General features: G+C 35.5%; 1 protein-coding gene across 1 annotated transcript; it reads right to left on the bottom strand.

Annotated features, from left to right (window-relative positions):
• Window positions 1-696: 696 nt before the first annotated feature.
• On the bottom strand, window positions 697-78145 carry TNPO1 (transportin 1). The gene is made up of 24 exons (XM_016431342.2): window positions 78038-78145; window positions 74914-74989; window positions 71356-71505; window positions 60417-60523; window positions 58548-58681; window positions 55107-55188; window positions 48657-48779; window positions 46853-46971; window positions 41392-41452; window positions 37651-37819; window positions 36048-36200; window positions 32942-33167; window positions 30569-30740; window positions 26778-26864; window positions 23789-23896; window positions 23492-23650; window positions 23128-23215; window positions 22161-22259; window positions 21932-22027; window positions 18839-18914; window positions 17862-17961; window positions 10452-10526; window positions 9442-9584; window positions 697-6545 (listed from the first exon to the last, which is right to left on the bottom strand). Exons 1-23 carry the CDS (start codon window positions 78140-78142, stop codon window positions 9477-9479), a joined length of 2673 nt encoding a protein of 890 aa, XP_016286828.2. The 5' UTR covers window positions 78143-78145; the 3' UTR covers window positions 697-6545; window positions 9442-9476.
• Between the last annotated feature and the right edge of the window lie 43751 nt (window positions 78146-121896).

Here is a 121896-nt window from a genome sequence, read left to right as displayed (position 1 = left end):
ATGTTCAAGTTAAAGCTGTGTTTGAGGAACATAAGAAGACTTTAATAATCGCTTCCCTATATATGTAATACACTGTTAATCAACTTCCAAGTTATACACAAATCAACGAGGGAATATACCTGGATAAAACCACCTGATTACAGAAACAACCCTTCCGAAATTTTAAGTATATCTAATTTTGATTTAAAATGATGTGCAACCATAATCCTGTAACTTAATGCCCATTTTTCATTTTGCAGAAGACTTGGTGCTTCACTTCACATTCACTGGATACTTCATGTAAGACACTGATAGTAGCCTTCAAAACTAGTACTTTACAAAACTTTATTTTATCACAATTCTAAAAGGCTAAAAAATGAATGAAAAACACACACATGCAGCCACTTCTTTATCCTTAGGGTAAGCTTTGTTTACGTAAATGAAAAAGAAACACTTTGCTAGATTCCCTCATCCCAAAATTAAAGAGGGGGCAAAAAGGCCCAGATACAATGCACAATCAGCTCACATCTTGGTAACATGAAATTAAGAACATTAGGAAAGGTTTCATTTGGTCCAATATACAGATGTAGAAAATAACCTTCGAAATGGATGTTAAACAACAAAAGGGCCCCATCACAGAAGTTAAATAATGCCTAGACACATAAGGAGGGAGGGAATGATTCTCAAATCTTCCGTTAAAAATCAGAGTGCAACATCTATATTTAAACAACTTTATTAACAGTCAAGCAGTGATTAACATTCACATCTATTATGTCACATCATACAAATGTAAATACAAAATTACTACAGTACAATATATATTCTCTGCATGATCCAAAATATTTGGTGGCCCCAAAAAACTTTCTTTAAAATTCAGCAGCTTATCAAAAATTAAAACCATATTCTATTTAAAATGAAGTTCTGTTAGCACAGAGTCAGACTTCAAGGTATATCAATTTAGTACAGCTTGAGAAGTTGCAGGAGGATGTTTGAAGGAAACATTCTAACATTGTGTGGCAGATACAAGAAACATTAGATTTAAAGCTTTTAAGCATAACTCATACAACCTAAGTTGTCAGCAGAAAGATCCAGTTGTTTTTACTAATACTAAATGACTAAATTATTGCACCCAATGTTAACAAAGTATTAAATTGAAAACTTTTAATATTAATTCATTTACAATATTTAAACTTATCTTTGCAAGCGACAATCTATTTAAATTTAAGTAGTGCCAAGTTAACCTAATTACACAGTATTTTTTTGTCGCTTACATAAAAATTATCCACTCCCTTAGTTTGGCTATATGCTCCGAGGAAAAACAACAGAAATATGGTGAAAGTACAGTGGTACCCCTTTATAATGCTGGTATTGGGGGGCCAATACTGACACCTAACTTTCAAAGCTGTCTAATCACTTTTATTGTATCATGTTCTCTCCCGGGATATGACTGGAAATCAGTATCTGAGACTATGAAATACCTAGACATGACATTCTGGGATTTTAGTATAAGTCAACTAAACTAGCTTAATTAAAAAAAGGTAAACAACTGTTTTGCCTGACCAATGATACAGTGCTTGGCAAACAGATTTGGCTAGGTTAAGAAAAAAATTAAAAAAAAAAAAAGCATGTTGAAAATGTTTTCTAACTTCCTTCAAATCATGCATACATTTTGCTAATTAAGCATCGTATAAAAAAAATCACAACTGTGGGATGCAAACCACAACAAATATGACAATTTGATTGTAAAATCAATTACTCTTAACAATTACACCTAGAGATTAAGAATTAGCACATATAAATATTAATTGGGGAAAAGCCTATATATAATACAAAGCAAAAAAAAAAAGTCACACCACATTAGAAAGCATACAGGTGAATAAAATTACCCTTCCATAATGTTTATATTTTTTTAAGTGGCATCAGAGATGTCTCAATATTTAACATAATATGTAATGAGTATCTGTATGCAAACTAAATTGGTGTCCAACTAAACAAGACTAGGTGGCATTCTTAGTAATTAACTGTAACTTTCTGGTGACAAACTACTCCAAGTCCCTTAATACTCTGTAAACCTTGTTAAAGATTTCACTGCCTATATTTCAATAATAGTACTAATAAGCAGTTGATATTGTTCCTTTAGGTTGTTCCTAGTATTTTTATTAGCAATAAACTCAATATGCAGTGCTGTATTTTTCTAAATTATTATTTAAAGGACTTAAGTTGAAATTATGCATGATACATTCTTCCCTTAGGAAAAATGATTTTGCACCGTTATGTTAATACATTCAATATGAATAAGATAGATTACCTATATGAAACCAATTTTTCCCCATCATAAAAGGTTATTATCTTAAATACTTAAAGTGTAAATTTAATCAGCCCAATTATCCCATTTCTGCTATGCAGGGTGCAATATGTGTTTGAGTCACTTGAGGGGAGAAAATCTTCCATTTGCCTATTCTTGTATAGCTAGTGAGAGGGTACCTGAGATGGGGGACCAAATCCTCCCACCTCCAAGTAAACCTGCAGGTAATTCCCCAACAAAGGTTTTATACAACTCCAGATGCTAATAACTGGGTAGGAAAAATTGGGCTAAATAGGAAGTTCCTCTATGAAATACATAAAAAACAAGTATGAGTTTAACAAGCATGTGCCCCCCAAATAAAAAAAGGGTACAAGAATTTATTCACCTGAGATAAAACTGGTATCTGAATATTTCATAACTGAGTATGCAAAGAGTTTCAATTAAGGAAAGCCAGTTTAAAATATACATTTGATTCTATTTTACAATATATGCAAGTTACTTCATAACAATGCAAAAAGTAAGAGTCTTAACAAAAAAAATATCACAGTGTCTATCAATGTTAATTACAAAATGAATGCTACTTGATTTTTTCTTGTAAAGATGCAATGGCTTAACAAAGCTTTTTAAGTTTCCACTTTTAAATGATGTGTCTATCTTGTCCATCGAAATCAAGTAGCAATAATCTAAAGCATCAGAACTGGCTCTTAAAAGAATTATTATTTACACATTGATTATTTTGAAAATAACCAACTAGAAAATGTACAAAATGATTTTTACACAGTATGAAGTCATTAGAGATTAGACAATATGAAAAGCAGACTAATTTCCTGAATACATAAATGAAAACCTGTGGCATTAAGTTCATGTACTATTTTAATTTTTACTTGGAACTGCCAAAAGATGCATTTAAATTATATCAAATACACTTTCTGTTACCAACTTAGGTTGATCAGCAGCTTTTGTTCACTGTTAGAATCCTTCAAAGAGGGAAGCTCAAACAGGAAAAAGAAGGCATATATAAAAACAGTAAACACTGACCTCCTGAGGTTCCTACAACATAAAAATATTCAAGTAGAAAATCTACATCACTTAGCAGCGGCTATTTCTGTAGTTGAGCACACTAACAGCACTTTGTTCAGTGTGTAAGGAGCAGATGAAGTAAGCCGTGCTTTTAGCATGCCAAGAGGCAGAAACACTGGAATGTAACAAAGACAAACTCACAATTCCATGAACATTCAATCAACATTCAAAAACTGTCAAGACTACACCACAAGAAGATGCTTTATATATATATATATATATCCCATGATGCAATAATTTGAATCACAACTATTAATGCTGAATCAGAATGGATTTTACTTCAAACTAAAACTTAAATGGCTTCTGCAAATCTCTGTGCTATACTATGTATTAGAAATATGGTTTAATTTAATTATGTAGTAATAAAAGGACCCCTTCAAGAGAATTGTTTCAATCTCAAATGATGGTAGTCCTATTTAAACATTTTTTTTCTATTTTAAAAGTATTCTCTTACTTCTGAGACCAGATTGGCAGCCCTTAATGGGCACAATTCTAAACATCCCTATAAATATGGTAAACGCTTGCACAAGTGGATTTATGGTCTAATCTAACAAGTGACATAGTGTTGCTTTTTATCAACACAGTTGTCACAATGAAACACAGGTCCAAATAACACTGAATCATCATATATATCTATATACCTATCCATATATATATATTTGTGTGTGTGTGTGTGTGTGTGTGTGTGTGTGTGTGTGTGTGTATAAAAGATCAGTTTTAGCTTCTGTTTGGAGTGAATTTGTCATTTCTATCTGAAATGCTTAACCAATATCTATCTTATAAAAATATTAAAGTCTGTATCTAAGGTGTTTCCCTCACCAAACTTTTAATAATTTGTAGCACTTAGGTTATCATTTAATAAAATAGTGACCCAATTTTGAAGGTTGAGAGATTAACTAGGAAGCAAAATTTAAGAGCTTTGAATGAAGCAACGGAATTCAAAAGCAAAAATGTCTCGTGCCTTTATGATCTAACTTACAATTAAAATAAAGAAAGGTGCTCTATCTAGCATTACTGAATTTTCTTCATTCAGTTTATGCACCAGATTCCAAGAGCACATTATTTACTGAAATTTGCAAAGCCAAGGTGGAAGTGGACAGAGGGAGGGAAAAGGAATGTGTAAAAATCTTGCTGCATGCTACCATGCATTTGAAACTATTTTGAAACAGCATTTATAAATTCACACTCACACAGCTCAAAACTTCAGTGCAATGGCTATATCATTCAATACCCTTAAAGAATAGAACCATGCAAAGAAGAAATTTCTTATAAAAACTGTTATCCAGTATTCATTCTGCAATGCAAAAGTGAGAAACTAAAAATTCAAAAAGGCTGTTATGGCTTAACATTTTTGTTGCAGATTAATTATGCAGCATTTGAAAAATGGAAAGGTGTGGCTTTGTCTCTGACCAGCAGAGTTAAAAGAAATCTCTCCATTTTCCTTCATCATCATGGGATACACTGTTCAGGCAATCTAAATTAATAAAGACTTGCACTTTCATGTGGACACAAGATCAAGTGTACCAGTTAGATTTTCACATTCACAGTATATAAGAAAATACACATGGAAGGAAAAGTAAAGGGTTAACTTAACAAGGATTTATTCACAGGAATACATGTAAGTAGAGAAAACAACAGAAAAGCTAAACAAATGAAATGAAGAGGATCCAAACCAACTTTCACTCTGTAGCTTTTAACTTGCACCCTTTGTGCATGTATCTAGGGCACAAAGGGCCACCAACATGCGCCAATACAGTGTAGGTACCCTGCATTACATCCATTAACTTAAACATCTCTTTTAAGATCATGCTTTGAACAACAAAAAAAAAAGCTTAGAAGGTATATGTTGAGTGGGAATGAACACTGAAATATAGCAATCATGTCATCAACTTCTATAATTGTCTTGACGTGCCAACTAACATTAATGCAGCCTTTACAGATCTTTTACTGTGTAACTTAGTTTGAGAAGTCTTGATAAAATCACTAGTCGTATATAACCATGCAGAAAGCACACCACACTGACAGCACAGAGGCAAAGGCTTTGCACAGGTATCTATATCAGCTGTCCACATTGTGCAGGTTACACACAATTACAATATCAATCTTATTCCTAACAGATCCTAAAGATATTTCAAGGCCTAACTGTAAACTACAGTACTTTATATCTAGTCTTAATAAAAATAAAATCCACAGAATCTTAAAAGGAAATTTAAATGCAGGGCTACATGGAATTGGTAAACTGCAACACAACCTGGCGCAACATAGGTAAATGAATACCAATCTCACTCTAAGTGATGCAAGCATGCTACTTTCCCACTAATTTAAATGACTTTCAATCACTAGGAGCCAGAATGCATGCCTGAACCTTAAACTGCACATTAATAATGCCTTGGTCTAAAAATTAAATCTAACAAAGTACAACCATCAAATTATATTCACTACAATAATGTTTTAAATGTAAGATGAAGATGTCAATCTTTAGTTTGATATGCCCCTCCCCATTTCTCCCACCCCCCACCCCAGAAAAGGAGTGACTCATTTGGCATTTTACAGGGTGCTTCATTTTGTTTGAATTTGTCTTGTTTTATTTCCAACTTCTTTTGGGGCACCTAAATTGTAACTCCCAGGAGCCTGCCTCTACCATGGGCAGCAAGCTCCATTTTAACTGTACTAACTTCATTTGTGTAGTTCTTCATTAACATGCAAATAACTAGGAATCCCATCAACTGGGAAAATTATGTAGAAAACCCTTATATTAAATTAAAAAAATAAAAAAAGCCTCTTTACTGTTTGTAACCCCCATTCTTAGGTTTCCTTTATTGTGCGCTAAAGAATTTTTCCTCTCTTTCTTATCCCTATGGTTCATTTATATGGTTCTTGTTTTGATACAATTCCCCATAATATTTCAGAATGTGCTGTTTTGTGAATAGATTCTCTTTTTTTGCTTCTTCACATCCAGTGCGGAGTTGTAATAGGAGACAGATTTCCACCCACAAAGGCTCCAGATGTTAAAACGTTTCCCAACATCGACTTAATACAGTGACGGCAACACCTCCCTCCCGCCCCTCCCAGTAGGGTTGGGATTGTACTGTATTCCCTACTGGTTTACCCTTCCCCCCTGTAAAGGGTAACATTTTCCCTGGGTGCAGAGGCTCCCTCATAGTCTCCCAGACAGAAGGACCTGTAAGAAAACAGAAATTTTATCTTACTAAATAGGTATTAGAATCACAATGTGTTTTTTTACCAGCTTAAAAATATATTTATGGCATATCCTAACGTTAATGTATAGTTCTACACAGGCTAACTCTCAAATAGAAGTTACCCATTGCTAGCAGCAATAACATTCCTTTATTTGCTTCTTTCAAAATTATGCTAAACTATCACTTCTTCTAGGCTGTTTTTTTTTAAACTGTCCCCTCCCCCATGTTATAACAGTTTGATGATACCTATGGACCTTTTTCAGAACAATGTTTATTACAAAGAAAACACTGATATAAAACTATCCAACCCTGTTTTATAAGTAAACACTGCCCTGAGGCGGATCAAAAATTATTTGCCCCTCCCCCCAATTTGGATAGCAATCAACTGTTACTTAGGATGCTAAACATAGCAAATAACAAGTATTTGCATCAACCCCCCCCAATATTCTCATAATTCTCCTACACATGAAACCCTTTCAAAGTAATTTTAACATTATATGAACCTCTAGGATTCAAAAACAAGAAAAACATCTTTATATGGTCCAAGAAATAAAAAGGGCAGGACCTCACTATTAGAATCTGTACCATAAAAATCTTTTTTAGTCTGAGAGAACAGTCTTGACTCTTTCTTATTCTGGCTACCTTATCAAAGGTTGTAAAATTCAAGTGAGATAATACATAAGAAAACAAATCAACAACTGCAAACTAGTCAAATGTAAGGTGGCATTAATATCAATATCATTTAAATGCATATAACATAGTGGTCCCTGGAGAATAAGAACAACCAATTATACTTATGAAACTTGACACATAAGACACCAACAGCTATTTCATAAAATACATATACATATATTTATTTTCCACCACTGGAGAAGTGGGGAAATAAAAATAAAACCTCTTGTCTTTCAAGAAAGGCAAGAAGGCTGCAAAAAAGACAAGGTAAAGACAACTTTGCCACCTTCACTTAAAAGGTAAAACAGTGGCATATCTAGATTCAATACACCATTTATTTTGTATTTATTCTCCATGTATTTTTCTCCAATAGAATTTAACCTGCTTAAGAATTGGGATTGTTTTAATCCTTTCATTTATACCCCCATTACCTAAACAGGACTTGGTGCACATATAACTCCCAATTATTAAATTAATAAAAAGCTCTTATTAAATGCTTGCTGATTGATGTTTGAACAATGTATCACTATGCTTAATTTAGAATTGCTAGCAAAATGAGACAGATGACATAATGAGGCTTTCTATGCTATATTAATAGATGCTCAATATGAAAATAGCTGAGATGTCCATATTCTAATACTTGAATGCTGTGAAGTCGATAATCTACCCCATCTCCTGAAGTCCCATGCTACGAGTCACACAGAACCTAGCACCCTCTTGTAGCTGAGCTTCTGGTCTACATAGCTCATCATTTTTCAAAGTAGTTATATCTAAAGGATTCTGAGGACATCAAGAAACTCCTACAATTGGGCCTGAAGGCAGGGATTAGGCTTTTCTCATCTTCACATTTATGAAAATTACAACACATCTATTTTTACTAAACATCTAGATGACATAGCTGAGACTCTCAAAGGTTAAATTAACAACCCAACACAAAACGGAGATCAAGTCAATCATATAGGTGAACTCTACCCATGAGATTTCTTCTGGAGCTTTCTCAAGGTGACTGGTGGCTCCATAATGCAGAGGGTACCAAGCGTGGAGTTAGGGAAGGTTTGAATTCAAACCCTACCTCAGTCACTAAGTGGGGCCTGGGCCAAATTCCTTAACCTGCTTACCTCAATTAACTGTAAAATGGGGATCATTTAACACTGATTTTACCAGGTTATGATGATCAAATAAAAATATCTATATAGTGCTTAGCATAGGGCTTGGAACATAGTAGAGTTCAATAAATGTTTATTCCCCACTCTAAATACTTCCCCCAAATCCATGAAATTCAGCTTATTCTCGTTCCCATTGACATTAAATTCTATGTTATGTATCCTTAATTGGCCCTATGAAAAAGGCAAATTTATGTTTGACTACTATAAATTCGAGACTGGTAATTTTGAAGGATTAATTCTTTATCTAGAGCCAGAAAAGTTTACTAGTTCCATGAATCTTCTGTGTTCTAGTTTCTAAGCAAAGAAACAGTTACTGCAAATTTAATTTTTAATTTTTCAGATATGTGAACTCAAGCAAAAAAACTTATGAGAAGCTAGACCCTCACAACAATCATGGGTGATAGGTACTATTGTTATCTCCTTTTTAAAGATGAAGAAACTAAAGCAGACAGTGGTTAAGCAACTTGACCAAATGTCTGAAGCCAATCTGATCCTAGGCCTAGTGTTCTATTCTTCTAGCTGCCTTGTAACATATTATCCAGTTGAAACCCCTTATTTTATAGATGAAGAAACTGAGAGCCTAGAAAGATTTCCCAACGTCACACAGGTAATCAAATGGTAGAGCAAGAGTCCAACTTCAGGTCCTCTGACTTCAGTCACTGGTCTTTCACTAGACCAAACTGCTCTCCTACCTGTGTACTCCTATTCCCATGTCTTCACCCCCGGCTTAGTCCCTATTGGAAAGTTTGAATAGGGTTCTGGGATTAGAAGAGTAGAAATGTCTAACCAAGGATAAGGGAAACCTTTCTTTTAGGATTATGAGGAGTATAGTGTGCTTCAGATGAGTGCTCAGGCCAGGTAGATGACTGCTTGGAGACTTCCTCAATTTATGGCCCTTTAATGAAATATTCTTCTAAAAAACTAACTTAAGTATGATCCACATGCTTTATAACTTAAAAAACTTGAGAAACACTGCATTCAACCATGTGTGTCTATATTCCTACCTCATGAAACACTTTGTCATCTTTTGGGAACTTACCCCTAATCATGGGACTGCAGCCTAAGTGCATGAGATTAAACTCCATAGTAAGCTGCAAGACGCTCTTTTAAAGGAAGAGGAAACTGGTCAGAGAAACGCCTCCAATTTTCATCCCCAACTTGATTTTTAAATCCATGAAGGATCTGTAGATAAGAGAAAGCAAACTCTAGTTTGTTAGTTTCTAAAAGTTCCATACTACTAAAAAAAATTTTTTTACTGATTGAAAAGTAATTACTTTTCTAACCTTTTTGAAGTTGTTGTGATACGGCTTGACTTTATTGCAATTTCTTTTTTAAAGTAAAATTTAAAATTCCTTTTTATTGGAAAATTTGAACTACCCCTTCTTTTGTGTGTGTGTGTATTTGGCGGGGGGGTTGGGGAGGGGGTGTTAACAAGATTAGGATTGGAAATTATATCATAAAAATGGCCCCTTTAATGGCATACTAGATAGCATTTCAACAACAGTGCTACAACATAAAATCTGTATAGCTAAATTTACTTGGACAAAGCTTTCAATAACCAACACTAATAAGAAATAATATATTCTTTTCATATTAAAACACAATTTGGTCTGGTGGTTACTAGATTTTAATAATTTTACTATTATTTAGTAGCAACATTGGCCAATAGCATTTTTTACTTTTCAATTATTCACAGCCAAAGAAATCTGTTGGTTAGAAAAGAAAACTAAAAGCCACCATAAGGCTAGATAATCTTGCTATTTAAATATTAAAGACAACTTCTGCAATCATAAACTAGCTATTTTGAAAACTAAATGCTATACTGAATAGAATGGATGACAAAGTATATGAGCTACTACCCCAAAAAAACCCCAAATAGTATAATTATAACTTCTGATAGTTGATAGGGACTTTAAATTAAACTTCAACTAAAACCATAACTTTTAATTTATTTTTGTACAAAATGTGTACTCTACAAGAAAACTAAATTTAGAAGCAAAACCGCAAACTAAGTTGGGATTTGGAGAAATAGTAAGATGAAGATATTACCTTACAGAACATGTCTCTGAGATCATCTTTTGGACTAATCCAAGATGCAACAGCATCACAAAAAAATATAAAATCCTGTAATGTGAAATGATGAAATATGATTAGGACCCCAAATTATATTTTCACTTAAGGTATCAATTTAACATTACCAAAAAATCCAATTTTAATAAACTTCACAATAAAAAAGTAAAGAAATAGGCTAATGGTGTTAAAAGCTAACTCTAAAAAAATCCCAAACCTCTTCTAATCTTTTGTTTATTACACTGCTCCCATTTTTCATTGTTGTAATTGACTGTGCTCTCCCTCCTTTTCCACCCCCTTTGTATTATTTCACCTAGATTTTCCCACAGTCATTGTGAACTTTAAAAAATTTCTTTATGCTACACTCTTCTGCACTGATGTTAGTTAATGTAGGTATTTCCTAGGTTTCTAGATTTTTGTCTACATAGCATCTTTACAGATGTCTAGTAAATGCCCAATATGTATGATGAACTGAGAATATTAAGGAAAAAAAGAGAAAACTTGCTATCTTCTATTAAGGGCTACTAACAAAAAATAATTTTCTCATGGTGAAAATATCATCAATTGATATTACTAGAGAAAAGTACGAGAGTATACCTGGTTTGCTTGATATTCTACCAACATCTATTTTTATCATTCTAGTTTATTCTGAAATTTGTTTTTGTTTTAACACCATTTCAACATTTTCATTTTAATATTTCATTTGGTTCTTTGAAATGTTTGTTTTTATATAAACCCATAAATAGTTGTCACCGTTTCTGATTTGAAAATTTATTCCCTGTGAACATTATGGAAAATATGCTACATTTTATCCTGAGGTTTTTTCCCCTAAGTACTCTCTATATTTGTAGAAAGAGATCTAACACCTATCATAGAATAGTGGCACAAGCCATGTACCAATTTAGTTTTTCCTTCTCATTTTTATCTTGGCTCAGTCAAAATTAATTTATTCATTTCATTTTAGATAAAAGTCATACCACACTAGTTTAGCAATATAATGATTTGTTTTCCTCTCAACCAATTCTAAATTTAACAAAATCTAAAATCCTTAATTAATTAAATCCCATAGGGTCTTAGCTTGTGCTAAAAATCAAGCAGATTCACTAGGAATTAGGACTAAAACCATCAGTAGCTATTAAAATGACAAGAGAGGCCCCTATTGAATCAGCTTGGCTTTGAAACCATGGAGTGAGACACAGTGATTAACTCAAAAGTAAAAAAATTCCAATTCTGAATCCTTCCTTTGATGCTAGCTCTGCAATTTTAGACAACTCTTTTAAACTCAGGCCTGTTTCCTCACTTAAAAAGTTAATAATGTCTGTAGCATCTACCTCATAAGATTGTTATGATCAAATGAGATTAATAGGTAATGCAGGAGCAACTAGGTAGCTCAGTGGATAGAGAATCAAGCCTGGAGATGGGGAGGTCCTAGGTTCAAATTAGGCCTCAGACACCTCCTAAGTGTGTGACCCTGGGTAAGTCGCTTAACCCCAATTGTCTAACCTTTACTACTCTTCTGCTTTGGAAAGTAAGGGTTTAAAAAAAAAGGGTAATATATTCTGCAAATCTAAAATTACTTTAGTTCATTTATAATTTTCATTGCCAAATGGTGGCTCATAAAAATGTATGGCAATCTATTTGCCATTTTCATTTAAAGGACCTATAAAGTAGCAATATATTCCCTGGGAGTTAAGGGCTGTTTCATTATTATTTTGAAACCCCGGCATCCAGCACACTATAAGGCACACAGTAGGTATTTTAGTAAGTAATTTTGTTGATTAATATACATGCAAAAATAAATCCTAAAGTTACTGTAAATATTGTAAAAGACACTGAAATTTATTATGAAATAAAAATAACATTCTCCTTTTAAAAATCTTTAAACTAGTATAAAAAAAATCTCTGTATCCAATTTAATATGCCAATGGACTTGAGATGAAGTTCAGAAATGAGCAATTGGAATGAACAAGATGAATTCTTTGTTGCTTCAGCACTGAGGCTTATGATGTAGGGGAAAAAACACTTCAGGGATAGTCATTTTTTCAGAGACAAGTTAGTATCACACTAAAAATTATATAAGTTCATTTGACTATAAGGGAAGAGATGAGGAAAAATTTATGACATTTTCACAGAAAAGGAAAAAACTACCATCCCCAATATTAATACAAACACAATATTGATCAGATCAACATAGAAAATAAAAAAACAAAGCAAACTGTTAAATTTGTATATATACTGCTATTCATTTTTTAAAGCTCATTTCCTATTAATGAGCATTTTCTTCATTCTTTAGTAGCATTTGGTATCATAATGCTTATTTGAAATTTGAGTTATAATTCCTCATTTATCCCACCTGTAATTCAGGCATGCCACAAAAATGATGATTTCAGATATAAAAACCCACAAAAAATGGCATTATAAATTTAAGTAATTTAGGCAAATTTCAGAAATTTTTAAATTTTATTAATATCTTTATTATATACATATCAGTAAACAATTTATGGAGTGATTTTAAAATTACAAATGAAAACAAAATTTTAATATCTAACTTCAACTATATCAGCAGGACATACCAATCATTTTCACAACTTTTGCATCTGATTTCTTAAAGTTAATTCAAGATAATTTTATTAACTTGGGTATACCACACATCATGACAGATTTAAAACTTAGATGTTAAGTTGCTATGGTTGAAAAAAATCCATCAAGCCTACAACCGACCTGGTAATAAGTCTTTCTGAAATTAGCCTGAATAGACAAATAGTTCATCAGAACAAAAGCCTCCAAAATCCAAACAAAGGTCTGATGTTGAATTGAACTCCACTGCTATGGCTTTCTAGAATTCTAGGTTATTAGGCCCATGGCACAGTGAAGCATCAGAGTAGAAATTTAGTTTGACTCATTTTAAAAAAAGAAGGGAGCCCCCACAGAATTGTAACATTATAATCCATGGTTAAAGATATCTAATATTTATTTGGCATTTCCCATCACCTCTACATTATTTTGTTTCTAAGACCATCCTAAAAGTAAGTCCTATAAATTCCTTGCAAACAAAGATTGCTAAATTATTTGTGCTTATATCCCCAGTTGCTTGGCACACTGAATTTATCTTACAGCTTTCAAACGATGGCCTTATTAGAACTGTGAATCAGGAATTTAATTTGAAAAATTTATAGGATTACGGAGTCAAATTTATAGGAATACAATTAATTTCTCAAATGGCAAATTGTCAAAGGATCTGAACAAGGAGTTTTAAAGATGAAGAAATCAAAGCTATCAATAATTAAGTTTTAAATGACTCAATTAGAGAAATGCAAATTAAAACAACTCTGGGGTGCCACACCTCATCCCTATCAGATTGGCCATACTATTTTTTTTCTTATTGGTTTATGTTTTAATTTGGGGGTTTTGATATTATATGAATATTCTCTTAAATAATGACCAATATGCAAGTATGTTTTACATGCTACTACACGTCTAACTCAGATTAAATTGCTTACCATCTCTGAGAAGGAGATGATTTGGATCTTATAATTTTGGAAACCCATATACGGAAAATTGTTATTACGTGTATAACTGGGAAAATAAAATATCTTTGAATTAAAAAAAAAAAGAAAAAATTTTTTATTTATAATGAATCTGAAAATGTCTTATTTTTAACTTGTTTGCAAAGAAAACTCATTCCTAAACTGTTTTGTATAATTTTAGTTGTTTTGATATTAGAAACAATTTTTTAAAAATCACCACTGAAAAAAGTTGTATATTATTATTTAGCAACTGGTAGGTGGAACATTACAAATAAGAAAATTTTGAGTAAATAGGCTTACTGATGTTAAAATACCAGAATATTCTGAAAAGCTCTATACAGGGTTCAAAAAACATTTTAAAGGCATAATTTAAAATACCTATAGATATTATTTAACTTTCATAATGTGTTTATTTCTGCCAAAGTCTCTTTTACCATAAAGCCTTAATTCCTTATTCATTTTTTTTTAAAGATTTCTTTTTGGCAGGGAAAGGGACAATCTATTGGGAAATGAAGACAAGGGAAAAAACATGTCAAAAGATAATTCTGAAGAGGTTTACAAAATTCAAATAGTTTAAATTTGTCTAAATGGATGTTGAAACTGTATGTATCAAATCAATCAATGACCAATCTAGTTTCAAAACTAGCTACAAAATGATGCTTTCCACATCCTGGATACAGGTACACAAAGCCAAGTAAATTACAAATACATAGCTCTCTCTTATACACACAGCATCCATGCACCTTTGTCTTTTCTTACACTTAAAAAAATAACATAAGGTGGCTCAGTGGATTGAAAGCCAGGTCTAGAAATGTGAGGCTCTAGGTCCAAATCTAGCCTCAGACACTTCCCACTTGTGTGACTGGGCAAGTCACTTAACCCCCATTGCCTAGCCCTTACCACTCTTCTGCCTTGGAACCAATACACAGTAGTGATTCTGAGATGGAAGGTATGAGTTTAAAATAAATTAAATTTAAATTTAAAAAATGTATTGTTGGGAGATAGTTTAATATATACTGAAGTGACCAGGTATCCTTTAAAAAAACCAAAACAAACCAAACCATGAACTAGTACACTGTTAATAGAGATGCCACTTTTTCAGTCAAAAAGTTTGAACAGACAAGAGTTATGCCAGTGGGATATAAAAACACCTGGTTAGAAATTTCTTAAGGCACAGGTGAGAATTTTCCCAAAATGGGCTTATACACACATTAGATAAAAGACAAATTTAATGACTATTTTGATATATACTTGCTATGTACCACTGGTTCCTGTGGTCATTTATCATCATATAAAAGAAAAGTAGATTCCTTGGTGATCTCTTAATTAAGAGATTTACTTTCAAAAGTTAAACACACAATTAAAGTCTTAACATATTTAAGTCTTAACAACTAAGCCATGGTAACCTTGGTATAGTTCACAAATGTTTCTGATTTCCATTCCTTCCACTTCTCAGTTCTTTTCTGGGCCATTACTTTAGTATCCATTCCCTGTTTTTTCCTTACCATCGTCTTGGGAAGCAAACTCGACTCTACTAGTATGCTCCCTCTACCTGTGAATTTCTAGACCCTCTGTCCTGTGATGATCATACTTTGCCCAAACCCTAATCCTAGCTCACTAATGCTTTCCATGTTCTCTTTCTTAACTATCTTTTATGCTTCTATTCTATGAACTATTTTTTTTTTGGTTCTACTCTATGAAGTTATGCCCTGGACTCTTCTTTCCTTTTCCACTATTCTGCCTCATGGTGATCACATCAGTTACCATGGTTCAAATGACTACAGATGACTTGCAAATTTACATATATAACTCTAATCTCTTTCTCAGTTAGTCATATACCTTTTGGAATGTCATGTCTTTTGGAAATCTCTAAATGAATGTCCGGATAGCATCTCGACTCAACATGTTCAAAAACAATTTTCCTCCCTCAAAGTCTTCACTCTTTTCAACTTCCCTATTACTGTCAAGGATACAACCATTTTTGTAGTCTCCCAGGCCTTCATTCTTAGAATTACTCTTAATTCCAACCCACATAACTAAACTGTTGACAAATCTTGTTTCTATCTTTAGAATATCTCTAGTATGTATAGAATAATACAATAGCCTTCTGATCTGTTTCTGCTTTAGTCTCTTCCCACTGTAATCTGCCTTACACTCAATTGCCAACATGATTTTTCTAAAGAGTAAATCTGACCATGTCAGCCTACAAGCTCTAACACTTCTGGATTACCTTCTCTATTTAGCATTTAGCACTCTTAATAATAACCTGGCCTCATCTTGTCCTCCTAATCTTATACTTTTGATCCCCTCCTTGTACTTTGCTGGGGAAATGTTTAACTCAATAAAACAGTTAATGCCAATTTGTGGTTTTCAGAAGTCAAAATATTGCCTGTAGTTACCCATTTCAATTTGTGTTTTGACAACACTGACTTAAATGCCATTTCCTCCTGAGGTAAATAGGAGTACCAGAACTGAACCCAGATTATTGATTCTAAATACAGCACTCTGTACATTCTACTATAAAATTCAGAGCACAACTGCTTAAATCAATCCCTATACATGAAAATACATAATATTTCAGAGTTAATTTCTAGGCACAACCATCAGACTAGTATATTGTTATGCCGAATAAACTGTTGTACCTAAAATATTTTTTCTTTATATTTTTGAGATAGCCAGTATAAAAGAGATTCTAAGATTTAGAAGTAAGGTTATCATTAATGCAACTATATCTCAGAAAGCATGTATCTTTGATTTCACTCTATCATTAAAATAAATGACATACCACTGAAAATATGGAATATTCCTATATTTAAGACTTTATTATAAAGCAGTGTTATGTTGTGCAAGTCTCAGAAAATGCCAAGAGGAAAAAATACCCGTAAACTCTAGTTTAAAAATGCAAAATTAAAAATATTTTCCAATATATTGTTATGTAATTACTGAGGAAATGTAATCTTGCCCATCATTTAAGTAGTTGGCTTTGCTAAATGACAGATTTTTTTCATTTTTAAAAAGTTTTCTCCTTTAGAACACAAGCTTCTTGAAGACAAAAGACTTTTTCTTTGTATCTCATATGCTTAGAACAGTGTTTAACACATATGTAAGAGCAGTGATGATGAAACTTTTAGAGGGATGCTGTGAGAAATGTCCTCAGGCGCCTGTGGAAAGGGGGAGGGAGCAGCAGCCAGGCCCAAATCCCTCTGGCTTTCTAGTAACAAACTTTCTATGCTGGGGTGACGGTGTGCAGGCCCACAGAAAGGGCTCAGAGGGCCCCTTCTGGCACCATTGCCATAGGTTTGCCATCACAGAGTATTAAGTGCTTATTAAATAAATGTTTAACATTACTCTGTGAATGAAGGAATGGAAACCTTTGTATGATGTCTCCTTTTGGTATGAGTAAAACAGTGGCATAGCCCTACAGCTAAAAATAAAAACTATAATGAACCAATCCTTTCTGCTGCTCAAAAATCTCTTTTACTTCTTGATATAAAATAAAGAGAAGCCAAATGACAGGAAGAATTCTATTAAAAAAAAATCTCTTTAATGTTTAAAATAATACATTGTTTCTTAAATTTATGGATTTGAGAAGATATGTGCAATTTTGCTTTAGGAAGACAATATTTCATTGTACTCATATTCTGTCAAAATCTTCCACAGTGCTGTTTCACTCACCATGCATTCAGAAAATATTATAAACAAAAAACCTCACTTGTTGGCAGGTTTTACATTAAAATTCCTGTACACTTATACAATTCATTTTTAGTGTCTATTTTGCATTCGTAATAAATTCTAGCCTAATTTGCCATAAATTTCCCTCTAATTCATTTTAAAGAACAAAAAGTTTAGAAATTCATCTTACTTGGATTACTCCACTGGGGTTGACACTGATCATAGTACAAATCCCACGAAATGCTGAATCCTTTTCCTCATTGTCCCTTATATTCCTCAGAGAGGTACACCTATTAAATTGTAGAAGTGAGCTTTAATAATAAAGTAAAAAGGTGTTTCTGTCTGATTACTAACAGTATTTAATGGAATTCTATTAAAAAGAGTTCTTGGAAAGCTGAAAGATTCTCAATAATTATTTTGCTATATTGATTTAACCTCAGGTAGTTAAAATTAAATTCTTATTTCCTTAGTAACAAATGACTTGTGAAAATAGATGACTAAATTTAGTTTTTATACTAGATGTGCATCAACTGCTGAATTTCAGCCATGTGAAGGTTATTAAACTAGTCTTGAGAGTTAATACAAAAGTATTCCATTAAACACCACTAAAAGTTTTTTTTTTTAGTTTAAGAAAGCTATAGATTTTAAGAAGCAGAACATAGAATATACTGCCACAATGTAAACTACATATCAATACAAATCATGGTAAAAAAAAATTTTTAATTTTACAGCAGCAAGCAAACAATATTTTTATACATAACAAATCTAAACATCTAATTCTTAATGCAATCCAAGTTTTGAAATTTTAAAGTAATGTAATGCACAGTCTAATTTTTTTTATATCTGCATGCATCAATATTGTTCAAGAGGAATTTTAAATGCTCTGTAGGTCATAAATCAAGCTTTTAACACAGCAAGCATGTGACAATCTTATCCCATGCATCAATTAGTCGTTAGCCACAACATAAAATAAATATACATGACGATGCTACTGAAAAACTCACAAACCTGATAGGACAAGATTAGTCACATGGTTGGCAATGATTAAGGATTGTGATTTTGTAACCAACTGAAAATATATCTAAAAGTGAGATAGAGAGAGAGAAAGAGAAAGAAAGGAAGAGTGAAGAAAAATGAATTTAAAAAAAAAGATTGAATAATACACACCAGGGTCTTATAAACTGCTGTAGCATGGGGGCCACCTCTTGAGGACAAACGTAACCAAGACGACCAATTGTTATTGCTAAGGTAACGCAATCACGGTTATACACCACCAAACGCCAACCAAGACATGAGCAAATGAGGGGGAAGGAGAAAAAATAAAGAAAAAACAACAAATAACTCAGAAACAGAAACCAACAGAATCTGTGTATGATAATAAACATAAGATTTCACCAGTGCTGTTTATTACCACCCCCTGAAATAAGGGGCAGCAACATATATGGCATACTTTTGGGGAAAAAAGAAAGCAAAAGGAATTAAAAAAATTTTAAAGATTGAGAGAACACCAAAAACACAAGTGATTGCTCCCCCCACCCAATTTATAATACCCACACATGACTACACACTAATAAAAAGATTGACTAGGGAGGTTGCTTGTTACAAGTCAGTAGTATATTTTAAGGATTTGATAACAATAATAAAAAATAAATTAAGTTCTTTAAAGTTACGTAATTTAGAAAAACAATTTATATTAATCTTATGCTATGTCAAGTATGGTTTTAAAAATTTAAATTTGGTCTTTTCATTTCACCAAATTTCTTTATAGAAATGATTTTCTTTCAAATTTCAATTCTAGATCGCCCAAATCAGTGGTTAAATCTCTATGTATTAAAGTGCTCACTGACTGAAAGGAGGAGGAAATAATTACCATGATGGGTCAAATCCCATTTCAGCAAGTCTCCACATACAAAAAATTTCAGCTCATATACGACAAAAGAAATTTGAATAGAGTCCTCTATAATCCAGTTTGATCTATCTTTTTAAAAAATTTAAATGAATTAATACGTGAGCCACCCATCTTTTTAAAAGTATTTTAGGAATATGATTTAGTCACTTTTCTCTGTTTACTAAAGAAGGCATAGTATAGTGGAAATGTAAAGAAGACAAAGGACTAAATGCTAATTTCTAATAAAAAACTCAAATGGAAACATAATCATCAATATGTAATTATAAAAAACTAAGCATTTTCTTAATACAAGATGAAACAACTGCAACCCAGAAGTGCATTCTACAATACATATATAAATACATTTATACATTAAAAAAAAAAAACACACAAAACAAACCATGAGGTGCTTTAATGGTGTTCTCTCAAAAACTCACGAAAGGTTAATATTTCAGAAAAAAAGGGCGGGGGAAAAAAGATAATGTTTAAGGATTACTTGAAGCAAACTACACAGATAATACTAAAATCCAGCAGATTCATATGAAGCAGAAAAAGAAAACCTATGTTCAAGAGACACAAACTATGTAACATTCTTATTAAACAGGCATAATGAAACATGCAATAAAGCAGATGATGTTTTATTAAAAAGTTCAGTGTAGGATATACTAACTTTTAAAAAGTAAGTTTTTAAATAGGTATTGTATAATCTTGGACCACTGAACTTGAGCAGCAGAAGACTTGGTTTCAAAATTCAATTCTTGCACTTAATAGTTCTGTTTCCTTTTAATATCCAAAAGATTCAACTTCCTCATCTGAGGAGTTATGGTGAAATAAGATAAATCCTAACTATCAATATTACTCTTACTTGAATGGAAAACCAGTATTCTCTAATTGCAATAAAAGTCTAGATTTCTAAAAAGTTGAGATGGCATGAGATTATTTAAAAGCTCCATTTTACCTCTAATGTAAAATTTATTCTAATAAGAAATTTTGGTGTTAAGAGTTATGTTATGGAGTAATTAATAAGAGACTAATTATCAATTGTATTTTCAATGAATTTGGTTTGTTAACATTAAGGATGGAAACTTGGGGGTTCGTCATTTTAATCCAACTTATAAGTATATAGGTCATTTATTGTTCCAGGATGCACTGCTGCAGATCCAATAGCTGATATCCCACAAAAAACTTTATGTACATCACATTCAACATTTATTTGCACTTATGCATTCACATTTAAAAACAAAGGTTTCTTTTAAAAAATTACTACATATGAAAGCTTCCATCATTTTATAACAGTGATAATGCTTCAATTCTGGATGAAATGTCACATACAGGTACTGCATTCTAGAAGGGAAAAAACTGATAAAATTGTATATAATGTCCCCCCACCCCCATTTTCCAACATTATTTCCCACATGAAAACACAGTACCTATATAGACAAACAACCAGATCTTTCAAAAAAATTTTTAAAAGATCTCCTTCCGTACTAACTCCAATACTTAAAAATATTTTAAAAATGGATTTAAAAACAAACTTTTTCCCCATTACCATAGATTTTATTCTAATCTTTCTATGGACTCTTTAGAAAGACCACTGCAGATCCTAACAAAAACTAGTAACCAGAGTACATAGAAAGAAGAATGAAATAAGTTAATCTAAAAATTTGTTACCAAGTATTTATATCAAGATTACTAAAGGATAAAAAAATACAAATATATTCTATAGTATGGAAGGTGCTCTTTAAATCATATATATGTGCTCTTTAAAAATGCAAACGAGAAACAAGCTCCCATAACTCAAAACCCACAAAGCATGGCTGAAGTGCACTTAGAAATTAGTTATTGCAGAGAATACAAAATATGCATGCTCTTAACAACAAATTAATTTTTGACAGTGCCATATCCAATGTCTCAATCTATCTCAATGTTATAAAACTTGATATAGAGAAATAAAGTAGGTTAGATTAAAACTTTCAGGTGCCCCCCCATGTATATACCCAACTCATAAGTTCAAAACTTTAATGTGTGATGTAATACATTAGTTACATCAGATTCCTGAACCAGTATAAAACCCATGTAGTTCTAATATCATTCAACCATTAGTCATACTTTAAAAACCATAAAGTTTTTAATTTGTATTAGAGGAAGTAAAGAAAATGGATTTCTAATTGTCTTGTTTTTGAGTTTTACAACACTGGTTCAGGAGTATAGCTTTCATAAATAGTATATTTTTGAACAGATGACCCACAAATATTTATTTTAAAAACTGGGCAAATGTTAGTGTTGGCTTAGTTTTTCTGAGCATTTTTACTTAAAAAAATTTTGAAAGCAATTAGTTTTCCCTTCACCACAACAGTTCAGTCATATGATACCTGTATTCTCTAACAACGTCTTTGGTGTGTTGGGTCTGTTAATGATTTCTACAAGCTGGTGCAACACCATTGGAATATAAGGCTGCATCTCTATACCTAGATAATAAAATAAAAGAGGAAATTGTATGAAAAAAAAAACCAGCTGTATTTACTGCAATATAATTTTATGTTTATGCTTCTAGAAAATATAAAAGAATAGATGCTCATTTAAAATCTCTTAAAAACTTACCCATTTGAATTGAGATTTCTCCAATTGCCCATGTAGCATTGTTGCAGACTGAAATAAATTCTGGATTTAAGTTGGTTCCCAATATTGGCATGAAATCAGCTAGAAAGAATAATATTTTTTAAGATATTTTGTACAATGGCATCTTACTCTAAGTGTACTTTAATAATGCAAAATAAAAAAACCTATGTGCAAAACAGACTGGATGCTAAACTAACATGCCACCACCTACTGAGATTGTTAAAAGAATTGACATAAACATACAAAATATATTCTTTTAGAGCAAAAAGAGAATGTAGATTTTAGAAATATTGGGAATATTTTTCTGAATTCACAAGGCTATCTCTATATTTTATAGGCTTTCGTGGAATTTTAATATGCTTTCTTTTAAGAATCTTCAATCCTGGAGTGCATGGGCAGTGGAGGAAGGGAGCCCCATCAATTGGGCTAAAATTTCAGTTCTAAACTTAAGGATTTTTATAATAATTGTTTTGAAAAGGTTTGTAAATGACAATCTACTCACTTAAGTAGGAAGAAGTGATGTTAGAAGAACAGGTGCAAAAAGTGTAACTAGGGGACAGCTGGTTGGTTTAGGGGATTAAGAGACAGGCCTAGAGATGGGAGGTTCTGGGTTCAAATCTGAGCTCAGACATTTCCCAGCTGTGTGACCCTGGACAAATCACTTAGCCCCCACTGCCTAACCCTTACCCTTCTGCCTCAGAACCAACACAGTATTGATTCCAAGATGGAAGGTAAGGGTTTAAAAATAAAAAGTTTAACTAACTGGTGTAGATATTTTCTTATCATATAAACACATCCTTAAAACTTGTGATGAAAGCAAGCAATCAAGTGATATATATATAACAACAAGTAAGGCTTTGTCATCTCACATTATATATTAAAAAGCTAAGTTAATCATGCTGATGATGTTACCCTTACAGAAGAGGTGGGGAGGTGGGTAAGGTCATACCTATGCAAGGTTTAACATGCTGAAAGCACGCCTTTGTTAGATCACCTAACAAGGCAAAGGAACTCTGTCGAACTTCTGGCATTTTATCCTGCAATAACGAAGAAAAAAACATCATTCTATTTCAGATGTCAAACAAAGATATAAAAAAAGGATTGGTTAATAATTTATATATTATATAATTATATAATAATAAGAATAATAAATTCCATCTACACTAGGTAGAACATCATTACAGGGGGCAGCCCATATTTGGAGGACTGAACAACACTGGAGCAGGGACTGGTTTTAATTTGTTAAATACTTCATTGTAAAATGCCATTCAAGGCAAATACAGTACTGTCCTGCATGAGATCAAAAATCTTACCTGCATGCACTGGTACATCAGTGTTAGAATGTTACTTCGAGCTACTAGTTGTTCAATGTTGCCTCCAAGTCCCTCAGCTAGGCCACTGAGTAAATCAAGAGCCACAATCATGAAATCTTTATCAGGAGCCTCATATTGATCAGGTTGAGCATTGTGCAACTATAATTGTAAAAAATGGTTTAAAAATGAAAAATGTTCAAGGAAAAGGTTAAATTTTAAAATGGACTATGCCTACTATCAACATCTAACTGTATTCAGCAGGTTAACAAGAAATCATAATATAAACAATAAAAATACCATGGCTTGTGCAAGAGTCTTCTGGACAAGGTTCACACAACGCTGATAGACAGGTTCACAGTATGGAAGGAAGCCAGACTGCAGGGCCGTGGCAACCGAAGACAGGCACTAGAATGAGAGTCAAGTACATGATTGTTTTTTGGTTAGAGAGAGCTAGACTCTTCTGAAAGCACAATTCAAAAGGTAGAATGAAATCCTATATAAGTATTCATGGTTAGATTCTCAATCTGGGATCAGCACATTAAGCCAAGTTTCTTCGCATGACACTCTACTCATTAATGCTCCATTCTTGGGTCCCCAGGTTCATATATGGCAAGTTTTAAAAATTTGATTCAACCGAGATCTGCTACCTTGTTTTCCAGTCACCTTTGTCAAACCTCTCCATATATATCTTTGCTGCTCACTTTCTACCCGAGTTCTGGAAACATAATCAAATTAAGTTATAATTCTTGGAAAGAGGTAATCACGAACTTCCTAGCCCTTACTACTCTTTTGTGTTGGAACTGAAACACAGTATTGATTCTAAGATGGAAGGTAAGGGTTAAAAAAAAGTAGTCATCAATTGACCAGTGGCTCCACTCATTTATCAATTTCTAATTAAATTATCAGATCTCAATCATTAGACTATAAGCTTCTTGGGGCAAGAACTGAACTGCCTTTTCTATCTGTATTCCCATCACTTAACATAAAGGAAGCCTTTAATAATGTTTTTGGGCATTAATTCAAATGACATTTAACATATTTCCATTGTTTATTAGGAGTCAATATTTTTGCCATTATCCCTTCTATACTGCTCTGATTCCAAAAGCAATTTTGACAACTTGGTACCCTATATTTGAAAAGTCACCAATTCTAATTTGTCTCAGCAAGACTCATTTCCTGCATACTTCGGTGGTTAAGAAAAGTAACTGGAAAAAAAAAAAAGAACAGTAGCTGATTCTATTCCTAATAGAAGAATCAGTGAGATTCATTATACATATCATCTGAATGGACTGAGTAGCAAGTTTAACAATTTGTTCCCACTATCCACACTCAATTAAAACTCAGTTCGTTACATTACATTAGTATGTGTTGAACTGGGAAAGTGGCAAGAACATATAATATTCTGAAAGTTATGCTTACAAATGTAATTCTGGTGCTCTTTAGCACACTTTTCATCCTCCTTAGTCCTTGCCATAGATCCTTGAATTCTTTCTTTCTTATTTTCTAATTCTATCTCTAACAACAACCTTAGCAAATCTAAAAAATTTATATACCAAATTAAATGTTTTTAGGACTGTTTGATCAATCATTCCTAATCTTTAAAAAGAACACCACCTTGTTCTCTACAGTCATAGCATCATAGATTTAGAGTTGGAAGGAATCTTAAAGATACTCTTTATTAAGGCTAGTTTTTCCTTTAAAGATATCGAAACCATTCTGGAGACTTGATTAGTTCAGGGGACTATTAGTTAAGGGTACCGAAATCACTTTTTCATTTTCTATACAAAATGTTCAGAAAGCACTCCATGAGCACCACAGACCATGATAGGGGAGAACAGCTCATCCATCAACTCAGCATACAGTACCTTTTGGGGGAGCCTTCTGCTATACCAGGGGCCTGGCTTGAATCAAGTTCAATTCAGAATAGTTGTGCTGCCAGCCAAGTGCCACTCGTTAAATAAGAAAAGTTTATCAAGCAAAAATTTGGTCTTATTTTCTGATCCTCTTTTCCAATCCCATAAGTAGTTACTAAGCAAGATCTCTCTTTGCATTCTACAATCTAAACTATTTTTCAGTTCTCTACACATGTATCTAATAAAGAATTGTCAATTCATAAACATAAGAAGTCATCTCACCTCAAAATGTATTGTGTGCATACTATGTGCCAGGCCTTCTGGCAGAGTATATTCTGTTTTAAGAGGCAAGTACAAACTATTATACTTCATATAACATTACAAATGGTCTTAGAGACCATCTTTATGTAAGCATTTCAAATGTTACAAGTTTTTTTTAAATATTCCCCCAACCAAGTACACGTAAAAATGGTTTTTAATATTCTTTTAAACATATTGAGGTCCAAATTCTTTCCCTCTCTTCCTCAGAAGGCAAGCAATTTGATGTAGTTCACATATATAATTGTGAACATTTCCAGCTCAATCATGTAGAAGATGCATTTTGCATCTTAAGTCAGTCTTTTAGAATTGTCTTGGATCACTATAATGCTGATAGCTTTCATCATCATATTGCCATTCTGCCTTGGAACTGATATTTAGTATCAATACAAAGACAGAAGGTAAGAGTTATTTAAACCAAACACCCCCCCCTCCCACCCCACTCCCTACCCTACTAAGCATTAGAGTAGTAAGGGCTGGGCAATTGGGATTAAGTGACTTGCCCAGGGTCACATAGCTAGCAAGTGCCTGATCAAATTTGAACACAGGACACCCCCCACCCCCCCACCCCGGGCCAGCTCTCTACCCACTGAGCAACCTAGCTGCCTCTTAGTTCATTTAAGTCTTTAACTAATATTATTTAAATTTTTTTCATTTGAAATAACAAGTTCTATTCCAATGCCCCCACCTCTGTAGTGAGGAAGCAACTCTGGCTTCACAAGGGCTATGCCAGAAAGGCACAACCTCTAAGAGCATGACAAACTTAGGTAGGAGGGGGGGATGACAGACTATAATTTGTTATTCAAAGATCATACCAGCTAAATACTCAGGGTTATATCACTAGGAGGTTTGCAACTCATCAAAAATAATTCTTTTGGCCATTTCAACTCTAAGACATTAGGAGTAATCCATCTAGAGAAGGAATAACAAAACCAATAAAAATGGTAGATATCAAAGTATACTAGTTTAGTTATCACCAGATTTAAATGCAACTGGGAAATATTTTATAAAACAAATAAAGACACAATATAATTTTTAAGTTAAGATGTCCATAGGGAACCTTACATTGTCTCCCTTTCTACTAAGTTTGATGCCACTGCTCCACATGACCTTACCTCAAGTAAAGGGAAGAGATCTTTATCTTCATCCTTTAGCATGTTCCATTTCTGGATTAATGGAGGCATTAGCATCTGTATATATTCCTATTCATATGAAAGAAAAACAAACATCAATTTTTAAAAAGGAAAAGTTCCATAATGAAACAAATCCATATTGAAAAGCAAAGAAAAGAAACTGCCCTTTAAAAAGACATTTGACCCTATTCTTTACAAGTTTGATACTCATGTCTATAGAACATCATACAACTAACATGGTTTGAATCAAGAGAAGCCTAGGCTTTGACAAATTACTAATACGTTGTGACAACATAAACCTTGCATAGATTCTTTAAGGGAAATAAAAGTATGTTTCATTTCTACTGTTGCAGAGGCAGCATAGTATTAATAGACAAGCATTACAGAACTGATTTGAAATGCTCTCCTTGGTGGTTGTGAAATGATTTATGTGTGATTTTAAAAGATTGCAGAAAATAGGTTCTCAAAATTTATCTAATGCATTAGGATCACAGTATTCAAAGTTGGAATAAACCTTGGAGCACTGAATCTATTACAGATTGAGAAAACTAAAATGCAAGGTGACTTTCTCAATATGAATGATCAACCCAAGTTGTATGATTCCAAATCCAAGTTAAACTGACATTATATCTTATCTTCCTTCTCAAGTATGTACCACTTAATTACATTTTTTCTTAACTGACAAATTTGAGGGGGAGAGGTAGGGAAGGACAGGATTCAACTGGTTACTTATATAGTCCTTTTAAATTAATATGTAATCTGACACTACCTAATATTCTAAAGCACAGTTAAGATAATCTAAAATGAAGTTAAAATAAAAGCTTAAAACATTATATAAATGTGAGTTATTAAAGATATCTCAATTGTAGATAGTAAAAAAGTCAAGAAAAACAGCATAAGTTCAGATGCCCAAATTCTCAAAGATCTCCTCTAAAATACATTAATCAAGAAAACAATAAAAAGTGAGTGTTCCCTTTTTGGGAGGCTTCAGATACTTTTAGCAATAATAGATCTCACCATAATTTGCATTTGATATATTATTGATCAGACTAAGATTCTTCTTTCAAAGAAGGTAGAAACATGTAGAGAGGAATAGCTGAAATATCCATGAAGAAATTAACAATCTTTGATCTTATCTAGATTTCTCATAAACGATAGAAGCATTTGCAAGTGGAAGATGTCAGTTCCCTTTGTCCTTTTGAGTATAAAAGTGTTAATGCCAAAATTTAAAAGTCACTCATTCAAGTCAGTCTACAATAGAGCTAATCTGGGCTTCAGGTGTGTTCTTGTATTACCTGGATCAGTACAAAAGGACCCTGGGAGGCCATAATATGGTGTGTATGTATATATATATATATACACACACATACATACACACACATATATATATATATATGTATGTAAATATTTTATCTAGATACGTTTCCTTTCACAAGCAAACTCCAAGAAAAGTTGTCTATAGTCACTTGCTTGCATGTTCATTCACCTTTCATTCACTCAGTCCTTATAATATCTTCTGACCTTACTCAACTAAAAAACTTTTCTAAAGCCACCAGTCAGTAATCTCAAATTGACAAAGTTGATAGCCTTTTCTCGGTCGTCATCCTTTTCAGTTCTTCTGCAGAATCTGACCCACTGCTAACTTCTATCTCCTGGATATACCTTCTCTGGATTTTTGGAACATTATCTTGGTTCTGATGTTTGCTTCTTTACTTATGACTTTGATGGCTCATCATCTATATCCCAATGGTGAATGAACACCAAAGATCTGCCCTGGGTCTTCTTCTCTTGGTACCCATTGATTTTTTTTTCTTTATTTATGGAGATGGTTCCTAGATCTACATATCCAGCCCTAGTCTCTATCCTGAACAACCGTTCCATATTAGAGAACTGAAAGTGAAATGTTTCAGAGAACATTTCAGACAGTTAAAAAACAAAACCTTTACCTACCCCCCATTCTTCTTCTAGACCTGTGTGGGCAAATCTATGGCACAGGCGCAGGAGGAATCTGCTCTCTTCCCCCTATTCATGCATGTAAGAGGACATTTCTCCCATTACTGTCCCTCTGCTTAGCAGCCCAATGGGAGCACTTCCTCCCTTCCTTGTCTAGAGTAAGGTAGGGGGCGTACATGAGGAATGAGGGTTGTAGTTTGGGAACTTGGTCTTTAGAAGGTTTGCCATCATGGTCTAGACCCATGATAGTAGACCTATGGCACAGATGCCAAAGATGGCACACAAAGACTCTGTGGGCATGCACATCAGTTAGTTACTAGAAAGACAGGAACTTGAGCAAAGCTGCTCCCTTCCCCCTCTCCATCATGCCTCCTTGCCCCTTTGCCCACCTCCCCTGAGAAGAGTGCTCAGGCCACTCTCCTTCCTTTCTCCTTCTCCTGTCAGGGAGGGGGACAGGGCACAGCATACAGTCGGGGATGGGGGCAAAGCATGGCACAGTCTCTAGAAGGTTCACCATCACTGGTTTAGACCATCATTTTTCAATTGAGAACACAACCATCTTTCCTGTATACCAATGTGCCATATCTTGACATTTTATAATACTTTTACAGCATTACTCCTATCCAATCTCTTCTCTCAGCTCACATGCTTTCTACCCTAGTACTGTGATGTCTTGCCTGGAATACTAACAATCCTCCTGGTTACCCTGTTCTCAAAAGTCTCTTGTTCCCTCCAATTTGTCCTTCATACAACTGTCAAAAACTGATTTTTCCTGAAGAATATACCATCTTCTTACTCAACAAACTCCCTTTTAGGTATAGGATCAAAAAGAAAATTCTCTTTGGGCTATTTAAAAGCTTTTGTAAACCTGGCCCTTTCTGGTCTTATTTACACCTTTATACGTATACTACAGTTTAGCCAATTGTCCTTCTGGCCATTTCCCCCATACAACATAAGATCTTTTGTCTTTGTGCCTTTAAATTGGTTTTCTCCTATTCTTGAATGGCCTGCTCCCTCAATTCTACCTCTTGGAATGCCTGGTTTCCTTCAAGTCTCTTGTCAAGCACCACTATCTGCATGAAAACCTTCTCTGATTCCTTGCAGATGATTAAGTGTCTCCACTCCCAAAAGTTGTTTCTTGTTTATTATACACACACACACATTCATATATTCCCATACATTTATTTATGTACATGCATCTCTCCTGTTACAATGCAAGCTCACTAAAGACAAAGACTTGCTCTACTTTTTTCTGTAACCCCAATGCCTGGCACATAGTAAGTTCCTGACAAATGCACTAGAGTTTTTCCAACTCTAGTGGTGAATAAAGTGCAGGGCCCTGGGATCAGGAAGACACTTTCTAGCTAAGTGACTCTGGGCAAATCACCTAACCTCTTTTTGCCTCAGTTTCCTCAACTGTAAAAGAAATAAGAGCATATACCTTATAAGGTTCTTATGAGGATGAAATGATTATATTTGTAAAAGTATCTGGGACAGAGAAGGTACCACACACACACACACACACACACACACACACACACACACACACACACACACGGCAGGTGCAGTAATGTATTATTATATAATCCAACTAAATCGTATCTTCTCTTAAAATTGTGAAAGTGGGGGCAGTTAGGTGGCACAATGGTTAAAGAGTCAGGCCTGGATTTGGGAGATAACGTGGTTCAAATCTGGCCTCAGACACTTGCTGGCTGCAAGATCCTGGCCAAGTCATTTAACCTAACCCTTGATCTTCTGTCCTAGAGTTGTTAACTAGGAAAGAAAACAATGATTTAAAAAAAATTGTCAGATATACTTACCGGTTTATTTAAATGATGTCCTACAGAATCTGCTAATGTTCCTATGGCATCATAAAGAATGAGCAGATTCTTATGCTGGTATTTACTAAATGCGAAGACCAGAGTGTCAAGTATATAAGCAAGGTAGGGAACAAGTTCTGTACAAGCCTCCTCTTCCAGGGTAGCAAAGGCACTAAGAATTTAAAAAAAAAAAGAAAGAATTGATTATATTAAAAAAATTTAAATAGAGAGGTACAACTATGACATCTTATGCTTCATTATTTTCTACTAATACTCTATTGCCCACTATACCCAAAGAACTTTTTAAAAAAATTATCTCAGCCTCCCAATTCATCTACTCATCCAATTGTAGGCCTGCCTAATTGGAACAACTTAGTCTGCTGTATAACACAACATCCAAAGATACAGGCCTTAAGATTAAGAAATAAAGTTGTCACAATCTAGTCCTTTGCAACCAATTCTAACATAAAGGAACTAGAAATAAAAGAAGTGGCCAATGCCCAGGAGTAGCTGAACAAACTATGGCTTTCTAGCATAATGGAATATCATCATGTCTGAAGAAATGACAAATATGAAGAATTTAGGGAATCATGGTAAAGTTATATGTACTAATGCAGAGAGAAATAAACAGAATCAAGAGAACAATTTACACAAGGCCTAAAACAATGTAAAGAAAAACAACACTGAAAGACATTTGATGAAATGAGCACTTAAAGCATTTTGAGCAAAACAAACCTGGGCAAAGAGGAGGCAGATTCAAAGTGTGCCATGAGGCATATGTTTCTCAGAGATAGACAATCTATTGATTTCTTAAAAGTTGTACTTCCAACGGGAAAGTTTTGGGGAAGTGACTGGGTATCAATTAAATATAATTTAGAAGTGAGAGTGTTAGGCCAAGAAGTATTCCTACTAGCACTTGTTAAGTACAAACATGGTTTACTATCACATCTTTCAAATCTTCCTCTCAGTCCTCTCACTAAATAATATCTCATACTTAATTGTATGACTTCTTTTTTAGGAGATCTAGGGAAAAACAGGAAATCCACACATACATTGAGAGATAGAAGTGACCTTAAAGATTATGCAGGTCAATTCCCTTGTTTTACAAATGAGACCCAGTGAGGTGACTTGCCCAAGGTCATGCAACAAAGAGCTCAGTAACAGTTTTCTAATGCATTTAAATGTATCTTAGCTAGTATTTATGTTAAGATAACCTGGGTTCCTGAAAAAGATTTAATCTTCTAATTGGTGTTACTGAGAATGCTCTACAGAAAAATTCTAATTGAGTTATATTAAAAAATTACATAAATACTTTTCCTTATAGGCTTAATGTTTTGCGTATTTCTATCATGTTCATTTCCAATCCATAACCATTTTAGACAAGGATTTAAGTAAGTTAAGAATGAAATTTTTTCTTACTAAGAATACATTATAGAAATTACAACCACAAAGAAGGACTCTGAAATAATTAGGTGCCTTCCAGGAAACTTTAGGCCACATGTCAAAGGATCCTGTTTTGACAGGAACATTTCAAAATGTCAGTCTGTAAAGTAATCCTGTAAGTGGAAAATTAAAAAACCTATTTACATAAGACTAGCAGTTGAGCTGAAGGTACTAGGTAATTAATAAATAGACAGGTTTGGGATCACCTTTGGTGAAAGTATAATCAATCTGGGGGACTAGAAAAATGGCATACAAATATTCCTATAAATATCATAAGCTAGATGTTACAATGTCACCCAGAAACTAGACTAAATAGAATCAAGCTTAGTGGTATTTTATAAAAAGGTCCTGATTTTTAAAAACTTCATCACTATTTTATCTTTGGAAAGTTACACTTGGGGCCCTAGGTTCCTTCTTTAGTTTTCCTACTTTTATCACTAGATAGTTGTGTGTGCATGTGCTATACAGTGGAGAAAAAAAAGAAATAATCATAAAGGTGAGTCTTAAAACCTTTATATTGAATTCCTTCCTCTATTTCTTGGAAAGTACCAAACTAATGCATCAGCAAGATTTCAAAGCAAAATGAAATTTTAAGCAAATAAAATTTTTCTAAAAATCAAAACAGTTCAAATAAATTATATAAATTTCTTCTAAACAGACTTGTTTATCAGAAAATATGGTAAAGCTACTCCACCACATTTACAAAAATGTAAAAAGGACCATAAAAAAATAAAACTTAAACTTAATACTCAAAAAGTGATTTTACAAATTGAAATTTTCTAATCTGACATTTAAAAAGATTGTCAAGTCATCTCAAGAGTATTGGGTTTATGGGCTAGAAGGGACCTTAGAGATGCTCAAAAGTTTACCCAATGACTAGAAGTATAAAAGAAAAAGGTGAGTTATTTGTGACTTAAGTTGATAGCCTACCTGCAGGCAGCTTCTTGTACTCTCTTGTTGCTATCTAGAATACGTTTAAGTAATTCTGTCATTAATGGCTTCAAGTACGTATCTGGGGGCTGGCTAACTACCCAGTGTGCATAGCGGCTAAGAGTCCAGCATGTAATGGACCGTACAAGAGCCTTTTTATCAGAGAGGCACTGAATAAGGTGAGGGATGAGTTCAGGCAGATATGGAATCATACCCTGCATACAACCTGAAAAAAAACAAAACAAAACAAAACAACAAAACAAGAAAGAGGAAATTATAAACCTTTCAAGACGAAAAAAATCTGACACAAGCTACTTCCCATTTTCAACATAGTAGAGAGGCAAATAACATTAGAACAAAATTATCTTTACAACAAAAGATGCTCACGCTAGCCCCATGTCTCTTTCAAATAGCATTCAACACAACAAAAACTTCAAATATTAAAAAAGTTGATATCATCCCGTGGACTTCTGACAAAGGAAATCTTAACTTTTACTTACACCAAAGAGCAACAAGAAATTAATTCCTTAAACATAAATTCTAAAAACAAAAAAGTACCAAATCAAATATTGCATATGCTATCTGCCTACAGATAAGTTTACTGTGACTTACTTCCAGACACTGAAAGCAAAATACATCCAGATCAACCCTAGGCATTCAATTACCTAACAAATTTTGTTATTTGTTTTTACTTAAAAAAAAAAAAGTTAAGTTTTGACACTTTAAGTGAAGTCCACAATATTTAAATGACTAATGTGTGCCAGGCACTAGGCTAAACACTGGGGAAACAAAGAAAGGCAAAAAACAAAAGAAAGAAAGAAAAAAAACAACAGTCCCTGGCTAACAAGGAAATCATAGTCCAATGGGGAAACATGTAAATTACTATGTATTAAACAAGCTATAAAAAAGATAATTTGGAGATTACTAATAGAGGAAAGCCAGCTGACTAGAAGGAAGCCAGAGAAATCATGAGGCATAGATGAGGAGAGAGAATTCAAGGCATAAAGAACAGTCCATAAAAAAGTCAAGCTGGAAGATGGATGTTGTTTGAGGAATAGGCCATTTTCATTGGATTTTTCTAATCCATACATGGTGGAATAGGAAGAGTGGACAGGTAAGAAAGGGCAAGGTTATAATGATCTTTAAAAGCAAACAGAATGCTTTATTTTTGATCCTGGTTAATGAAGGGAGAGCCACTGCAATTTACCTGAATGGAGTAGGGAAAGATTGTTATGATCAGACCTTCCATTTAGGAAGATCAATGTAACAACTGAGTAGAGAAGAGACAGGAGTGAGGAAGAGATTTGAGGCAGAGACATCAACATTCAGGCTATTAATCTACAAGTCTAGGCATGAGAAAAATTTTAGCTTGAATGGTGGATGTGACAGGAGTAGAAAAGGGGAACATATATAAGAGATGTTATAAGAAAAACATTTTTTAAGATTTGGTCACAAATTGGATAAGGGAAACGGGGGAGAGGAGTAAAAAATGAGAAGAGCATGATACCTACATTAGGAGCCTGAATGACCAAAAGGATGGTAGTACCTTCAAAATTAATAGGAAAAGTAGAATGAAGAGGATTTGGGGAAAAGTTAATTGAGTTCACTTTTGGCCTCATATCTTTATGTTTTTTGTTTTTAATTTTTATTATTATGCAAAACACACTTCCATATTGGTTGACATGTTGACTTTAAAAGATCTACTGGAGATGAGAGGTAGAGCTAAGGAATATAGAAGTAGACCTGAAAAGTATTAGCATAAAGATGGTTTATTCAGGGGAGATAATGAGAATATCAAGCAAAACAGTAAAGGGCCTTGGAAGATACCCAATGTTATTTTCTCCCCAAACTATCTCATCTCTTACTTTAGTTTCCTAAAGAATATTTAAAGGAAACTGAATAATAGAATGTTTGCAACTGATAGTACTAATCCAATCCACTAGCAACTTATAAAAGTAACAACAAAAATTTTATATGATGTTTTTATAAATAAGAATATCAAGAGTAATCTTTGTCATCAATTTGAAAATGCCATTACTAATCAATCACTAAACGGGCATGTACTCAACTGATTTTTCTTGCTAATCTATTGGACATGTACTACACATTATTGATACCTCAAACATGTAGAAAGAATCAGCCTGACTGGGGCAGAGTTGTGGCTTGATACTATGCAATGGAACAAAGTTGAATGCTTCAGAAGAGAACCTCACTGTAACACAGTAACTGAGATAAACTACATATTAGTCCCCACTTAACATCAATATTTTTCTTGGTAAAGTATGGCTTTAGGTTATATAATGTTCCGATATCCTGAACATATAAATAAAAAACCACACATAAGGTGATGTAAAGACAAATTGTAGCCAATGAGGAATCACATAGAAAAATCAACATAGAAGATATCAAAAAATTTTTGAGCAAAAAAATTATGGATCCTTATATGGAGAGCATGAGGGACAATCAATGGATAGTCAATGTACTCCAATGGCATTCACTTAATATGAAAAAAACACAAGATCATAGATTTAGAATTGAAGGGAACTTAAGAGTACAACTCCTTCATTTTATAGATGAGGTCAACAGAGAGGTTAAGTGATTTGTCCAGGTAGCACAGACAACAAATATCTCAGTTTGGATTTGAGCCTTTCCAGTTCCAAATTCAGAACTGTCCACGACCTCACAAATGAGAGCTACATAGATATTTGGGCATGGAAAGATTCTGATATGCAACTGAAGGGAATGGTCACAACTGCAATATAATGAAATAATTCCATTTTCTTATTAAAAAGAAAAGTTAAAAGGAAGATATGTGACTAGGTATAGAATTTTATATAGAATATCAGCTGCAACTAGTGTTCACTAGTTTTGCTTGAGGTTTTCTAGTTTTTTTTGTTACAAGGAAAAGTTCAATTGAGAGGGGGAAATAATACATTAGGAAATAACCATAGTGTAAAAAAGTATCAGAAATGGAAAGAAACAAAAATATCCTGTTGTTCTTTGGTATAATGGTATACCTTGGTATACTAATTCCTGAAAGGAAACTTACAATTTTATGATTTAAGTTTGTTAAGGATTTAAAAGAAAAATCTACACTTTTATTTACCTTCAGCAATTGCTCCTAAGACCAGGATGCCTGATTCTTTAACTACCCATTCAGGATGAAAAAGTAGCTCTTTCAGGAGGGGCAAAATATGTGGCAAAAGTTCATCACGGAACACATTGGCCAAGACATCGAGAGCGGCAGCAGAACACTTTCCTAAAGAGATAATTTACATTCAGTTAATATACCACCCAAATTTTCCTTACTAAAATGAGCAGAGAAAACAAAAAGCATTATTATATACATGATATTGTTCTAGACAGTCTTTTAAAATAAGAAAGCTTCTAGCATCAGGGAGCAGTAGACTAATTATGGAGAGTTCTAAAGTCTAAACGATGTGCTTCCTGGTGGATCAATTGAACACAGAATACAACATACAAAGGTCAAAACACACAAAAAGGTCTAGCTCCATTAGATGAGCAATTTGCCAAAATCTAACTAGACATATATCCTCCCCTCATGTGATTTCCATCCAAAAATATTGCTTATGAATGGCAAATTGAGGGGCAGCAAAGTAGCACAGTAGATAGAGCACCAGTCCTGGAATTAGGAGGATCAGAGTTCAAATGTGACCCCAGAAAGTTCCTAATTGTGTGACGCTGGGCAAACCACTTAGCCCATATAACCTAGCACTTATCTCTTAGAATTAAAACCAAAGCAGTCAATGACAAATTAAAACTAATTATGTACTGCCTGGATCAAAATGTTCAGAATATGAAAAAGCAGAAACATTACTACTTATTTCAAACGTTCCTGAGACTTACCAACATTAAGAAACTAGACAGAGAATTGAAATTAGTAAAGAAAAACAAATCATTAGCAGAGGGACAAAACAGGTTAAACATACTGTAGTTTTAAACAAAAAGGAATGACAAAACAAGCTGCCACAAATTGGATTAACATTCATTTAAATGCCAAGTTGTTGATACTTACTTTAATGTATTCCAATCAAATAACAAAGAACAATGAATAGGCAGTAACAGTTTATTTTTAAGAAGCCAAAATATGACATGCCTCAAGCTAAAATGTTACAGAAATATGATATTCTTTATTAACCCCAAGATTTTTGAGGCATGGAATCTAATTTCAGTGTGGCCACTAACTGTGATTGTAAATCAAACTCTAAGCTTTAGTTTTCTGTCTTGCCAAACACGAATACCTGTCTGCTTTACAGAACCTTAAAAAAATATGGTAACAAATCTATTTACTCCTCCAGAGTTCTTATTCAGATTCAATAGAAAAAGAAATAAGTATTTTTGGATTGTACATTATCTCAAAAAAGGCCAACATCATTTATCTCTAAAGATAATACAAGTTGGATCTAGGGATACACAAAGTCTACACTCATACTGATATTTCAATAATTTTATTTGATATTCTGCAATGCTGAGAATTCTAAAAACCTTAATTTCAAGCATTACCATTTTCTAGCTACTGGAAACTAAATAGATTCTTTGACCATTCTGAGTGTTTTCTTCTTTGTAAAACAGGGAGAATATCTGAAATAACTCACAAAATTATTGAGAGCAACATGCTCTGTAATCTACAAAGTGCTTTAATCAAGAGGCAACTACCCAAAAGGGTCATGACTTATTTTCTGCCTTACTTAGATTCCAGTCAGATATTGTATCATCATCATCAAGTTCATCATCATCATCTTCCTCTTCTTCAATTCCATCTTCATCATGCTGCTGAGCCACTGTCCGTGATCGATGAAAGCGAGGCCTTATGTCTTGTTCACTATCAGGAATAGCTTCATCTTCTTCAACATCACCCTATTCCAAACAAAACAGTGGTATGTCTTCAAGAACATTCTTCATTAGCTTAAATACCCACTAAGACAAGAGAAATCTGTACTATTTAATTTGTTCCTTCATTTATTTACATATTTTCCATCTATTTTCAGAAAGGATGAGGTTGTATTTTGCGTCTATGTTGCAGAGGTAGTGCACTTTTGTTTTTTTTCTGGTGCCATTTGGTACTTCACTAACATATTCCTTTAATGCTACCTCAAAAACACTTTTATGACCCCTTTTCTACCCAATTATTTGGTGGATTCACATTATTCAAATACATGGAGGCATTTAGTAAATATTTTAACTGATACAGAACCAAAATAAAAAATACATAAAATGCAACCTCAAAAAAAAAAAAATCACATGATTGGGAGAGGAAAGAATAGTCACAAAATGAAGTTGCTGTTTCGTGTACAATGTTCTTTATTGTCCTATAATATAAAGGAAATGTTTGTTTTATTTGGTGTTCAGAGTAAAAGAAAAAAAAATACACAGTATCCTGGAGGGTAAGAAACTTGCTCCCTCCCAAAATCCAGAAAGTGAACTGTTTGGAGAAGGCAGCCATGAAGATGCCAGCAGGAACCACATGCTATACCAAAAGATCCAGAGTGAACTTTGGGATGTGCTAAATTGAACGGGGGGGGGGGGGGGGGGGGGGTTGAATGCATTTATTTTGAATATACACTCTTATGCCAAAGGGGATTGTCCCCAGTTGGCTTTTTGTCAGTGCACCTAATGTTGGTTTTTTTTTCTCTTTTATCCCCAAATCATTGTATATACCTCTAGTTAAAGTTATAAGCTGGGTTATGTTTACATGATCCAATGGGGCAATTAGTCTCCCAAAGGATCTCAGAGGTGAATGTGTAGTTGGAAATTTGTACCCGAGGACTACATTACCCAGAATTCCTTTCCTCTGTGCCCTCCCGGACATGTTTATATTTGGTTGTTAAAGGTTTCTGTAACTACGCTCTTGTGGTCTTTTTTTCTGCTAACACGGCTGGAAAAACACTCTCTCACTTTACTTCCCTTTGCTTCGAGTTATTATTAGTAATAAATCTTATAAAAAGAATACTTGGGAGTATTTGGGTATTTAATTTTAATCTTACATAAGAGAGGATTAAAAAAACAAAGGTCAAGTTCTATATTTTCTATATAATATAACACAGGGATAAAACTTTTCCAATTTGAGAACCTATATGAGCTTGTGTTTGGTAGGTTTGAAGGCGAGTGCTTTTATGTGAAAAGTAAACAGTTCAACCTACAGTTAATCAAGACTATGTTCATATAAAACTGCATTTTCACCATTACTTGGATCAGGGAATTTTAAGCTAGGTCTGTAACCTTAAGGGGTACTAACTGATATTTTTATTTTTGGAAAAGCTACAACAATAAAAAGGTTACATTACACCAGAATTTTCTTCATAAAGGGACTACACAAGGGGAAATTTTTTATACTCTGGATATGGCAGAAAACCTACCAAGCTCAAAAAAAGTGAACTGTTGGGACACTGAATCTTAAATTGTATTTGCTTTGTTGTGATCTGACAACTATAGTCACTAACAGATTTTAATATAAAATAACTACAGTAGCAAGATTTCCAATGAAGTGATGCCAGTAATAAGTTTAATATACAAATCTGAATAAAGAGAAATAAGTGAAGCAGGTGCATTAAGAATGTTGGAGGGAGGGGGCAGCTGGGTGGCTCAGTGGATTGAGAGTCAGGCCTAGAGACAGGAGGTCCTAGGTTCAAATCTGGCCTCAGACACTTCCCAGCTGTGTGACCCTGGGCAAGTCACTTGACCCCCATTGCCTAGCCCTTACCTTCTGCCTTGAAGTCAAAACATAGTATTGACTCCAAGACAGAAAGTAAGAATGTTGGAGGAAAAAATATGTTCTTTAAATTACTGTCACTTTTTTTTTCCATTCCAGAAATAAAAAGATGCTAAGGGAGAGGCCAGAAGGGAAAACAGACAAGAGAATGTGTTTTAAAAAAAAATTAAAAAAAAAACACAGCAATTTGAACATAGCTAGAACAGAAAAAGAAGTAAAGGACACTTGGTAAATAAAACATTATAAAAAAAAGAGTTAGACCTTTTCTAGGTCCTCTGGTCCTTAGGAGTTTTGTGCCTTTCAATGATTCTTTTTTTATTTTACAGCATTTACTTCAGCCTCAATTTTGTTAATGGTTCTCATATGCCATTGTTTCTTCTGCCTAGAAAATAATTTCTAGGAATAGACTATAGGGTCAATGTTGGTGAACCTATGGCACACATGCTGGAGGAGGCTACTCCCCTCCCCCTCTACACAGCACCTGAGGGCATTTCTCCCATCACCCACCCTTCTGCCCAGCTCTTCCTCCCTCCTTTGTCTGTGGTAAGGGGGCAGCTCACATGTGGTATGTGGGTTGTAGTTTGGGCCCTTGGTCTCTAAAAGGTTTGGCATCACTGCTATGTGGGAAAATTGGGTTTACTAATATAATACAAAAGTAAAAGTAACTATTCTCTAATTATTCTGTTTGGATGTTTACATCTTACATAATGGCGTTTCTGAGTGTGTATTACACATTAAAGTTTATGGCTTTTTTTTATCTTTGATCCAAGATCTTTAACCTAGGACTCAACAAATGCCTGGGACCAAGTGACATATTTTATCACGGTGCTTGGTAGTTTTGGCATAATCTTCCCCAAAGCTATAAAAAGTACACTTTATTCTTCATGCTCATGGACAATAGCTTAAAAAGTAAAATTTCCCAGGACCAGAAAGCCCAACTCAGTAGATGTGGGGACTCACTTAAGGCCTTTCTTGGGTTTCTCTACTGCCATAGCAAGATCAGGTTTGGGCTCCTAGTGCAATAAAGGGGAAGACCCTGCAGCAAGATGCTGCTTGTACCTCACTTCACATTCCTAGATTTTCTTTGAGATTAAAAATTCACCAGGCCCACCAAGTCTAGGTCTTCAGCCTAAATTAAAAGCAAAATTGTGGAGCTTAATTTTAGACACTCTAATCATTTGCTCTTCAACAAAATAACCTTGCAAATTCAAATTTTCTACTTAATTTTTCCCCTTAGAATTTTCTAGGTTTCTCACTACGAAATTTCTACAGGTAATACTGAAAACAAGGAACTACCCTTTAAATAGTATAAATACATTTTTGAACCCCCAAGAAAGCACGATAATTCGAAGAAGATTAAGAAGAATATGTAGAAGTACTCAGATAAGAATGTCTGATATCCCACTTCTAAACTGGCATAATGTTAAGTATGGATCCATGAAATCTAAATTACAAATTGGCTTTATCTATAAACATTATTTTGACAGTTTGAAATTGTAGAGAACACAGATAAAAGGCAGGGTTTCAAAGAGAAAGTGTTAAGTATTACACTTTTACTGTATATAAGCTTATGTAACAAAAAAATTAACCATCATTTTACTTAAAATTCTCTATTTTTATACTGTTCAACCTAAATAAACCTTTTCAAACCCACTGCCTTAACTGTAATTTTATCAAGGTGATTTCCCCCACACATAAAGAAAAAGTTTGATTTTCTTACCTTAAGCAGAATGATATCTATTTCTGAATACTTCATACCATTTACCAATACAGGAATCAACCTATTAAAAAATTGAAATAAACATGGAACAAGTACAAAAGTACAGTGTTAAAAATATTCTAATAATTTTGTACCAATTACCTAATTATAGCAAAACCAATTATTAACACCAAAAGTAACCTTATTTCAAAAATTTTACTTGATATTTAATCAGAAACAGAATCCACCTTTGAATACTTGACCATTTTTGTTTTAGTGCCAATTATCCCTTACAATCAAATTCATTTCTTGGGGTCTCTACTCAATGAAGATCCCAAGTAGAATTCACTCAGGGAGACGGCATGAAGGAGGCTATGGTGGTGGTGGATATACTTCCTGAGACAGGTACATAAGCACCCCAGGAACATCTCAGAAATTGCCCTTTTGTGATGTCTTTCTCCCTTCAAAATATTTTCCTTTAGGAGGGGTGGGGACAATGGAAGAATGAGAACCAAATTCAAGAGTCTTATTCTTCCAAGAAATCTTCATCAATAAAAAGGCCATTAAAACATTTAAATAATACACTGGGAACAATCTTGTATACCTCAGCTCGTAAAGAGATAGGAGACAAAAGAAAAAAGCATCCATTTACCTTTTCTTGAATGACTCCTTAAAAAAAGATTGGGGGAGAAAGGTGTTCCAAATCAAACCTTTCCCCAAATTTTAGGAAGGAAAATTAATGCATTCACCACAATAAAGAGCTGACCAAGATTAATTCTGAATAGATATCTATATAGCAGCATAAGTTTACTATTCGTAACCTAATAGAGCAATAATACAATACAATAATTAAGATTTAGAATTATTTTTACCCATATTGCTCCGGTTCTATTATAGCATAATATTCTGTTATAAGTTTTATATTTCATTAATATTAACTTTATCTAGTTAAAGAGACTCTGAAATCATATTTTTGAAAACTCTTTGCCAAGCTGTCTTCTTAGATATTTATCACAATAAAAAGTCACCAGTCAAGTGGCTGAATAGAATAGATTCAGGGCTATTTAATGATCAAAAAGACTAAATGTCAGCCAGATTAAGTAGCCTCAGGCACTTCCTAACTGTTTGACCCTGGACAAGTCACTTAACTCCAATTGCCAACCAATAGTTAATATTGATTCTAGACAAAATGTAAAACGACTAAATGCTCAAGAACAGAGCACTGCAAAAGCACTAGAAGTGCACGTGGGAGGACATCATAAGAGAAGTAATTCAACATGTTCAAGGTTGCCCAATTTACAAAATGTTTTAAATACAGACTATGAAGGTAGGTCATCCAGCTTCTTCTTGAATAATTTTTAGAACTGAGAGCCATTTATGAGTATTTCTCCTTATAACTGAATCCAAAGCTTACTTGACAGAACACATTCTACCACTTCTAATTTCATTTTCTAGAGCTGCATAGCTCTCTTTAAATATTTGAAGCATAATTACCACTACCTCCTTCTTAAGTCTTTCCTAAACTAAATGCCCATTATTCCCTAGAGGGTGGGGGAAAGCACACTTTGTTCTAAAGAAACTTCAAAGTAGAAATGCATTGAGGCACTCCCTGACAAAGAATATCTTCTCTTCCTCCTTGGCCCCCACAGACTCAGAACTAAGGAAGGTAGAATGACATTTCTCAAACTACAGATAGGCCAATTTTACTTAACTCCCAACATTAAGCCTCATTTCTAAAGGAGTTATGGAATATCACTTTATTAATAGGTAAACCTAGATTTACATACCACCTAGCACATAGTAGACAAGTATAGTAAAAGTTAAGGGATTAAATGGAAGTACAATTAGCTGGTGATAATGTGATGCCTTTAATAAGTAAGTCTGCCTAGATTTACCAAGACTATTTTAGATACTTTTTAGATAATTTTTGGCACAAGGTATGTTCCAATGCTAAGAAAAGTGATCTTTCACAAAAAAGCACATATAATCAAACCTTATTCATTTGGACTCAAACCAGTTTAGAACTTGTGCTAACTTTGCCAAGAATGAGCTTAAATTTATTTAGCAACCTTAAAAAATTTTTTTTGCAACATAACAGTTTTTAAAGAGTCTTTTAAATAGCTGAGAATTAAAAAAAAAAACATTTCATATTAGGTAGCTAGGTGGCTTGGTGCATAAAGTCAAGCCTGGACACAGGAAGTCCTGGGTTCAAATTTAACCCAAGACAGTCCCCTAGTTCTAGGACCCCAAGCAAGTCATGTAACCCCCATTGCCCTGCCCTTACCACTTTTCTGCCTTAGGACCAATACTTAGTACTTATTCTAAGACAGAAGGCAAGGATTTAAAAGACAAAAAACCCCACTATATTACAAAGCAGCATCTATGTGTCATTCATTAAAGCAAAGTACTAAGATTTCAATTACCCATTTTTTAGCTTAAAATTTTAACATCTTTTGTTCCTGTTCTTTAGAGTTGCTTGTTTATTAACAGGTATCATTTAAAATATAAATGCTTTAAGTTTTTCAAAGAGCTTTTACAAACATTATCTCAGTTGATCCTTATAACCTTGGAGATAAGTGCTATTATTTATGTCTATTTTTTAAAAACAGAAGCAGAAACTCAAGGCAAAATCATACTAACTAATAAGCATCAGGACTTCAGATCTTCCTATATCCATTTCTATATACGTTGTACCATTTTACTACCTATTATCTATTATGTTTCAGTCTAGACTTAGAATATACTGTTACTCTCTGCTGTTTTAAAAATAAGAAATGTTTGTTTGGATTTGTTGTGAAAGTGAAGGTTTTCCTCTAAAAAACTTTCAGATAACCAAAGACAGGGAGAAGTTCTTAACTTAGGGTTCAAAGAAACCATGTCTTTTTTTCCACTAACCTCTAACTGAAATTCACTTTCATCAAAATCCATCATTCTGAGAAGGGATCCATAATCTTTACCAGACTGCCAAAAGAATAAACTATCCAAAAACCATTTGTGTCTTTGGAGGGGCAACACGGCAAAGAAAGGTTCTCACCTACCAGGAGGACCTAGATTCAAGTACCACCTTGGACATTACCTCTCTGCAACCCTACAAAATAACTTAAAAGTTACAACATCATGAGCCTCATTTCTCTCACCTGTAAAATGGGAATACATAGGATCCCCTGCACAGGATTGTTGTGAGGATCAAATAACGTATTTTCAAGAGGCTTGGAAACCTCAAGAGCTACATAAATGTGATCTTTACTTGGATATGGTTTCATAATGAAGACTTGCCTTTATAGTTGTAGATGGGACTTATGTTTTAGGTTAAAATTAAAATGAGCCTACCTTCTTTGATAGCAGAGCCCAAAAAAGACATGTGTGAGTGGCAAAGTGAAGTCAATGAAGAATAAAGACTCACCATAAACCATCAAGAATAAATTTTCTACAGTACACACACACACACACACACACACAGATTTCATTGAAAGGTTATTACCCAACATGAAAACTTCTTGGAAGAATTTGTCTTTTCAAAGTGCTAAAAAAGAATTCCTTCTTAATAATCACTCTACTATCTTTCTAGGAACCATTATTAAATTTATTGGCTTCCTATATGTAGAATCCAAAATCCACTCTATCCTCTCAAATCAGTTTTTTGCATTATTATCAATAACCTTCTTGAAACCTGAATTTCTTCACATCTGTCCCCTGTTCAAGGACCTAATACAGCTTTTCATCTTCAATTTGATGAAATTTAAATTCTTCATCTTGATCTTCAAAATCCTGCATAATCTACTACCACATTAACCCACTTCTTGTCTACAAACAACCTGTCAGACTGGCATCCTCAGTGCCCCCTAACTAGCCATATTGATTTTTAACTTTTACATCTTTTTTTAAGCTATTGCTCTGGTAGGAATGCCTCCCCTTCCAATATATACTATTATGGTTGAGTCAATTATCTCACTATTCCTTGCACATGCTAATTTTTTATTTGTTGACTAGAAAAATTTCCTCTTCTTACTTTCCCCCCTTCAATTCAAATACCATTCATCGTTCAAGATCCATTTTAAATTCTACCCCTCCAACATGTACAAGAATATTCATAATTGTGTTCTTTGTGGTGGCAAAAAACTGGAAAATGAGGGGATACCCTTCAACTGGGGAATGGCTGAACAAATTGTGGTATATGTTGGTGATGGAATACTGTTGTGCTAAAAGGAATAATAAAGTGGAGGAATTCCATGGGAACTGGAACAACCTCCAGGAAGTGATGCAGAGTGAGAGGAGCAGAACCAGGAGAACATTGTACACAGAGACTGAAACACTGTGGCACAATCGAATGTAATGAACTCCTCCATTAGTGGCAATGCAGTGACCCTGAACAACTGGGAGGGATGTATGAGAAAAACAATCCACATTCAGAGGAAACACTGTGGGAGTAAAAACACAGAAGAAAAACAACTGCTTCAATGCATGGGTCAAGGGGAAATGATTGGGGATGCAGACTCTAAATGAACATCCTGATGCAAACAACAACATGGAAATGGGTTCTGATCAAGGACACATGTGATACCCAGTGGAATTGTGAATCAGCTACGGGAAGTGTAGGGGGAGGGGAGGGAAAGAATATGATTCTTGTAACCAAGGGATAATGTTCTAAATTGACTAAATAAAAATAAAAAACAAAAATAAATAAATTCTACCCCTCCAGTGAAGCCTTCCCTAATTAACTTCATATAGGTCTTGCCTTTATTCCAATGCCTATGAATTTATTGTGCCACTCATTTTGATAGTTTGTCAGACATTATTCCTTGTTTCACATTATTGAATGATGTTCATAGCAGTTAAGTGCTAAGGACACAAAGACAGAAACAAAACAGTTCTGTCTAAAAGTTAGCATTCTAATAAAGATGCATGTTATATCCAAAGATAAGCATAAAACATGGTAGTTGAGTGATAGAGGCAAAATAAGATATCTAGAAAAAAGGGCTCCAGGATTGAGGAAGAGAAGCATTTATCAACCCAGCCCCCAACACTTTGAGGGTAGGGAGGATGGGACAGATGCAGAGAGAAAGCATGCAAACTAGGCATATTTGGGGCAAGAATTCAAATTCAAGGGGGCAGCAGGGTGGTTCAGTGGATTGAGAGCCAAGCCTAGAGACAGGAGGTCCTCGGTTCAAATCTGGCCTCAGACACTTCTTCACAGCTGTGTGACCTTGGGCAAATCACTTGTCCCTCCTTGCTTAGCCCTTACCACTCTTCTGCCTTAGAACTAATGCACAGTATTGATTCTAAGACAGAAGGTAAGGGTTTAATTAAAAAAAAAAATTCAAATTCAGTTTGTTATTAACACTTTTGCACTTACAGGTTTATATTACAGGTTTATATTGGGTCTTTATAAAAAAAAACCTCAAACTTACTCAACAACACCAAAATGAACAAGGCAATAATTACACTGACTCAAATATTAATGATGTGCAGAAATTATACATACTTAGAAAGATGTCTACAGAGCACATCTTTACAGATTGGCTGTTCAGCCAAAGTGAGCCAAAATTCACAAGCTTCCAAAGCTACATTTTCATCTTGATCTTGGGTCCTCTGAAGCATATACTATAAAAGAAATGAAGTTTATGAATATTAGTTTATGTACAGTTAAAAGCCAACTAGTAATGATACTCCAAAGCAATACTACCTGTGTGATTCGGGACAAGTCACATTACACCTCTATAGTTTTCAGTTTCCTCTTGCATAAAATGATTCAGGCTGGGCTAGATGATCTTTTAGGTTTTTCTCCAGCTCTAAATCTATGATTTCACATGGCACAGAAGAAGCATATTAACTCTTATAGAGATGTTGTAATACAAATGCACCTAGAAGTAGCATGAAGAGCTCTCTGGATTTGGAACCAGAAGAAAATGGTACCCCCAGTTCTAATTACTTCTATGACCACGGGTCACTTAACTTTTGACTCAGTGACTAAGTAATATCTAAAGCTCCTTCCAACACCTCTGACCCATTTCACATTATGTAATGTCCCTGAATTAGGGATACTTAAATTAAAAAAAAAAATCAAATAATATTTCAACTTGATACTTAAATAGTTCCATTATCGTTATTTTTCATGATAAAAATACTCTATAATATTAATAACATAACTTCATTCATGTGTATATGAATTGTCAAATTGCATTTAAGGTGAAGTTTACTTTTATCTAAATAAAAGACTCACCTCCACATAAATACCTATTACAAAACTTCAAAGCTATACCCTTAATATGACATTTAAAAATTAAAAACCGTATCTCCCCATCTCTACAGGCTAAAAATGTTGTGTCCCTGGCCCTATCCTGATTGGCATGGAAGCTTTCACCTGTTCTGTTTCACTTTTCCCCCTCCTTGGTAGTACGTGTATTCCAGCCATTCTTCTCCTCTCCTCACCCCTGAATGCATCTTATTACTGCTGTATAAAAATTCATGTCATTGATGCCAAATATAAAATAGTTAACAAATCAGATCTATGTTAGAGGAACATTCCTGGGTTACCAATTCCACTGCTCCCTCCCTTCCCTTATCTATACCCCCCCAAAACTACTCAAGTTATTTCTCCAAACTCAGGCATCATACTTCCTCTTAAAAACAGAAACAAATTAAGAACCCTTTCACATCTGCTTCTAGGGTTTCCCTCCCAAAGAGATCATTTAATGGATTTCTCTCAGAACCTCTACTCAATCTTGAATTTTCATAAATGACAGGGCAATCCTAGATAACTATGGACAACTTCCTTAACAGGTTCCATTGTATTTTTAAAGGAAATCTTTTAAGTAGACCTGGGTAACTATCATTTATTCTCTTCCACTATATTACTTGATCTTGGAAATGGCTTGGCAATCTCACTCTATTCAACTTCCTGAATTACTCTACAAGTAATTCTAAATTCTACTAAATTTTCCCAAACTTCTTTCTCATAAGTTCTCAAATCTCCCCAATTACATCCCTTAAAAGTAAAATCAAATCTAGGTGTATATTAATTACCTACTTAGATATAGTGCTTTAATGTTAGCAAGCTTTACAAATGACCTAATTTGATCCCCTTAACAACCTTATAATATAGGTAGAATCAGAGATCATTTCTATGCTAATGATTTTCAGAACCCAACCTCCAGACTAGCACCGCCCCCTTTATTTATTATGAAAATCGTTAAGTAAAGCTAACAACAACATATTCAAAAGAAAGTATTTCCAGACCTTTTTTTAATGGGAAAGAGATGTCATATAATTAAGTCATTAGTAATTACCTCAACTATATTATGCATATGAGGGAGTAATCGATCCATTCGGACTTCAAGTAGCATCACAAGAGCCCGACATACATTTTTACGTACTTCTGGCTCCTCATCACCAGCCAATGCAAACAGATTCTATTACATGAGAAATAAAATTTTTAAAAAATTTAAATCTCTGAACAGAAAGATAGATGGTATACACTCAAATCAAAATTAAATTTCAATACATTCAAATACACCAACTGAAACCGTTATTTTCTTCATCTTCATACCTCTGTTGAGTTTAACAAATTTTACTACCTTTTCCAATAATCTGTCAAGATAGACTAACAATTTTCTTTTCTCAAAACATTATATTTTTAAAAGAGTAGGTAATGCAACATCTACAAATTTTTAAAAAATTCTATTTTGCCTAATGACATTGTCAAAATGAAAGATTTCCCCTCCAGACTTGAACTTCAAGACTATCTCAAAATTGTAGTCTTAAAAGTTTCCTGAGGATCAAACAGATTAAGTGACTTACTTGTCTATGTTCACACAGCTAGTGCCAGAAGTGGGTTTTGAACCCAAGTCCCTGTATTTTATTCACTAAGTCACCTATTCACATATTTAAAAAACAAGACTGCTGGTTATCTGGAGCTAATATAGAAGAGAGGAAAGAATGTTAAATTTGTTTATTACAAATTCTGGGTTCAAATTCCACCTCTATCACTTTCTGTGTGACCTTGGACAACCTCTCTGGTTCTCAGGTTCCTCATCTTTAAAATGAGGAGAGAAGAAGGGGAAAATGGGTCAGGACTTTATGACATCTAAGATCCTTTCAAGCATGAAAAGTATATCCTATTTCTAATTAAACATACATATTAATAAATACTTTGTAAAAATGGAATCTTAGAAAAAATTTCAAAATGTGTTGTCTCATATTTATATACATTATGATAACTTCTGAACAAATGCAGACCAACTGGACACTTTAGAAGATATAGAAAATTAAACTTGGTTCAAGGAATGCTGTAAACTCTTATCTTAAAACAAATTCATAGAAAATTTAGTATTTCTTATCAGTAACTAATGATTTTTATGTTTTTACTTGATCAAAAGACTATTTGTTGGCATTTATCCCATAACTCCATAAACCAACAGATATTTCTGTTCCTTAAGGTGCAAAAAAAAAATTAAGACAAAGCTATTTTTATTTAGCATTGAGTGAAAAAGTTATTCTCCAAACTTAAAATAGTATGGCTGTTCTCATATGAGCATAATGAAAGCAGTTGCAAAAATTATATAAAATACAGTAGATTTTATATAGAAATTCTTTCTAAAACCAAACTTGACACATCAAAGATAAAAGTAAACAATCTGCCACAACTTTGTCAAAAAGTTTCACATTTTCTGGAGTTATAGCTTATTGACATTTCCTAAAATGTGGAACCCAGAACTAATAATCAGATCACTGATGTTGTACAGTAAATGTTAATACTTCTGATGAGTAGCTGAAAAGTGTGGATATTTTTCATCTACTGTGGATGATAAATATTTCTCCCACACCATCAGACTAGTGATCCAGTGGAAAAGTACATAATTTTTGGGAAGTCCAGAAAATGTGAATTACTTTTTGTTTATGAAGACTACAGATTTTACACACTATACAAACACTACACAGTGTAGCAATTGCAAATGGAAGAGATGATTTTTCATCATTATTGTTAGCTTTCCCTAAGGAAATTCTCTATCCTAATGAAGATCAGCACTGTTTTTGCAAACTAAAAGTTTTAGAGTAACCTAAAATATGGTGAGAACTTATGTGACCAACCCAGGACAATTCAGTCCATCAGAACTGTGACAAGCCTTGAGCCTGTTCTTCCTTGCTTTGAGACCAGTTCTCTCTACTACACCATGCTAAAGAATTTGACAAATTCCTTATTTACATACCCTGTAGGGTCTTGTTTTGGAAGCAACTGCTCTGTGTGTATCTTATCATATGTTATAGAATTTCGTAAGTTTCAGGCTGCCCATAAAAAAAAAGTAATTTTTAAAAATAGTTATCTCATTTAATATTGTCAAATAAAAGTAGTTAGGTATTTTAATTGTTACAAGTTGAAAATAAAATTTAATTATTCATTCGTAATTGATAGGCTATTGATAAGCTGAAGAAAAAAGGTTTTTGAGAAGGGATGAATTTATTCTTCAAGATTATGACATGGAGACCAATTGGAGGGGCAGGGGCAGGGCATGAAAAAATGTCCTCTGGTGCTATGGGGTGGGGTGGGGGCACCAGAGTCTCCAAATATTGGAAAGTCATCTCCAAGTATAGGAAAGTCAGTGATAAGGAAAAGAAACAATGAAACTTGTTCTATTTGGCTCCAGGGGGCAGAATTAGGAACAATAAGCACTTAGTTATAAAAAGCAAAAGTTGAATTTAAAACAATTGGAACTCCTATTTTAATATGTGCTAATTACAGGTCCCAGAAGGCTTTAAAGCAAAGGTTGTATGACGATTTTATTGAATATGCTAGAGAAGATATTCTTGAGATATAGGCATTTTCTTCAATACCTGGAGGTGTGTGAACCTATTTTTTAAATATCATGAAAGTTGTACTTCGCTATGGTTTTCTGTTGTAAATTTCATGTAATTTATGCACTTATTGACATCATTTTGAGAAAAGGTCTATATGATCAGTCCACCAAAGAGGTGACCCCAGAAACCCTACATAAAGTTAAAAACCACTGTTTTGAATGTGATCTAGTTTTCCTACTTTTCCAATTTCATCTCCTAAAGTACCAATCATTACTATTTTATATACATAGAAGGGAACTAACGTAGTAATTAACTATTCAAACACAAGTGATATGAAAGTTCTTGTGTTATTTTGGATTTGGATTGGATTATCTTGGGTTATTTTGGAGTGAGTGGGATTGATATTAGGGAAGACTGCATGGAAGGAAAAGATGGCATATGAATCAGGCTCTGAAGATTGGGCATTCTAGGAATAAGAATGGTGTCAGCAAAATTTCTGAACATCTTTAATAGCAAAAATACTGAATTTGGGGCCCTTGAGGCTTTTTAGGATAAGATATGGACATTTTTATCCTTTACTATTCCTAACAGCTGCCTCAATTCTGGAAGATAAGAGTTGAAATCATCAAAGGGCAGTACATGTTCTCAGATCACTAAATATTAATTGTGACAAACTCTTGAACTCTCTCTTCTTTCTTATAACTTGGCCTATTATCAGTTTTTAGGACCATTATTTTGGTTTTGAACTGTGTAAGTCTTTTTCTTCTCTTGGATTCAGTTCCTTTCAATAACTTCTAATTTAAACAAAATTCTATTAGATGCAAAATACTGGGGCTACAGCATGTAAAGTTCATAAAATTTAAAAAACAATTTTTTTAAGAGGAAGAGTGCAATGGGGGAATTGAGAACGCCTTAGAGAAATTAGCAATTGAAGGAAGTTTTAAAACTCTTAAAGATGAAGCTGACACAGGGAAATGGAAAAGTCAAAATTAGAGTACTATTAGCAAACCAGTTTGGCTAAAATGTAGAGCTCATGAAAGGTGAAATCATATGAAATAATGTTGGAAGTATCGGATTCAAATCAATAATAGAAACCTTTAAATGTAAAGCTGAGGAGTTTGCATTTTTCTCCCTAGGGCAATAAGGTTTAAAGGTAAAAGACTTAAAAGATAGTAACGTATTCAGACCTCTGCCTTAAGAAGACTATTTTGGCAGTTCTGTGGTAGACATTGGAAAAGACGTAAGAGTTAAAGCCAGAAAGATCAATTAAGAGTCTTTTAAATGACCAAAGCATGGCATCTAAGCGCAAAAAAAAAAAAAGTCTAGATAGGCTAGTTTCTGAGCTAAAAAATTTTTTGATAAAGGGTTATTTTTAATAGGAAAAGAAGTACCAAGCTCATCATTCTTTTAGTGGTAAAGAGGACTAAACCAAAGAATTATTTAGATAAAACCCTTATACATTAAAAAAAAGCCGTATATTATCCACTTTGCCCACTTTGAATGAAATAATAAAGTATAAGTTTTCCACATTCTTAAGGTAATATGCCAATGAATAGTCTGTTTTAAATAAAGAATGTTGTTCTGTTCAATCTGATTCTATTAAAGAACAGATTAGAAACCATTGTCTGTGCTTCTACATATTTTACAATGGATCTGGATACTATTCTTTTCAGAGTGTTAAAAATATGGAAACCGATTGATTTCCAGACATCATTGTTATCTGCACATGTAACATTAGTAATTTTCTCCCCAAAACAATTAATTGCAAGGTTTTTTTTCCATTTTTTTCCTCTCATAATTTAACATTGCTTTCCTGAAAAGATACAGGATTTATTATCTTAACTTTTGCTTGTTCCCCAACCCCCCAAATCAGTAACTTTTGAGCTACTAGTACTCTTGATATAAGAATCAAAGCAAAATAAATGGACTTTACACATTTACGTTCTCATTGCATTCATGAAGTCTTTTGTGACTTTAACATTCATTTTCCTATTTTAAAAAAAGCATAGAAAGAGATCACTTGGACATGGTTAAATACATTGGACCTCTATTATGTATATTTCAGTCTCAAATCAATACAATTGCCTGCAGGTCCGAAGAACAGAATGAACTTTTTTATTTGTGAAGGTATTTGGGGTACTACTAGGTACCAGTGGGGCCTACTTGTTCCTCCTGAAGATCAAAATCCTTCTAAACATAAAGATAGCTGCTAAGGGGTAAAATCAGGACTGTAGATATATAACATGTCTTAAAACACAAAAATCAAGGAGGTAGAAATGAAATTTTTTTTTAGAAAAATCAAGAGATGCTAGGTGAACTGAAGAGCCAGTGGAGTCTTTGTTATCCCTAAATAACAGCAATGACAGTATTTAGGGCTTAGCATCTGTCTACTTAATAGCTGAGAATAAACTGAAAGAGGTAAAGCTAAAGTGAAATGGAAGAGGAGACAGGGAGAATGAAGCATATAAATACTTGGGATAAACATAGCAAATGGGAACTGAGCTTTACCACTGTTAATTTCATATATATTTCTTATTTACTGTGACATGGTATAAGGAAACATTTTGTATTTTAAAAGTCAATTTACCTAGGTTGATTGATTTAAATTATTTATGACAGACAATAAACAAAGCTTATCCAGAATATGGTTTCCTGAATTAAAAAAAATCTTCCCTCAAAGTGGAAGATAAAATGCTTATGGCCTGCTTAACTACCCCTAATAGGCAAAGTTATTTATTCCATGGTAGTCATCAAAAATGATAGGAGAGTATTAGTGTAATTGAGGGCAACAAGGTAATGGAATGGATAGTGACTTGATCTTTAAGTTCAAATCTGGCCTCAGACACTAACCAGGTGACCCTGGGCAAATCAGTAACCCTTTTTACCTTGGTTTCCTCATCTGTAAAATGAGGTGGAGAAAGAAATGGCAATCCAGTCCAGTATCTTTGCCAAGAAAACCCAAATGGAGTCAAAGACTTAGGTATGACTCAACAAGAAATTGAATACTATAATTTCAGCAGTTCAACTCAGAAGAGATGTAGGCAACCCTAAGAACTGCTTTAGCTACTTATTATACATGCTCTGTTGTCCTGATACTCAGTATTTTGAAGGGGGAAAAAATGCATTTTGGCCTTTAGCATGCATTTTAAGATTGAATGATCAAAATAACCAAAAGTGGCTCTTCAGGAGACTTCTGTGGAGAGGAAGGAAAGCCAAAAAATTAAAGACTCCTATCTGATTTAATATCAATGGGATAAATAAAATAAAGAGAATTAGTACAAAATAAATATAGGAGCCTTTGATGAAAGGCTGAAAACATTATAATTACAAAAGGCACAAGTACACAGATCTTCCACTTTTCCTACTTATCTCACTTGAACTATAAATAGTAATAAAGCTATATCAAATATTAAATTATATTTTATCAGAAAGTCACTTCTGAGGGCAGCTGGGTAGCTCAGTGGATTGAGAACCAGACCTAAGGAAGGGAGATCCTAGGTTCAAAGGGTTTAAATAAAAAATAAATAAAATAAAAAAATAAAAGTCACTTCTGCAGCCTTCTACCCTACTTCTACCTGACATATACCTGATTTTTAAATTAACATCAATGGAAAAATTGGATTCACTGGACCAAATTCTTGTTCATTTAATTTTGAGTCTACAATTCTCATAAAATAAAAAAACAAAAAAGGTTTAGACAAATTATGTATTTCCATATTTGGGTAAATTATAGAGAAACAGATCATACAATACTACTTATTACATTTTAAAAAATAATTTTTTCTTGTGCTTTTCCTGTTTTCTTTGCTGTAGAAAGGAAGCATGAAAATATTTAGAAACAACTGCATAACCATTAGTTTGTACTGCAATCATAAAAATTCTGTTAGAAATATTAAATTCATTTATTACCATGCACACTTCAAAAACAAATTTTAAAAACTTACCTCAATAAAAGAATCAATGTGTAACATCAGAGCTTGGGTTCTACTGATGATAAATTGATTAACACATGCAACAGCATGAGACCTAGAAGTACAAGTAAAGGTTTGGAAATATACATGATTTTGTATATGAATAAAATAATATGAATGAATGAAAAGAATAAAATTATAGCCAAATACTACACTTTTAAAAACTTTGCCCATCTCACTTAAAAAACAAACAAACAAAAAACCCTTTCTTTCTTTCTTTCTTTTTTTTTTAAATTTTAAACATTATTTTATTTGGTCATTTCCAAACATTATTCACTGGAAACAAAGATCATTTTCTTTTCCTCCCCGCCCCTCCTCCCACCACCTTTCCCTCTCCCATAGCGATTCCACTGGTTATCACATGTGTTCTTGACTCGAACCCATTTCCCTGTTGTTGGTATTTGCATTAGGGTGTTCATTTAGAGTCTCTCCTCAGTCATATCCCCTCCACCCCTGTAGTCAAGCAGTTGCTTTTCATCGGTGTTTTTACTCCCACAGTTTATCCTCTGCTTGTGGATTCTTTCTTATTTAGAATTGATACTGACTATTGGTTCCAAAATAGAAAAGCAGTATGGGCTGGGTAATTAGGGTTAAGTGACTTGCACAAGGTCACATAGCTAAGGAAGTATCAGGCAAGATTTGAACCCAAGATCTCCTGATTCCATGTCTGGCTCTTTCTCTAATAAGATATTTCATTCCCCTCTTCATATCTCAATAATTGAGAATGCTTTGGAGTGTAACCTAGAATTAGAATCTCCTAAGTAACATACTTAATTTTATTGGATACACATTTCTCTAAAGCCTTCACAGAACTTTTTGATTTGCTTTTTGATTCACAAATTAGAAGGTTTTAAAAAGCACTAAGCAAAAATTATTAGCTCAGTTCTCAATTTTATTTTTTAAATGGCAGTGAATGCAAAATTAGAAATCACTGACAAGCAAAAAGTATCCTGATACTCCTAATTATAACACACAAAAATGTTTTAATTTTAAAGGGCCTCAGAAACTTAGTGCAATCCTTTCATTTTACACCTGTGAAACCTCAACCCCATGAAGTTTAAAATTTGCCCAAGAGAGCAGGGCTTAACGTGGAACATTTCTTCCAATTCCTAGTATGTTATTTCTATAAAGTTACAACTGCAAAGTTTCTTTCTAATAATTTAAACGAATATCAGCGTTGTCCCAAATGAGTTTAGAGGAATAACTTAACAAAATGACTTGAGTTTGGAGGAAAAACTAAGTTCTAACTCTAACATCATGCTGTTTTTGTAAGTCTTTGCTTTTTAAAATGGTCAACTGATAATTATACCCTGCCACCTCAAATAAGCAGGATGTGGGAGAAAAAAACACATGCATCATCAGCATTTATTAAAGGCAATTATTAGAGAAAGCTTAGCATTTATAAATCTAATAAAAACACTGGGATGAAGTGAAATCATAAACAGCTGTAATGAACAGCTAACTGATATTGTCTTTACTTACAAAAGGGAAAGCTTTTATATCATGTTTAAGGGATATAAAAAGCCAATAAAAGATTCTTATTTATGTTCATTAAATGGTTAATTTTTTTCTTTCAAATAATGCTATTTACATGATTAAACCACCTAGTTATACTTCTAAAAAGAATTACATCAAAATTTATTAACTCACTATTTTCTCTGTAATAATTTGAGATTTACTGGCTGTTTTATGCCACTTCTGACAGTCTTGGCTATAGGATATTTAGCAATGAAGTTCTAAGATCTATCATAATCCAATGCCTTTGTACTTTCCAGTTCAAAAATATTGCCATTAGCAAGCAAGTCAATTCCAATAAGCATGCTTCTATATTACATATATACCAATATATTATATAATAAAAAAATCTGAAGCCACAGTCTTTGCATTCCTTCTAACTGGTAAGACATGTTAAACAGAAAAATCAAAGACAATAAAAGCAAAACATAGGCTCTATTTATCCTATAGCAAGCTATTTGGTAATCTCACCCTTTAGAAAATAGCTGTAATCCCTAAAATATTTTTGGAAAAAGACTGGGGGGAGGGGGGAAGACTTGAAACTACTATAGTAATATGGAATAAGGCTAATTCACTTTATTCCATGACTGATACCCTGAAACCTTCATACAAAGCATATATTTAATTGCTATTTTGCACACTTATACACATGGCTATTTTGGTTTCCTAAAATAGGACAAATTAAAAGCAACACAGTTACCACTTCTCACAAAAGTAGCACCTATGAGAAAAAAGGGAGACAAAATACACCTGTGACTAACTACAAGAAATAAAATAGAGCAGGGCTTTTGGACTATTTGGTGTAGGGGTAAATGGAACTAAACATTTCAAAAAGCTCTCAGGTCATAATTGTATTATAGTGAAGCATAATGACTGATGTTCATAAAGATGACCTTGATTCAATAAGTAAAGGTTAAATTATATTAAATATCTCCCCCAAACCCACTTTATTAACTAAAGAGGATGTATTCTGACACTCTATATAATTAGAAACTGGTTTAATAACAGGAGTTACCCCAGAACATCAGCTTGCATAGTTATAGGGAAAAAACCCGATACAATATTAAGCTTTAATGGCTCTTAATTAAAAAAAAAAAAGACTTTTGGAACATCCCATACAGATAGACATAGTTGTATAAAATCCACCCATCATTCCCTAGCATACTTCCAAATATTTATGGATAAAATATCTTTTCATTTAAAATCGGTTATAAAAAGCTTCCAATATAAATATGTAGTCAAAAAAATTTCCGTATGACTGAGTTTCAACTAAATGTAACTTATCAATCAACAATTATATTGTACCTAAAGGATAGTAGATCCATCTCAGTTTGCAATGGGGGACTAGGGGAGCTGAGTAGAGAATAGGAGAAAAATGGATGTATTAAATAAAGTATTGGGAGAGGGAGCAGAGTATAAAAAAGATGGTGGAGGACGAAAAGACAAATGTATACAATTTTTATGTTTCTTTTCTTCTTCTAAAGTATCACTGTACCCTTTTTAAAAAGTAGGAATGGTGGAAGTGTGAGAGAGAATTTAAGAGTTATAAGCCAAAAAGGTAATAGTAGTAGTAATCAGTTCGAAATAAGGTTAAATAAACTTTCTTAAAATTTCAATATTATGGGGGCAGCTGGGTAGCTCAGTGGATTGAGAGCCAGGCCTAGAGACGGGAGGTCCTAGGTTCAAATCTGGCCTCAGACACTTCCCAGCTGTGTGACCCTGGGCAAGTCACTTGACCCCCATTGCCTAGCCCTTACCACTCTTCTGTCTTGGAGCCAGTACACAGTATTGACTCCGAGACGGAAGGTAAGGGTTTAAAAAAAAAAAGTGAAAAGACTATTGACTCCAAGAGAAAAGGTAAGGACTTAAAAAAAAATTCAATATTATATTTAAATATACCTTATTTTGGGACTACTATGCTTGAAGAACTGTAAAAATTTAGGAATCATGATGTTGAGTGGACGGTCTAAAACATCACTATCTAAAATTTCAGCAGAATCTTCACATATTTTCTGAAGTGCTCCAAATGCTCCCTGCAAAAGACACAAATTCAAATATTAAAACTATATTTTTAAAGAATGAAATTCATGTTTAAAAATATTATTTTGATATTTAATGTTTATCTTTTAAGTGCAATCATTACATTCTTTTCTTTTATAACCTAACAGGAAGTCTGAAAGTATTGTGTATTTTTAACAGTTAATTGGAAAAAAAATTTAAGTTCATTTTCATGCAATATTTTTTTACCTGTATTTTTTCACAAAGATTAATTAGTGAAACAGAGGGGGGAAAAAACCTTCTAATTTTCATATTAAGTAATATTGAGTAGTTAAGGTTTAAGAAAATTTGGGGCAACTTTTAGCTTGAATTAAAAATATGTATCAGGGGCAGCTAAGTGACTCAGTGGATAGAGCACCAGGCCTAAAGACAAGAAGGTCCTAGATTCGAATCTGGACTTAGATACTAACTGTGTTACCCTCAATGATCAGCCACTCTTCTCTCTTAGAACCAATACACAATATTGGTTCTGAGGCAGAAGATAGGGATTTTAAATAAAATACTTATCAGCAGTCATTAAAAATATAATAATCTAAATTTTTTTAAACTTCCTATACACTATATAAAACCTGATGTATTCCATAATGCATACAATCCATTTCTACTTGAATGGGATATTTAAATCATCTACGTTATATGTAGTTATACTTCCAGAAGGCCATTCACAAACTCCCTTTCCTTTATAAGGAATACAATTTTTTTCTTCATATCTTTTAGTAATCAAGTTCAACTCATTTCCAAATGTATTATTAAACAGTCAACAAAAGATACTAATTACTTTGAAATTTAAATGCATGTTTCTACTAAACGTGTTTGCTATACAAAAGAAAAAAATTTGATTTTAGAAGATATCTTCTGGTCATATTTTCATGGGTATAATTTGGAAATTCTATGGGAATGGCTTAGGAACTGACATATAATATAAAACTAATTTATGAAAGTACTGAGAAAGAAATTTAAATATTTCTGCCCAGAATGTCTGCCATGCCTGATATATGGCAAAGCTTACCCCTAAGAACACTCAAAAGGGATTTGGAGGGCAGGAAGGCCACAGTACTAAAGAGGGGGTATATACATATATAGCTAAAAAGGTTTTTCTTTTTTTATGACCCTATGAAACTTTCTGCTTTTCATCTTAACCTAAGAAATTAACATAGGTTACCATTAAAATTAAAAGTAAACTTTGCTATATTTTGTGCAATTTCTTTTTTTCTTTTCTTTTTTTAAATCCTTGCCTTCCATCCTGGATTCAATGCTAAGTATTGATTCTAAGGCAGAAGAACAGTAAGGGCCAGGGAATTAGAGCTAAGTGATTTGCCCATGATCACACAGCTAGAAATATCTGAAGCTAAATTTGAACCTAGGACCTCCCATCGCCAAGCCTCCATTGAATCACCTATGGCTGTCCCTTATTTTGTCCAATTTTAGAAAACAGATCATAAAAAAAAAAGACTAAATTCATATCTCAAAAACAAAATACTTTTGGTACAAGGATATTATCCAATTTTGTTTAACTAAAGAAGATATTAAAAAGAAAGGCATGATCAGAAAATTAATTTTAGGCTTTAATGTGGGAGAAATATTTTAAAAACATTTTTTTTCCAAAAGGTTACTAGTGGGCAATAAAGTATACTTGAAAATATTATATTGACAGACCTCTAACAATTATTTGACAATAAAAAAGTCTTAATGTGATTTAAGCATTCTTACTTCACAGGTATTATAATCTTCAGAATCCAACAAGCTACAGAGCTTTGGCAAGAGCTCGGGCCAGTTCTGTAATTCCCCCTTGGAGGCAATAGTTGTAATCAGAATACCTTGAGAAGAAAAAATGAATTTCTCTTTAAAAAACAAAAATCTCAAAAACATGTTATACTTCTTTTCCTTACTTGGACAAGCACACACACACACATATACTACACATACATGCAAAAACCTGTCATTTGTGCTTGAAAGGTGAAGATGAAGTGAGCTTTGTTGAAGTACATTTGCCCTTTAAATAGTTTCATTCTGCCACGAACCAAATTATCATTTGTAAGGCAAGAAGTCCAAAGCAATATACATGACATATAGAACAACAGAACAGTAGATAGTGGAGGGCCTTCCCCCTTCCAGTGTCAGCAGCCCTTGAATGATCAGTATGAATGATAAATGAAATCACCAAAGCACTCTTTTCTCTTAAAATACATCCAACTTTCTATTTGCAGAGGGAAAGAAAAATGTATACAATCCATGCCCCCAAATACAGATAGCATTTTATTTTTAGTCTTTTAAAGATCTTTCATTTGGTCCTCACAGGTTTGCTGTAGTGCAGGTAGTAACACACATTATGCCCTTTCCAGAAAACTTAAATAAAATAAAATAAAAAGAATCTCAAACAAGTTCAGGGAAATTAAATGCCTTGACCCAAACTGCTAAAGATGCAGCTTTACCCAAGGATAAACCAGAGCCTCTAACACCAGCTGTTTCCACTGTATCATAAGGTCTGGTCTCTCTTGGTCTGTAGCTGAAGGATTCCTCCAGTGTTATTCAAAATACAAAATTTACAAAGATCTAATGTCTTCTGCTTAAAAGCTTATTTTTAGCCAGTGCTCTGATTCATTTAACAACAACAAAGTAAAGATCCTTTCACTCTTCTAATTATACTTCACAGAATTTAGAAAAGCCCTAAAAGCAGCTACTATACCAACTAGAAGATAATTTCAATAATTTAGTAATAAATGAAAGATGCCCTGCTTGCCTTCAATATCTTTGAAAGATGTGGTTCATTAGTCAAAAAGTAAACTCTAAATGCAGTGTCCTGGTATTTGAGTCAGGAAGATCTGGGTTCAAGGTTCATATCCCAAGCATACTGGCTGGGCAAGTCATTTAATTAAACACAGTGCTCCAGAAAATTCTCTAAGACTTGTAAGTTGGAAAGAACACTGATCTGCATTAGTAAAATAAAATTCCTCATCAGGAAGCTCTTTACAAAGATGAAATTTCATGTCCAGAATTAAAAACAACAACAAAAAAAGATGGAAAGAATGAGTTGAAAATGATCACCTGATCTCAAATTATCCTATCATAGGAAAGAGTACTGAAAGCAGAAATGGATTTGCTAGTGTAGTTCATTCTATTCTTTTTGCACATTCCTCTAGTCAAAACCCCTCAATGAGCAAGGAACAGTATACTGTGCCCTAACAATGACTTATCCTTAAGGGGTGACTGTAGCAAATATTTAATTATCATGTCAATATAAAGTCACACTGCATTTAACCACAGGTAATTGTAGAATGTCATTTATCTTTTTATCTCTTATCATCTAATATAGTGTATCAGACAAATGTCTGCTGATGTGAAATGCAACTTGCCATAAAAACTACTGGATTAACAGGTACATTCAAAAATTAGTACAAAATAAGCTGATCTCTCAATCTTTTATATAAAAAGCAAACAAAATTAAATGGTTTTATTTTAATTCACTGTTTAGTTTGGGTTTTTTTTTTCCAGTAATGTCCAACTCTTTATGACTCCATTTGGGGTTTTCTGGGCAAAGATACTATCATGGTTTGCCATTCTCATTTTAAAGACAAGGAAACTGCAGAAAACTGGGTTAAAGGACTTGTCCAGGGTCACACAGCCAGACACACACACACACACACACACACACACACACACACACACACACACACACAGTGTCTGAAGCCAGATTTGAATTGAGACTTTCTGATTCCAGGCTTGGCACTCTATTTCGATTTTGCTACTTAGGTGCCACCCCTTTATTTCAATCTAGCAAATTTAAAAGTTCTACATTTCTCACATTGAAACCAGTGAAAAGTAACCATGCCCCCAATCTGCTTCTTCCCCATACAAAACCAAAAACAATCTTTCCATCCCTGGATCCCTTGTTCATTCTTTGGTCTTTCTAAAGTTCTAAGTCATATTCTAACTTGTATTATAGTTTCACTTTTTTCTTTCTCCTCCAAATGTAGGTTTATTAAGGATAGGAACGATTATTTCAGCTTTATATCAAACTTAATAAATAATCCATAGCTATGTAGAGAATATTTTTAGCCAATTTACTCTAAAGAAATGAGTAAATAAAATGCTTTACGGAAGTGGGTGCTCAAAGTCATGATGGAGGGAGAGAATTCTGAAATTCAAAATCTTAAAAAAATTTTTTAAAATTGTTTTTACATGCAATTAAGGAAAAATAAAATATTTAAAAATTAAGCATGTGCTGCAGATAACTATTTTCTGGTTGATCAGAAAATGTTAATCCTTATTTTTTTAAAATCATTTTTAATTGTATTAATATATTCATTTTTAGTAAGTATGCCAAACATAATTTAAGATTATTTTCTATTTTTTGATATTGAGGTTATTAATCAGAACTATTCATTGCTAAAGTAGTATGGGATAGTAGTAAGAAGAATATCAATTGGAATAGTCTCAGCCTTGACATTTATTTACTGTGATCCCAGTCAAATCACAACCATTGTAAAATTAGGCTTGTGTCTAGTACACTGCCTAACAGGCTTATCATTAAATATATATAACCTACACAAGTGTTCTTTAACACATAAATGCTATATAAATACAAAGGCATTATTGTTACTGAATAACATTATAAATGTTATCAAGTACTAAGCATTTAAGCTAAAAATCTGAAAACTTTGTACATACCCTAGAAATATTTTTCATTAAATTCTATCAGGTTTTTGCTGCTGTTTATAAATATTATCATTGGTCTTTTCACCTTAAAATAGAATTCTAAAAAGAGTTAATTAGGCTTCTCTTGTAGTTATTATCATGGCATTTGTGTTGAATGCCCATCTCATGATCCACCCTTCTTCTGTAGTTAAAAATTAATTTTGGTACTAAGTTTTTATTATATAGTAAGAAAAAGAACCAATCACATGAATAGTATTGTTCAATTATTGTAAACGTGGACCCCCAAATAGAGTAGAGTCAGAATATTTTATGAATCCACAAAATTGCATTGCCATCATTTGACATTTTCTATTAACGGATTTGTTTGTTTCCTACTCTTAGTTGATAAAACAAAACAAAAAATCCTTGGAATAAAAGGCAGCATAGTACATTAACAAAAATGCCATTCTGGAGCCTGAGGACTTAGGTTCAAGTCTCCACTTCTGTACATGCTTAGATCAATAAATCTCTCTAGGCCTCATTTTTTCCATCTTTCAAATGGAGTTGGATTATATGATGTGTGAGGTTCCTTTCAGCTTTATATCTACAATCTAACAAATCGTACATCCCATTGTAAAACCCAAGTATATTGTATGATTTCCTATTTCAAGAATATTCAAGGGTCCACATACCTCATGCCTCTCCCTAGGCTTTTCACCTTCCTAACTTGAAGTCTACAGTTACAAGCTCCTAACAGGTAGAATATTCTCTTTGTAAGTCTACTATCTACATGTAAGTCTTCTAAAATAATTCCAAGATTAAAAAAAAAATCTAATGTAAACTTTCCAATGTCAGTTTGACACTACAGAAGATGGTACCAAATTCTAGTAATAATCTTTGGTATTTTTTTTCCAAAAAGAAAATATAGATGTATATAAACCTTAACATACAACAAAACCATTTCATAACCTCCAGGACCCTGAAAGTAATTGCATACAAAAAACACTCCACTGAAAAAAGATGTCATCACAAGTAGTTTATGCTTCAAATATAAAGAACATTAACCTAGGGAGTCACCCATGTCAACTTGTATTTAAAAAAATAAACAAACAAAAACATTGTTAGGTCTGATGTTTAAGAACCATTTTGCTCTTAGAATTTTTGTGCTTTTTTCACTTCCAGATTTGAGAAAATCTTTAATAAATAAATATTAAGAATTTGGGTGTTTTTCCCTTAATTTTAAATATTTCTTTCAAATAGATATTCAGAAAAATTATTTTGTTAAAATCCCGGGGGGGGGGGGGGGGCGGGGGGGGGGGGGAGAAGAAGAAGAGGGACAGGACGGGACGGGACATCAAAGAACAATAATAGTAAGTTTGGTTTAGCAGAAGCACAAGACTTGAAGTCTGAAGAAGAGACTCTTAGGACCAGGCTCTAACATTTGTGTGATTATAGGTAAGAGGCTAGTTAATCTCAGTTTCAACATCAGGATGTATAAAATGGGGATACACATGTTCTACATACATAACATACAATGAATAGTCTAGTGCAGTGATGGCAAACCCTTGAGAGACTGCATGCCATCCCCCACCTTACCATACAAAGGGAGGGGAATGTACTCCCACTGGGTTGCTGGGCAGAGGGGCAGGGGATGGAAAAAAAAGTCAGACACAGTGGAGAGGGGTAAGAGGAGAGGGCAGATTGTGTGCCCACAGAGAATACTGTGTGCCATCTTTGGCAAGTGTGCTATAGGCTTGCCAACAATGGTCTAGTGAGTTTCAAATGGCAATGAACACAAAATACTTGGTAGCCATATAGTGCTATAGAAATTAAATAATTACCATTATTGGGAAGAAGAGGGTAGAAGAGAGTTAGGGCATGCCTATCTTTTGTGGGAAAAGGCTTTTGTAAATTCTTAGAATAGAAATTGGCACTTTCTGTGTATTTTAGCTAAACCTGGAATAGGAGAGGAGTTAAGTGATTTGCACAGTGTCCAAAAGCCAGTATAGTATGCCAGAGGCTGGACTTGAACTCATGCCTTTCTGACTCCAAGGTTCTCTATCCACAAGACTATATTTGCCTCTTCTGTAATGTGAATGCCCAGTGGGCCTCCAGTGTAAATTCTAAAGGATTGCCCCTGGAGTAGTAAATAAAGTGCTATGGTTAAGTTTAGAGCCTGCTTCACATCCACAACTAACTATACAAGCTATTCAAACCTTTCTGAGGCCGTTTTCTCACCTTTAAAATGGAAATAGTAGCACCTACTTCACAGTAGTTCTGAGTGTCAATTAAGAAAATAGATAAAAAATTGCAAAGGTTTTTCATGCTCTGCAAACCCTAAAACATAATATGTGTAGACCATCATTGCCCTTCTTATAGTGATATGTAAAATATAGTTGTTGTTCAGTCATGTCAACCCTTTGTGATCACATAGACAGTATCACACCAATATGGTCAATGGAAGTTTTCTTGGCAAAGCTACTGGAGTTGTCTGCCATTTCCTTCTCCAGTGGGTTAAGAGGGTAGTAAGTAATTTGCCCAGGATCGCATAGCTAGTAAGTGTCTGAGTGCTGCATTGGAACTCGGGTTCCAGGCCCGGTGCTCTATCCACTGAACCATCCAGCTACCTCCCAATATATAAAGTAGAGAGAATACAAAACTGGTTATCTGGAGCTTCTCTACCTCACTTTTTCATCTCCAGATCTCACATCACTGAGAGGCCTATCCTCATTATCTAGATCAAAAGTGTGCAAAATTACAGTCAAGAAAGGTATCTACATTTTAAAATAGAATAAAACTTTATTTAAGATGCAAAAACCATTTTTGACTCTCAATCCCCTTTCCCATAATGTAGATTCTTTGCTCCATCTTACATAAAGAGGTTATCCATGTCTTCAAGGCAAACACCTTCTGGCAAAACCTGATCTTATTCCATCCTACCTTTCTCTAGATCAACCTCACTCTCTCACATCTATCTACTGATTACTTAGCTGCCAACTACAAATATGCTTAGTGTTTTGCCCTTTAAGAACCTTCATTTGATCATCTCTGCTAAAACCATCTATATTCAGGGCCTCCACTTCTCTCATTGTCTTCTAAATTTTTTAAGTAATCCCAACCTAATTGTTCAACTCTAACTACTCTCTCCAAAGTTAAGCCAAATGTAATGGCTGCTTTTCAATTCTCACCCTTTATGACCTTTCTAAATCCACATCCTTTATGACTTCTGTTTCTCTGTAACCTCTGCCACTGTGGACCACTCTTTTCTCTTGGATACTGTTCTTTCTCTATTTATTTTGGTACAATGATCCTTCTAGGTCCTCCTACCTGTACTACAGATCTTTTATTCCAAATCACACCCATTCATCATGGAAGTTTCCCAAGAATTTATTCAGGGCTGCCTTCTTCCAAACTATCTCACCAGATCCTATGAGTTCCATTACCAGTTCCCTTCAAATGTTTCCAGAGATGCCTATACCCAGCCTTGTTTTCAGTTAAATTTTCAGCTGTGTCCAGTTCTACATGACTTGTGACTAATCTGGGTATTCACACTGGTGGTCATCCTTTCCCTAGAATTCTCTCCCTCCTCATCTCTATTGCCTGTTTTCTTTCAGGTCTCAGCTAAAACCACCTTCTACAAGAGAAGCCTTTCACAAGCCCCCTTAACACTAGTGCCTTCCACCTCCAATTATCTTTAATTTATCTGACATGTACATGTTTGTTTACATGTGAGCTTCTAGAAAGTAGGAATCATATTTTGAGCCTTTCCCAGTGCTTAGTATACTGCTGGGGGCATACATTAAGTCTTAAATAAATATTAGACTGTCATTAAATCAGTATTTGAGTGTGTAGCCAAAAGTTTGAAATGGCACTTAAAAAGAAATCTGATGACATTCTCTATCTCCTTTCTCAAGGCCAGGAACTCAGCTCTACCCTTTAACTCTATGCCTCACACTAATTAAGACTTTAATATATATATGCTGATGTTCCCTCAAACAACAATGTGGCCTTCCAGCTCATTAACCTCCTCAAATGAAGCAAGAAATCTCCTTTTAGACCTTTTTTCCCTAATTGACTTTATACTGAGCTAGCTAAGAAGTATAGGTTAGAGCACTGGACGAGGAGTCAGGAAGACATGAGTTCAAATCCAACCTCAGACTATTTGCTAGTTGTGGGAACTCTGGCAAATTACTTACCCTCTTTCTTCCTCCTATTTAATTTTATATAATATTTAATAATAGCTAACATTTATATAGTGCCTACTCAGTGCTGGGCTAAGTGCTTTACAAACATCGCATACTTGATCCTCACAACAACCCTGGAAAGTAGGTATTATTATCATCATCTTTATTTTACAGATGGGGAAACTGAGGGAAAAAAAGATTAAGTGACTTGCCCAAGGTCTAATTTTAGGCTTAGCACTCTAAAGTGCTATGCAATCCTTAAAAGTGCTTTATAAATGTTATTATTGTAAACCTTCCCTTCTTTCCTTTAAGCTTCCCCCACTACTTCCTCTTCCATAACATAAGTTGCTGTGCCCGCCACTGCCACCCCCCACCCCCACTTAACTGAGAAAATTATTTTCACCCAAAACCCCCTGGAAGTCATCTACAATTTCTTACACTTTTGCTCTAGTCTATCCAATCCAATCTCCTCAGATCACTCCTCCAGGTTTCTCTCTCTGCAAATCTAAGGTCTCCTTTCCCTGCAGGCTACAAATAAAGTGCCAATTCTTTTAAAGGACTTCACTTAACCCAACCTATTCCTCAAGGTGTCAATATCTCTTTTCTCCTTAAGGGCCAAACTCCTATAAAAAGCTTTCTTTTCACCTAATCTTTATACTTTTCCTTTCGCTCATCTCAAGCTACCTAGCTTCTACATTCATCACTAGAAGCTCTTTCCAAGGATTTTTCGATTACTAATTCTGAATAGTATCTCTCAGTCAGTCTTGACCTCAAGGCAACATTTGACAATATTGTCAATGTGTCCCTGTATTTTTGAAACATTACTTTCTTCTGGTTCTTTTCCTACCTATCTGCCCTGTCCTCCTACTTAGATTTGCCAGATCATAATCCACGTTCTGTTTCCTCTAAATCCTTTCTAGGTGATTATTATTAAATTCAACTATCATCTCTATGCAAATGACTTCCCAAATTTATATATACAGCCCTAATCTCTCTCCTGTGCACAATCTCTCAGAAACTGTTTATTAGACATTTCCAATAGAATTTAGTAATAGTTATCATTTATTAGAAGTGCTTTAAAGCTTACAAGTATTTTAAACATATTGTTGCATTTGAAATACCTAGTGTATCTCAAAATTAGTTTGTGTACACACACATTACACACAGTTATCGCTACACCTCATCCCTCCCTAGTTTCCTTATTTCTGCTGAGGGCACCACCATTCTCTTAAGTCACCCAAATTCACATTTTCAGAGTTGCCATCTACTCTAGCCTCTCTCTCATTCTTCATATACAATTAACAAGCCTTATTGTCTCTAACAAGTCCCCTTCTTTCCTCTCTCACAATCATCTATTTTAAGCCTCTGATACTTCTTGCCTAGTAATAGAATCTCTTCCTTTCAATCTTCTTCATCCTTTCCTACAAACAGTTACAAAAATACAAAATACAAAAATATGACCCATAATCACACTCAAGAAGCTCCTGAGTCTCCTTTTTTACTAGGATATGATACAAACTCTTGTTTGTCAGACAGCCTTTCACAATCTGAGTCTAACCTATATTTCCAGACTAAATCCTTTTTGTGTACTTTACAGTCAAACTGGCAGCTAGGTGACATCGTGGATAGAGTACCTGGCCTGGAGTAAGGAGCACCCAAGTTCAAATCTGGCCTCAGACACTAGTGATGTGACCTTGGTGTTAACCTTCTTTGCTTCAGTTTTGTTATCCATAAAATGAGATGGGAGGAGAAGAGTGCAAACCACTCTAGTAACTTTGCAGAGAAAACCCCAAATGGGGTCATGGAGAATCAAACACAATTGAAATGAATGAACTACAAAAGTACAGAACATTCCATCTGTCTACCTTAGAAATCTGGAACACACCTTCTTCCTCTTCACCTTTGTTTCATAGAATTCCTTAGTTCCTTCAAGGGTTACCTAGTGTCACCTTCTACAAGAAGCCTCTTAGCCCGATTCTCCCAGGTGCTAGTCCTCCCCTACCAAATTTTTTGGTATATATTTTGTATTCAATCATCTGTATGCTTATCACTAAGTAGTTAAATCCCCAATAGAACCGAGCTCCTTTAGGGCAGGGATTTTTTGTCTTTGTATTTCCAGTTTAAGTGTGTGGCACATTGACTGGAACTGTCATTTCATTTGGTCTAGAAGATTATTCTGTGTGAAGAAACTGCCTTCACCAATGCAGAACTGCAACAGCACAGAAACTTGGAGAATTGCCCAGGATTCTGAGTTCAATTACTTGTCCAGGGTATTACTTGCCCACAAAGCAAGGAGGTGTAAGAGGAAGTACTTCATTCCAGGTTTTCCTGATGTTTCCAGCTCTTCAACCACTACTTAATACTGTTATACTCATCACTAGATAAATAAATCACTTGCTTCAAAAGGGATAAATCTTGTCTGGAACATATTAAACATATGACAAATGTTTCTTGAATAAAATGATGAAAAATTCAACAATATAATCCACTGGTCAGGTATTACATTAATTTTGCTATTAACTTCTTTACGGACATTATACACCAGGCTCTAATAAAATATTTAGCAGGCAGATATATTTCTAAATCTACACTTAATGAGTTCCAGAAAAATCTCTATAGGCAAAGTATACTCTACCATGACTAATGCAATTTAAGTTTCAAGACTTACTATATTTTCCAAAACTCAGGAATAACTACAAATATAGCCTGTTTTATTCAAAAGATAATCTCTTGAAAAGGTGAAAGAAATGGAGTTTTGCTTTATTTTTATAGATTGAGTTCAATCTTTTTTTGGAACTTGAACCCATGTTATGAAGCCTATATGCTAACATTTATTTGGTTTCCCTAAAATATCACAGTGAAAATCAAAATGATAGTCCCATTTCTCTCCCTTAATACCTAGTCTATAGTAATAAATAATCCAGATCAAAAGTAGAAATCCTGACCAAATCATGTGAGAACCTCAGCCTTATTCCTTAGAAGTGATTTGGAAAGAAAAGATTTTCAAATAGTTTTGATACATAATATTAGGATACTCTCCTCTTTAAGCAGCAAATTTTGTACAATCCAAATGAAGAAACATTTCTGTTTTAAAGAAAAATCAGTTGATAGCATACAAATTGACTGAATGAGTAGCTTAATTCTATTTGGATTACATCCAAAATTGCAACTGACTACACCATTAGTGTTATTTGGACAATTTATTCCATTTAAATGCTCAATCAAGAAAAAAAGCCACATATTCCCTTATAACTTTATTTCAAAGTAAAACTTCTGTATAATCATTTTAAGTACTCGAATAATAAAATAATCCATTGTCCTTAAAATGTACTTATAGCAACAGAACTTTAATACATTCAGTGAAAAAATACCACCATACTTTCCTTACCCCCCCCCCAAATGCTTATTACTAAGTTTTTTTAAAAGATCTTAAGGACCCAAGGATATTCAAGTGTTTAGAATGAAAAGGCAAATACAAATCTTTGCCCAATCTTCTCTTTTATCTTTTCAACCCTCTCAAAAGCCCTCCCCTGCCTCAGGGCAACCTACTCCCTATTTTAAAATAAGCACATTCTCCAGCACAGTCCTCTAAAAGAGGGTGATTATGTTCATCATGAATAGAGTTATAATGAGCAAACACTAATGTTAAGATTACCTAGTTTTCTTGATGGAAGATGGATATCAATAACAGTAACATTACCAAATCAGTTGGAAACAATGTAACAAAAAACATTTTCCTATTATAAATCTTTCTTAAAACGGACAATGATCAAACAATAGTAAAAAAAGAACAAGACAAAAGGAAGATAAATTTCACATTTTTAACTCACCCACAGTGGCTCTAATTAGAGGGGAGGAATCACCAATATTATTCAGACATTCACTCTTAATAAAATCTGTTACTCCATTTGGGAAGTTGTGAAAGTGTGCTTTCACATTATTCTTCAGAATGAGACCACTCAAAGACCTTGTGGGTTCATCTGCAATAAAATAGTCAACACTGCTTTGAGCTTTTAAGTAGTTTCTACAGCAAGAATTTTAACATTTTTAGAGTTAATTTAAGAAGGTGAAAAAAAGGAACACAGCACAGTATTAGTCTTGCATTATGACCGGGCCTGGGCAAAAACAGTCATTGAGTGCTAGATTCCTTATTTAGGCTGACAAGAAAACAAACAAATCTTGTCAATTAAGTTAATACATTTGTAGAATAACTATCCTATAAACTTGTACCACTATAATTTTAATGACAATTTGCTGTTTTAAGAAATCCCTACTAAAATGTAGCCAAACTGACTAACCTTGCTCACTAAGAACAGATGATCAAATAATTTACACCTCAGTAAAAAGGTGAGAGTCTACAGGTATGGCATGCTTCCTAAACTGTCAAATGTAGCTGCAGTGTAGAATGCTTAAACACTTTTTCATTCCATAGGAAAACTGAGTCATGGCAAAAAGGGCTCAATCATACACAAAAGAGCTAGAAAATGTTTCTAAAAAAGCATCACTTAAAAAAATAATCAATTATGTACAATTCTTGCCTATTACATAGACATTTAGCAAACAAGCTTACTTTAAATAGTTTAAAAAACAAAATACACATTAACTTCAAATTTGCAAAGTGATTTTCTTATGTTTACAAAGTCAGACTCTTAGACTGAAAACTAAAGCCAATTTTCCAAGTAATTACACCAAATGGCTAGAATTTTTAGTGATTTTGTCTTTGGCTAAAAGATTAATTGATAGCATTATATCTACTCTATTTAGTCAGCCATGACAACAAACAGCAATCAGGCCTCTTAGAATTAACAGTACATGGAAACAAAAACTTTACCTCATAAGGTAGAAGGGAATTTAAAACTTCCAGGGTTATTATAGTCTAATCCTAAAACCCTGGTTCAACTAGGAATCAACTGATCCTTAAGATGGAGAGGAATTGGTAAATAGCTATCATTTCCTATATTGCTTTTCTAGAATACTCATCCCCTATGGGACACCATAGCCATCAACTCAATTCTTTCAAGTAATTATTTAAAGCTATCTTAATCCTAACTGACATACGCACTTGATGGACAAATAGTACTTTATCTCCAGCCCCCCCATGACTTTCTAAAGCAACCATGAAATCAATTTTCAATTTTCTAAGAGTAAAATGTTTAATTTCTTTATTTAACTTATCAAACAAAGTCTTTTCAGGGTAGCTCGTTAGCAATTTCAGAAATCTTACTTTTAATGAAATTTATCTTTTTGTGAAGGCTAGGAGATAGAATTCACAAGCTTAACTAATCATATATAAAGTTATAAATAGGATAATGGGAAAATGGCTTTAACTATTTGATTAGCCAAATTAAATACGGTGGCACAAATTTGAGATTATTAATTTCTTGGATAGGCCTTGCTCTGAATATATCGTTATCGTGGAATGTTAAACACTATTCATTTTATATTAAGGAATCAGAACTTATGAATCAATGATCACCAAATTAAAGACGAAGTTGACAATAAAAGGAAGTGGCTGAAATACAGCAAGTCTATAGTAATGCTGTATAAATAACTTCAACATCTATAGAAATTTGCTTTGAGATGATAACACTTCAACTGTAAAATGGCCATTTTGAGAAACTACATGCAATTTAATCCAGGATTTGAAGGTCAGACTAAGGGGGTTGAAATCCCTGGCTCTGCTAGTAACTACTTGTGTGATGTTGGACAAATTAATTCTTCAGATCTTTATTTTCCTCAACTTAGAAATGAAAGGTTTGGGAGATAACTAAACAGCAATATAGTGATATAAAACATTTGTCTCAATTTGCTTAGCTGTAAAATGGAGAATGATAAATACCACCTATCCTAACTACTTGACAAGATTATTGTAAAAATTGAAACAAAGCATGTGAAAGCACTCTGGAAATTCTAATGTGCTATATTTGAATATAAGATAATTATTACTGACATCCTACTGTAGGAAATACACACACATTTCTTGTTTTCAGAACAGAAATAAAAAAAGGCAAGTTCCTAACTGAATTAAATCAAATGTATATTTTTTCCTACAATAGGAATCAATTTACTACTTAAATTAGAACTTCTAAATAATTGTTATATTTATAAAAGACTATAAAATCCCAGTAATTTAGAAAGGGACATGTCAAAACTGTTTTAATATTACTTAAAAGCATATTATAGGGGACAGCTAGGTAGCTCAGTGTATTAAGAGCTGGTCCTAGGTTCAAATATGACCTTAGATACTTCCTAGCTTTGACTGGACAAGTCACTTAATCCCCATTGCCTAGTCCTTAAAGCTCTTCAGCCTTGAAACCAATAACATAGTATTCATTCTAAGACAGAATGGTTTAAAAAAGAAAAGCCTGGGGGCAGCTGGGTAGCTCAGTGGAGTAAGAGCCAGGCCTAGAGACAGGAGGTCCTAGGTTCAAATCTGGCTTCAGGCACTTCCCAGCTGTGTGACCCTGGGCAAGTCACTTGACCCCCATTGCCTAGCCCTTACCACTCTTCTGCCTTGGAGCCAATACACAGTATTGACTCCAAGACGGAAGGTAAGGGGTTAAAAAAAAAAAGCCTATTACTTTTGTAATATATATGTCTGTCACAGTTCAGTAAATACTGAGTATCAAAAATGGTAAATTACCACAATGGTGGAATTCAGAAGGTAAAGGTCTATGGAAGGAATTTAGTTTCTTAAAAGTAGATTTTTGGTTTTGGAAAGTTATTAATTTTAGATTTGTTTCTCCCTGAAGATAAGTTTAGCACTTTAAAGATTACTCCAACATTGTTAAAATTTTAAATTCAATAAAAATTAATATAATGTATATGATTTTAGAAGTAGAAAACAATTTTTTTTACTTCATCCAAAAACTTTAATAATTTGAACTATTTAGCAAGAGAAATCGAGTATTTTAGGTAATTGTAGTTAAGGCCATTAAAAATATTTTTTTTAAATGTACCCCCTTCCCAGTGAATGGAATGTTTCAAATGACAAACTAGTAAAGAAATATAATTAGTTTATATAAAACCTGCACTGCTAAGAAGTTCTAATAGTATGCCGCAGTGTATACATGCTCTAAAATATCTTTAAATGGAAAGCATCTCCCTGCCTCCAAAGCCTACTGCACTCATTATGACTAAGGATTAGGAGATTCTATGTTATTAGTGATAGATTTCTCATATGTGAAAATCTGTAAACTTATTGCACAAAACTCCAAACAAGGAAACCTCTATTTAAGGACACCCTGGAAAGCTTAAGGTATAAAGAAGTCCTTTCAAACTTTTCTCTGCTTTTTCATATATATTTGTAAGGCAAAAAAAAAAAGCATCATCTATCTTCCAAAATACAGTCTGTATCTTAAAGGAACCTTTTAATTATTTCTACTTACCTTCTGATTTTAATTTTGTAAGTACAAAAATTAGGTAGTTGTTAAAATCAGGATATTGGTTGAGTTGTTCCAGTTTCTATAACAAAGTGTAGTTAAGGAAACTTTAAGATAACCTAAGAACACTCAACGTTTTTTAAGCTTCTTCAGCAGGAGTGAAATTTCTTGATTAAGTACGACACTATTGCTTACAGTTGATTCAGCTATTTGGGCTATAAGTAACTTAAGAAAAAAGTACCAAAATAATTTAGAATTCAAGATCATGAAATCTAAGTTTACTTTGAAAAAAACTTAATTTATCCTAAATCTTCACTAATATTGCATATTTGGGTTCTTAATCATTCAATACTGTTAGATAATAAAATTTTTCCTTTCCAAAGCAAAAATATTCCCAATTCACAATATCTCATGAATGACAATTCAATCACAAGAGTTCTAGAATTGTCCAAGCTTCCCCTGTTAATATTTATCATATTGATTCATATTTGCAGGTATTTTATTTTTGATTGTGGTTAGCAGTGACATAATGTTCCAATAAATTTTCCTCACTCCCTGGTCTTCAAACTGCTCATTTATTCAGTAACTGAATTTCACTTAGAAGTGATACTATCAAATGCACATATACCAAAAGAATCTGTGCAAAATGATGTTAATGTTACTCATTTTTTATTAAATGCGATACAAACTCTTATGAATATTTCCTGCTCATTAAATGAAGAACTTTCAATGTGCTCAATGGACACATAAAAATCAATCAGCATAAAACAATCTGAGAAGATACAATAAACAAATCCTAAAACTTGCAAATTCTTATTTTCCTCCACAGACAGAAAGGCAAAATGTGGATTACAGAACCCTTACAACTGACAGATTCTTTTAGAGAGATTCAGTAATAGTTTTAACAGAATATAAGTAAAGCTGAACACCTAAAGTTGAATGCCCTAATTTTTATATGCCATATAGAGCATTTCATTGGGCAAGCACATTTTCTTACAATGTAATGATTAATTCCATAATACTAACATTTCTCTTAAAAAAAGAACTCCACTTCACATTACTTTTAAATAATTAAAAGCTGAGGTATCACTCTTTCCCAAGTGGTGGAAACAAAAGAACAGAGTAAAAGTCATCACTTTGAAAATGTAAAGCATTATGCATTACCATAAAGAAATTCTCATTTCTAGCTAATGATCTGAATTAATTTTGTTTAGAAGTGAGACAAATTTTCTAGAACTGAACAAAGTTTTCATAAAAATTTCGAGCATTTTGACCTTAATTTTTTTTTAAATTATGAAATACTACTTGATCATCCACCAGAAAAACAAAACTCCTAAGCTAGTTTTCCTCACTTGGAAGTTTCACATTAGATAACTGATTTTTATCAGTGGTCAGAATGCATTATACCATCCCACATGATAATCTGATGATTCAATGACCTGGTCAATCCAGGTAATAATTTGAAGACTTCACTGGCAGTCTATTAATCCTTTTTATAATGTTGCCTTTTTAAGATCCCATGAATCTGTTATTTATGACATCATAAGACAGTGGTATGCCACAGCCATGAAACCCAGCAGAACAGAAAACTAAAACTTGTGGATCAAATACTTCATTTGTCCTATGCAGATTTCCAAAAGTTACTTTTAAGATACAGCAATTAAAAAAACCTTTCATCTTCAAATGGACACTTGTTCCAGTATTATCAATTTCACTAAGAAATATAGAAAATGTACTTGCCAACACCTTGGTTAATTGACTTAATAAATTCCAGCCAGAAAATATCTAACTATACAGCTTCCCACACATCAAAGAATCAAAATTGCTTCAAACTCCCTCATTTACTAATTTCTATTAAATATGAACGAATTATATGTGCTTCCCACATATCAAGGAACAAAATTTGATTTAATTTCCCTCATTTACATCATTCCTTTCAGAGCATTATTAATTTAAAGACTCCAACAGCCTATATTAAAGTATTGCAAATGAATAAATCCTAAAAGCAACTCCGTGTTGTCATTGTAAAAAAAATCTCTCTATTTCATTACAGATTTGAGATTTGTACTTTTGCAAAAGGTCAAGTGAAACATTAAAAACAACAAAACCTTAAGTATTGTAACTGAATGAGAAAGTTGTACCTTTACTCTTAGCTAATCTTTTTTCTGGGTAGAAGAAGAGGGGGGGGAAAGTGTGTTTGGGGGAAATGTGGTAAAGAGGAACAAGAGTGCTTCAGTTTGGGACATAACTGAACATCACAACACGTTAAACAAGGGTTTGCTTCCTCTTCCCCCCCTGGAGCTTACCCCGTCCACCCTGAAATCGGAGTCCTCCGCCCCCCGCCCTGCGATGGAAATGGGGGGTGGGGGTCGCCAGCTCCGCGGGAGCCAAGGCTTAAAAAAGAAAACCTCAGCTTGGAGCCAGGCAGCAACAGGTGTTACGCTGCCCCACCGCGGGGAGGGGTGAGGCCCAACGGAGCCCGCCTCCCGTCCCCAGGCCTGGCGGGCCCAAAGCAAGAACGCGGCCCCGCGCCCGCTTCGGCCAGGCCGAACAGGGCCCCGCACGGGGCTCCACTACCTCCCACCACCATGGCGGGCGGGGATGCTTCCCTCCTTCCCGGCCTCCTCCCCCACCCTGGGTCCAGGCCCCGACCGCCAAGAGGAGGCTCATTGTGTAGGCCCCGGCAGCTAGCGAGGAGGCCGCGCCGGCCCCCGCCTGGCCTCCGGCTCCCCCATGGTCCGCCGGGAAATCAGAGGCCGCGCGGCCCCGCGCACATGCAGCCCCGAGGCCGCCGCCCGCCCCAGCCGGAAGCCGGCGCCCCTTCGCGAGCCCGGGAGCTCGTGGCACGCCTCTCCCCGCGCGCCAACCCCGGGACCGGTAGCGCGAGGAGAGGGAGGGGGAGGGGGAACGGAAGGGGGCGCAGGGGCCTCCCTTAACTGCCCCCCTTCTGCCGGGGCCTACGGGGGGAGGGGGAGCGGGCTCCAGTACGGGCGATGCGGCGCGAGCCCCGGGCCTGCCCCCGCAGCAGCCACCGCGCGGGGCGGGGTGGGGGGAGGGGAGCAGAGACGAGCGGACGGGGGAGAGAGGGGGACCCCGCGGCAAGGAGCGGCTGGGCCCGCGGAAAGGATACTTGTTGCACGGTTCTCTGCGTGGAGGTGTCCGGGGACTGAGACTCTTTGAGCAGCTGCAAGATTTGCTGAAGCCCTTGCTCGTCGGGTTTCCACTCATACTCCATCTTGGTTTGCTGCAAATAAAGCCAGACACACAGGAAGAGACGGAGCCAATGTTAACTCTCCGTGTACAGGCCCCAGAGCTGCCCGCCCAGGGGCAGCACCCCCCCCCCCCTCTCGCCAGCCGCCCCGCAGCAAACACCGCCCCCCGACCCCCACCACGGGACCTGCCTGGGCTGCAGGGTTTGGAGCCTTTGGACCGGGAGAGCGAGCCTAACAGTTGCCAGCAGCAGGGCCGCCAAGGTCTGCTGCTGCTACCGCTGCCGCTGCCGCTTCTGCTGCTTCTTGCTTCGGCTGCTTCTGCTTCTGCTGCTGCTGCTGCTGCTGCTGCTGCTGTGTGCACGGAGCCGACCAGACTGAGTCACAGCGAATTTGCAATCTGGCCCTAAGATCCGCTCCGAGGATCCCCCTGGGTCCTAATGCCACCCTGCTTCCTCTACCAAACCCCGCAGCACGTCCCGGGTGCGGAGCCTCTTTCCGTTAGCAATTTAACCCTAAGGGAAACTAGCCAATTAAAAAAACAACAACAACAACAACTGAATTTTTAAAAAGTCAACTTAAAAGATTTGTGAAAAAAAAATCTCTAACAGGGAGCAAGAAGTAATATGTGAAGCACTGAAGAGAAAAACATGGACACAATGCACAATTATCTGTCATATTCAGCATTAGGATATTTAAGTTTTTTTCCTCGAAATGATAATTTTCTACATTAACAAAATCGCAACACTCAACCTTACGCGAAGAGAATTTCATGAAATATCTTAAGAATTTATGCTTTCCTTGTAATAGTGAACATTTGAATACAATAGCCAAAAAAAGCCTCTAACTGGGAGCAAGCAATAATTTGTGAAGCCTTAGAAACACATGCAATTACCTATAATATTATTATGTACATTTGAACATTAGAACTTTTTGCATTTTTCTAAAAAATATAAGTAATTTTCTACATTAGCAAAATTGCAACAAACTTGAAGCAATCTTAAGGGGTAAGAATTTCATGAAATGTCAGAGAAAAGTTTATGCTGCCCTTGTTTCACGCTTAGAATTTTGAACTGGTTATAATGATGCACTTTGGTCTCTAGAGATGAAGGATAAACAGTAATAGTGATTTACAATTAGATGTCGTTTTATTGAAGTATTGCAGTTTTCATGTAAACATTTTGGGCATTAGCTCTCACAAAAACACTGGTAGACAAGTTTTGTTTTGTTTGTTTAAATGCTTTTGATGAAGGAGGCAACTGAGGAAGGGAAAAGTTAAGTGACTTGCCTAAGGGCACAAAACTGATTAGTGACAAGATTTGTTCTTAAATTTATTGACTCCCATTCTTGGTTTCCTACCCCTAGCAATCAGTACTCTCCCCTTCATACTTGGATTAATGTAATGGCAATTGGCAAATGCCATTAAGCTAAAAAGCTTAAATATGAGCCAAAATTATTGATAGAAACATTAATTACATTGATAACCATAATTTAAAATCAAATTTGAGTAGAGGTCGACTAAGTTTGGCCCCAAAGAAGATAGGAGACCCCACCTTCTTTGCTCATAAAAAGCTCATATATAATTGCTAGATTTTTTTTAATATGTTGATTGTTTTTGCTGTGTTTTTATTCCTCTTTTTAAAAAGTTATTCAAGGAGGGGGCAGCTGGGTGGTTCAGTGGATTGAGAGCCAGGCCTAGAGACAGGAGGTCCTAGGTTCAAATCTGATCTCAGACACTTCCCAGCTGTGTGACCCTGGGCAAGTCACTTAACCCCCATTGCCTAGCCCTTACCACTCTTCTGCCTTGGAGCAATATACAGTATTGACTCCAAGACTGGAAGTTAAGGGTTTTTTTTTTTTAAACTGTTTAAGGAAGGAATATATGGGAAAGGAAGAGCAAGGGGGAGAGGGCTGCAGAAGGAAATGTAGGTGAAATAAACTCAGTAGAGTGACTCCTGGCTGATTTTAAAACACTATCACTTCTTGGACTCACAAAGAGCAATGCTTTTAGCAGATTATTTTGTGATGCTATGTGAAGAATGGACTGAAGACAGGTAAAGACTGAAACTAGGACAATTTAGAGGGATATATATTATATATGTTATATACATATTAGGGGGATATGTGCTATAATTCAGTTAAGATTAGTAATGCAATATCAGTAAGAAAATCCATTTTTAAAAAAGAGAAATCAAATTCTGTAAGGTTCAAAATTTGGTTGTGATATAGCAAAATCCATGGAGTCAGAAGACCTTGTGTGACACCTTGGGCAAATCATAACTTTTCTGAACCTTACTTACTTTCCTCATCTGTAATATGAAGACATTTGGATCTTCTCCCATTCACCAGTTGCAGATAGAACTAAAGGATATACTTATGATTATGATGGTTTAGGAAATAGCAGGATGAAGAAATTCTTCTACCAATGTTAGTTGGCACCTTCTCTATAAATGTAGTCATAAAGAGTTGCCTAAGGCACTAAGAGGTTAAATTGGCTGGCCCAGAGTCCTACAAGCTGTATGTGACATAGCCCTGAACCTGGATCTTATGGTTCCCAGACCAGCTCTCTAACCAATGTGGTCAGGTTGACATTCTTCAAAATAGTCTATTTTCAAAAGTCTTATGACTTAAAGACTTCAGAGGTCTTCCTCTGTTGAGGGGAAAAGAATCCACAAACCATAACAAACTTTAATTTGACCATACTGGCTGTCCATTAGTTTTCCTTACTTTTTTTTCCTAGCCAAAAGAGAACCCTGACTTCTACTGAGTCACCCAGTCTCCAGCCCTTACAAATCTAGTGAAACTGATCTTTCTAAGGTTATCAATAACTTCCTTATCAACAAACTCAGTGGCTGTTTCTTTGTCATTCTTTCAGACTTCCACTTGAGGCTGATTCCATCTTGAAACTGTCATCCTTAGGTTTGCTTCTATGACTCCAAAATACTTTGATTCTCCTTCCACTTCCCCCTAGTGTCCCCTTCTTAACCTTTTTCATAGGCTTCTCTTCCACCCATTCCCATAAATGGGGCCATTGGACAAGATTCATTCCTTAGCCCTCTTTTTGTTTTTTTTCCCCCTACATTTTCTTCCTAGAATATCACACATACCAATGTTTCAGATATCCTCTACTCAAGAATGCCTACACCAAACCTATCATCTCTAGTCCTAGACTTTCTCCTAAACTCTAGTCAGATGCTTAGAAATCTCAGCTACCACTTGGTATCATCCTAGGATTTGAAAAGCTCCAAATGTCTAAAACTAGATATTCCTCCCCAAGCTCCCTCTAAGGAAATTTCTAAATCCTCCTTTTACCTTTAATGCCCAATTAATCACCAAGTTTTATTTATTTTCCCTTTAAAATATCTCTTGAATTTATCCCTTTTATATGCTTCTGCCATACTCATAGTGTAACTTCTCTTCCTTCTCCTCCCTTTCCCCCTCTTTTTTCTCCCTCCTTCCCTTTTCTTTCTCTCCCCCTCATCCCTCTCTCTTCCTCCTTTTCCCCTCTATTTTCCTCTCTCCTCCTCTCTATTCCTCTTTCCCTTCCTTTTCCCTCTCCTTCCTTCTCCCCCTTTCCTTTCCTCTCTTCCTCTCCTCCCCTCTTTCTCCCTTCCCCTTTTCTCCTCTCTTCTCCCTTCCCACTTCTTCTCTCCTCCCCCTTTCCCTGTCTATCCCCAACACCCCTCTTTTTACCTTTCCTTTTTTCCAATCTTCTCTCTCCCTCTTTTTTTACCACCTCTTCTTCCCTTTCTCCCTTCCTTTACTTTCCCCTCTTCCTCTCCTCCCCTCTTTTCCCCCCTTTCCCTATTCTCTTCCCTCTGCCCTTTTCCCTTTTTCTTTCCCCCTCCCTCCTGCTTCTTCCCTCTTCCCTTTCTTTCCCCATCTCCTTCCCTCTCTCTCCTCTTCCCTTTTCCTCTATCCTGCTTTTTCTCTCTCTCCCTTTCATTTCCTCTCTCCCTCTCACTTTCACCCTTTCCCCCCTCTCTTCCCTCTACCCTTCCTTTCTTCTTTTCCCCTCCCTCCTTTTTCCCGTCTCCTTCCCTTTCTCTCCCCCTCCCTTTTTCTCTATCCTGCTTTCTCTCTCCCTCCCTTTCCTTCTCTCTCTCCCTCTCTTCCCTCTGCCCCTTCCTTCTCGTCTTCTCCCTTCTCCCTCTTCTTCCCCTTTTCCTCTTTCTCTCCCGCTTCCTTGCTCCCTTTCTCTCCCACCATTTCTCCCTCTCTGTCTTTTCCTGCTTTCCCTCTCCCCCTCCTTCTTTCTCTATATATTTTGTGATTATAATATCTATATGTTTGTATGTGTGTATTATAGAGACAGAAACCTGTCCTACAAATAGCTCTTAAACTCATCTGCATACAATATTGCTTTGATCATTTTGCTCCTCTGTCTAGTAACTTTTAAGGGCATCAAAGGTTTCCAGTCTTCCCTGCCAAACACAAGGCTCTATATTTTAAGTGGAACATAAACCAGAGTCTTAATAGTCTTGAATTCAGTCCACATGAAGACTGGTTAAAGGAATGGAGAAATTTATGAAGAAATGATTGGAGGAAGGTAAGGGGAGAGAACATGACAGTTTTCTTCTACTATCTCTAAAGCTATCAGATGGAAAAGAAATTAGACTTGTTCTATGTGGCCTCAGAACTGGAAGCAATGAGTAGAGATGTGAGGAAAAACTTCCTACCCATGTCCAACAGTGGAACTGGCTTACTCTGGAAGTGCCAAAGAAAGCTTTTTTAGACACATGGATGGACTAGAACGCTGAGATCCATTCCAACTTAAATCCTGTGACTATCATGACATAAAATAGAAAATTACTCAGTTTCAATAGACAAACACATCTGTATCAAGCTAGAAAGTCTGTTTAATAACCACATACTCCATTTCTTTCAATTTAGGCCTTTATTACTAATCAAAAGATTTGTTGAGTTATTTTTGTGCGTGTGAAAGAACCAAACCTAAATATTTCTAAAAGGGAAGTGGAAATTTAAAACCTCTTTCCTCTGATAACTCATGATATATTCACAGCACACCTAAAATCCAGGTGCAATGGTGATTGGGTAAGTTAGAAAGACTGTTATTCAACTATGACAATCATTGATAGAGTAATTCTTTGAAGGAATAGTTTATCTTTTTGACTAGGAAAAGAGCTAGGTGACTCATTGGATTGAAAGTCTGGCTACGAGACATATCTGGCCTCAGATACTTCCTAGCTATGTGATCCTGGGCAAGTCATGAAACCCCAGTGCCTAGTTTTTACCATTCTTCTGCCTTATTGATTCCAAGACAGAAGGGAAGGGTTTGGCAAAAAAAGCAATAGGAAAAGGATAAGGAGAGAAATCTATTTCTAACTTTTCTTTTCCTATGCATGGGAATTTAAATTCAATTCAATTTAAATTGTTCTTGTGGTGAGAGGTGTGTATTTCATATCTTGAAGAGCTTAGGGTCTTAATGCCATGACATGATATCACAATAGAACTTTAGAGGAAATAGTAAAACAAAAAATTAATTTTAAAAAATTATTTTATATGGATAAAAGCAGAAATGTTTGTGACTTGATGTTTTCTTAATCACCTCTTTTTAATTAATAAAATCTGAGGTAATAGACTTGGTCTAAGTTGTCTGCTTTCCCATCTTTGTTCTCCTTTGTTATATTTCTACCTCTTTTTTTTATAGGAGGCTTCTATACATGAATTGAGGGCAATAAGGGCATCTAAAGGGAACTAGCAGGCTTTCAAAATCAAAATTCAACAACAGACTATATCTTTCCCCTTTCACAACTAAATGAAAGATGCATAAAATATCGGATCCTACAGAGCTTATTGTTTATTGATTATGAAAGAACATTTGGATCACTAGAGCAAAAAGGCTGCCTTTCAGGCTCTTTAATAGCAAGGTAAATACCTAGCCATGCTTCAAGATAATTTAGGATTCTTTAGATGTAAGAACATAAGAAACATCATTCAAGGACCCTTTGATAATAAACATTGGGTGAGGCACAGAAAAGGGAGATGGATGCTCCATAAAGGTACTCACCATTGAGACATAAACATCAAGGTGCAGAGTTCAGAGGATGCCCTGCTGATTGCATAAAGCTCTAAGACACTGCAGAGAGATCTAGAGTAGTCATTGGAATGAGTCTGACCTTTGCACAGAAAGACCTAATGGAGGAAGAATGTCTATTGCCCAAATTTCAAGATGCACTTGGTTAGAAAATCTAAAAAGCTCACCCAACACTATGTATATCTGAAATAGACATTACAGATGGGCAGTGAACTGTGCTTGCAGTTGAAATGGAGATCATGGTTGATTGCTTTTGGGAAATTTTTTACCCACTTGAGGCAAATGGAAATATAAAATCAAAGGCTCATCTTTTCAATACTAGTATTTTGCTAGTATGGCTATATATAAGGAAAGTATGAAATATCCTTGTCCTCAATACTCAAAAATGAATGTCACACAAGGAGCAATAGAGAGGGAGATGGCAAGGATAGGCAGACAGAAACACAATCAAAGAAAAACCACAAAGAAGAGTAAGACATCATCAAAGAACTGCATGAAAAGAAGAGAAGATGGACTGGTCACATAGCCAAGATGAGGGGATGACAAGGTGGGCACCCAGAGGGTGCCACTGGTACCCAGAAGATAGTTGGAGAAAAGTGAGAAAGGTCTTCTTTTGTCTTGTTGGGTGGGCTTTTGGGAGAACATGGACAAGAGTTTCACAGGCATGATGGAGACTACTGAATTGATGAGATCACAGATCTGACTTTGCATTTGGCTATTTTTCTTGGGATAAGCTTAAATCATTTTTTACTATTTTACTATTATTTACTATAACTGATTATTACTATTATTATAATATTCCTGTTATCTGTGTGAGCTGTATAGATGGCAAATATCTCCATTTTTTGCAAAAAGAGGATAGCAAGCTGTTGTGTACTCATTTCTACTTGGCTGTACACTACTCTGGGACTTTTCTGACTTCCTTGCCACTTCATCACTTACCCTCTGCCCCTCTGATGAAAGATGGGGCCATGAACTCCAAAACCTCCATTTAAGGAGAGAGCTCAGCTCTGAACATCACTATTTCTCACTTGGCTACACTACTTTGGGACTTCTGCTCTGCCCCCAGGTAACCTCTATTCCCACAGTCCCCTTTTCAGATTCTTTTTGTGTACTATCTTTCCCCATTAAATTGTAAACTTTTTAATGGCAGGGATGATCTTTTCTTTTTTGTATGTATATCTCTAGTGCTTAGCTCAGTATCTAGCACTTGGTAGACAACAATAAATGTTGATTGAGTACTTAGCTGAATTTTATCAATCAAATCTTTTAACTTTCTATTTAAATACTCTTAACAAAGACTTTTAAAAAAGACTTAGAAAAAGTTATGTTGAAATACCAAATGAGTAACAGGAAAGATATGACATTTAGAGAATAATAGTTTAATGAACTATATAATACAATTATGAGAAACTGAACCAAGGGTAGTAAGAGAGAAAAGATCTCAAAGAAAATTGTCAGGATCTTAATTGAATGATTTACAGTGAATGGGTTTGTTTGTTTTTTTAATGAAAAATCCACTAAAGTGGTATTAGAAAATCCTTTAGCATAATAGAATCTAAAAAGTAACCCAAAATTCAGAACCAAGGAAGAGAAAGATCAACTAAATGGAAGAACCAACAGAGAATTAACCCAATGTATTCATGAACTTTGCAAAACCAAAATCAAAATCAAGAGCCACCATTTTTCATGCATCTTTCATAAAACCTAAAAGGATGTCGTATAAACCCCATAGCTATAGGCACTCTAATTTAGGATGGCTGCTTAAAGTACAATAATAATCCATCCTAGAATTATACTAAAAAATGATTTTTCAAAATTATCCACTATCGTTTTGCTTTAATATATAAGGTTCAATGTGTTACTGCTTCTGCCCAAGGACATTTTAAACTGGGGTCTTCTTGTAATTGTTGTTCTGTTGTGTCCAACTCTTCATGGTCCTCCCCTACATCTCAAAGTCTCTCCGTGTTTGTTATTTCCATGACACTATCTAATCATTTCATTCTCTGCTGTCCCTTTCTCTTTTTTGCCTTCAATCTTTCCGAACATCAGAATCTTTCCCAACGAGCTGTCTTCTCAATATGTGGCCAAAATATTTAAGCTTTGGCCTCAGTATTTGAACTTCCAGTGAAGGGTCTGAATTAATTTCTTAACTGCCCCAATCTCCTTGCTGTCCAAGGTACCCTTTAAAAGTCTTCTTCAGCACCACAATTCAAAGGGTTGATTCCTGCACCCAGATTGCCTTAGAGTTCAACTCTCATAGCAATACACTGCGAATGGAAAAGCCACAGCTTTGACTCTATGGAGCTTTGTGGGCGAGGTGAAGCTTCACCTCCAACTCAACATTTTCAAAACAGAATCCATGTCCCCTAGGCTTGCTTATTTCTGCCAAGGTACCCAGGCACACAACCTTGGGAACATCCGTGACTCCCCCTCACTCCACATGCCTTTTCTATTTCCATGTTTCTTCCTTTGATGTTTAGGCCTCTGTCATGTCTGCATGGATTATTGTAATAGCTTCCTAATGAACCATAAATCTCTCCCCACTCCCATCCCTTCTCTACAAAACTGCCAAATGATTTTCCTAAAGTACAGATCTGACTGTCACCCACTCAGTAAATTTCAATGATTCCTTATTGCCTCTAAGATAAAAGAGGTACATTTGGCATTTAACACTGGACAGCTAGCTGTCACTAGGGCTGGGGTCAACCAGACATCTTCCTGAGTTTGAATTTGGTCCCAGATACTTACTAGCTGTGTGACCCTGAACAAGTCACTTTATGCTGTTTGCCTCAGTTTCCTCATCTGTCAAATGAGCTGGAGAAGAAAATGACAAACCATTCCAGTATCTCTGCCAAGAAAACCCCAAATGGGGTTATGAGGAATCAGAAGAGACTGAACCACTGAATAACAACAACTATGCCATCCTTCTGGACTTATTACAAAGTAACTCTCTCTTCCTTGCATTCTCTGGGCCTGCCATACAGGTGGTCTTCTTGCCCTGCTCACACCAAATACTCCATTTCCTTGGGTATGCATTTTCCCCCCAGTCTATAAAGCCCTCCTTTCTCATCCCCCATTCCTAGGAATCTCAGGCTGCCTTCTAACCTGGGATGAAGACCTTCTGCTTGAGGCCTCTCTTATTCTTCAACAGCATCAGCCCTCTTTGTCCCCATCCCCACTGCCTTTTGTGCCAGTGGTGTGTTTTACATATTTCTAAACACCTAAGAAAGTAAACTCCTTGTGGGTGCTTTTACTTTTGTCTTTGTGTACTCAGCCCAAAACAGGTGCTTAAAGAAATGCTTGTTGACTCACTCAATAATTGCTTTGATTCAGTCACAGAGCTACAGAAGGAATGTAGAAGTTAAAAGTATACATATTAAGTGTTTTTGTTTTTACTTTGTTCTCTGTTTTTTTTTTTTAAAGTTAAGAAGGTCATCTGTGTTACTTTATTTTGGTCTAAGCAAACACACAGGTATACACAAATACTTTGGCATTGAAATGAGTGGCAATAAAGAAAGCCTGAACAAATAAATGATCAAAGGTCAATCCAATCTATAAGCAATCCATCAATTTCTTCTCACTTGCCTACCTTTATGGCTGCTCCTATTCAAGATCATTTTTAGAGGCTCTCCCTCCACAAACATTTAAAGTATTTGTAATAAGCTATATTGGTGAAGGGGAAGGAAAGAAGGCTAACTAAATCAAATAAGAGCTAATAACAACCCTTCCATCGACTGATCCCAAGAAACTCTAAAGTTTTTCAATGCTGGATCTATTTCTCGTTTCCTTTCCACTCTTCCTATTCCATTCTCAAAGTTTCAATGGAAAAGAGGAGCAGGATTCTGGACAGTCTAACAGTCTTCGAGACATCTCTCGAAACCATTCCCTTTTGTCCATTATCAGACATCACTGATTTAGACCCTTGCCATCCCTGGACTATTCTAATGGCCTCCTAATTGTTCTCTCTTCAGACTTTCCTCTATTAATCTTTTCTTCATGAGGCTACCAAAATAATCTTCCAAAACAGAGGTCTGACCATGTTACTTGCTAGCTCAAAAAAATATTTTTATTCTAGAGGAAAGAGGGATTCAAATTCAAGCTTGGGGTTCAAACCTCTGTTTGGTATATAAATCTTTCCATAATCTGTCTTTTGCCTACTTTTCCAAATTTATTTCACATTCTTTCTCTTTGAACACTCTACTTTCCAACCAATTTGGCCTATTTTGTTATTCCTTGAACTTGACTTGCCATCTCCCATCTTCTGTCTCTGTGTACAGGCAGGCTGTCATCCCCCAAGTTGAGAATGCAATGCTTCCTCATCCTGGCCTCTTAGAAGCTTGAGCTTTCTTCAAAAGACATCTCAGGTGCCATATCCTGATCAGCAGGTCTGAAGTCTTATCTTCACCTCCTAGTTGTTAATGCTTTTTCCTTCCTCAAACATCATCATCATCATCACTGAAGATAGTATTTAGATATGGCACTTTGAGGCTTACAAAATGTTTTAATATATTAATTCACTTGATCCTCACAATGACCTTGCTGAAGTAAGTGCTCTTAATTATCCCCATTTTTCATATTAAAAAAAATCTATGGCTAAGAGAAATTAAATTACTTGCCCGGGATCACACAGCTAAGTCTAAGTCTAAGGCTGTATTTGAACACATTTTCCTGAATCCAAGGCCAGCTTTATCCTTTGTCTCACATAGCAGTCTAAATACTATTTAATAAATCATATTTAGTACCTATACATGACATTTATAAATATATTTAACTTAAATATTTAATTATTTGCTTATATATTGTGTCCCCTCATAAAAATGTAAGTTCCTATCTGTATCCTCAGCAATCATCATAGTACCTGGCACATAGTAGGTATTTCAAATAGATGTCGATTGACTTTTTCATTTTTTTTAAATCTCTTCATCTAATATAGTGCTTTGCTGAGAGTCAATACTTAATACCTGCTTTTTGAACTGAATTGAATTAATGTCAGTTCAAAACTTCTTCTTTCCCTTTTAAATCAAAAGGTTGGTATGTTCCTATCTCCTTCCTCAGGAGGAATAGACCTCTTCCAAATTCCAAAACACATTTAAACTCATTACAGTTGCATTTAAAGCTACCTGTCTTATTTCTACCTAGGTTTTAATCTAGTAGAATATTCTTCTCTTGATACTCTTCTTCCTTCTCCTTTAAGAGATGCATTCTCATTAAACTGGAAATGGAAAATGATGAAAGAAAGGAAGATGGAAGATGAGGCAATGATTAATGTGGGAAAACTGACAGAATGCTTAGAAATGTTTTGGATCCAAGTTAAGGACCCCAAATTAGAGAGGCATTTTTTTTTAAGTATCATAAAAGAAGAAAACGCCACATATAGGAAATACTAGAAGTAATCAGTGAATATTCTTTAAATCTATGTTCATTAAACACAGAAAGCAGTAATGATGGAAGACAGAATGTCTGAAAGGCAGGATAAGATGTGATATGGAGGTGAGCAGAGTTTAGGGCAAAATAGATTTGAGAATTGTCATTGTACAGATGGTAATTTCCACAGGAGCTGATAAGATGATAAGATAACTGAAGTAGCATTAAGGGAGAAGAGAAGAGAGCCTAGGACCGAACCTTGAGAGGTTCCTTTGATTTGGAGGGCATGATCTGGAAGAGGACGCAGCCAAGGAGCCCGGGGAGTGGTCAAAGAGAAGAGATCGATGCATAGTGTGAAAGACCACAAAGAGCTCAAGGAGGCAAGGATTGAGAAAAGGTCTTTGGATTTGGCAACTCAGACATCATTGGTGGCTTTGGAAAAAGCAGTTTCAGTGGAAGGATAAATTGGAAGCTAGATTGTAAGAAATTCAGAAGAGGGTCATAGGAGAAACTAGAGGCACATTATCAGACATGGCCTTTTGAAGTTTAGCTACCAAGGTCAGTTAGGGGGATGGAAGGTGCAAATGAAGGTTTTTGGTGGGTTTTTTTTCAGAAGAGGGAAAACATCGGTATATTTGTAGGCAGAAAGAAATGAGCTAGTAGAACAGTAGAGACTGCAAATAAGTGAAGTGGGGTTCAGTGGTTGGAGAGCCAGGCCTAGAGATGGGAGGTCCCAGGTTTAAATCTGACCTCAGATACTTCCTGGTTGTGTGACTGTGGACAAGTCATTTAACCACAATTGCCTAGCTCGTACTACCTTTCTACCAATACTTGGTATCCATTCTAAGATAGGAGGTAAAGGTTTAAAAAAAAAAAGAAAGTACATCCAGAGAAAGAACTGTTGGAGTCATATCTCACATCAGCATAAGGTTTTATTTTGGGGTTTTGATTTTGTATGCATGTGCTCTGGCCAATATGGAAGTGTCCTTTTTTGCATGATAATTATAAAAAAGAAAAAAGAAAGAAAAGAAGTGAAAGAGTAGGGACAACGTGTAGGAGGAGTTTGGATGGAATGGGATCAGTTGAACAAGTTGAAATCTTGTGAAGACACAGGAAATCATCCAAGTGATAGGAGATCAGGAAGAAGGGAGAGAGAAGGGAGTTGAAGGCAAATGGCCTCATTTGTTTCTGAAGATATCGGGCAAGGTCAGAGCTCCCATGATAAAAAAATGATCAAGCAGGATGTTAGTTCTCAATTTACTTGCCAGTGTCACAAGCCATGCCACGCAGGATATCATTCTAAGCCCTTTTAAATAGAGTTAAGTACAACTATTTAAAGAAAGTATCTGGTACAAGTAACATTGTTGTAAACTCAGAGTGCAAAAAAAAAAAGGGCAAGAATTTAATTTTTTGGTTGATTTACCCAACTGGCATGTGCCCAACAAACAGGATAGTTAGAAGTTGAGGAGGTAAGTGGTTCTAACACAAAGTGGAAGAGCTACTGTATTTGGAGCCAGGAACTGAGGCAAATAGGGTGAAGTGACTTGCCCAGGATCACACAGCTAGTGTATAAAGCTACATTTGAACTCAGGTCTTTTCTTATTCTAGACCCAGGACTTGATCCACAGTACCACATAAATGGCCAATTGACTATGTAAATCATTTAATCCTTCTGGGCTTTAATTTCCTCACCTGTAAAATAAATGTATAATTTTTATTATAAAATTGATAATTATAACTATATCACTCTATAATGATAAAATTATAACATAAAATATTAATGATAAAATTATAAAAATAAATTTATAAACAAAATAAAAAGCTGACTGATGATACTAATATCTTGTTAGTAAATTCAAGGCCTTGATATCTCAGAGCTCAAAATATAAATGTTATATGAAGACCTCCCCAGGCAAACTACGGATTTTAAGTCCATGTATTTTTAAAAGGGTATAAGTATGAGTAACATGGGCAGTTATGCAAATGATCAAAATTCCTGGACATCTCTGAAATTATGTCAATAAATAAAAGGTATGATTCAATTTTTTTGGATATACTTATACAGAAAATTAGAATACCTTTGTAAAGTGAGATACACCTATACCACAGTTACTATAAAGCAAATTATTAGCTGGTCATCTAATTGTTCAAGTAAGCGATCATGGTTCAAGCAATATGTAATCTTTTTTAATTTTTTAAATGTTATTTAATTAGATGATTTAGAATATTTTTCTATGGTTACAAGACTCATGTTCTTTCCCTCCCCTCCCCCTTCCCCTTCCTGTACCTGATACACAATTCCACTGGGTTTTACATGTGTCATTGAGCAAGATCCATTTCTATATTATTAATATATGCACTAGGGTGATTGTTTAGAGTCTACTTTCTCAGTTATAGCCCCTTCAAACAATGTGATCAAGCAGTAAAGCAACATGTAATCTTGACTGTTCAGTTGTGTCTAACCATTAGTGACCCCAATTGGGATTTTCTTGGCAAAGACAAAGCCAGAGTGGTCAGCCATCTCCTTCTCCAACTCATTTGACAGAAGAGGAAACTGAAACAAACAAGGTGAAATGACTTGTCCAGGGTCACAAAACAAGTTAGTTGTCTAAGGCCAGATTTGAACTCGGGAAGATGAGTCTTCCTTGTTTCAGGACTGGCACTCTCCATCTAGATATCTATCAATTATTTGTTCCCAAGGTACCAAAGCCTTTCAAAAATTCTCAGGAAGGCTTTAAAAATGTTCTTTTTGGTACCACTGAATCCTAGCTTGCTTAGGTCATTTAGGAATTTGAATGTGTTGATTCCACTTATCCAAATCAGAGAAAAGAGAAAAAAAAGAAACACCTATAGTCTCTCATCAGAAAAGAGCCACAGCAGATCAGACAAGAAAACAGAGGGGATGAAAATGCTAAGTGTCTGGAGGTCTCTATCTCTGGTCTTTATCTGCCTTTCACTTTGTTCAATGCCATCTCCCTGCCAGGTAGCAACAGCACACTTCAATCAGAGTAGCTATGGAACACCTAGCTGACAACCTAAGGACATGCTGAGAGGTACCCAGCTGAAGGGAAATTGATTAGGATCTTACATCATCCATCACTCCCCTTCAAATCTTTTCAAGTTCAGCTGCCAGACTGAATGTGGTCTGCTCTCTTTATCTCTGATTCCTCTGCCAACCAAACGTGCTGCCATTAAAGTCTACAGCAGCTAAATTACTTGATACTGTCTCAGGTGATGTAGACCTGAATACCCAGAGATGGTGAGTTGGCTGCTTTGGGAGAGCACTAAAATAAATGGACCTTTCCTGTGGTCAGAGTAATAATTCAAAGTCGATCTGTTATTTAAACAGGGCAGCATTCTGAAGAATTCTCATCTGCAAATCGGAGGGAATAAAGTATAGACACAAGACGTAAAGGGAGAAGAAGGAGAATGGAAAGGAGACTTATGCAGTAATAAGAGATGAAGGAAATAAACCTACAAGAAGTTATATAGGTAATGAAAAAAGAATTGGGGATGAAACCCTGAGAAACAAAAGAAAAAAGAAACGGAGAAGAAGGAATTAAAGATAATAATTCAAAGAATAGCCCTCCCTAGATATTGGAGAAAAATGGTATGATGCTATGATCAACTGTTAAAAACATAGATGGTAACTCCACTGGATTGATAGGTACTAAGAATTTTGTTTTCAAGACAATAAAGCAATACCCTTGACCGTGAAGAAATTGCTACTGCAGGAGGCATTTTAAAAAATCCATTTTAATGAGTACAAAAAAAATTAGAAAACATGGTATTCAGAAGGAAACTTCAATTTGCTGGCACAAAAGTCAATATCAACCTCTTCTACATTCCAACAAACTAATTTTTCAGTTTGAAAACATGATTTTGTGATTGGATTTCTACCAACTGACCTTTAATTCACCAAGAAAATGATATTTAACAATTTAATATTTAATGTGGAGGCATAAATAGACTTCGTTGTCTTATAAGCTAGAAGAAGAATTCTTAAATATTAAATAGTCCAAGGACAGCTGGGGTGCTCAGTGGATAGAGAGCCAGACCTGGAAACAGGAGGTTGTAGGTTCAAATATGGCTTCAGATACTTCCTAGCTGTGTGACTCTGGGTAAGTCATCAAACACCAATTGCCTAGCTCTTCTGCCTTAGAATCGATATTTAGTATTGATTTAAGGACAGAAGGCAAGAGGTTTTTTTTTTTTTTTAGTAAAAATAAAAAAAAAGTTAATAAAGTTCAATATAGGTTCCATCCCTAATTCCTTTCTCATTCCATATATAGCCTCTGGTAGATTAATTTCATTCACCTTTTAATTAATACAATTAATAGATGAGAAAACTGAGGCTAAATCAGGTTAAATGACTGGTCTAAGACCACACAGCTAATTAAGGACAGAGATAGAATTATATTTTAATAAATACAATCTAGACGATATAGTTTGATTGTTTTCAGTTCTTCTTGACCCCATGGCCATGTTTTCTTTACAAAGATTCTGGAGTAGTTGTTGATAGTGGATATAACATTATTGTACTAAATTATATGTACTAAATAATAGGTTGAATTGCTGAGGCACCTGGGTGTTACGATAAAAGGAGAGAGCTCTGGACCTGGTGTCAGGAAGACTGAAGTTCAAATGTGACCTTGGATACTTACTGGATATGTAACCTGGACAAGTTACTTATTTAAAAAAAAAATTTTTTTAAACCCTTGCCACCTGTCTTAGAACTGATATTGAGTATTGGTTCCAAGGCAGAAGAGCCTCAAAGGCTAGGGAATTGGGATTCGGTGGCTTGCCCAGAATCACACAGCTAGGCAGTGTCTGAGGTCAAATTTGAACTCAGGACCTCCCATCTTTAGGCCTGACTCTCTATCCACTGAGCCACCTACCTGCTCCACCGAGCTTACAAATTTTTTGTTACTTTCCTCAGCTATAAAATGGGAATAGCACCTACTTTCCAGGCTGTTGTAAGGATCAACTGAGGTATCTGAAAGGGCTTAGTGCTTGCCATGAACTAGGGGTTTAATAAATGTTCATTTCCCCTTATTTCTTAGGAAGACCCTTCCAAATGAGCAGCATAAGCATCATCCCCATGCCCATCTAATTAGAAAGATAATTTTTGAAGGTCAAATAATTTGCTCAGAGTCTTCAGTTAATAAGGATGGGACTTAAATCCAGGCTCTCCAGTTTTAAATTCACTTTTCTTTCCCTTGCCCCACAGCTGTCTTTTCATATTGTGTCAATTCACAAATCCATTCTATAGTCAAGACAGGCAATTTAACAAAGAAGATGTCCTTTGACATAAGCTTCATATTTAAAAGCAAGTTAAATAGTCTGAATAAACTTTAACCTGCTTTAGAAAATTAGGTTGAATATCAAATATTGTCATTTTGAATGTAGGAGAGAGGAGAGAGGAGGGGTGCAGGGATGGAGTGTTTTGAGGCCTGATGGGGGAAACTGAGTGTGTTTTCCACATGAATTTAATTGACACAAATTCCGTAAGCTGTGGTGGCTTTCTTTTTCTTAAATCTGACCTCTGTAAGACCTGGAAGAGGTTACAGACTTCTCTGACTCAGTCTACATACCTGGATAAGGAATGCATTGATTGGAATAAAATGAGGAGAGGTCTGTGGGCTCTAAGCTTGGGACTAGGATCCTACTCTTTCCATCTTATACTTCTTTAAAAGATCATGTTATTATACTTTACTTTCTTCATTTTTTTGGTTCTTTTCCACAAATTGACTAATATGGAAAAATGTTTTTGCTTATTGCACATATAAAATCGATATCAGATTGCTTGCTATCTAGGGAGGAGGGCAGGGAGGGAGGGAAAGGGAGAATTTGGCTCAAATGTTAAAAAAAAATTGTGTGTCCATGTAATTGAGGAAAAAGTAAAATATTTTTAAAAAATTTTAAATAAATGAAAGATCTTCATATTGTTAAGCCATGTCTGAATCCTCATGACCCTATTTGGGGCTTTCCAGGCAAAAATACTGGAGTGGTTTGCCATCTCCTTCTCCAGATCACTTTATAGAAAAGAAACTGAGGAAACAGGGTTAAGTGACTTGCCCAGGGTCATACACAGCTGGTAAGTGTCTGAGGGCTGTATTTGAAGTCAGGTCTTTCTAACTCCAGGCCCAGTGCTCTATCCATTGTGCCACTCAGCTGCCCTCGATCCCCTCTCCTAATTCCCACTTAGCTTGAGTTTAAGAACAGGAGCTTCATTGTAGCTTTCCACAACCTGAGCTGTTATACCAATGGATCTTTAGCTCATGAAGGAAATGCCTCTTTACCCAAATAAAATCCATTAAAAACTCTAAGAAGAATGCCGAACATTGGGAAAATGACATTAACTTTATTATGTTGTATTTACACACAACAGAAAGTGCATTTGAAGGCCTACAGCCTCTTTGTTTATAATGATCCAAAGAATTCAAATTCACAGACATCTATAAAATATTCCTTATTATACGACTTCCACAAGAAATTTTTATCTCTGCAAATATAGTATATACTGAATATATGGTTTATTTTAGAATTTTAAGACAGTTGTTTGGTGTAATATAGCAATAGCCTTCTATTTTTAACATGGTTTAAGGAAGGCCAGGGATAATGGATGGGCAACCCATTGGTTGTGAGGAAGATCTTCAGTACACTGGGTGCAAACTCATCCAGGACAAGGACAAGAGTCCCATAGGATGGGTAGGTTTCAGTCACCATCTTTGTATGGGACATTCCATCAAGATGCTCTTTTAAGAATCTGACTAACCGGTAAATTTGCTAAAATAGAATTCTGCCATAAACAATATTACCATAATTTAATGTGGAAGTTAGGATGACTTTAGCCACTTTACTTCTTATCTCTAAACTAATAAAACAATACTTATTTTCTAACATAATCCTTACACGGCTTACTTTTTGCTTTTTAAATTTTAATCTCTTTCCAATAATTTGTCCACAGAACTTTCTCTTCCAACAACAAAAAAAAAAACTCAAGTAGAATCTTGTCTCTCACACCTCTTTTTTTTTAACCTTTACCTTGCATAGAATCAATACTTTGTATTGGTTCTAAGACAGGAGGGAATGGTAAGGGTTGGCAATGGGAGTTAAGCGACTTACCCAGTGTCACCCAACTAGAAAATATGAGGCCATATTTGAACCCAGGCCCTCCTGTCTTCAGCTGTGGAATCCTATCCACTGAGCCATTTAGCTGCCCCTTCATATCTTTTTTTTTTTTAAGGAATTATATGAATGATTTCCTCAAAGTAAGTTTCACTGACAAGAATGGTTTTAAAATTTTATAATTGCATATTGAGGATAATGCTGAATAATTATTATTTGAAGTATAACAATTAGCTATATGAAATATATATGACATTTATACTAATAATATATTCAGAGTGGCTTATGTTTCTACCAAGCATTTTATTATATTTTAATGTATTGAATAGTAATTTATTTACTTTAATATTATTATTCTTAATGACACTTCCGCTTCCTATTTAAGTGGTTTATGTTTCTACCAAGCATTTTATTGCATATTGATGTATTTAATATTAGTTTTATTTACTTTAATGTTATTCCTAATAGCACTTCTGCTTCAAATTTAAATAGTATATGCTTCTCCCTAGCATTTTGTTATATTTTCACATATTTAATATTAATCTTTTTTACTTTACTGCCTCATATTTAGAGTGGTCATGCTTATACCAAGTATTTTGACATTCATTTTTTATTCACTCCTTATAGTAACCTTGAGAGCCACTTAAGAAGGGAAGGCATTAACCTCTATTTTACAGATGAGGAAACTGAGGTTCACCAGAAATGATAGTATTCCAGGTAACAAGTTAATTACTGGTGATACTGAACTAGAAAGGAGGGCTGGGATGGTTGATGAGACTGCCCAAAATCATACATATAATGGTTAAATTGCAATTTTGACTAAATAAGAGAGTTATACAAAAGTGGTTGCTGATTATTATCCCTTAAGTCAGGAAAACTATTAGCAGCTTTTAACAATTTTGTTTAATTGGAATATTAGTAAAAAAAAAAGGGAAATGTGGAAGGGAAAAAGGTAAGGAGATTGTCTAGCCTACCCTAAATGCTGATCCAGTGAAATGAAGCTCACTCCCCAACAGAGTTCCAATCTCAAATGTGGGAATACTAGTCACTCACCAGCAAGCCAGGCAGGATCCAGGCAAGGTCCCAATGCAGAAAACCCATCATGAGCTAAGCTCATTGAGGCAGCAGTGAACCCAACAAGAAAGTCTCGGACTCCAAGAAGCCCCAAAGCCGAAAGCTGAAGTTCTGAAGCTGAAAACTCCAATTGAAAGACCCAAAGCTCCAAGTCTAAGTAGAAGTCCAAAAGCCCCAAGGAGCCATCCTCCAAAGAAGTCCAAAGGAGAAGATCCAAGGAGCAGAGACTCCAAAGAAGAACTCCAAAGGAGAAGCCTCAAGGAGAAGTCCCTTGGACAGGAAGTTCAGGACTTTTTATAGTCCTTTTCCCACATTACTTCCTGTCCCTTTCCCACTTTACAGGAACTAATCACAGTCTTTCAATTTACCTAGCACTGGCCAGGGATGGAGTCAGTGGCCTTTGAAGTTGCCACCCACTCTAGCAAGTGACCAGTGAACTCTCATATTTAGTGAATGGTAAGGTACTAAGTAGGGGTACTTAAGTTTTTGATTGATTAACTTAAAAGTCCCTGATTGATACACAAAGAGAGTTTGATTCACTCTTCACAATCTTCCCCCTATGATTCTTTGGGAGACTGGTCTTCCCAATGAATCATTTAACATAACCAGTTTATATGTCTAAAGATCTTCTAGTTAAAGGTACATACAATATTGCACTTTCTAAGAGGAAATTACAATAGTTGGAGATAAGAGGGAAATAAAAGAGAGAGAACAAAACCAATGGTTGCCAGGCGCATTGACAAAAAGCCAATTGGGGGCATTCCCCTTTGGCATAAGAGTACATTCAGAGTAAATGTGTTCAACCTGATTCAGTTTAATCAATTACATCCCAAAGTTCATTCTGGATCTTCTGATGCAATGGAGGTTTCTTTATGGCACTTCCTCCAAACAATTCACTTTCTTGATTTGGGGAGTTAGAAGCTTCTTTTCCTGAAATTTTTCTCAAAAAATTTTAAGTCTTGGATTTTATAAAAATTATACATATAGAAATCTCACTTCAATTCACGTACTTGGTGCTGAAAATTGCACTATGTCCTAGGAATGCATATTTTTCCTATTACAAAAAGTTTTTTAAACCTTTAACTTCTCTTATAAGTATCCTAAGTATAATATATTATTGTAATTATCAATATACCAATAATATCATTATAATATACAATACCATATATATATTTATATAATATGTAATAAGCCTCTAAGGCTAGCTACCTTCAAACTTTCTTTTTTAAGTACAGCTGGGATAGCTGGGTAGCTCAATGGATGGAGTTCCAGGCCTAGATACTGGAGGTCTTGGGTTCAAATCTAGCCTCAGATACTTCCTACATGTATGACCCTGAGCAAGTTACTTAACCACCACTGTCTACCACTTATTGCTCTTCTGCCTTGGAACCAATACATAGTATTGACTCCAAGACAGAATAGTTTAAAAAATACAACTAATAACAAAAACTATATTTAATTTTCTTTAGTACCTTGAACCCAACCTTTTCCAAAGTTAATTTGGGCTGCGAGATTCCATCCAATTCAGTTCAACAAGCATTTACTAATCACTGGGAACACAAAGATTTTTTTAAAAAAGGAAACAATCCTTGACCCCAAGGAGTTTACATTCTGCTAGGAGAGAACAAACTGTACAGTTAATACAAAATAAATAAAAATAATTTAAGGGTCGGGAGGAGGAACACTGACAACTGGGGCAAAAGGCCTCATAAAGGAATGTGGCACTCCAGCCAATCACCAAAAAGACACCCCAAGAGGTCTGAGCACAGAGGGAGGATATTCTTGGGGCAGGATAAAAGTACGCTGGCAATCAATGGATGGGGAACCGGCCGGAGCAAGCCTCATGGGAATGAGGAATGTCTGAGGGGTAGGATATGAGCGCAATCTACAGAAATGGGGTGGAGTCAGACTCTGAAGGGAGGAGTCTTTATTTGTTCCCAGAGGCAAGGAGCTTTCCTGGAGGTGCTCTGAGCTGGGAGAGCCTGGACTGAAGTACCTGTAGTCACGCCAGTGTGGCACATGTGTGAAGGACAGACTGGAGGGAGAGGGAGAGGAAGTGGTGATCACGTGGGAGGATACTGGCAGGAGCTCCTCCAAAGCGGTGGCAAAGAATCCCGAAAGTGGCTGAGCAAATTGTGATATGGGACGGGACAGAATGCTATAAGGAATGAGGAACAGAAGGATTTCTGAAAGAGCTGGGTAGACCTATGTGAACTGATGCGGAGAATATTGTACACGAGGGCAGCTATTGTGGACTGATCAACAACAATACAAGGATCCAAGACAACTCTGAGGGACTTCCGGACAAAGAATGGATCCACCTTAGGAAAAAGAACTATGGGAGTCAGAATGCTTATCAAAACTACCCATTTCTCACTTAAGTTTATTTACATTTTTATTTGGGGGTTTGGGTTTTTTATGAGTATTCTCTTAAAAATGAATTTGGAAAAGTGTTTTGCATGATTATACATATATAATCCAGTTCAAATTGCTTACCAGCTTCAGGAAAGGGGAGGGAGACAATTTGGATCTCATAATTTTGTCAAACAGGTATGCTGAAAATTGTTTTTCCATGTAATTGGGGAAATAAAAAAATATTTTTAAAAAAGGAGTGGCAAGGCCCTGTGAAAGGGGATGGTGACCATATATATGAGGAGAAGGAAGGAGACAGACAGGAGAGAGGCTGTGGAGTCTCAAATGCCAAGAGTTGGCAGCCCAGCCCAAAAGGGTTGGGTTGGATTGAGAGACTTCTGAGGAGGTCTCATTGACTATGACCCTAAGAAGAAAGGCCAAGTGCCTTCAAGAGAGATAGGGAGGAAGATGATGGAGTTCTGTCTCAAAGGGGTTGAAGGTGAGAGGTCTCTGGCACATGTAGTTGATGATGTCCAGGAAGGAGGTGCTGGAATTCTGAGGAGAGGGAATAGGGCTGACTACGTAGATCTTGGAGTCAGATGGACAGAGAAAATTTAAATCAAGAGAAGCTGATGAGAGAACATCAAAGGAAGGTTTAGAGAGGGTCTAAAATAGGGCAAGGAGGGGTGAGATCACTAAGGCTAACAAAGAGCCCCAAGCAAGAAAAGTAAAAAAGTAAAAAGTTTGGTGACTATCCAGGAATTAGGGAATTCATTGGTTTCTCAGTCATCATAAATTGTCTGATGTTATAACTCTGCTAAACCCATTTTTTTTTTCCTGAATACAGCTGTTTGTCATTTCAGTCCTGTCCCCATTTGGGGTTTTCTTGGCAGAGATATTGGAATGGTTTGCCACTTCCTTCTCCAGCTCATTTGACAGATGAGGACACTGAGGTAAACAGGGTGAAGTGATTTGCCCAGGGTCACACAGCTAGGAAGTACATGGATTTTGATTTGAACTCAGGAAAATTAGTCTTTCTGACTTCAGAACCGGTACTCTATCCACCATGCTACCTAGTGACTTCTTAAAATAAAGTTGAAACATTTAGTGATTCCCAACCAGGTCAAGACACTCTGATGGTCCCAAAGAAAGCCCAAGCTCCTTAGGTTGGCATTCAAAGTCCTTTATAATCTGTTATTGTCCTACCTTTCCACAGAGAACACAGTTTGCTCCTCTTTAAGATCTAATGGTTGGACTTAATGATATATAAAGTCCTTCTGGTCTTAAAATCTGATAATCTTAGTGGGCTTTACATTCAGTAATTAAAATGGAAACTATGAGAATGAAGAATGAGGAAAGGGGCACCAAGGTGGCTAAGTGGATAGAGAAGTAGGTCTAGAGACAGGAGGTCCTAGGTTCAAATCTGGTCTCAGTCTCCTCCTAGCTATGTGATCCTGGGTGAGTCACTTACATCCAACTGCCTAACCCTTACCACTTTTCTGCCTTGGAACCAATACAAAGCATTGATTCTAAAATGTAAGTTAAGGGTTTTTTAAAAATAAGACGAAAAAAAAAAAGAATGAAGGGCCAGTTAGGTGGTTCAGTGGATTATAGCACCAGGTCTGGAATCAGGAGGACCTGGGTTCAATGCTGACCTGAGATACTTCCTAGCTGTGTGACCCTGTGCAAGTCATTTGATCACATCTGCTTAGCCCCTACTGCTCTTCTGTCTTATACTAAAACAGAAGGTAAGGATTAAAAAAACCAAACTCCCTCCCACCTGTCCCCCTTCCCCAAGAAGGCAGGTAATGTGATATAAGCTATACATATATTATCATATAATACGTATTTCCTTGCTCATCATGTTGTGAAACAAGACAGACAGTGCTTACATTAGAGAAAAATTCATGGAGGAAATAAAATGAAGAATGGTATGTTTCAATAAAAAAAAGAAAGAAAATATATTTCTAGCTGCTAGAGATAGGCACATAAAAAGCAGCAAGAAATGTGGTTTGAAAACAAACTATAAAAAGCAGAATGGAACTTCAACATCATTCCTGTTTGAGGTCTTTTGGTGAAGAGTCAAACAACCTTGTACACATCAGTAAGGCTTGAGGGAGGGTATTTCAGTAATATACAGAAAGAACAGTACAATAGCTAATGTTTTATAAGAGTGATCCTGAGTTATCAACAAAATAAAAAATTATGTTTTATTTCAGGGAACATAAAGTTGCATATACTGATTTTTAGAAAGATTTTATTCCAAAATGGGTTAAAATAAGATGTTTGGGCATTTCAGTGGGTATGCTTTAGGTATCCGGAATATCGACTTATTTGAAACAATTTTCTGACAATTCTAGACAAATGAGTATTGCTTTACTATGATAATCTCAAAGGGCATCTTAAAAGTCTGTAAGCAAAGAAGAGGAAATACTAAAAACGTAGGCATTTCCCCTTAAAATAGCATAGTTTTCTAGATGGCATGGTCCAGAGTGAAGATAAATAGATTTGGAATCAAAGAACATGAGTTCAGATCTTGGCTGGGACTTTGGACAAGCCACTTAACTAAGAAAAGTGAGGTTGGACTCAATTACCTTGGAGGATATTTATAGCAATTAATCCAATAATCTATAATCATGACAGTGTCTGGGAGAAGAGTAAGTATTAAAATGATAGAATTAGGGCTCTATAATTCCATAAAACTAATCTCAAACAACAAATTACTTGATATTTTTATTTAAAAGATGAGATTTTTCTGTCATTCTGCTCAGAATACTATAGATGGAACAAGAAGCCCTATTTTAATAATAAGTATAATAATGAATTAAAATCAACTTATTAAAATGATATGAAAGACAAAACAGCAATATCCAAAACATTCCCATTAAGAAAGAGTGGCTAGTATTTATATATATAATACTTTAAAGTTTGCAATATAAGTAAATGCTATTATCATCCAAGGTTGAGAGAGATTAGATTGACTTGCCCAGGGTCATGCAGCTATTAAATATTTAAGGCAAAATTTGAACTCAGGTCTTCCTCACTCCAACTCCACATAACTGCCAACCTTACAGCACAAATAGGGAAGGACTTTTTACTTTTGTTATTACAATGTTTCACATTAAAAACTATTTTCTTTTAAATCCAATGATCCCAAAACAAGCTGTGATGTGATCAAATCGTGTGGTAGAAAGGAGAGTGTAGCACAAGTGAATTCTGGAGATGGAATGTCCTCAAATATAATTATTTGTCTGTATAGAAATAACAAATGAAAAAATCAACCCTTCCTTAAAGCACCAACAGAAAAACTGCACATATTCTTCATCAATTTTTGTTTGTTTTCTGGGGGGGTTGGTCCTATTTTGTTTTTGTCTTTAGGGAACACTAATTTTAATATCTGACTACTAAATGTAGTAAATTGCATTAAAAAAAACCTCTGCAACTATATTGGACACATTCAATTAAATCACATTCGAAATTATTACAATGAAAAGAACCAGTAGAAGCTGCAAAAAGCCCAAGGCAAATAACCTTTAGTTCAGGGGAAAGCATATTATTCTTCTAACATGGTTTTTCAGATCTCTGTAGGAGAAAGGCCCTTGGAGAGTTCAGAGTAATCATAATGATACATTTATTTTGTGGGAGGAAAAAGTGTTCAGAAAGCATAAAAAATTAATGCACCATAAGAAAATTCCTAATAAAAGTAAACATTTTTAAAAGAACATTTCAATTTATATCAACTGGGATAAATTTTAATGAAAAACTTAGAATTCCAATGTATTTAGATCCCCCCCCTGCTTAACCCTGAGACAAGTCTGTGGCAGATATATTGCATTTAATGAAAAGAACAGCAAAGACTTCAAGAGCTCAACTATATTTTAACCTGAACGACACACATTTCCTGACATAAGACAACAATCTACAGTTATTAAAAATTAATCAAACAAAAAATTATGACCTTTGCAGAGTGCTAAATTAAGGAAATCATTATTGAAGGTCAAATATGAAGTTCCTTGTTCTTGACATTTTACAAATTTAAAATATTTATTGTAATTAAAAAAAAATCTTTGAACACGATTCCCCATTTACTAGCTTATGTAACTCTTCAAATAACTCCTAAGATATAAATAAATATATATAACATATTTAATACAATTTAATATTGACTATAATATAATTCATATGTAAATATATAATATAGTATATAATTGAACATTTATAGGATATATGTAATAAATGCGTTTATATAATATATAATTAATATAATAATGTAACAATATATCAATAATATATAGTATACAAATAAAAACATTAGAAATGAATATACTACATAGAGGTCTAAGACTATATTCAATTTCAATATAAAAAGAGCTGATTTTCATATAAAGGAAATTTTTATTGTCTTGCTGTTGAGTTGTTTCAGTCTTATCTTACTATTAATGATCCCCAACTGGAATTTTGTTGGCAAGATACTAGAGTAGTTTGTTTTTCTTTTCCTACTCATTTTTTCAGATGAAGAAACTGAGGCAAACAGGGTAAAGTGACTTGCCCAGGATCACAGGTGTAGTAAGTGTCTGAGGCCACATTTGAACCCAGGTCTTCCTGACTCCAGGCCCTGGCACTCTATCTACTGCACTCACCCAGCTGCTTAATGAAATGATTTACAAATAAAAATTCATATGAACAAAGTTTTCTATAACTAAGCAGTCTCTGCTGTTTATCAGCCATTCTCATGTTTGGACCCCAGTGAAAGTCTTAACAACTAAAATTTATCTTAACAACATAAAATTTATCTATGTGACCCTGAAAATGCCCCTTAATTTCTCAGGGCCCCACGCAACTCTAGAGTCCCCTAAACCTGAGAAATCACAGATCTGATCCCCCAAAACAAAAGACAATAGAATAAGTCATTATAAGAATAGTTTTTATTACGTCTATTTCAAGTAAATTGGTTCTATTTTCTGCAAGCATCTACTTGCAAGAAACATATGGCTGAAAAGAATCTGAATACTCTGCTAGCTCAAAGGAAAAAAAAAGAGGTTGAAATAGAGAATATTTGGGCATCAGAAGCTCTGCATTCAAATTCCACTTCTGCTACATACACAGTGTCAGACTCAGTTAAGGTTCTGGAAAGTTTTGCTGAATTGTTTTCCCCCTTTCTTTAAAACTTTGTTTTATTTTTGCTATAAGAGATGCTACACTGGGAGGGTAGAGGGATAGAATCTGAAATGAAAATGATGTAAAAAACAGGATATCAATATACAATTAAAAAAAATTCACGAGAAATTTGTGTATTATACATTCTTTTCTCGACAATCAAGAGTTTGATATAATCCCAAAAGAAAACTGAAACTTGGCTCCAATAAATGAGAAGTAAAACTATAATGACTATTGAACCAAAAAGCAGAAGGTTATTATGGTCATCTACTATTGATTTCAAACTGAATTACTAGGTGTGGGTTTGCCTCAATGTGATTTTTTTAAAATTACAGAACCATCATATATTTAGGGAATTAGAGAAGCATTAAGCAATCAATCAACATTTGTTGGGACGTTAAGTTTATGGAAATCCTGTTCATCTGATGTGGAAAGGTTTTAGAGTCAGAAGCCCTCAGGTCACTTTCTATCTCTTACCCTTCCTCCATATACAACTCTGTCTCTAAGCTTTACACATAAGACTTACACTACTTACCTCCAAGGATTTCTCTGAGGAAAATACCTTTTAAATCTTAAAGTGCTACATCAATGTGAGTTGTTATTGTCTAGTATCAAGATTTCAAAACAAGTTACTTATTAGCAGAAATAACTTAAAGTTCTATTTTTTTTTTAACCTAGAGAAGCTGAAGATTTGCCTTAAGAGATAATACTGGTCCATATTTCTCCACTTGCACTTAGGATTTAACACTTTTAACAACTGCACTCCGGGGACAAATATTATTTTGAACGCTCCTGAATTTCTTCTAAGATTCCAACTTTCACCCGAGTCCAAAATTCTGAGATAGCAAACAGAAAATGTTTTTTGTTTTGTTTTTTTGTATTGCTAATTTTGTGGCATTTGTAAAGGCCTTATCCATCAATAAATTAATCAATGTGCAATTATTAGGCACTTAAATTATATAATATATATATATTTTATATATATATATATGTATATATATATATATATATATAAATTATGAGCTAAGCTCTGGGGATTCAAAGAAAAATGGAGAAGTCCCTGCTTTCTTGAGCTTACATTCTACAGACATGGGCAACTTCAACAAACTGGTCCTTTCTTAGAACAATGTTTATAGATATTTGGAATAGAATATGTGGGATTCCAAAGGAAGTCAATTAAGTTAAAACATAGTTGTAAAAATATTTTTAAAGGAAAGTTCATAGAAAGGACCTGTTAGAACAAAAATATTTAGAGGAGCTCTTTTTGTGGCGGCAAAGACCTGGGAACTAAAGGAATGTCCCTCAATTGGGGAATGGCTGAACAACTTATGGTATATGATGGTGATGAAATATCATTTGCTGTAAGAAATGATGAACAGAGTATTAATAACATGGAAATAGGTCTTGATCAATGACACATGTAAAACCCAGTGGAACTGCTCATTGGCTATGGGAGGGAGGGTGGGAGGAGGGGAGGGAAAGAACATGAATCATGTAACTATGGAAAAAATATTCTAAATTAATTAAATAAACATTTTCAATTCAGAAATGATGAGCAGGTTGATCTCAGAAAGAGCTGCAAAGACCTTTGTGAACTGATACAGAGTGGAATAAGCTGAACCAGAACATTGTACACAGTAACAGCAATATTGTGGAATGATGGGATGTGATAAACCAAGCTATTATTGGCAATATAAAATGATCCAGGACAATTCTGAAGGCCTTAGAATGCTATCCACCTCCAGAGAAGGAACTGTTGGGGTATAAATGCAGATGAAAGCATACCTTTCTTCACTTGTTTATTTGACTTTTTATTTTGAGGTTTGGGTTATATAAGATGACTCACAAAAGGAACAATATGGAAATATGCTTGATTTTTTTTTGATATTTGATATTGAAATTTGCATGATAATACATGTACAACCCAGACCAAATCACTTGCCAGTTCCGGGAAGGAGGAAGACAATTTGCCTCATATAACTTCAGAAAACATGTGGAACTGTATTATTACATGTAATTGGTAAAATAAGGGGAAAAAAGGCAAATTCATAGAGTAGGCATGAACTCCTGGAATAGGCTCTGGAGGAAGGGCAGGAAAGGCCTCCTGTGCCTGTGAGATGTTAGGAAGGAAGTTGGGGATTCTAAGATGATCGGAGCTAGAAGAGAATTCCAGAAATGGGGAGCGCTGCAGAGAGGACATGGAGCTCGCTGAGGGACGGCTGTGGAGAGCATCAAGGAGGGTCGTGTCATGGGATGGCAAAGTAGGAAACGCCTAGAGCGGCCTTAGGCCCTAGCCAGGCCTCTGCATGGGGGACAAACTAGGGAAACGACTGATCAGTTTTCTGTCAAGCTGAACAGAATTTTCTGGCCCAGTTAAGAGAATCACAGAACATTGGAAATGGAAGGACGCTGGATGGAGAGGAGTCTTGCCCAGCTGGAACCTCCCTAGGGATCCCTTCGACAATATTCACAAAGAGAGGACATCCAGTCTTTCTTAAAGATCTCCAATGAAGGGGGGGCATCACCCTCTGAGGGAGACCGCTGCGCTTCAGGGCGCCTCTCCTTGTTAGAGTTTGCCTTCACCACGCTGAAATTTGCCTCTTTGAAATGTCCAGTCTTGGCTCCCGATGCTGCTGTGGAAACGAAGCAGAACCAGTCTAATTCCTTTTCTTCAGCTTTTCAAGTACTCGGAGACAGTTATTGAATGCCCTGATGGATGGTGCAGCTTTTGCAGGATAAATACATTCGTATCCTTCAATCACTTCGTCTCCGTGTGGCACCTATGCAAGGGTCTAGTCATCTCTTCTCAATATTCCCAATTCCTTCAAGGCACCGCAGGTGTTCCGGGCCAGGTCTGAAGAGGGACAATCCCCAGGTCGTTTATGGTTGATATGGAAACAAAATAGGGGCAGCTGGGTGGCTCCGGCTAATTTTTTCTTTAAAAGACCATTCTCGGGACAGTTTGGGTGGCTCAGTGGATTGAGAGCCAGGCCTAGAGATCCTGATCCTGGGTTCAAATGTGGCCTCAGACACATCCTAGCTGGGTGACCCTAGACACATCACTTAGCCCCCATTGCCTGGCCCTGACTGCTCTTCTGCCTTAGAACCACTTTATAGCATTGATTCTAAGATGCCCACGTTTTGTTTTTAAAAGAAAGAAACAAAATGAAATCTTCATAGGTTGATCAACAGTTTTGTTTTTTTTTAAAGATGGAGATTTACCTGGAAGACACGACAGAGAATGCTATCCACCTCCAGAAAAAGACTGTTGGAGTTGTTTCTCCCATCAGTGTATTTATGGTTTTGTTTTGAAGTTTTGGTTATGGATGAGTATGCTCTTATAAGACCAATATGGAAGTTTGGCATGACAGTAAAAATAAAATTAAAAAAAAAGGAGAGAGAAAGAAAATTGTACTAACCTATAATCTAAGGGGAAGAGAGAAAGGAGAAAGGAAAACAAACTTTAAAAAAAGGAATCTATTGTGAAAAAATAGTCATTTACAAATTTAAAAAAATAAAATTAAAAAATGGAGATCTACTTGGCATGAGATAGATATTCAACAAGACCATGCTCAAGTTGATTCTGCTAAATGAAGTTTCCCTGCCGTTGAATTGTCCATACTAGCCAACCATCCAAAAGAATGGGCATCTGGAACTTTTTGTGACTATTGTGTACACAGACAACTAGGAAATGAGCTTAACAGTCTGAATCTTAAATTCCTAAACCAACCAAGTCTTGGGGATGGACTTAAACAAAACAAAACAAAAACAAAACCTCTTACATTCTGTCTTCAAGTTGATAATGAGTATCAGTTCCAAGAGAAAAGAGCAGAAAGGGCCAGGCAATGGGGGTTAAGTGACTTGCCCAGGGTCATATAGCTAGGATGTGTCTCAGGCCAGATTTGAACCCAGGATCAGGCTCTCTAGGTCTGACTCTCCACTGAGCCACCTAAACTGTCTTGAGAATGGTCTTTTAAAGAAAAAATTAGCCTCATTTGCACAGAGATAGAAATTAGGATATTAATCCTACTATAGCATGAATGGACTCAAGTTCTTTTACCATCTTCATTGCCCTCCTCTGAACCATCTCTACCTTATCAAAGATCATTCCTAAAAACGCCCCAATGCACAAAATAATAATCCAGATATCATCTCACCAGGGCAGAATACAGCAGGACGCCACCTACTTATTCATGGATGCTACCATCCTCTTAGCTCAGTTTAAGAACTCATTAGTTTTCTTGGCTGCCATTTCACACTGTGGATTCATACAAATTTGTAGAACAATAAAATCCCCAAATTGTTTTCAGAATTAATGGTACCATGTCTTATTCCTGTGAAGTTGATTTTTTGAAACTAATTATGTATTAATTTCCATTCATTCAAGCCAACCTAGTCCATCAAGATTTTGAATCCAGTTTTTGTTATTTAATGCATTAGCTATCCTTACTGAAAAAAATCAGATCAGCATGCCATTTATGCCTTTGTCTAAATCATTGATAAAAATGTTAAACAGCACAGGGCCAAGCACAGATGCCTGGGGATGTGCTGAATAATGTTATCTCTGTGGTTATGTCTATCAACAAATCTTGTATGATATTAACCTATCCATGGAAGACATTGTGTTGCGAGAAAGGCTTTATTAAAGGCCACACTTTGCTCTCCTAGTCATATATTTTTAGTTTTTCAATTTTAATTTATTAAAAAATATTTTTTGTTAAAGTTCTGAAGTATCTCCCTTCTTCCCTCCCCACCCCACGCTAGAGAAGACATCATTTAAAAACACATATATGTGTGTATGTCACACATACTTCCCTTCATACTGCTCTTCTCTGGAGGTGGACATTCAGTTATTCTTCAAATAATTGTTGTTGTTCTACACAATGTTCTCTTGTTTTTGCTTATTTTACTCTTTGTAATTTCATGTAGGTCTCTCTGTGTTGTGTATTATATATATATATATATATATATATATATATATATATATATATATATATATATATATATAAACCCTTACCTTCTGTCTTGGAATCAATACTGTGTATTGGCTCCAAGGCAGAAGAGCAGTAAGGTTTGGGCAATGGAGGTCAAGTGACTTGCCCAGGGTCACACAGCTGGGAAGTGTCTGAGGCAAGATTTAATCCTAGGACCCATCTCTAAGCCTGGCTCACAATCCACTGAGATACCCAGCTGCCCCCTGTTGCGCATTTTTTAAATCAACTTGCTCATCATTTCATGCGGCACAGTGGTATTCCATCACAATCATATTTGTTTAGTTATTCTCCAATGAATGGGCATCCTTTGAATTCCGAGCTCTTTGCTACTACAAAGAGAGCTACTATCAATGTTTTAGAGCACGTAGGTTCTTTTTCTTTGGCTCTGATCGTCTTGGGGACCATACCTGAGAGTGGCATTGTTGGGTCAAAGGGTATACATAATTTTATAAATCTCTGGGTATAATTCCAGATTGTTCTCTAAAATGGTTCCATCAGTTCACAGTTCCACTAACAATGTATTAGTGTCCCCATTTTCCCATATCCCCTCTAACATTTGTCTTTTTGCTCTTTTAAAAATCATTTTAGCCAATCTGATAGGTATGAGAGAATATCTCAGAGTTGTCTTAATTCATATTTCTCTAATCAATAATGATTTAGAACATTTTTCCATATGACTATAATAGCTTTGATTTCTTCATCTCTAATCTGCCTGTTTTCTTTTTTCCATTTATCAACTGGATATCAACTGGAGAATGACCTCATATTCCCTCTCTCTTTTTTAACTCTTACTTTCTGTCTTAGTAACAATTCTAGATTGAACAGGAGAGCAACAGCTAGGCAAACAAGGTTAAGTGACTTGTCCAAGGTCACAGCCAGAAAGCCTCAGAGGCCAGATTTGAACCCAGGACCTCCTGATTCCAAGCCTGGTACTCTATCCACCTAGCTGCTCTGAATGACTCATATTCTTATAAATCTGACAGACTTCTCTATGTATTTGAGATACAAGTTCTTTATCCAAGAAACCCTTATCAATATTTCTCCCCAATTTTCTGCTTTCTCTCTCGTCTTGACCAAATTGGTTTTATTTGTACAAACCTTTTTAAATTTAATGTAATCGAAATTATCCATTTTATATCTTACAATGCTATCTTGTTTATTCACAAATTCTGTTCCAAGTAATTTATGTATATATAAATTATATTATATATTAAGTATATATTAATATATATTTATTAATATATAAAAAATATATATTAAATTATATTTTTTATATATATATATATATATAATTTAACCCTTAAGTTCCACCTAAGAGTCAAAACTATGTATTGGTTCCAAGGCAAAAGAGCAGTAAGGGCTAGGTAATCAGGGTTAAGTGACTTGCCCAGGGTCACACAGCTAGCTATATTTTTAAATCAATGAACAAGACCCTTTCCTAAGCCACTTTCTATATGTCGTCCCTTGGTAACCTCATCAACAACAGGGACTTAATGCTCACATCTAGAAAGATGACTCACAGATCTCTATATTATATGTAACCTCCATTGCTCCCCTGAGCTGTGGTCCTGCATCACCAATGGCCACTTTCTGAATAACAATCTTCACTTTTGTGTAAAGGATGGCTAACCCTGGGCCTAGAGTCAGGAAGACCCAAGTTCAAATCCAGCCTCCGCTGCTTATGAATAACCCCAAGACCCTGAGCTAAGTCATTTCGTTTCTGTCTGCCTCACAACTGTAAAATGGGGGTATAATAGCTCCCACTTCACAAGGTTGTTGGGAGGATAAAACGAGGAATATTTACAAAGCATTTAGCACAGTGCCTGGCAAATATCTATTCCCTTTCCCTTCTCCTATTGGGGACTATGCCTTATGGAAACCCTGAAACGGAAATCAATTGTGTCCTGCCCCCCCCCCCCCCATTTCTCTTCCAAATTTCCCTATTTCTGCTCAAGGTTCTCCCGACCTCCTGGCAGAGACACGATGAATTCAAGCTGAAGCGCAAGTCATCCATTTTTAGACCTTGTCCTAGCTTTTCCGGTTGACTTTGGAGGATCCCTGACCCCACACAACCAATCCAAGAAGATCTCTTGCGTCCCCAGCCCTCTCCCCTCTCCTCATACAGCCTCTCTGCTCCTCCGGGCCCCCTCTGGCTGTCCTGCCGTTTTCCACTGGGCATTTCAAGGAAATGCTTCAATGCCTTTTTTTTGGGAAGGGGAACAAGGAAGGGGAGGCAACCCTACGGCCAGCTCCCTTCTCCCTCCCACCTACCCCAAGCTGAAAAAAATAGTCATCCGGAAACCCTTTGGAATTCCCACAGCGGGTCTCTGTGCCGCTTGGGCTCCGGACTCCGCTTCGTCCTCCGCGGGCTGGCATTCTGCATGGCCTCTGGCTTTATCACACTTCCCAAGTTTATTTTCCTTGATGACGTCGTGACTGTAGAAAGGTGTGGCTATTTGACAGCGCGAGGGCTTCTGGTCCTTCAGATACAAAGATCGCTTTACACAGGCTCCGAGGTTTTCTTTCTTCCGCTAGCCCTATGCACGGAGCTGGACTCTTCCCCTTATACTCTATTTTGACCATTGTTTTAAGATTTACTCACTAGGGCCTTATGGGTGCCGGCTGATCAAAGGACCGGGAGAAGCCAACTGGTTCAGACAGGGAAGAAATCCTCCAAATGAGCTCTTGGCCTCACGGCCCTAAACATGGTTAAACCTCCCCTTTCTTCCCTGCTGCGAATATCAAAAAGGGGGTGGGGTGGGTCGGGAAGTGAAGTTAGGATGTGAAGGAGGGAGGATGTGGATCCTGCTGCTTCAGTAACCCTAGAAGAAGATAAGTTTACATCTCAATAACTTCTTTTTTTTTTAAATATAGTCCACTATTCCTATTTTATTATATTTTTTTCAACTCTTACCGTCTACCTCAGAATCAAGACTCTGGACTGGTTCCAAGGCAGAAGAGTGGTAAGGGCTATGGGGGTTAAGTGACTTGCTCAGGGTCACCCAGCTAGGAAGGATCTGAGGCTAAATCTGAACCCAGGACCTCCCATTTCTAAGACTGACTCTCCATCCACTGAATCACCCAGCTGCATTCCCTCGTTTTAGAAATTAATTCATTTTTAATGGAAAAAATGTATTTAATTAATTAATTTAGAATATTTTTCCATGGTTACATGATTCATGTTCTCCCTTCCTCCCCCGTAGCTGACAGTCAATTACCCTGGGTTTTATATGTGTCATCGGTCAAGACCTATTTCCCTGTTATCGATAATTGCACCAGGGTGATCACTTACATCTACATCCTCAATCACATCCTCATCAACTCATGTGATCAAGCAGTTGTTTTTCTTCTGTGTTTCGACTCCCACAGTTCTTCCTCTGACTGTAGATAGCATTCTTTCTCCTAAGTCCCTCAGAATTGTCTTGAAACATTGCATTGCTGCTAGTAGAGAAGTCGATTCCCCCTCCTTTTTCTTAAATACTCTTGCCTTCTGCCTTATAATCAATACTGTGTATTGGTTTCAAGGCAGAAGAGCAGAAAGGGCTAGGCAATGGGGGTTAAGTGATTTGTCCAGGTAGGAAATGTTTGAAGCCACATTTGAATCAAGTCATCTCCAGGCCTGGCTCTCAATCCCACTGAGCCACCTTACTATACTCGCTCTCACTATTTTTTAATCAATTACCAAAAGTGGATGCCTTATCCATCTCCTATCGTAGAATATTGAACATAAAAGAATGACTCCAAGGCAGTAACATGTCCTACGATCATTTATATTTGAACTCCACTGAAATGGTTCCTTAGAAATTCAACATATTAATGCCAAACCCCATCAGGCTTAGTCCTCTGCAGCTCAGAACTCTGTCCATCACACAGGGAACTGCTCATTGGCTATGGCAGGGGAATGGGAGGAGGGGAGGAAAAGAACATGAATCATGTGACCATGGGAAAAAAAATTCTAAGTTAATTAAAATTTTTTCAAATAAAAAAAAAAGAACAACTCTGTCCCTGAGGCGCCCCATCAGCTTTAGTCTTCTTGGTAGCTGGCTCCCACCACAATTGGCATCTACTTCTTTCCAATTCTTTTCATTGCCCTTTCTTCCCCCAGCAACTCAGTTACTCTCATGATTCACAGATATTTTATTGACATTTATTGACAATAAATATTGACATTTAGTAATATCAGATCCATCCCCGCCTCCTTTGACTGAGACTTACTTTACTTTCTACATAATTCTTTTGATTAAGAATTTAGAGGAAAAACAATTTGTGGAAAATCTTTTCAAATAGAACTTAAATTTCCATGTACCTTTTCTGTCTTCTCTATATGGTCAATGACATAATTCTCTTTAAGTTTGAGGCATAGAATCAGGAAGAAAGAGTATCTATATACTATGATAATAGATACTTGAATTATGGGTTCATAGGTTTACTTTTAGAAAGACTTAATAAGCTATTGCCAATATTAAGAATATTGCATTAAGAATACTGTTCTTGAATGCATTTTTGATGATTTTGCAAGATAAAGAGAACTAGGGCACCAAATTAGGTTTTATAATCTAATTTGAAGTGATAAATAACATGAACTAACACATTACTTATCTTCAAAATTCACTAGCTGTATAGTAGATATTTTGGCTTTTTATTATTAAAAACTTTAACTACATTATTAAGAACTGATAGATTAGCCAACTATGCACATTTTCCTAGAGAGCAACCAGAAGCTCACTAATTATAGCTAGTTTCGAAAAGGTGGCCTTGAATTATATTTAATATTATAGAGATACACCTGCTTATGAATATAATTTTGTTCAACTAAAGTAATTGGAACTACTCTAAAACGGCTGCCTAGCAAAAATCTTTAGGGAACTTGCCTTAATAGGTAAGAATGATTCATAATTTCCCCAGGTTATTGTTTATACTGTAAATGATATATTACTTTCAAAGTTTATTTTCCTAAATGACTTAAACTTTTCCCATGAAATATTGCTTAATTTGCTGAAGAAAAATCCTTCCCCACCTCTGATAGTACAAAAGATAAAAACAGCAGACTAGCCTGTGTCCAAATCGGTGGGGGGATAAATTATCACGGTTTAATGTAGAAAAAGAATATGCCGTGCTGGATCGGGGAAGGAGTCCACCATCGGATTGAGAGAGAACATGAATGCCCTCCAATGAAGGTGGCATCCTGTTACTGACCCAAAAGCCAGCTCAGACCTCAGGTTAATTCTGGCTTTATTGCTTATTATTTATGGATGATCCTTGACCAAATCACTTAGTCTTCCTAAGACTCGATTTACATCTATCACGTGTCACACCTTTCTTGTTTATTTCAGGAAGCTGACAACCCTCTGACCTGTGTGACCCTGGGCAAGTCCCTAGCCCTTGATACCTTTCTGCCTTAGAACTGATACTAAGACAGAAGGTAAAGGTTGTTTTTTTTTTAATTAAAAAAAAAAAACCCTATGAGATACAATCACAGAAGGCCAATTTTTTTATGTCAATCCTTAAAAAGTTAGATACAAAAAAAAAAGTGAGAGATACACTTATTTCCCAACATCTCTAGTTCCTCAAATCACCCTTATCATATATGCTAATGGATCCATCTTGTATCTCTCATCCATAACTTTATTTAAGTGCTTTGAAATCTATTATTGTCAGCCTATACCTTGTTGAGGGAGTAGAAGTAGTGGATGACATTAGTTTTACCACTATTATTTTAAGCTGTCAAAATTATTATTGCTATTGTTACTATATTATTGCTATTGAAGTTATTACTATTATATAGTGTTACCATCATTATTATGAGCGGTTAGGTAGTGCAGTGGATAGATAGATAGGCCTAGAATCAGGAAGATCTGAGTTCAAATGTGATCTCAGACATGTCTAGCTGTGTGACCCTGGACAAGTCACTTAACCCTATTTGCTTCAGTTTCCTCATCTGTAAAATGAGCTGGAGAAGGAAATGACAAACCACTCTAATATTTTTGCCAAGGAAACTCCAGGGGTAGCGAGGTGGCTTGATGGATAGAGAGCCAAGGCCTGGAGGGAGGAGGTTCTCATTTCAAATCTAGCCTCATATACTTCTTAGCTATATGACCCTGAGTAAGTCACTTGACCCCAACTACTTGCCTAGCTCTTACTTTGGATCCAATACTTTGCATCAATTTTAAGACAGGTATGAGGAAGTAAAATTTTTAAAAAGGAAATGAAAATCCCTAAGTGGGGTCACATTTTGAGCTGTTAAAAATTATTTCTAGAGGGCAATTAGGTATCTCAGGGGATAGAGAGCCAAGTCTGGAAATAGGAGGTCCTGGGTTCATATCTAACTTCAGATATTGCCTAGCTGTGTGACCCTGGGCAAGTCATTTAGTTCCCCAAAGCCTCGCCCTTACCACTCTTCTGCCTTGAAACCAATACACAGTACTGATTCTAAGATGGAAGATAACAGTTTTAAAGGAAAACAAGTTATTATTTCTATTATTATTATATTAAACTATTAAAATTATTATTACTAAATTATACATTGTTATTATCATTATAGTATATATTATTGCTCTTTTAAGTTATAAAAGCTTAAAATTTCCCTACAACTTCTTGGGTACCCTTTAAAAGAAACATAATAATTCTTTATATTTGTACCAAAATGACCCCTTTACCATTTCAAGGAGTATCCCTTGGTACTATGATCCTAGGATCTGGGAGGTGAGTTCACTCGTACTCTGTCTATTCCTTTTGATAATTTATAAACTTTAATAAAATTCCCACTGAATAATACCAATTTTATTAGCTGATTCTCACAGAAAAATCCCTCTATTCTTACTTTAAAAAAACCCTTACCTTCTGTCTTACAATCAATAATGTGTATCAGTTTCAAGGGCTAGGCAGTGGGAGTTAAGTGACTTGCCCAGGGTCACACAGTTAGGAAGTATCTGAGGCCAAATTTGAACCCAGGTCTCCATTCAATGAGACACCCAGCTGTTAACCTCCCCCCTCAGGTCCTTCTTTGGACCATTTCCTTTATGTCTAGCACTCCAAAGAGGGATGAGAAAGAACCCCACATAAATGTGAGCTTGCAGAAAAGACAGCGGTATGATGGAAAAGGCATGGGGTTTAGAATCAGAGCATCTATCTATCACCTTATTGCTACTGGCAAATCTGGGGAGCCCTAGAACTTGGTGAGCTCTTTTATTAGCTGTAAAATAAGGACAAAAACATTTTTACTGCCAACATCGCAGGGTCGTAGGAAAGGGAAGTCACTGAGTAAACCTCACGTTAAAAACACAACATAAATTCTAGTTACTGATCCGCTCCGACTCTATGGTGCCAAGCACTGTACACACACAGATAAAACCTGCTAGTTCTCACCTGCTAGTTCAGAGACTTTTACAGAGCCCAGGCTCATGCCTTCCTGTGGCCCCTCTTCTGAGGCAGTGCCCATGTGTAATACAAGCTACCATTTAACCCTCATTTGAGAGCTATTTCTTTCTTCCAAAATTCCCTTGGAAGGCCGCCAGAATGGGTGCTTCCTTGACACCAACGTTCATTACCGGATCTGCCATCCTGGGCTTTTATCATGTTCCGTTGGAAAGACTACTGAGCTCACTCTGACCTTTGGCAAAACACACCCATTCCCAGCACGAGATTCCTCCTTCATCAGGTGAAGCTGCAGAAGCTCCCAGAGGGCTCTTCCAGCTCTCCAGTGCTTTCCCTAATACCTTCCTCTGTAAAGAAGGAGGAAAAAATTCATGGAGCCTCTTCCCTGTTTCATCCTTTGTGCCCCTGCCAGTACCGTTTATGCTCCATGATCTAGAGAGCTCTCCCCGATTTCTAGCTGGCTTCCTGCCTTTGATATTGAAAAGTCTCTTATTAATGGCTCAGTGTTTGTGGCAAGGTGCTAAATGCCTTCTTTTTATGCTTCCACTTCCTGTTGGATCCTGTAGTCCACCTGGTGTTCTTGTTCTACTCATCATTTGGATGCTGCTGCTTCTTCCTCTTTTTTTTAAGTCATTTTCTCTCTCAATACTTGATTCTTTTGCCAGAGTCTCTGACCCATGTGTGACAAATGTTTTCCTTGAGGTATCTGAAACTGACTCCATCCAGGGAAAGAACTGTTGGAGTTGTCATTCATGTCAATGTACCTTTGGTTTCATTTGGGGGTTTTGGTGATGTATGACTTTGCTCTTACTACAATGACCACTATGGAAGTATGCTTTGCATGGCAACAAAAGAAATTTATTTAAAAAATAGCCTCCTCTGAAGAGCTCACTGATTTCCAGTGAATGTGTTGCTACCTTGATGGATTTTTAATAAACATCTTTAATTAAAAAAAAAAAAAACTAACTCCAGGAAAATGTGTTTTGCATGACTTCTTAAGTATAACTGAATAAAATTTTCTTCTCAAAGAAGGGAGAGAATTTGGAACTGAAAAAATTTTTAAACAAATTTTAAAATGTTTAACATGTAATTGAGAAAATAAAATTAGAGAAACAAATGTTAAAAAAAAAAGAAAGAAATGGACTCCCAAGATTTTCCTCTAATAATGCTTTGGAATTTTTTGGGGGAGAGGGAATGAACGCTTACACTTTCTGATAGTTTAAAATAAAATAAGTGAATAAATAATTTCTTTGATTTTCCCCTCTCCTAAGATGGCGAAAACATACTATATATTGGTTCATCCACAGATAGTTTCCTTACCAGCTTCTGTCACAAACAAGTCCCAAGATTTCATTTCTTTGTGGTTACAAAAATTATTTGTTCTAGGAAGTTTTCAGTTTATTTTTAAAAAATACCTCCTCTCACCCAAATAAAGAAAATTTCCAGTCTTGGTTTGTTTAATTAAATCCCTATTGTTGCCCACTGGCCTAAATTTGCAGTTTTTCTAATATTGTTCCATTCTGGATCAATCTATCCTGAGTAGATCTACGGTACAAGCCTATTGCCATTTTATTTTTTAAGCATAGCATTTCTGCTCCAAGATATCACATCATTTGAGTCTGGAAGTATTTAAAATTTCATGAGAGTGTGGAAGATTACTTTGCTGTCTGCATTTTAAAATTTTTTATTGCTGTCTTTTGGGTTTTATATCACCTTCATTTCTCCCTGCTTCCGCTCCCAGCCAGGGTACTGCTCCCATTGACCTCATCAACTTCTAAAGTGTCATTCCAATCTTTCCACAATTATCACTTTCCTTCTACTTCTTTTAAAGTTTTAAAACCGTTCCACCATCTTTTTACTTAGACTTCTCGCAGCCCAATAATAGCTGTATTTCTACACTGAGCCCACCTACTCACAAAGGTCTCCTAATTTCACAATGAAGCTAAACCCCAGGTTGTACATGCAACGAAATGGGAGCTCTTGGCCTTGTTTCCTGCACGAGATATTTAGCTGTACTTCATCCACACTATTCTAGAGGTTATGAATTAAAATCTCATGCCCTGAAACCTGAAGGTGTCCTCTGAGATCCCACCACTACATTCTTCTATTACTGATAACCAGAGGTTATAGGTATGACTCATTCTTTTTACAACACTGAAATTTTGCTATTCTTGGGTGAGTTGATTAAAACCTCTATTATTACTACATGGGCTAATTTTGTAATTTTCCCAATCTCATTTGATTTTGGCTTAATCAGATTATCTGAGATTATCATGAGACTATTTTGATACAAGATTTGTAACTCACAGGCAAGTCCACTAGGCAATTTTATGGTTATCATTAGCCTATCAATATCTGCATGTGCTGTAGTGATTTCACCTCCCAACATCAACCTGATCATATCTCATCTGTTAAGTCCCTTCCTTCAGAAGAAAATCCTCTGGGAAAGGAGCCACACCCTCACTGGTTTCTAGAGAAACCAACGATGTAAGATGTGGAAGGTGTCTCTTAGCTAAAGGGCGTCCATTTAAATGATAAATACTTAGGAAATCAGAATTTATCCAGTCTCATTTATATAGGCATTGTGGAAAACTAATCATGAATGTTAAAACACATTAATACACTGTATCAGTTTTCAACTTAAAAATAGCTGAAAAGATTCACAAAGTGCTTCAAAGCTTGCAAAACACTACAGATGTCATTTTAGTTGATCCTTACAACTCTGGAAAGGTAGGCAATTACAGTTAGTGATATTTTAATCTCCATTGTTCAATAAGAAAATAGACTCAAATTGGTTTAGTTAATTGCTCATGATCACATAAGAAGCATCACAGGTAGAATTTGAACTTGGGTCTCTTAAGGACAAATCATTACTTTTTTTCATTCTTAAAAACTTGATTGTAATTTTAAGTTTTAAAAAGGGATCTGATTTTTCTTCACCTTTGTTTAAATACAGGGCAGCTAGGTGGTGCAGTGGATAGAGTGCTGGGCTTACAATTAGGAAGACTTATTCTTCCTGACTTCAAATCTAGTCTCAGACATTTACTTGCTGTGTAATCCTGGGCAAGTCACTTAACCCTGTTTGCCTCAGTATCCTCATCTGTAAAATGAACTGCAGAAGGAAATAACAAATCACTCCAGTGATTTTGCCAAGAAAAGCCCACATGGGGTCACAAAGAGTCAGAAATTATTGAAATGACTGAACAATCACGAAATGCATGAATAGTATTTTTGATTGCTTTGAATGATTACCATAAAACATCTCAAAGTTTGTCATGTTACATGAGCAAAAAAAAATCCTCATTCACTCTACTCTCCTATTGTTCTACATCTCTCCTCTTCCATAGCTAAACTCCTTGAGAGGGCCATCTACAATTAGTGACTTGATTTGCTTTCTTCTTATTCTCTTCTTAACTCTTTGTAACATGGTTTCCAACTTCATCATTCATGTGAAACTGCTCCCTGTAAAGTTAACTAATGTTCTCGTATCTGCCAGATCTAAACTGCTTTGTTCCTCACCTCTGTATGGCTTTTCTCCTCCTGCTTAATCTCCTCTCGAGACTTTTGTGGCATTGCTCTCTCTTCCTACCTAGATGATCCCCCCTTTTCTCCTTTCTATGGATCTTCATCCATATCAAGCCCTCTAACAGTTGGGGTCACAAAGCTCCATCCCAGACCCTCTTTTCCACTTGGTAGAGATCACTTGGTGGATCTCATCAGCCCCCATAGTTTCAGTTACCATCTCTATGCAGATGATTCATCAACTCATCCAGCCTTCACCACTCTCATAACCTCTACTCTTGCATCTCCAAAGTCTTTTAGATATCTCAGAATGAATGTTTTGGATTCATTTTAAACTCAAACTATCCAAAACTGCACTCATTATCCTTACCCCCAACCTTCCACTCTTCTTAACTTCCCTATTTGCTATTAAGGAAATCATTTTTTCCCCAGTTATTCACACTCCCAACCCGAGGGTCACCCTGGACCCCCCAAACAAGCTTTTATCAAATGCTATCATTTTTACCTTCATAACAGCTCTCTTCTATGCCCTCTTTTCTCTTCTAAAATGCCACCAGAATACTGTAGATTCCCATCATCTCCCCCACCCCAACTACGACAAAAGCTTTTCTGGGTGTTCCATCTGTTTCATCTCTCCCCACTCCAATCCAATCTATACTCAGCTGTCAAACCATTCTTCCTATAATGCAGATCTGACTGTATCATACCCTCCATTCACTCAACCCCTGTGGCTCCCTATCACCTCCAAGAT

Source organism: Monodelphis domestica, chromosome 3 (assembly GCF_027887165.1).
Source record: "Monodelphis domestica isolate mMonDom1 chromosome 3, mMonDom1.pri, whole genome shotgun sequence".
Classification (NCBI taxonomy): domain Eukaryota; kingdom Metazoa; phylum Chordata; class Mammalia; order Didelphimorphia; family Didelphidae; genus Monodelphis; species Monodelphis domestica.
This window is presented reverse-complemented; position numbering and strand designations above follow the sequence as displayed.

Bases quoted from the DNA above. Each gene is read 5' to 3' on its own strand.
- TNPO1 (XM_016431342.2), bottom strand. From the start codon at position 78,142: ATGGAGTATGAGTGGAAACCCGACGAGCAAGGGCTTCAGCAAATCTTG. The intron at 48,780-55,106 runs GTAAGTTTTTAA...CTCATGTAATAG, and splicing joins ACATTGATTCTTTTATTGAG to AATCTGTTTGCATTGGCTGG. The intron at 9,585-10,451 runs GTAATATCTTCA...TCTTATCTACAG, and splicing joins TCAGAGACATGTTCTGTAAG to ATCCTTCATGGATTTAAAAA.